General features: G+C 32.7%; 2 protein-coding genes across 3 annotated transcripts; one reads left to right on the top strand and one right to left on the bottom strand.

Annotated features, from left to right (window-relative positions):
- Positions 1 to 32,003: 32,003 nt before the first annotated feature.
- LOC139524486 (uncharacterized) lies at positions 32,004 to 76,319 on the top strand. Of its 2 annotated transcripts, none has more exons than XM_071319278.1 (8): positions 32,004 to 32,107; positions 33,883 to 33,943; positions 53,126 to 53,434; positions 59,932 to 60,080; positions 64,452 to 64,671; positions 72,094 to 72,123; positions 73,469 to 73,529; positions 74,644 to 76,319. In XM_071319278.1, the coding sequence occupies exons 1-7, from the start codon at positions 32,045 to 32,047 to the stop codon at positions 73,519 to 73,521; spliced, it is 885 nt and encodes a 294-aa protein (XP_071175379.1). In that variant the 5' UTR covers positions 32,004 to 32,044; the 3' UTR covers positions 73,522 to 73,529; positions 74,644 to 76,319. The 2 variants fall into 2 exon arrangements, with proteins under 2 accessions (XP_071175379.1, XP_071175380.1); XM_071319279.1 differs by having other exon boundaries at positions 73,469 to 73,544; positions 74,644 to 74,869.
- Positions 76,320 to 88,562: 12,243 nt separating this feature from the next.
- Positions 88,563 to 108,493, bottom strand: LOC139524475 (uncharacterized). The gene is made up of 5 exons (XM_071319262.1): positions 108,203 to 108,493; positions 97,578 to 97,709; positions 96,479 to 96,518; positions 94,521 to 94,576; positions 88,563 to 91,916 (listed from the first exon to the last, which is right to left on the bottom strand). Exons 1-5 carry the CDS (start codon positions 108,447 to 108,449, stop codon positions 91,864 to 91,866), a joined length of 528 nt encoding a protein of 175 aa, XP_071175363.1. The 5' UTR covers positions 108,450 to 108,493; the 3' UTR covers positions 88,563 to 91,863.
- Between the last annotated feature and the right edge of the window lie 32,895 nt (positions 108,494 to 141,388).

The raw sequence follows: 141,388 nt of genomic DNA, 5'->3' as shown, positions 1-141,388 counted from the left end.
AGAGACGTCGATGGAAGAAGACTAGAAGGTAGGACCGTTAATATTTAAAGACGAGTAGCAGGATTTGTCAAACAAAGTGGAGTGTTTGAAACCTGTTGAGAAAATATAAATAGTTTCGGTTCCGTAGAAGTTGTATAAACAGGGTTAGTGCTAAGGTTTTGCGTTCCACATCTCTCACTATTGCAGTGAGTGTTTGCTGTTAAACCATACCTTAGTGCTACCCTGTTCCAACAGTTTTATAATCATATTTTAATAAAGTTTCATACGTCGAAAGTTTACAACAGTTTGAATAGTTTCCATACATTTGTTTTATATATTCAGGTTTCAGCCCGTTTGATACATTTCGGTTCAGCCGCATTTTTATACATTTAGATTTCAGCCGGTTTGATACATTAAGATTTAGTCCCGTTTTAAACATTTAGGTTTCAAACTAGTTCCAGACATTTCGGTTTCAAACTAGTTCCAAACATTTTGGTTTCAGACCAGTTCCAAACATTTAGGTCTCAGACTAGTTCCAAACATTTAGGTTTCAGACTAGTTCCAAACATTTAGGTTTCAGACCAGTTCCAAACATTTAGGTTTCAGACCAGTTCCAAACATTTAGGTTTCACACAATAGTTCCTAACCGTCAGACCAGTTTCATACATTTAGGTTTCAGACCCGTTCCATACATTTATGTTTCAGACCAGTTTCATACATTTATGTTTCAAACAGGTTCCATACATTTAGGTTTCAGACTATTATAGTTTCAAACAGTTGGTTTTAAACAGTATTGGACTGAAAGGGTTTTAAACAGTTTTAATTCAACAAGTTCGGGTTAGGTTGATAGGTGTTGAAATTCGTTTTATGTAGTATAGTATTTGTTTCATATTTAATAGTGATAGTGTAAACTTTTTTTTTATTGACTTTAGAACTTTTGAGTTGTTTTTTTAAATCCCAGGAAACTGGTACGAACCCGAGGATAAAAATATCTAAACGTCCCCGCCCGGTTACACGTTACACTTTTATACATTTTGACTTGGATTGAGAGTTGTCTCATTGGTACTCATACAACATCTTCTTATTTATAAGGTGTATAAAATTGAGAATGGAAATAGAGAATGTGACAAAGAGACAACAACCCGACCACAGAGCATGTATAAAATTGAGAAAGTAAATGTGGAATGTGTCAAAGCGACAACAACCCGACCATAGAGCATACAACAGCCGAAGGCCACCAATGGGTCTTCAATGTAGCGAGAAACTCCCACACCCGTAGGCGTCCTTCAGCTGGCCCCTTACAAATATGTATACTAGTACAGTGATAATGGACGTCATACTAAACTCCGAATTATACACAAGAAACTAAAATTAAAAATCATACATGACTCAAGACTACCAAAGGCCAGAGGCTCCTGACTTGGGACAGGCGCAAAATTGCGGCGGGGTTAAACATGTTTATGAGATCTCAACCCTCCCCCTATACCTCTAGCCAATGTAGAAAAGAAAACGCATAACAATACGCACATTAAAATTCAGTTCAAGAGAAGTTTGAGTCCGATGTTAGAAGATGTAATGAAAGAAAATAAATAAAAGGACATTAATACATAAATAACAACAGACTACTAGCAGTTAACTGACATGCCAGCTCCAGACCTCTGAGTCAATTAAACTGATTGAAAGATTATGTCTCTGTTAGGGGTTTAGTATCATACTATCATAAAATATATGAGAAGAACATAACCCGTGTCATGCATGCCAACAACTGTTTTTTAAAAATAAATGTGTTTAGTTCCGATGCAAAGACCCTATAAGTGAATCAATATTAAAGCCAAAATATGCAATCTTTAATGACCTGACAACAGTATCGTAACTATATCGCTTCTTAATAAGTCTGTTAAAAGGTTTTGTAAGCTTTTGAGGTAAATACTGACATTTTTGTGCTTTGATTATTTTCAAAGGGTATTTGACACTGCAGGATTCATTATCAAATATTTTTTTTATAAATTGGTGTTTGTACATAATTTTACAATATTATAAGGCAACATTTTCATTAATGGCATTCCAGCCTATCTAAAAAAATGTCTATACAATATAATAGTAATTACAATGAGGTTGAATTCCTGTCATTTATGCAATATCCACGCAGAAACGTGCGTAAAAATATTTCAATGCACCGCAACCTATACTTATCAGTCAGATAGCTGTGATTTTAATTCTGAGACAAGTGCTTGTGACCATCCAGCAAAACTGGTGGTCGTCCGATGTACAATACTTCAGTACTTTGATTGTATTTTATTGTGTACATTTTTGCAGTTTTATGTTAAGTTCCGTAAATATATAAATAATTAATCAACATTTTTTTTTCTGCAATGTAAGGGACGACATCAAAAGTTCAATGAAGGATAAACAACTTAATTCATATAATATGATGTCGTCCCTGATTTCGAAGTAATGGATTACTTCTACAGACAACTTAAAAAAAAAAAAAAATCATCATTAAGTTTTTCAACATGGGTATTCATGATATTTGCATCTTGCAAAGCCGGAAAATTAATTGCTGAGAAAATAATTCATTTCTTTAGAAAGATCCATTTAAAAGTCTATCCTTTGGGCAGAGTTTGATTTCATCAATTTTCTCTAGATCATGTTTCAAAACACACATATTTTGTATGGACCCCTATCGACATTAGGAGTTCTGGAATGAAACAGTTACGATATAACCGACTTGAACATGTTACAAAATGTGGTTCTTCCTTCTTGATCCGCTTTTGTCAGTTTGAACCACTTGCCATGACATACCTGGTAAGTTCATTCTCAACGGGTACAAATGTCTAAACAGACCTTATTTTTTTTTATCATTGATTGCGTTTGGCTTTTAACTAGCTTTCAGTAGCTGCGAGTACTGTCAAATCGTACTTTCGTTTTAATTTGACCTGTTGATACAATTTGTAATGATTTTTGTTTTTAAATGTTTTCTCAATTAGGGTTATATCTCGTCTCTCTAATTTTATTATATACCAGCTTTGATAAGTGTTTGGTGTGACTATAATGTCCATGTGTTCACCTCTGTTCTATGTACTATGAACAACAAAATCATTTAGTTTGTAAGCAATATTTCTGTTTCCCATTTATACTTTTAACCTTACAAAAAAAGAAAAGCAATACATGAACCTAAGACTGCACACTGCCGGTTCACCAAAAGATTGTTGCTGAAATTGTGTTTGCTTTTCAATTGAAATAATTGACTGTGAATGGAAGAAGCTAGTTGAAAGTATATATTTACAGCTTTTATTTGAATAGTTATTTGAAAGCTCGACTATCATATTTATTACTTGGTAATGTACATATTTTTTCCGATTATAACCCTTTGGCAAATCCCAATTTCTACTAACCGGATGACTTATGCAAATTGCACAAACCTATCGCAATATAAATTTTGTGCACTCAGTTTGCTTTATAATCTGGAATTCTGGATGCATTTATCTTTTCTATCACATCTTTATATTTTGTTTCAAACATGAATGCCTTTATATTCTTAACTCTTATTTGAAGCTGTCTTTACTCATGATACATGTTGTTTGTGGTGAAACCTGTGGGATGCAATTGATTGGGACCTCTTATGAAGAGACTTGTTTTGGTCTCATAAAACATCTCAAATTTTAAGGATTTCCTGATTTTACTTAAATCAATTTAAACATTCTACAGGGAAACTTAGTTTTGCCGAAGAATTTCTTAATTCAGAAGTTTTTGAATACCTATATACACTTTTAAAATAACCAATTTATATTAAAAGGTATGTAGATATAAAGATACCAGAATTAAAATGATGCACGCCAGACACGAGTTAAGTCTACAAAAAAAAAGCATCAGTAACGCTCCAATGAAAAAAAGTTAAAAGGCTAAAAAAATTACAAAGTTTCGGAACCTATTCCTTGGGTAGACAATCCTTAGCTTTTCGAAAAGGTCAAAGTCTATAATAGGACAGTGACTCAAAAAAGAAACAAAAGAAAACAACTCGAGGTCAGAATACCGTTAGTAATGATGAAAGTCACATGTAAAGCTCTTTCTGCCGTGTCCTGAATTTAGATAACAAAAACGAAAATAAGCGTTCACGAGTGAATTTAATTGTATTGCATGCAAGTAGTATTTTAGCGCACGAAATAGTAAATAGAAAGCATCTCACTGATACTCAGGAAAATAATACGCATTTGCGTTAGCACATATCTTAATCTAATAGTTGAATTCGAATGTCAAACGGCCTTCATTAAATGTTTTGCATCCGGATTCATTGAAATTTTAGCCGGATTTTTTTTTCAATTTTTTTTTAATATATATAATATCAATAAACACGAACGTCAAGTATTTACGGATGTAAATTTTATTTATCGAAGGAATCTATTTTTAAATTCTAACATTCCATTCTATGTGAATATATTTCTATACAAAATATAAGCAAAGACTTCTAAATCCATACTAAAACAGTATAAAATAAGCAACATTATGGTTGTAATTAAATTTTGTTGTGATTATTGTAAATTATTTTTACAGTTGTTGTGAGTTTAAAATCATGCTTTATGAATTGAAAACACTCAAGTATTTTTATTCACAACCGTTTAAAATTTAAATATTAATTTTAATAAATTTATCTTACTTTCCGTTTGATGGATATATTACAATACAAAAAAATAAATAATAATTACTCATAAAACCTAAATACTAAAATGGTATGAAATAATTAATGTAGAAATATAATGATTATTGTTTATAAACATTTTTTTTTGTATGATGCAAGAATTTATTTAGATTTAATTTTTATGTTTCCTTTACAAATGAATATTTAAAAATACCAAAGCAGAGTATCTTGCCCTATAAAATACTTATTTCTTAATTGCAACTCTGAAAATATTCTGATTTCAATCATTGTTAGTTTCTTCAGAAACATAAATACAGTATATATTTTGTATATATTTCTTTGATTCCTCTTGAATTAAATACTTTTGATAAGACTATTATCTTTCTGTTTTCCGATCTAATATTGATATTTTAACCAGAGTCTATGATGAAATACACAGTATCCCGTGGTTAAATCTTCAAACATAATTAGTTTACATGTTATCGAGACAACAGACAAGACCACGTTATAATTGACCCAGATACACACAGTGTACAGTGGTCGTTTTAAAACAAATATAATTGCGTCGTCAAGGACCATCAAGGGACCATATCAAAGACGTAGATAACAACCTGTTAAGAACTGTATAAATGACAGAAAACTTTCGAGACGTTCCGAGAATTTTATTCTGACTTCCGGCCGAGAGATATCGAGTGGCCCATAGACACATCCAAAACTCGCCAATATATAAGCATGAACCCCTCAGGGGGTTCATGCAAAAATCTATATATACATTTGCACCATCTCGTCAATTTAGCCAGACTTATCCATAACGATTATAAATGATATCTGATGTCTGCAACTCAGAAAAATATACTGGATCTGAACATGAATGAAACATTTGCCCCTGGACATTCGGCTACAAACAAAATCATGCATTTTTCTTTGCCTTCTTCAAATTATATTAACAGTATACTATTCCAAGAAGAGAACTTCCCCTACATGTACTTTTTATTTTATTTTTAAAATAAAGTATATGAAATAGTCATGTGAGTGTTGGATGATGCCATTAAATAGTTTTGTTTAAAAAAAACCATCACAAACTACTGACGTAAAATGTTAAACATGTTAAAAAGTCATTTTAGCATGTTTAATGACGGTTCATTATTATGGATACAGAGAGGTAATAACGGCACGCTAAATTCTTAGATATGGTATAAATACACCTTGTCGCTATTTGTCTGCCATTACTGGATATCACACAGGTTCCCGTAAAATTTTGACGTCATAAAACAAAATATCTAACGCCACAATGGAAAAGTCATTGTTGTATGCTTCAAAAGTTCAAGAGGCCGGGTCAGCCAGGATTAGCGATAAGGTGTATTGTGTTTCAAAGTTGGTGTCATTTTTATCATACGATCCGTCCTCACATAAAAATAATATTGGTTTATCATGTTTACAATGAGGCCATATACATGTATATTTACATGATAAAGTGTAAATAAGTTCAGTTTTGGTTGATGCGGTCAAATAATTTTGTTAAAACAACTCTCACTCAGTCTGATATATCGATACCACTGAAATTTGTTTACAATATTTTGAATAAAAAGAACTTGAATGACTTGCTGATATTCTAAATTGATGTGGAAATTTTTTTGTAGCCAATGTGTTCCAATATTCATTGATATTGCTGTCATTTTAATTATACAATCCATCGTAATATGTATTACTATAAGTGATTTAGTATGCGGCTATATATATATTAAGATTTACATAACAAAGTGTAATTATGGTCAGTTTTGGTTGATGCTGTCACATATGGTCAGTTTTGGTTGATGCTGTCAAATATGGTCAGTTTTGGTTGATGCGGACAAATAATTTTGTTATATTCATGAGTCAGTCTGAGATATCAAAACTACTGAAATTAGTTTACGATTCAAAATTTTGATGGCACTCTCAATTGATGCCAGAAAAAAAATTGTGGTCATTGATTTCCAATATTGTAGTTATTTATATACTACAGTCCCTCTTGACCTAAAATTATAACTGAATTACTGTGCAGCTATTTAGATTTACAAAAAAAAAAGCAAATATGGTAAGTTTTGGTTGATGCGGTCAAAAGATTTTATTATACGACTCAGTCTGAAGTATGAAAACTACTGATATTTGTTTATGATTAAATATTTTGAATAAAAAGATGACATGCTTATTGGCAGATCAAAAGGGGGGGTTCAGGAGTTGGAACCCCCTTTTTTGACGATCAATGCATTTGAATGGGAACATATAGTTGGACCCCCCCTTTTTTAAATGGCTGGATCTGCCCCTGCATGCTGGCACTATAAATTGATGCGAACAAAATGGTTTTCCAATATTGCTGTAACTTGTATAGTACAGTCCCTCTTGACCTAAAATTAAAACTGAAGTACCGTGTGCGGCTATATATGATTTGCAGAAAGAAAGAACAAATAATGTCATTTTAGATTGATGTGGTCAAAGGATTTTTGTTAAACAGGTCCGTCCGAAGTATGAAAACTACTCGTAAACAGATATTACATTTGGTTAATGAGGTCAGATAAGTTTGTTATGTGATAACGAGCCATCCTGACTCCCAGAATAACAAATGTAAAACAATTCAAATAATAACGACCCCCCCCCCATAATACTAATTAACGGCCTAATTTAGGTACAAAAAATGAAGGAAAAACAAATATTTTATGTTTCACATCAACAAAAGAAAATCACTGAATTACGGGCTCCTGACTTGGAACAGGCACATACATGAAGAATATGGCGGGGTTAAACATGTTCTCTTGCCGATTATAAATCTGAAATAAAACCGGCAAAATAGCAAAACTCTATATAATATTAATCGCTATTTTGCCGAAGCCTTTATATTAAGACAAATATTTCTTAAAACTTATAAATCAATTCTAGCCGTAGAATTTAAAATTAACTTTAGGCCGTAGAATTTATAAATTAATTCTGGCCGTAGAATTTATAAATCAATTCTAGCCGTAGAATTTGAAATCAATTCTAACCGTAGAACTGTTCTAGAAGTCAGTTCTAGCTAGAACTGTCTAAAACTGTTCTAGGATAGAACTGTCAGGATCAGTTCTAGCTAGAACTGTCCAAATCAGTTCTAGGTAGAACTGACCAAATCAGTTCTAGCTAGTACAGTTCTAACCTAGAACTGACTAAAATGTGTCAGACTGACAGTTCTACATACTGTTATAGAACAGTTCTCATGACAGATTCTGACAGAATTTATGAGAGGTTAGAACTGATCTCCACTGTAACTGTTTTTATCAGAAATATTATAATTTTGTCGAGTTTTCATTATGTTTGTTTTGTCTATGTATTTGCCATAACCAAAATTGGTTTTTGTTTGTTTTGCAAATAAAGATATGATAAAAGTTAATACCACTACGTAACGGTTTCACAGCATTTTTGAAGACACTCTTTCACAGTAACAGTATACTATTCCAAGAAGAGAACTTCCCATACATGTACTTTTTATTTTATTTTTAAAATAAAGTATATGAAATAGTCATGTGAGTGTTGGATGATGCCATTAAATAGTTTTGTTTAAAAAAAACCATCACAAACTACTGACGTAAAATGTTAAACACGTTAAAAAGTCATTTTAGCATGTTTAATGACGGTTCATTATTATGGATACAGAGAGGTAATAACGGCACGCTAAATTCTTAGATATGGTATAAATACACCTTGTCGCTATTTGTCTGCCATTACTGGATATCACACAGGTTCCCGTAAAATTTTGACGTCATAAAACAAAATATCTAACGCCACAATGGAAAAGTCATTGTTGTATGCTTCAAAAGTTCAATTATTAAGACAAATATTTCTTAAAACTTATAAATCAATTCTAGCCGTAGAATTTAAAATTAACTTTAGGCCGTAGAATTTATAAATTAATTCTGGCCGTAGAATTTATAAATCAATTCTAGCCGTAGAATTTGAAATCAATTCTAACCGTAGAACTGTTCTAGAAGTCAGTTCTAGCTAGAACTGTCTAAAACTGTTCTAGGATAGAACTGTCAGGATCAGTTCTAGCTAGAACTGTCCAAATCAGTTCTAGGTAGAACTGACCAAATCAGTTCTAGCTAGAACAGTTCTAACCTAGAACTGACTAAAATGTGTCAGACTGACAGTTCTACATTGTTTGTTTTGCAAATAAAGATATGATAAAAGTTAATACCACTACGTAACGGTTTCACAGCATTTTTGAAGACACTCTTTCACTGCGGACACAGTTTTTTGTCAATCTAATAGACAATTCTTTACTCGAGCATCATATGAGTCAGCAATGTACCGTCGTTTGTACGAAATTTTGTGAGGCTTAGGTATCAAAGACAAACAAGGTGACTCCTACATTTGTTGGTGAATGTAATATTCATTGAAGCCATGAAGACCTTACGATTCGCCAAAATCTCATCCCTGCCAAATGATATGTGGGATTACCCGAGTACTCATTTATTCCTAATTATTTTACAAGACACTCGTAGTAGTACGATTTACAAACAAAAACAATATTATTTGAAACTTTGTCAACAGGAACAACAATATACTTATCGTGAAGAGATGATAGACATTTCACAGCCTCTTTGTATATGAAAACGGACTTTGGTCGATCAATCAATTTTCAAATTATGAATGCGACGTTCTATCATAGACCTGATTGTTTTTGACCCATTCTGACAAAGTGTCCAGTTCAACTTCTTTTTATATCATTTGCTTTTTCATGACTAATTAGCGTCCGTCGTCCGTCAATTTATACAAAAATCCGCTTCTTAAACTGCTTGGCCAAAAAAAACAAACTTGGCCTAAATCATCGTTTATTTAGGGTATTAATTTTAAAAATTTATCCGATGGCCCTGCTCATCATAGAATATGGGGGTAAAATCTCCGAAACTAAAGCATTTAGAGCAAATCTGAGAAGGAGTAAAAATGTTCAATATGTGAAGATCCATCTGCTTTGAAATTTATTAATTTTTGAACTGGTTTCAATGAAAAAAATGAAAGGAGCAAAAAAATGTAAAGAGCTCTAACAATTGTACGGACCTTGTACGTACACGTCAAAACTGTTAGACAAAGTTCTTTAGAAGTTATTGCCCATTAATGACAAATTTTATGATATTATTTTCATTTTTTGCCTATAATTATGAAAATCATGATATTTAAAGATAAACAGTTTTATCCTGTTATACCTTACATGATAGAATAAAAGTTATGATAGATAAATAAACACTTTAAACCACAAAAATTATCAGCAAGGCAAGATCTAGTCAATTTTTTCCGGTGTAGTTCGTAGACTGTCACTCTTCATAGGGGTGATTGCCCTATGCCTTCAGTGAGGACTTTTTTTAACCCTCTTTTGTGTTTTGAGCAAAAACTTAAGAAGAAAGAGTGAAACCAACCAGACTTAAAGATCAGTAATACAATAGGAACAAAATACAAAATTAAATTTAAATATTTGTCATGAAGTCTTTTCTCATCTACAGTGTTCGAGAGTGTCTTTTGTCTGATATGCACATATGCCCAGATGAGCAACAGAGGCTCTTTATGGCCTCTAGAGCTTAGCCCCAGTTTGTTCTAAATCAAGGTTCTGCAAATGCTTGTTTACAGTTAAAAGCTTTGGGTTTTGATGTAAAGTGTAGGAAACAATAGGGACAGACTGATTTTGAAATAAAAAAAGTTGTCGTAAGGTAGTATTAAATAATCCCATTACATTAACATCACAGCAGGCTGGACTTATTATCATTGCAACCATGAGGCATTGCAGAACCTAGTTCCCTTATTCAGAAAATTTCTCTATCTTTTTCGGAAAGTACTTAGTATAGGCCTATATTTATTGATGTCGTGATAAATTTTCTCGATGATGCGTACTTTCATATAGAAAGAAGAATATGGTCTGGTTGATTAAAATGGTTATGTTCCGGACCATATACGTATTCGGACCATACGGGTATGGTCATGACCATATGGGTATATACTCATATGGTCCAACCATACGCGTATGGTCCGACCGTACGCGTATGGTCGGGGTAATTAACACTCTGTTACAGTTTACTTTTAATATGGTATGACCGTTCAATAAAAAGACGCTATCATATAGGTAATTTTGTTATTATATTATAATAAAAAGATTAGCTAAATAAAAATTAGAAGTTTCATATAGTTAATTTTACTTATTTGTCAAAACTATAATAAAAACATTTTATACCGATGGTCATTACCGATTTGACATTACGAGTGAATGGCAATATGTCGACTTAAAAAATAAATTTAAAAAATTTCTAAATGAACTGTTACACAAAAAGTCACTAGAAAGTAACATAGTTTATTAAAGTTGTCTTGTGAATATTTTGTATTGCAATCATGTTACGATATTTGAGATCTAGAGCTTCGTAAAAACACCGAATATGTTATCACTGTACGCAGCTACAAAAAGGTTAGCTTTTCACTCGCAAAAATAAAGTGTAAATGAAAAAGATCCGGCACAACCAAGACCTGCAAATGCAAAAATCTATTATACCATATGGAAGTAGATGTCCCCCCAAGTCTACATGCAAGAATGTAATTAGCCTTGAAAACTATCTATGACATCAGTATTTAATTTTTACGTAGTATTTGAGTTATCAAAATAATACATTGTTATGTAAACATCATTGTTTTCTTAGATAAAGTTTTTGTATTATTGAAACTTTTATAACAAAAAAATATACCTATATGGTACAAATACTCATATGGTCCGGCCCGTTTATAACCAAACGAGTATTATACTCATTTGGTCCGACCATACGCGTACGGTCGGACCATACGCGTATGGTCGGACCATATGAGTATACGCATATGGTCATTGTAGTATATTAAGTATTCAATTTGTCTTATATTCGATATTGATACGTTCTGAATAGTGCTGTGGCTGTTCTGCACGATTTGTGACTGTATGAAAGTACCCGTTGGGTACCAGATATTATGATTGTAAACAATGCTGAATTAACATGTCTTCTCAAATGTATTTCGTTAAATCGGCCCGATACCAGACTTGGGGTCAATTACATTGAAATGTAATTAATTAAATTACACATTACATAGCAAAAATGGTCAATTACATTAATTACACATTACACAGTTTTTGAAATGTAATTAATTAAATTACAATTACTTTACTAAAGTAATTAATTAAATTACACATTACTTTTCATTATAATATTTGTTAACCAATATTATACATGTATGTATAATATGTATGTGTAAAATATTCATGTAAACATAGTTTAAGCGTTGCATTTGATAATCATGAGTAATTTTAATGTTTTGTCATTTAGTCTGCATCTCTCTGGTCTGTACACTTTGACAGCCATTCTCAAAAGTATTTCTATAGGAGCTTATGTGGCATATATCGCTTGATTAGAACATGGAGGTATTATACTTCCATAATCAGTAGATGTGTTGATAGAAGAGGAAATTAGTTCCTATTAACTTGCCAATACATTAAGGGGTATTTTGACATCTCAGAAATGAAGTTATTTAAGTAAAACAAAGCATGAATAAAGAAATTATAAATAAATTAAAAAAAAAATCACTTTATAATTATTAAAAGGTATGCTTGTCACAACATTGAAAATATTTTTTAGTACAAACAATAATGCATATAATGTCTATATCTTAGCAATATTTTGCTAATTAGATAAAATACATGTAATAGTGCCATTGCCCCCGGGCATTTTAATCTGATTAATTGCTGTTTGTTTTTACAGCTGTTAATTTTTATCTCTATAATCCTTTTGTGTATACTAATTTGACAAATTGATTGTGTGCAGTAAATTCAAATTCTAAATGAACTCATAAAGATTTTTCACACATTTTTTTGTTTTTGTTTAACATGGTGATTTATTACTTTTCAATCTATTTAGTTACAGATCTATTCAGAAAAAAAATTCTGTTGGTCAAATAGTAACATAAAAACTTTAGAATAAATTACAGAAAGTATGTGATATCAATATTTGAAAAATAAATATACTTTTACAATTTATATTATTAAACATAAATCCTTATCATTAACACCATAAAAGTACATGTAATTGAAATGTAATTCAAAAGTAATTGAGCTTTACATGCTTTTTTCATTGTAATTAATTAAATTACCATTACAAGTAATTAAAAAAGTGCTCAATTACACATTACATTCAATTACATGGAAAATTGTAATGCATTACACTTAATTACCATTACATTTTTATCCCTGCCCGATACATTCAAAACATGAGCAATCAAAACTACAATTGGCGACGAGGATAAAGAAGAAACATTGAACTTTAATGTGGTAAGCTGATTTTTGTAAAATGGCAGCTAAAATCGATTTAAATCCAGTTGGAGATTTTGATGTCAGTGGAGATAGACTCGGACAATCATGGACTCGGTGGCTGAGAGATTTTGAACTTTATGCAACAGGAAAAGGTGTAGACGACAAGAATTAAACAAAAGATAGAATTATTATTACACTGTGCAGGACTCGATGTACAAGATATATACTTCACATTAACGGAGGAAGATGGTGACGACGATTTTGATAAAACGATCAAAACATTGAAGAATTATTTTGATGCCAAGGTAAATTTTATAGTAGAACGTTATAATTTAAGAAGTATCAAACAAAATGAAACAGAAACAATGCATCAATACATCACAAGATTGAAACAACAAGTAGTATTGTGTGATCATGCAGACCCCGACGCGTAAGGGACCAGGTCATAGAAAAATGTCGTTCTAATAAATTACGTACTTCTTCTTTATTCTTTTCTCCACTATCTGGAGTACCACTACTTTTGTAGTGTAGCACGGATAAGCAACTGATTGATACTATAAGCAACTGTGTGCATGTGCAGGAATATTTTACAGTGAATATGATCGGTGCACACACCAGTATTATTTCGCCTAAAATTAATTGTTCAAGATACTGGTGTAAAGGATATAAACACAGCCTGGCGTACCCACCACCAATTTACAACGCAACGGCAGTTGGTCTTATCCAAAATGAGCTAAGGCTGCGATCCCAGCTGGATGCTCAATTACAACATAAAACTTGAGTGTTATTAAAATAACTTAATGTCAAATCACTTTTGTACACGTGCTGAAAACTGTTCCATTACCATACAGTACAGCCTGTGACATTCTCTAAATTATGTCCACCCTCTTGCATGGTCAACATCCAATGGTGGACATTTATTGGGGTATTCAATCTTGAGATGTTGGCCATTTATTTGGGTCATAAAACATAGGTTGATGTTTTAGCTAATAATGTTACCTGTTGTAATCAATCAAGGTTGAAGTTTTTAACTTGTATGTTTCTTTAAAATTTACCTGTACAGGTGAACTTAGATTTCTTTCAAAATTGACATTTCACCTTTTTTGAAAATGTAGAATAAGACATTGTTTTAGTCTTTGTTAATTAATGTTATTTTTGATTTTTCTGTCTTTTGAATTAATTCAAATTTATTTTTTATTTTTTTATTTGTTTTTATTCATTTTTGTATGATTTTGTTTCTTATTCTTTTTTAAATGTCTTCTTAGTAAGAATCTTGAGAAGCAAAAAGACAAAAATGTCAAAGATAAAGTGATTGACTAGCATTTGAAAGACAACAGACTTTTAAGTATATTTTTTTTAAAAGTAAAAAAAAAAATAATATACATGGTGTTCATTGTATTTAATTGTTTATTTGCATTATTTAATAAATTATAATTTTAATAATAACTAACAATCAACATGATCAAGCAAATGAAATTTTTAAAGAAACCATGAAGGAAGTAATTTTTAGCAAGCCTGTTTCTTAACAAAATAAAATGATCAGACAATATCAATCCTCTTATAATAAATTTTTATAACATGTATTATTATTCAGGAAAACTACAAATATCATTATACAGTTATAATAGGGAAAAACTATTTTTGTCTCTCTTTTTTTTTAAATCTGAAATCAGGGTTTAACATATGTCATGGTGTGTTATTTGGCTTAAATTTGTATTAGTGTTATTTTGGATAAAAAATATGTTTTATTTTAAGAAAGAAAATTTTATGTTTGTATTTAGTAAAATTTTAATTAATGTGTTTAATTGATTTTACCTATTCTGTGACATTAATACTCGAAATGTCACAGTTTGCTCAAAGCACTTTATTTTGAAATATTAATTGTAATTAACACATGTCACTTTGAAAGTTTAGATTTTTATCAAAACATTACAGGATTAGGCTTTGTCAATTTAAGTATATTTTTGCTAATGAGAGTATTATTAACGTGTCGAGACATATTTATTAATTTTAGATTTTGGTATAAATATCGTTGTGAAATTTTGGAAAGGCAGTCAGTGTTTTGGAGGCGTAACCTCACACTACTCATGTCATTATACTGGACCTATAAGACTGTCTACCAGTCTACCAGCTGACTGTGTAGTGTGAGACAAAATTTATCTCTGACTCATAATTTAACTTTGGAAATACTTTTGAGAATCTTTTTATTTTAAGACTTTACATTTTGATTTGGAGATTAAGTTCTTTTTATTATTTAGTAATTTTGGCATTTAGTTTATATTTTACATTTTAAGGAGAATTAGTTTTGCTTTGGATTTGATATTTAGATTTGATACTTTATACTTTAATTAGACTATTATAATTATTTAAAATTGTGTACTAATTGATTTGTTATCATCATTCGTCTAAATTGTTATAGTAATTAAATTATGAAAACCTTCCTTGCGTTTTAGCTATGCCTATCAGAACATTAAGTCTAGCGATAGACTGACCCCCTGTCCCTTGGTTCCAACAGATACGAGTTAGCTCTCCCTTATCTAACAGTGCTCTGGAGTGGACCTTGGTGACACATAATTAAACAAAAAAACTGTCTTGCTTTGCCTTTTTCATGTTTTCGAAACAAATGTGAACTTATTAGATATGACATCTTCAGTTTGGCTAATATCTGTTAGTTAAAAGTCAAAATTTGACAAAATACACTTATATAGATGATTACACTTTTATGGTCTATTAATTAAATCATTTTTTTCTGTGTACATTTATATTGTTGGAAGTGCTGGACTGGTATGATACATATTCTTGGTATACATTTGCAAATATTTCCCAGGCCTTTTAGACAAAGTTAACAATTTCAGGGACTTGAATGAATTAAGACTTTAAAACCCTTGATGAAAAATCAATTTAAAGAAAAATATAAGAACATTTTTGAAAATAGATTTAAAAATAAAAACTTTGGTAAAAACTGCAACTTAAATTGATTAAAAAGGTATAATGTCAAAACAAATAGTTATTTATTCAACTAGTTATATTATTCATTTTATTTTTGAATTTTCTTGTCATGATCACAGTAATTAAATTTCACAAACACATACATGTATATTTTACCTGAGACACATGAACTGTAAGTTATATAATTTTAACACTTCAATGCAGTCAAGATTTCCCTTTATACTTGACTGGTTTTTGATTAATACCTTGTGTATTAATTAAGCGACAGGGAGTATAATGATGGACATATAGGGACACCATGATGGACATAATTTTTATGGCCACATGAATAAGATAATGTCACAGGTAGTACTGTACTATATACATTTGTACTCCATTTAAGGCACACATGTTATTATTTCAATTATACACTAATCAATGTATATTACTTTAAAAGTTCATGCACTGTGGCATATACTAAAATCTAAAATCACTTCATGTACCACCAAATTATCAATGTTACTGTGACAGTTTGTAACTCAGCATATAACTCAATTCTATTGTTCATTCTAAATTAAACCTATATGCACATCTTCATTGGTACTTCGTTTAAGTCTCATTACACTGCACCAGTAGCCTTATGTCTCCTACTTCACTAAAAAAAAAACAAGTTACGTTAGGGAGAAAATCAGTAGCTTACACCATAGTTACTTTATCACTTATTTGGGACATATATTTTATTCTCTGAGTATAATTTCCTGATACCTTAATAGAAAAATAATTTCCCTTAACTTTATAGAACAACTTAGCCATTTATATCATCCCTTAAGTTTCCTTACAAACTGAAATATAAGTATTGCAAAAAATATTAGAGCACAAGGCTTATACTTAACATTAAATTGACATATTAAACATTAAACTTTTGATTAATAGTAACTTAATAAATTGCTTTATTTTATTTTAAACTATTAAAAGATTTTAAATGACATTGCCATCCTAGCTGCCAACTATGTCCAGTATAGAACATCTTTTATGGTGTAGGGCATATACCATTCCTCTTGTTATTGCCTCAATTTTCTCCATAAATAAGAAAGTCTGTATTAATATTGGAACTTGTGGACTAGACACATCCAAAATCACTCTCAATAGCATTGAATTGTTTGAGAAGACTAGATTTCCTATTTCATGATTAAAGTCATAAAGCAGAGTTCTGGAATAAATTGATTCCTCACAATATCTGTACTGGCACATTGTAGCAAGAAATGTTCAGTATCTTCGATCTCATCCATACACAACGGACATATCGCACTTACTTCATACTTGTTAAATCTACTACGATTTGATTGCAGTGTATACACTACTGTAAGTAATCTAGCTTTTACATTAGCTTTCATAATAGAAATAGAGTCAAGTCCTGTGTTGGCTCAAACGTTATGAACAGTTCTACAATTCATTGACATGGGATGCAAAAAGCGAAGAGTAGACTTTCCTTCTGCCATATTCGTTATCTTCTGTCTCCAGAATGTTTCTATTCTCTTTTTCACATAGTTTTCCCAACTTTCACTATTTGGAATCGAATTTAAGATGTCAAAAATAGATTCAAATTCATATAATGATAGTATATCGTTCATATATATAAACCAGCTATTAGAGGTGTTATCATTCATCAGAAGTTGTCTAATACAGATCTCCTTCTCTTTATCGTTGTTTCGCACAATGTTGCCAAAGTTTACAAAAATTTGTCTATGTAAAAACGCTTCTATTGGCATCTGGCCAGACAGAATATATATTGCTGCATCAGAGGTTCGTTCTGGCAAGTTTTGCAGAATTTTAAGTTGTGATTTGTGAAAAAAAGTTCAATTCATCCAATTCCTTTCTGCTAAGTATTACACAGTCTAGTCCAAATATTAATCGTGGGCGAACATATATATTCCATAATTTGATGACTATTTTTGGGTTGACTCCATTATATCCGTGCATACCTGCACCCATTAGCGAATAGCAGGTTCGTCTAGCTAATTTAATTCTTTCTGATACCAAACATTTTTCTACTGAATTTCGGTTAATTCCAACATGAGTATATGAAACAACATGTCTATAGGTTTTTCGTGTAAATAAAATTCATCCACACATTTTTCATTTCTTCTACTATTGAAAGTCATAATTTTACTTTTAGCTTCACTAATAAAATATCTATCTTTATTTGCAAAAGTTTCTTGTAAATTTAACATTGTCTGTAACGAAATAGCATCTTCCGCTAATAATACAATATCATCTGCACATGCTGGTGAGGCAATATGTATCGTTCCAATACGGAAGCCCAAATGCTTGTTTTGATACCAATCTAATAATGGATTAATATAAAGTTTATACAGAGTAGGAGACAAAATACAAACTTGTCTAACTCCCTGTTGCTCATCAAAAGCACTTGAGAAATGTCCATCCCACTTAACATTTGATCTCATTTGCTGATATCATTTATATACTACAAACCAATCCTCATCCTTAACTCCAGACTGAAAAAGTTTTCACATTAAAGAATCATGCCACACAACATCAAATGCTTTAGAGGCATCAATAAAGGCTACAAATACTTTCTTTTTACGATCCTTTGCGTCAGCTAGCGCCTCAATAAGTAATAAAGCTGCATTTGTTGGAGATACCCGTTTAGTAAAACCACGTTGCAATTTATTTTGAAGTCTATCTAAATCTGGTGAAATTTTAGACAAATGTATAGTCTCAAAAACTTTTCCCATTATACTTCATACTGTAATTCGCCTATACGAATTTGGATCCTGCAAGGGTTTACCATAACTCTTGTGTATTGGTGTAATAATTCCAGACTGAAAAATTTCAGGTACATCTCTTTCTTGTAAAACACGATCAAAAAGAGCTTTTAATATTATAGGTACTATTTGTCCACCACATTTCAAATGTTCACTCATTAGATTTAACTCGTCAGTTGACTTTCCATTTTTCATTTTGCTTATAGCTGCTGTAACTTCATCTTAAGTTGCATATTGCATTCCCTTATTCCCTGAATTTTGTAGTGTCAAATTATTTTGTATATTACGCTTCACAATTTGATGCTGATGATCACAAAATGATGAACTTGTAGATAAAGTACTTAATTTTTCGAAATACGAGGCCCAGCCATCCCTTATTTCTTCTGAGGACTCAATATTTATGCCATCAATAACTAATTTAGTCAGTTTCTTAACTTGTCCAGTTCTTTGTATATTAATGAGTTTATAAAAGAGCTTCTGATTTGAAGTATATGAGTCCATTATTTCATAATACAGTTTATATCTATTATAATTATTGGCATCCAGCTGCCTCTGAGCTTGTCGGAGTTTCTGTTTAACCAATTTACAGTTCACCCATAGAATGTTAGTATCACATTTATTTCCCCCATCTTGTTTGAAAATATTATATGCTTGTGTACTGTCATGACAAAGACTTCTCAAATTCATAGGCCACGGCTTTAATTTTCGAACCCTACGTTTTTTAACCTCCTCTGATGCTTCCTCTGCACTTGTTTTAAAAATATCAGCCACATTTTGAAGTTGTTCATCTAAAGTTCCAGATGCAATATCTAAGGAATTAAATTTTTCATCCAGTAACCTTTAGTACTTCAACGTATCACATTTCTCCCAGTTAATTCTATTCATCGTAGCAGTATTGACTACATCAGTTTCTTCCGAAGCATGTAAATAACATATAAAATTGGCAGTCACTGGCACATGAGATGACAAATTTAACGGCGACATACGATATATATCTGTCTTAATAAAAAAGTTACTATCATTAAAAGCTAAAATATAGTCTATTTGTGACGAAGCTTTGTCATTATGGTGAAAAAAAGTATGACTAGAAGGATAATTCCTTGGTACACATAAATTTATTTCCTATATTGTTGTTAAAAACACTTTGTCTCTTGTAGTTTTCTGTGTACGAATCAATGAGGCATTTAAGTCACCTAGCACTATTATGGTGTGGTCTGCAAATTTAAATAGTTAATTCACTTATCTCATCAAAACATTGCTCATATTTTCGGTCATATTCCTTACTACCAGTACAGGGCATATATACGGCCACAATACAAATTGGTATCGGCTTAGTGTCTAAAGTTATAACACAAATACGTTCATTATCATCATTATGAATTTTCACAAATTGGTCTAAGTGTGCTCTCCATAAAATACCACAACCACCCCATCCCCGCATGCGCTGTCTATTACTACATTGTAATAGGATCATATTCGTCAGTACATTTTTTAGTAGTACAAAAATCGCGTTCAGCAGCAAAAGTTTCTAATTTTGATTTTTCGAAAGACCATAACCAATGTTCCTGTATAGCTAGAATATCTACATTCCCGAGTAGCTCTGATAGGTATACGGCATTTGTTGTGAAGTTCTCAACATTGAAGGATGAAATAACGGTTGCCTTACCATTGATGTTGGTATTTGCTGTCTCACATAGTGATTGGCCGATATGTTCAGATTGTGACTGTGAGGATAGACTGGTAACCTTGCATATACTTGACTCGGTAATGTTTGTTGCATTGGCCATTGAGGTTGAAGACTGTTTACAACATGCTGTTGTTGTTTTTTGGGTTTTCTCCTGTACCTTGGAGGCCTTTTTTTCTTCACAGTTTTTTTCTAAAAAAGATGTATCTGATTTTGCAGTAGTGTCCTGCTCAGAAATGTTACATAATGTATTTATCAAGTTGGTATCTACTGAGACCCCACTAGTGACTGGATTTTGTGAAACAGTGTCCTGAGTACTAGAACAACACTCTGTCGCCTGTACGTTATATACTGGGGTATCGGACCCTTCTTGAGACAATTGATAATTAGAGCCATAATTGTTATTATTTATAACTATACTTTTATCACTATTTAGAAATTGTCCTACTTTGTTTTCTAACAGATTAAACCTATAGAGTTATTGTTAGTGTTAATTTGAGAATTACAATCACTGATAACATCCTGCACACTTTTAGCACGTTCACTTAATATAAGATACTGTTCTAATTCTTCAATTTTCTTTTCCAAAGTAATTATATATATACGATTGTGCTGCAGCTAATTTCTTACTAGTATCATTTAATGTTCGTTCTTTTACTTTGAGAGCTGATTCTTTATTAGCTAGTTCACGCTCTTTAACTTTTAATTGATTTTCCTTATCAGGTAAATTGTCCAAAATTTTGGTATCACTAAAGCAAATGTCAGTATTAATAGCTACATCTATACATTGTCTATTAATATTTATACGTCGTGGTAAGTTTCCAATGGACTTTGGAGTACTCACACTTTTACTCCTACTATTCTTTTTACCCCCACGCTCCCTTGCATTTACAACTTTCACTATGAACGGACAACTAATGTCATCAGTGCTATTAACGGACGGATTACACTCCTGAATTTCAGATCTATCAATATTGTCTATAGTTAATAAATCCCTACAGCTTGTACAAGTGTAATAATTATTTCCAGATTCAAGGCCCTTTCTATCTGAGAGTGATATGTTTTCACAAGCATAATGAGACCAGGCATTGCACCTATCACACAATACTGCGTTATCTGCACAATGTTTATCGCAAACCAGACAAATTTCAGTTTCATTTATTCTTAAGTTCATATCTATAGACCGCCCACTTCCTGGAAGACTAATTGTGTCACAACTAATATTTGATCAGTGTTACTCACAATGTTAGAAGAGTCAGTTACACTTTTTAAATCTTGTGCAATTTTGTCAGTTTCTAAAAGTTCACAAATGTTGTCTCTCATTATCTTATTCATATTACTAAAATCCCCAATCTTGTCAAGCTCACTAATAATAAAATGCAAGTGCTCGGAATAAAAAGTTTGTAAATGTCCACTATTCACATTAACAACTGAAGTCGTCAAATATAGATTTATCCTATATAATTTAATACCACCCTTGAATGCCACCAGAGATTCCTCTGCCCTTGTAATACCATCTTTTGATAACCTGTTTTCAAATTCGAATTTAACGTCTTGAAATGGCACTGAATTATAAAGTGTTTGAGTTACTGCTCTAAATGCCTCAAATGCTGCGGTTGAAAAAGTCAACACAAGGTTTCCGTTTTTCAGGTCTACCTGAAGATGTTCACGGTCCGTAGCTTCTAGCTTTCTAGCGTGTCTTGTACGTGTTGAACGGATCATCGTGACGGATGGCAAGTCAAAAAGTTAAAATATCTTATAGAAAATATATAGACTAGTGCCGGTAGTACGTGGGCTTTAATACAAGTTATTTATTATAAAATTTAGTTTCGTCACCCAGACTACAGTTCCATTAATTGCAGTAAAAATGAATAAAATGGATAAAACAGCGTTTAACTAGACTTTATCTCACACTGGCGTCAACGTGATGATCGTAATTGCAATTAAGATCATCCCAATATGGCAAACACAAATATAGGGATATTTTAGAAGGCTGATTTCTCCCCTTTAACAGCTTATTTTCAGATTTGTTTTCTATCAAGGAAAATCTTAATAAGCATTGCCATTGAATGTGTTTTTCATAAATTATAGAAAAACAACCCGAAGAACGAAAATCGAGATTAAAAAAATCACGATTATGATCGTAACTTCGTCTATAGATGATCGTAACTTTGACTTGTTTTTATAAAAAGATGATCGTAACTCAAAATTTATGAACGTTTTGTTTTCACTAAATGAACACCCTATTTAATTAGCAGTCACGAAAAAAAAATATATCATGATTTTAAAATTAAACAAAGAATAAATGAAAACCGCTATTATAAAAAGAAATGACATAAAGAGATTAGCAGACTTATATGCAATATTATTTTCTTATGAGTAATTTAGTTATAACATTCAAAATGAATTTACGTTGATATGAAGTTGATATCAATATCCTTTTCATGATACAGTTTAAGAATACAGGCCAAAACTTTCACTTAACAAAGTAAAGGAAGGCATGAAGTTACATTATTTTGATGACTTTTTATCGGTTTTAAATTGTTGCCTGGTCTTATTTTTTCTTAATCAAACTATGACTATTAAATATTGGTAGACTACAGAGCCGGACTTAGAGGGAGGGTCAAGGTGCTCGCATCACCATTTTTGTGGGGGGAAATTTGGTTGATTGTATAGGGAATCAATGCAGCATGACTGTAGCGGACCTACTCTTAGGCAGCCAGTCCCCCATCCCTTTATGGAAATCTTTGGATACGCCACTGGACTACTGTTACCTATATTTACCATGGGTTGGCTATTTATATAAAGAAGGAAAAGTTGAAATAGATGGTATACACGTTCATATTAGATTTTTCAAGCTACAAATCCTTACATTTCTACGGTATATGACATATATTATTGAAGTTGGTCGAAGAAGTTGTTTTAAGCCAAACATATCAATAAGGTATCTACCATTTGATTTTTATAAGGGGTGATGAAATTTAGCCGAAAAGGCAGGACAGGAGATTGGAGTAAAAAAAAAGGCCGGATGAACATCTTGGCCAAACAAAAAGGCAGGATGACAATTTACGTTAAAAAAAAATCAGGATGAAAAAAAGCAGGACCAAATAGAGTAAAAATAAAAACGCAGGATAGAGATTTCAACATAAAAAATGCAAGACAAAATAATTCATCCTAGCCTCTCCCCCAAATCAAAATCAAATAGTAGCTCCCTTTATTGACGGTTTCATTGGTTTTTTTTTCATTCAACAGATATGATTGAACTTCTAAATGCTTTTTTTTCAACCTCTCCTTTAAAAATCGCAAATCTGTTAATAAAAGAACCTATAAAGTCTGAATTCCCCCCAAAATACCAGATCCTCGAAAGGTGCTATTGTCCCTATAAAGTGTAGGGGGGGGGGGGGGGGGGGGGGGGGAGGGATGAAAAAAAATCTCCTTTTTTAACAAACTGATCATTAATATGAACTGTCCAATATCTTATTTATTTAAAACATATGAAATCAATATAAAGTTGTTAACCCCCCAATGCATTTTAATATTGAACTAGATAAAAAATAAATACGAAATCTCGAGAAGTCATAACCATTTGTGCACTTACCAATAGGACGTTACCCTCCCCTCAGTGATCGTTCCTCATTATTATCACAATATCAGCGGATAACGTACATTTTCTCGCATACTAGACAGCTTTATTTGTCCTTATTTATCAGAAAATGCTTCGTTGGAACAGACAGTAACGATCATCTTAAGTAGAAGTTACGATAATCGTTGATAAAACTAAACAAGAGTTACGATCATCATCGTGATTGTTTTGTATCTCGATTTTCATTCTTCTTGTTGCTTTTCCATCCGGTCCGAAACAATATTTCAATGGCAATGCTTATAAAGATGTTTCTTGACATGATACAAATCTGAAAAAAGAGCTGTTAAAGTGGAGAAATCAGCCTTATAAAATTTCCCTATATTTGTGTCCGCCATATGAATGTAAAGGATAAAATAAAATAACGAAATGGGTAATATTAAAACCTAAAAATATGGACAAAACGGAAGTGTTAATGGTGCAGTGCATATATACATAAAGTTCTACCATTTGCTGTCAGGAAAGCTATCAGGGTCTGGCTCACAAGTAATATTTATAGTGTCTTGGATGATAAAATCAACATGGCCGACCACTGACCAGAACGAGACGGAATGATGTCTAAGAGTTTTTTGCAAAAACTTCGCTTAGTGGTGGGTTAAAAATATACAAATCTTGTTAATTAAAGGATAAAACACCATTTAGACACAAAAATAAGTGTTATTTTGTGTTACAGCGCGACAATATCATGGAAATCTTCAACAAAATCGGAGCTTCAAAATTTTCCGCCTTCCATTCCTGCACATTATATACTCGACTTCTTGAAAAGGGACCCGGTTTGACTTTAGATGATGTAATAACAATTGCAAGAACTTTAGAAATGGCTGAAAAGCATTCTCGAGAAATGGAGGGTTCAACTGGTTATGGCAACAACCCATCAAGTAGTCACGGAAGTGTCAATAGAGTCAATCAAAGAAAACCAACACAATATGAACAGAACAAAACGAAAACAAAATCAGGATTAAAATGTTATCGGTGTGGGAGAGAAGGACACTTCGGTAAAGATCCATCTTGCCCATCAACAGGTAAGACATGCAATACATGTGGGGAAAGTGGTCATTTTGGAACCGTGTGTAAAACGAAACAAGGAGGGCAACAAAATCAAAAAAGATATGGTATTAGTAAATATGGTCATAAAAGTGCAAAAGGTGTTGTCAACTTTATGGAATCAGATGATGATGAATATGCATTTATTGTGAAAAACCAAAGTAATAAAAATGATGTATTTGTTGTGGAAAATCAAAGTGATAAAAATTAGTGTTGTCAAATTGTACACTTTTCACTAACCGGTTACTCGGATAATCGTTCGATCGATTAACCGGTAAACCGATAGTTTGATGTTTGAAGGCCTTATTATAGTACCCTACACATAGATCTAAGAAGATGTGGTATAAGCGTCACTGTGACATCCTTCCACCCAAGTCATAAATTTACGTTTTTTATAATACGATAAATTAAAGTTTGTCCTTTTGAATTATAGGGCATGTACATAGATCTAAGAAGATGTGGTATAAGTGTCAATGTGACATCCTTCCATCCAAGTCATGAAATTACGTTTTTATAATACGATAGATTAAAGTTCGTCCTTTGGCAATATAAGGCTTGTCTGTGATGATTCCTGGCGAAGATGGACTTTTAATAATCAAATACACCGTATCAACCCTGGCGTGTGTACCATTTTCAGATTGAATATAAAAACTTCTTGATCTAGTAGAATTGAATATGTCCTAAACCGATTATTCTTTCTTTTCTCTTGTTGTCTCCGAAAATAATGTGGAGTGTTTCAATTTGAAATGATTAGGCATGTTACTTGTATTATCAATATACATTGATTCCATTCACATCGGTTTGTATTTCACAATTTTTGAGTTAGCATTACGTTTAAAGTATGACAAAGCTTTGCACGACGGAGGTTGCACATTCAGATTCGCAATATTAGATCAAAAATGAAAAAAGTAAATCGTAAAATTCATTCAATCGTATTACTGATTTTAAGTTACTGTTTACAAAACGTGTATACTAATAATGTTTCCATAAGATCTTGTCCCGAGCTAAGAGACAAAGTGTAATTAATTTATGTTTGTCGGATTAACAATAGCATTCAATATACCGGCAATTGATCTGTCAAATCAATTACCGCGACGATTTAAATAAATCATCACTATCTAATGAGTTCATTAAAATTTATATCAAATCTATTTAATTTGAAGAAAAAAAATCCGGTTAACCGGTAAGCGATTTTGGTATTCGGTATTCGGTCGTTCACACGGTTAACCGATTAACCGTTGACAACACTAATAAAAATGATAAAATTGAAATTAATGCTGGTGGCATAAATATAAAATGTGTAATTGATAGCGGTGCATCAGTAAATATAATTTCAAGTGCATTGTGGGAAAAATTGAAAATTCAGAAAATTGTGTGTAAATCTGAAAAATCAGAAAAGAAATTATACGCTTATGGTAGTGAAACACCACTAGAGGTGTTAGGAAAATTCACATGTGAAATAAATGTCAAAGGTCAATCTGAAAGTGTTGAAGGTGCATTTTATGTTGTAAAAGGAAAAAAGTGTATCTTTGCTAGGTAAAGCAACAGCTATACAATTAGGTGTTTTGAACTTAGGAATATATTCAATAAATGAAGATATTAAAAGGAAAATATAGTGATTGCTTTAAAGGAGTAGGCAAATTGGAAAATTTTAAATAAAAGTTACACATAAATTCAATAGTTGAGCCAGTTGCGCAAAGAATTATAGGATACCGTTCACATTAAGGGAAAAAGTGGATAAAAAACTTGATGAATTAGAATCACAAGACATCATTGAAAGAGTAAATGACCAGACACCGTGGGTCAGTCCAATTATTGTAGTTCCTAAACCTAATGGCGACATAAGGTTATGTGTTGACATGAGGGCAGAAAACAAGGCGATAGTACGCGAATGGCACCCAATACCAACTGTGGACGAAATATTGTACAAAATGAATGGCGGAGAATGGTTTAGTAAAATGGATTTGAGATATGGATTTCATCAATTGGAGCTTGAAGAATGTTCGCGTGAGATAACGACTTTTGTCACACACAGGGGACTTTACCGTTATAAACGTTTAATGTTCTGGATAAATGCCGCACCTGAGAAATACCAACAAGTTATATCTCAAGTATTTCATGATATTGAAGGTGTCCAGAACATATCAGATGGCATTGTTGTATTTGGTCGCACAAAAGAAGAACATGACGAAAGACTTAACCTAGTTTTAGACAGAATCCGTCAGAAAAAGTTAACTCTAAATGGTGACAAATGTGAATTCACTATGGACAAAATAACATTTATGGGTCATATCTTATCAAGAAATGGAATAGGACCGACACAAGAAAGAGTAAAGGATATGCTAAACGCAACAGAGCCGACAAATGGTTCGGAAGTTAAGAGCTTTTTAGGTTTAGTTAACTATAGTGCAAGGTACATACATAATCTTGCAACCATATCCGAACCACTTCGAAAATTGACAAAGAAGAATGAGTCCTTCCGATGGGGCAAAGAGCAACCAGAAAGTTTTGAAAAACTAAAATAGTCACTCAGTGAAGGAGAAACTCTAGGATATTATAGACTAGATGCAGATAAAACTTAACTTATTACAGACGCAAGCAATGTGGGACTTGGTGCTGTGTTAGTGCAAGAAAATAAAGGAATGTCTCGAGTTATAAGTTATGCTAGTAGGGCGCTGTCGGAAACAGAATACTCAGCAACAGAAAAAAAGGATTAGCCGTGGTTTGGGCTTTTGAAAAGTTTCACTTGTATTTATACGGAATAGATTTTGAAATTATTACAGACCACAAAGCGTTAGAAAGTTTATATAACATAAAGTGTTTGATAACTACTCAAAATGCAAGAATCCAACGATGGCATGGAAGCTGAAACTTATATCGTATAATTATCAAATAAAATATTTACCCGGAAAACAAAATATTGCAGATGCACTGTCACGACTGGTGGCAATTAACAAAACTGAACTCAAAGAAAGAAATGTCGCTGAAGAATTTGTAAGATTTTGCGCACAGGAAGGGACACCTAAAGCGTTAACAACACAAGAGATTGAAAAGGAAGCAAAAGTGGACACATAATTATCAGAAGTTAGAAATTGTCTTCAACAAGCTAAATGGAACCAGTCTGTTATGAGTGCTTATTACCCTGTAAAGAACGAACTGAGTGTAATAGGATATTTAGTAATGCGTGGAAGAAGAATTATAATCCCAAAAACACTACAAGCTAAATGCTTGCAATTAGCTCATAAAGGACACTTAGGAATTATAGGAACTAAGCAGATGCTAAGAAGTAAGGTCTGGTGGCCGAACATGGATAAAGATGTAGAGAAATATGTTAAATCATGTCATGGCTGTCAGATAACATCTCAATTTTCACATCCAGAACCGCTCGAACCGAAAAAGTTGCCTACAGGACCGTGGCAATACTTGGCTATTGATTTGCTAGGGCCACTACCATCTGGACATTTTTTGTTTGTTGTAATAGATTATTACAGTCGCTATTATGAGATTGACATTACAAAAGACACTTCAAGCGAGAAAATGATTCGCTTGAAAACATGTGTTTGCGTCATGGTTTACCACTATCTATCCGTTCTGACAATGGACCGCAATTTACGTCAAAACTATTTAAGCAATACTTGGAGGATATTGATGGGAAACATGATAGAAACACACCATTATACCCAGCCGCGAACGGTGAAGTGGAACGTCAGAATAGATCTTTAATGAAACGGATAGGGATCGCACAGGCAGATGCAAAGGACTGGAAACAAGAACTTAGAAAGTATATAATGGCGTACAGGACAAAACCGCATAGTGTGACTGGAGTTTCACCGTCGGAACTCTTATTCAAACGTAAGATAAGGACAAAGTTGCCCGAAATATATTGCGAAGAAGATGTCACAACACTTGACGAAGAAGTGAAAGACATGTACGCGAAACACAAGAACAAGATGTACATTGACGTGAAAAGAAACGCGCATGAAAGTGACTTGAAAACTGGAGACAATGTTTTAGTTAAACACCAATATATGAACAAAATGACAACTCCATTTATTTCAACACCTTACAAACTTGTTGAGAAAATTGGTAATCAATGTGTTGTACAATCACCCGAAGGTGTACAATACCGTCGAAACGCGACATGTAAAGAAATACAATGATCGAACTGTTTCAAGTGAATAGGACAATGACTGTGTTATGTTAGATAATCCGATCGAAACACCCAAACCGATTTCAGATATAGCTGGTGATGTAACAAGACGTCCAGTGAGAGAGAGAAAAATGCCATCAAAATTTAATGACTATATGTTTCATAATTTAGTAGCACGTAGGATAGTAGGATTTGATATAGACAGTTAAAGTTTTATGTTAGTAGGATTTAATATAGACAGAAAAAGTTTTTGATTAGTTTTGAAAAGATAATAATTCTAATAAGAATTTTCATTTTTGATTTTTGATATTTTAGAAAGTAGTTATTCTTGTCAAAGATAAAGAATATTCAGTCAGTTTTATTTTCTAGTCAGTTAATAGTTATTTTCATTCTAAAGAAAGAAAAGAGTGTAGTATATTAAGTATTGTCTTATATTCGATATTAATACGTTCTGAATAGTGCTGTGGCTGTTCTGTACGATCTGTGACTGTATGAAAGTACCCGTTGGGTACCAGATATTATGATTGTAAACAATGCTGAATAAACATGTCTTCTCAAATGTATTTCGTTAAATTGGCCTGATGCATATAAAACATGAGCCATCAATACTACAGTCATGACCATACGCGTATGGTCCAAATACTCATATGGTCCGGAACAGTTATAAAGAACCCTGAATTGCGGATCTTTATTACCAGACCGGTGTCGATTCATCCTTTTACGCAAAGTTTGTCGAATTTTCACCAACTTAAAGTATTCCACACAAAGTACATTCGATTCCGTACACGACATTGTCCATGGAACAGTCCAGAGGCTCGAAAGATTCAGTATGATATGTTAAATGCAGTGTTTTGTACTTTCTAAATTTGTCTTTGCAACGATCCTTTTTCCACAGAAACAGCAATTTCTTTCAGAAAATATAAAAATTCGGAGACCGTTATGGACCCGTGTCCTACACGCACTCGCACATGCTCATTTGACGTACTGCCCGCGAAATCCAAGTGAGAGTAAGACGGATAGATAAAAGGATAGTTAGGCCCATAAGAATCCTGTATTTGATTGTGTTGTCAGTGCATCTGTTTGCTAAATGAAAGGACATCCACCCTTTTTACAGATCTGTTTATAAATGAAATGAGCGTCGAACGTGTCGGAGTGAACCATTTCTCTTTTTTATGTGTTAACACAGGCATCGACGTCCAGACACTCCCCCTTTGTATGTGAAAACGCATGCACCCGACGTCTTTGTTTCAACACTTGCCGAATAGTACCGCGATTCCGCAGTCATAAAAGTTTTTAAAAAAGTCAAATTTTCAGTACACCTATGTTAAATTTTTAAATTTTTAAATGAAAGTTTTTTTTATAACTTTTTTAAGTTTAAACAGCAATATTTAACTTAAAATAGTTCTGTTTGTAAAATTAAAAAACAAAAATATATGTATATAATAATCTTAATAAGATTTTTTACGTTTTTTATTTGAGTACATTCGCAGGGTAAGTGATTTCCCTAATGCCTTGGAAGCTGCAAAATGAACAATTTTAGTCCTTCCGTCCGTCCCTTAGTTCCTCTGTCTGCCGGTCCCTCTAACCTCAGGTTAAAGTTTTTGGTTAATAAATTTGGTTTAAGGTATATTTTGATGAGTTCAATCAACTTGAAGCGAAGTACTGTAACATTTAATGCCATATTAGAGTTACTTCAGCTTCACTTTCCAGATAAGAGTGTTTTTCCATAAGTTTTGTTTTGTTTTTATTTTATTATTCGAAGACTAGAAGACACCGCGAAATCGCGGGCATTCAAAGCGTGGTTGTATGTATGTTAAGTATTGAAAGATGAGTTTTTGTAAAAAAAAATGAAAGGTATCAAAAGTCATAGGTACTGGGGACAGGACAATTGTTCTTCTACACTCCTCCGTTATTTTCCAAAATTCCCATATTTTTGTTTTCTATTCAGGAAAACTATAAAAAGTCATAGGTACTTGGGGACAGGACAATTCCTCTTTTTTTCTTCAAATTTTCCCATTTTTGTTTGTTTTCTATTAATTTCAATATGAACATTTTTACTATCAATTTTCAGTTTAATAATCAATCCACGGTGGTCATTGATATATTATATAGACCCTCTGTATTTAATATACTTTGTGACCCGATCAATGTGTGTAAAAGATTTTATGACTGGAGATTTCAGAAAAGGTATCAAAAGTCTTATTGGCTTTGGGACAGGACAAATGTTTTTCTAGCCCGGTCTTCCTTTTTTCCCCCAAAATTCCCATTTTTTTCTATTAATTTCAATAATGTCTGACTCATTGATATATTACATAGACCCTCTCTATGTAATAAACTCTGTGACCGTCGTTGATAGTAAACCTGAAAATGATAGCAAATAGCAATTTGCCAAATACACTTTATTCATGTATCAAAGTATACAGAAAAACGTAAACCAGAAGTATATTCTGACTTAAAATTACGTCCAATGACGGAACAATATCCGGACGTTTTTTTTTCTCTCGTTTTTCTCCCAAAATAACCCAAACTGAATAATCATAGGGAATGGATGACAAAAGCGACTATGCATGGTACCTATAGGACACAAATGCATGATGCATAATTTATTGTGGAAAGAAGAAAAGCGACACACAAAATGAGGTCTTCTCGTTTAATAGTATAGATAATTGAGTTTGTAAATGACCCTTATATGAATATACGAGGTGTGGTTAAACATTATGTATATTGTTAACATTTCAGTTTTAATTTTACAAAAACATTTGATAAGCATAAAGGCTTTAAAAGTACACATATCTTAATTGCATTCCCAAATAAAATTCACCAAGGAACGATAACTGTTTGCGTCTTGCTCGTAATCAAAGAACGATAATACCAATACAACATATGTATGCAAACGTATCATATTCAACAGGAACAAAATATTTAAAACTGAAAATGGACAGAACGGTAAGAATACACATTATATGCTTGTTTTTATGAAAGGCGTTTAAGTATATTTATATATTTTTATTTTGGGGAAAGTTATTTTAAATGTTTTAAAATTATATGATCATATTGTGGCCGAACTGGATTTCCAATCCTTCATTGTGTACTTTCTGTTAATTCAATTCCGTTATTTCCTCTTTGTGTGGTATGTCAAAATGTTTCGACTATATTAATAACATTAATAAAAGAGAGAACAAGAAGTCGTTTACTTTTAAATTACCAAAATGTGCCTATAGAGTACGTTATAATTTGTTACCCAATAATAAAGTCAAGGAAGAAGAAACAGAAATTTCAAAGAAAATAAATCATGTAAATAACAACATCAACTCACCAAAAACAAATTATTTCGAAAAAAATGTTATTAACAATTTTTTGACAACTATTATAAAAAGAACGACATGAACATTAAAAGAGTGACATGTATGACCAATTTGTCGTATATAATGTTGAGCCGCACAGAGTTTTGAGTCTAACACAGTGTTAACTTCTGCTGGAAATTTTATATTTAACAAAAATGATACATGTATTCTAGCCTGGCAAGAACTTAAAATGATAACACAAGATTGATATGAATATTCTGCAACATTTAATGCACTTTATGCGGGAAATAATAGTGTATTTAATAGATAGTAAATTTTTCCTTGCCTATTGTGCAGAAAAAAACCACCCACGAAAAAAGCGAACATCTCAAAGGTAAAACAGATGACTTTCATAAAAATAAACCGGCCTTTGGCCCTCAGAACATCTAACGATAATTCTCTAATATGCCAAAAATGACTCGTGCATGTTTGTGTTATCTTGAAGATTAATTTTTGTTACTTGACGTGTCATATATACGAATACATGATTGTGTAAACTAAAACAACAGTTTGCCATATTCCTCAACAATGAGTATACATGTAGCTGAATAACGTTTTGGGTTTATGGGTTTATCTGTCAAAGTGTTAAAAAATTAAAGTACGTTATTTGGACTCTTTTATACGAAAAAAACCTAGTAAGTTGCAGCAGCTTTTCGAATTTCTTCCTTCAAGCGAAACAATCAAATTATATATATAATTATATACCTCAATGTGTCATTATGGTGCTGCCTTGTGGACTACACTGATCATATCGTACGATTGCCTCCGTAGGTTTGATTTTTTTATGTGTTTTAAAATGTTTGAAGATTTGTTCCGCTCGTTTGTACTGCCATTTTGACGCAAACATAATTATAATGTTACTTTAAAAATATGATGTTCAAGTAGATGTGCTTTGCAGAGAAGATAGTGGAGATATTCTTTCATACACATAGCATACCAATTGTTAATTGAGCAATGAACATCTGTAAAATTCCGTGAAATGTTTGTTGTTATCATTTTGACAAAAGACAAATCAGCAGGCATATTTGTAATAAAAGAAAGTCTCTTTTATTTATTTTCATCTTCTACACCTTCCACTTCGTTTGTAATATAGTATTTGTATTGTTTGTCTCTTTTAACACTGTAAACTGTCAGGAGTGTTTATATGTTTAAAGCAAGTAAGGGCATGTGTCAGAACCTAATTTCTGTCGAATGTGGTACATACAATGTACATGTAGTGATTGTGTCGACAACAGCGGCAAGTTGTTTATTTGTTAATTCCAATGTAAGATTATTTGACGTATACGATTGTAATTTTATTAACATATAAATGCATTCATCTTTCATTTAGTTCATATTCGTTTGTTTTTATCATTGTTTTATCTTTTTCTTTTACAGATGATCAGCTGGTTTAAGTTTGTCATTTTCTATCTACTAGGCTTAAGATGTCTTTGCAGAGGTAAATATTTTTGGTCAACATTTCTTTTGATTTTTATGTTATTTTATGAAACTATGTCTGCTTGATACTGACCAATGGCATTATCGTCTGTTATTCGTTTACATTCAGAATAATTTTATCCTCTGAAACTATACTGGGCTAATTTAATCAAATTTTGTCACTCTTATTCTTAAGGTGTGTAGTTTAAACAGTTATGTTCTGGCTGAATGTAAGAAAACATTGTTTATCTTGTTGATCAATCAAAGTATAACTAGATACGAATTGTCCATAGTAAGACAGATAAGGCGATTTGGTATGATATCTAATGAAGAAAGTACACACCAGTTCAAATGATGTACATTTAAGCAACTATTGGTTACCACAAGACCTTCAACACTGAAAAAATCCATGCTGTATAGCCAGCTATACATTTATTTTTTGCATTGTTTAAGTCATGTCTTTTTTGTTCATGACGTTAACATACTAAATCCCTGGGAAGTGTTTTATTTGATTTCAGTCTCTGATGCATCTGATTTTTAATTATTAATTGTTTTGGCTTTTAACTAGCTGTCAGTAACTGTGAGTACTCTCAAATCGTACTTTCTTGTTAATTTGGCCTGTTGATACTATTTGTAATGTTTTTTTCTTATTTAATGATAAACTGTATCTGGTCTATATACCAGCTTTGATTATTTGCAATGGCTACAGATTGTCACTTCTTCGTACTATGAACATAAAAATTATTTCCTTTCTCCTTAAATATTGTTCCGACACCTGTACATGAAGAACACGACGTTTTATCGAGCGCCAATTTTATAGTTTTATTGCTGATATTCACCCCTAAAAGTCATGTACCAATTTTGAGATAGGTGTTATTGACATACAAAAACAAATCTTGCTCTTCCTAAACGGATAATTATATAGACAGAAAAAGTATACGTAAGAACAAAATCATTTTCATTTACCTGTGTAAAATATGACGTACTTTTTTCAAAGTTGATGCTTTTCTATAATTGTTTAACATTTCACAGCAGTTTTATACTTTTACTTTAATTATTCATCCCTTATTTTTATACACTATGTATTTACATTGTACCACAGATTAAATTTTTTCGTTCATTGTGTTAATTTGTGTTACTACGTTTTTTGATTTATTTAAGCTATTTGATATTTTATAGTGTGTCTTTCTATGTAGCGATGCTATACTATTGTTTCAGAAAAGGGAGAATGTACCAAAAAAAAATAATGATAATTCGAACGCGTCCATGACATAACTACGGTAGGCAGAGCTCCTCGAAAAAAATCAGATTTTTGTCGAGCCTGCAACTTTTGCTGCAGACAGCTCGACATAGGGATAGTGATCCGGCGGCGGCGGTGTTAGCTCACTTCTTAAAAGCTTTATATTTTAGAAGGTGGAAGACCTGGATGCTTCATACTTTGTATATAGATGCTTCATGTTACGCAGTTTCCGTCAGTCACATGTCCAATGTCCTTGACCTCATTTTCATGGTTCAGTGACCACTTGAAAAAAAAAGTTCAATTTTTTTTTAATGTTGAATTCTCTCTTATTATAAGTAATAGGATAACTATATTTGATATGTGTGTACCTTGCAAGGTCCTCATGTCTTTCAGACAGTTTTCACTTGACCTCGACCTCATTTCATGGATCAGTGAACAAGGTTAAGTTTTGGTGGTCAAGTCCATATCTCAGATACTATAAGCAATAGGGCTAGCATATTCGGTGTATGGAAGGACTGTAAGGTGTACATGTCCAACTGGCAGGTGTCATCTGACCTTGACCTCATTTTCATGGTTCAGTGGTTATAGTAAAATTTTTGTGTTTTGGTCTGTTTTTCTCATACTATATGTAATAGGTCTACTATATTTGTTGTATGGAATGAATGTAAGGTGTATATGTTTAGCGGGCAGATGTCATGTGACCTTGACCTCATTTGCATGGTTCAGTAGTCAAAGTTGAGTTTTTAAGTTTTGGTCTTTTTATCTAATACTATATGCCATAGGTCAACTATATTTGGTGTATGGAAATATTTTATGATCTTTTTGTCAGTAGCGCAGGTTTTATTTGACCGTGACCTCATTTTCACGGTTCATTGCAGAGTGTTAAGTTTTTGTGTTTTGGTCTATTTTTCTTAAACTATAAGTAATGGGTCAACTATATATGTTGTATAGAAGTATTGTTGGCTGTACATGTCTGCCTGGCATGGTTCATCTGACCTTGACCTCATTTTCAAGGTTCATTGGTCTTTGTTTAGTTATCTTGCCTAATGTTAAGATTATGTGACAGTTGTAATAAAGCTTAGCTTTATACTTAGGACTATCAACATAATATCAATGATTAGTATAGATGGCGAGACATATCAGCGTTTGCACTATTGTAATATTTAATGAAGTGATTCTTAAAAGTTTTTGAGCGTATCTTGCATAGAATATACAATATTCCTTTCGTAGCTAAGTTTTAGGTGCGATTTAATGTACATTGATGTTAATAATTGAGAGATTCAAAGTCTAGAAGTCGTCTCAATTTTCAAAATGGCGGATGCAAATGTAGATCCAAAAGGTTCGTCCAAGTCTGATGCTGAAGCAGTTTCTCCTAGGGACCAATCGTCAAATGACCAGTCAGTAAGTGAAGTTAAACCAATCTTCATCTTGGAACAAGACTTATTTGGTTCTAGTAAGCCCACACAAGATCAGTACCTGACTCATATCGAGCTATACAGAGCTGTTGAACATCTTGTAGACCCCAGTCATTTGAAAGCTTTACAAAGGGTTAGGGGATTATGGAGATTATATTTTGACAATCATGAAGACCGGGATAAAACATTTAAAAATGGTATTGTTATTCGTAAAAAGCTAATACAAACATATACTAGAAATCCCAAAACTGCTGAAAATGAAAATCCTAACAATATTCGTAAGAAAAAAATATATACCTTGCTCAGCAGAAGACGGTCAAATTCAAAGAGCCCTTGAAGTTAGTCACTGTGTAGTACATACATTATGTCGTGAAATGCTACGAGTTGATGGACGTGTAACAAATTGTCAGACTGGCGATCGCATTTCGATATGTGACCCAATACCAAATCCTTTGCCAAAAACATTATTTATAGGTAAATACAAAGCAGTAGTACTCCATCGAGGTCAAGTTGACACCCGTACAAACATTACATGCAATAAATGTCTACAAGAGGGACATAAATTTTATGAATGCCCAAACGATTGGGTGTGTCGAACATGTGGTGGCAGCGGTCATAAAGCAAGCTATTGCTCTACTTGCCCAGATGATTGGGTATGTCAGACATGTGGGAAATCTGGTCAAACAGCCAAATACTGCAATGCAGACTCTGATTCTTCTAGTGAAGATAGCCAATCTGAATCAGAATCAGATTCAGACATTCCCACACATCCAGAAATCTGTCAACAGGATGTGTCACAAACAACCCAAGCAGCTGATGCAGAACATAAAACGCCTAGCTTCACTTTCAACAAACAGGCAAGCAACAATCTTGATGATCATTCAAACCTAAGTGAAAAAAAGGCAAAACGACATGTCAAAAAAGCTAAACGAGCAAAAAATAAAACAGACAAACAAAATACAAATAAAGATCAGCCGAGCATGGAACGTTTCCTAGCAGAAGCCTTTAGAACTCCATCAAATAAAACCAACGAAGAGAAAAAAAAAACACGTACTAAACAAACAGCAAGTACTCCTACTGATGAGCTTCACTGGAGAGAAGAACCTGTGAAAAAAACTAAATCCTAAGCTCATCTTAATTACAACTATCAGTTACAAATCTTCATGTTTTTTATATTGTATATATTGTATATATATCTTTGTTTACTTTGTATCATAAACATAAACTGTGTTTATCAAGTCAACAAAATTGTAATTTGTGAATGTGATGTCTATATTGTAGATAGCATACATTCAAAAGAGAAATATCAGAATAGTTGTTTATTTAAAAATGTAGTAAATACAGCATATATGAAATTATTTGTAAATGAAAAATGTATAGACTATGAATTTAAAGTTGGTAAATCTGCTTGGATAAAAAAATTCGTTCCACGCACATCTAAAAAGAATGAAAATTGCTTCATTGGTTGGAGCACTAAATTAATGAAATGCAGGATCACCATGGGAAAAATCAAATTTACTTCACATAGCCATCTAGAATTTGTTTATAGGCACACATTAATCCTTTGTCAAAAGATATTCTTGAAATCAAGTAAAAAAACAGCCAGTCTTCTTTAATTATAAGAGTACAGTTTCGGTAAATGACAATCTTCAGATGTTCTTTTCTTCAGGATATGAACATATTTCTACACAGCTATTTTTGCTAAACATCAGAGAAACAGTCAAAAATATCCACCTGTTCTTGAACTTAAATATCACACACTTTTTCGTTGTGCACACATTTTAAGAATTTAGCACTTCAAGTAAAGTCATTTGGCCAACAACATTCCGTGGTACGATTAATTCTATATCTTTAAAAGAAAATAAAAGTTGTAAATACACAAGAACCACTCACGCTATCAAAATTACAGTATGTGACAATGTTAATGTTTACAAAATACAAGACGTTTTCGGAAAGTCAGTAATGAAACTAAAAATAGAAATTAACTTTACCTGTGCTATTTATAGGTCTAAAAATAACTTCGTGTTTATCTGGGTCACGATACATAGAACAGGTTTATACATTTTGATATATTTAAATAAATCGTATAAGGCCGTGTTCACATTGACCTAAACTCGGTGTTGTGTAAGTGTAACTCACACGTAAAATAAACAAAATTACGTTCCCATTGATAAAACTCAATGTTTACATGTAGTGTAAATCATGTTTTGTCTACATGCAGTCGATACTCGATGTAGGCCTTGTGTAGATTAAGTGTACACAAAACTAGGCATTTAAAACATTAGTTTCACCGTGCATATTTAAGGAAGAAACGATGTTTTAATAAAATTGATATTTATAGCAATTATTTATGAAGTTCTTTACAGAAGTTTGTCTCAACTTGATGTATTTATTTGTTTTGTTTAGAAATAAAACTTAACGTAGCTTTATTAAGCCCTTATCAAAGCAGCATCATTGCCGAACACATAATTCATTTGAAAATTAAGGTCTTTCCGAATCGACTTGACTTACACAGAAATATTTGCCACTGGTCTTTACTCAAACAACGATTCACTCATAAATGCATTACTTAAAAAGTGTGAGGCAAATGTTTTTTTTGTCTAGTATCTCGGATCCGTGAAATTACACTTAAAAAGTAAAAAAAAACATTACCCCCTCCCTTTGCCAAATACTTCTTGGAGAGGAAATACCATTTGAACAAACAGAAAAGATAGAAATATAGTGGTTCCTAGTATATCAATCCTTCTTCTTCGTCTGTAAGCATGTGTTGCAGCCTACGTTTTGTAATGCTTAATCGAGACATATTTATTATCTTTAAACTACTGCAAATCATCAAAATTGCTTTCACAAAGAAGCAACCACTTAATTTCAAAAAGGGGGGTGGGGGGTATTTTGTTTATTTATCTGAGTCAGAATTTGGCCGCGCAAACGTTTTATTCCGGGTTTTTTTTCGATGCTGGTAATCAAATTTTTTTTCTTCAACATTTAACACTATAATGTATGGGGAAACTCTTGATTCAGATTATTTTTTATCAACTGTAGAACCAGAACTGTTTTCTTTATCCAATTGGGATTCGGAATATTTCCATCCCACCTATTTAGAGTCAAATGGTCGTTCCCTTACTGCTAGAAAAGTTGTCAGAAAACGTTTCATTCAATTCTACGTTATGAAAATTTAAATGACATAGAGTTTACAAAATGTGAACAAATCTTATGTACAGGTAATTAAACAAGGTGTATAGATGTGAACAAATTTAATGTGAAACCAATGTCCAGTTCATTAAACTAATTGTAAACAAGTTTACTGTACATGGAATTTGGTGTGATCACGGCCTAAGAGATTACACTGTGTCTAAACCACACCGGCAAAATTTGCTCGGACTCGATGGTATCTAACATCCGGCACAATGACGGAACACCAATAGACAAAAGAAAGGTAGGTTTCTCCTTATTTTTTTATTTTTTTTTATGATATCGAAGAATATATATACATATACAACTATTTTCTATTGTGAGATGCAATATTTTCTACAACCGTTCTATATTAACGGAGAAATAAGTCAAAATGCATGTCAAAATGACGAATTGAGTGAACCTTGCCTTGAAATTGTTTAATTTCTCGTTAAATTGTTCACATTGTACGGAAGGAAAGGTACGGGAAGATAGATATTGACACGGAGATTGCAAATTTAGTTATTATGAGCATCTCCATAATTGTATTTCTGTGTATGGAACGAAAGAAAAGGGTCATGTCAAATTATAGTGTGTGATAACATTGTGTGAGGGAATTCGACGTTTGATGTACCACTGTTCACTCCAGTGCAATTTATGACAATACCACTGCATCAATCAGAATTATTTTTTTTGCAGTGTTTTAAGAAATGATTTTGCTTTGTTGTCGCGTATTATTTGTGAAACATTCAATGTTTTAAAAAGGCGAATTTTCTTTATAACGTCAATGATTATGTTGACTTTTGAAGGCCAAACTTTCTACAGCCTTAAATACGCTAATGAAAGATCCAAAAACTATACCAATACATAACGACATGTTTATGAAATTATAACAAATCTATTGGTTAACAAATTTTTACTCGTTATTGCAAAATAATGAACTTAATATATCTGACATTTTCTCCCTACCCAGTTTACCCCTATACATTTTTATGATGTGGACTGGTCATTGTTATTGAATCGTAGGCAATTTGATTGGATTAAGTTGTTATTTGTTTACCTTCAAACTTGTTTATGCTTTTCATACATGACAATTGATTAATTAGAACGTGCATGAATGTGTACGGTAACTAAAATGACCTTCAAACTGGACACTGGACGAGTCAATATTATGTTTTATCAATGAAAGTTGAGGTATGAAAGGTAAGAATTGCCAATTATTCGATTTTCACAAAAATTTTGTAATATACAGTTGAAAGGTTATTTTTTAAAAGCCTATTGTGAAGAGTAAAGAGAAAGTTTACAAATAATACGTTTTGTTCCATTAAACAAGTCATTTTCGTAAGAGAAATACCGAAATATATTTTACGCACGACTACGGCAGGTAAAATTATTATTTATCATAATAAAAAAAAGCATTTTTCAGTCTCATTGGAATATGTTGATTACAATTAATCCCAAACTTAAGAAGTAAGTAACTAAAGTCAAAATATGTCCGATCTAACTATTTCTGCACATCAAAAGTCAATACGATCGTTTTAAAGTCAATTTCGTCTACCTCACAAAATCTTGTTAGGCACTATTTTATAAAATAAACCGGTTTCGTCAATGTTGTTACTACACGATCACCCGGTTTCGTCTATATATATCACCCGGTTTTTTTGGTTTTTTTTTTAACAAACAATTTATGAAAAGAAACTTTGGCACGGATCTGAACATTGTCTTTCGAGAATTTAAATATATATTTATTGTAAAGTAAACTTGGCGTGTTAAAATCTATTTTAAACGGGCACTTTTGGACATAGTTAATTATGATAATACACATTTTCCTAATGAAAGGCGTATCCCTTATTTCACTTAACTTCAAACTAATTTTAAATGGAATATAAATACTGAATAGCAAACACTGGTATCTAATTATTTTGTAACATTATTATATTTTCTTTGTTTATAATAGTAGTATGTAAAGATAAAAAATAAAAGGATGTGTTTTGATTGTGCCATAATTTTAATTTACTATATTATATACACTTACTTTACAATATTTACTATCAATTGTTAATACATTTATGCATTCAATCATTGACGAACAGTCCCAAACCGACTATAGTCTATACTGTTCTGCACAAATTAATCATGCATGCAGTCCTGCCAGATTTTCTGGTACTATATATACTATGTTACTTGCGCACTAAAGCGAGTTTTCACACTTAAGCATCCATAACATAGCAGTGAGATTTGTAACTTTCTCCCCGTTTCTGGTAGGCACATTTATTTTCATAGGCATGTTTTTCACATTATTTTTACAGTTCAAATTCATTTTTTGTACAGTTCAAATTCAATTGAAACTTCAAGATAACTTTCGAACACAATATCTGACAGTTTTGTATTTTCAATGTGAATAAAAGTTGGTTTGCAAAACATGACCGTCATTTATATCTAGGTTTTATAAAGAAGAAGTGACGGTAACCACTTATCCCATAAACATTGACAATGAGACAACTTTCTTTTAGACACAAAAATTATGTTGAATTAATTAAGTTTAGGTCAGCGTATGCCTTAAACAATGAGAAAAACACACAAACTGCATGAAAGCAAGCTATAACAACCATGGAATTACAAGCGTGTGATTCGGGAATGGACTGAGTCAAAGTGTTGTCAAAGACTCAAACAGTACAACAAAAGTACAAATAATAAAAAATGATGAAAAAACCTTAACTCGTCCGATGACAGAGCCTGTATAGTAAATGCGCGCGATGTGTGCCAAAACTTGTATCATAGTTAAAATTATCCCTTAAATATAATAAATATACATGTATTCGCAGTTTACTATGAAGTCCACTATCACTGAACTTGTATAAATATTTATTAAGGGGCCAGGTAAAGGACGCAACCGGATGCGGGAGTTGCTCGCTTCATTGAAGACCCATTGTGGCCATCGGCTGTTTTCTGCTCTATGGTCGGGTTGTTGTCGCTTGGAATTTGTATGAACTTTTCATGTTGATAGACATACGCTCGGCGGTATGTAAAAGTTGTTCGAATTACGTCCAATTTGAAATAAACTGAATCCGTCTGTCCGTATATATTGTCAAAATATATTGACCAACGTTAGTGTACGATCATCATAACACAACGGCGACAGTACAGACTCGTTTTTTTTTTAGTAATGTTAACAAAATAATTATTATTGAATTTTGTCGATGACCTGAGACTATTATACTAATTTGTACATAGCAGTATAGTTACAATAAGGGATAAAAAAAACTATTTTAATGCATGGTAGTTGTAATCCTACATTCATGTTCTATGTCGATTATGCATGCATATACAGTTGTCTTATTATCAACGTTTATCCTTAAGAAGATTTATTTTAACGATTGTGGAAAAAATTACATACATAGAATGATTAGATTACTTATAAAGGTGCATGTCCATCCTTTTGTGCGAGAAAATCACATACCAATTGTGTGTTTCGATTTTTAAGACCGTTAACTTTAATTTCAAGTATAAACATGTTCAACATATTTTCCCATAACTCATATAGAAAACGCATATTTAGAGAGCTTTAATCTCAATATGCTGTTAAAAAATTTCGGAATGCAAAGTAAATTAAAATATTTGTGTTCTATAAGAGTAGGAATTCAAGTTTTTGCTTGTCATTTATTTGAATCCGAGACTCATATAAATAATAAGCCGTTGTCCGGTGAACGAACTTGTTTTCCAACGACCCACAAAACTCCTTTTGAACGCTGAAGTTAAATAATCAATTATAATGTAATGCAATTATGATTTTTTTTTATTTGACCAAACCGGGTTATGCATTTTGAAATCTATGACGAAACCGGGTTGTATACATTGACGAAACCGGCCAGTTCCATTTTGACATGACCTATTTCGATATCATAAAAAAAATAAAAAAATAAGGAGAAACCTACCTTTCTTTTGTCTATTGGTGTTCCGTCATTGTGCCAGATGTTAGATACCATCGAGTCCGAGCAAATTTTGCCGGTGTGGTTTAGACACAGTGGATTAACAATTGAACTTCTTTAATACTATAATGTAGCATATTAATCTATTGTACTAAAAATTCATAATATCTAATACAATTTGTAGATTTAGCTAACAAGGTCCTTATATTTGTATAAAATAACATTTGTTTATAGTGGAAAGTTATTTTAACGTTAAATAAGCTACAATTAAAAATTGCTTGCAAGTCCCTCTCTGTAACTTTGGTTGATTTCCCAATCAATCTATCATGAAGGGAAGATAATTAATACGGATTTCAATCATTACATAAAGTCTTTTTCAAATTTATGAAATTATATTCGTACATCAATGTTTTTGATACACCAATAACAAAAACTGAAATATATTGAATCGATACATTTTGTAACTATTCAAATTAATATCAGAAACCTAAACTTAATTATAAAATAATGAACCTGTTAAAGGGAGATAATACTCGCATAACTTTTTCGAATTGGCACATAATACAACGAAATGTCACTCTTGCATACAAATGGCACATCAATATATTAATTAACTGTGCAATCACGCTCCACCTTCAATGATAATTCTAAATTATAAATATAACCAAAAGTTGTTAATCTATAGATAGTAAAGACTAATGAAATCTAACCCACTGTTAAAGTATTTCTTTGCATTTTTTAAAAACTTCCTCAGTAAAATGACAACCACTTGACTTTCATAGCTCATAATTTACGTTTTTACACAATATTTAAATAAAGTAGCTAAAGATTATTCGCTTCTCAAAGTGTAAGACGCAATAAAAATCGTATGCTTGCACCATCTTACCCCAAAACAGATTTAATTAAGTTCTAAACATTTCGACATTTCTTCGTTAAAACCGGTTTTAAACAAATCACAAGTACGTGTTAAGATCCGACTAAATACCCATATCCCGATATCGTCAGGTTAATTTGCTCAGAGGCGGATTTAGGGGGGGGGGGGGGCCCGGCCCCCCCTTTTTGGGAAAAAATTTGTTTGCTTATATAGGGAATCACTGAAGCGTGACTGGAGCGGGCCCCCTCTTAGGTCAGTCAGTGGGCCCCCACTTATGAAAATTTCTGGATCCGCCACTGAATTTGCTATATAATGAAAACAAAAATCTTTCACATTTGTTCACTTAATTGTCAAGGTTAAGCGAGAAAGGAAAAACGCTTTAGATTATTTTCTTGGTTTCAACAACAGAAATGCGACATTTTAAAGGCACAAGAAACTCACTTGTCAAAAGATATGATAAAGCAAATTAACAATGAATTCCATGGCAAGCATCTTCATTGCCTATGATCTGTCCTTACAATACAGTCTTCCTCTGAAATTTTACAAAATATCTCATATTGTCGAGAAAGTTCTTTTCTTGGGTTAGAAATGTCCTTCGGTTCACTTTTCTGTAAAGCGGTATGCATACTGTTGTCTACACGCTTCCATGAATCTTCGAGAGAAATGATGTACTTATCTCGTGTTGTTTCGTAAATTTCTGCTCCCTGCTCTGTATGAGTCCGCAGACGTTTTTCTGAATCAGCCATGTCGATTTATTTTATCGTCATACTTTTTTACTGTTCTGTCCGATCCCGGAGGTGACAGTTAGTTTAACCGGTTGAATCCAACATGCATTGAAAAAAGCACAAAGTTCTCCAACCACATCTTTATTGGATGTCAAAGGTAAAAACTACAAAAGATAAAATAAAAACAACCTTAAGTAATTTAACAAACACATAGTACGTAGATAAAAATACGATTTTCAATACAATGTCAAAAAAATGTTTACAAATATTTATGACACAAATGGTGTTCCATACAAAAATTTAATCGAAAAAGGGGACACTTTACAAAGCAAAAAATACAAATTTTAGAGGGCGATCCAGGCCAAATACTTACACAAAAAGGGGATTGGACTACTATAAAATGTATTTAACTTGCTTAAATGCCCAAAAATGATAATCAAAATCTGATGTTTGCAAAGGCTTTACCGTGAAATTACTTCAAATCGTCATAGAAATCATTATGGAACTAGCGGTACATATAGAAATATACATAATAATACAAAAATAGCATAACTTACAGTGTGGTGGACAAAAATACGCCAAAAATTTATCCAAAGTTCTGAAACGAGCATACACGAGTTGTGTTGTTTAAGGGAGATAATCACATAAAAAGTATCTATGGAAAGCATTTAAAAATGTTACAGAACACTCCTCACCTGATATTAATATATAATATCACTATATTAAACATATACAAATCAATAAGTTATGAACTATGAATGAACAAAAAGAAATCTTATCCCTAGCATATCTTGCAAATGGACAACGGAATAATGTTTGATAAAGTCATTGTTCAAAGTCTACACTCTAAGCAACAGCACCATTTCGGAAATAGGTCTGGTGTAAGTTGAACCATTTCTTGTGACTCGGACCTCTGCCTAAATTTCTAACTCGTCCATCATGACCTGGTAGAAGATTAACGATAATGCATGTTGGCCACTCATTTCTCGAAACGTTTTTGTCCTTAATTAATACTATATCTCCTTGCTTCACATTCGGAGAAGAATCTGTCCATTTACGACGTGTTTGTAGAGTTTGAAGATACTCTTTGTTACATCTTTGCCAGAAAATATCTGTTTCCACTGTGCTTTATACAGATCCTTTGTATCAACTGTTCCTATAGGTGCAGGGTAACAGCCGGGTTTCTGAGTGAGTAACATCGCCGGACTAAGTATTAAAGGCGATTCCGGGTCAGACGATACCGGAACGATCGGTCTACCATTTACGATGGCGCACACCTATGCCAAAAAGGTAATTAACACTTAATGTGTTAGATTTTTCGATTGTACTTCCAAAATCATAGAATCCAGAATTTTTCGGGTTATGCCAATCATGCGTTCCCACACTCCTCCCATATGTGAGGAATGTGGGGGGTTGAAAATCCACACTGTCTGTTTATCTTCAAGAAATTTATGAACTGACCCTTCTTCTACATTAATCGAAGCAATGTTCACTTGTTTACTGAACGCTCAAAATTGGTTCCTCGGTCTGAGCGAATTTCCTTAATACTTCCTCGTAAGGCAATGAATCTTCGTAGAGCGTTAATGAATGATGACGAACTCAGTTCTTCGACAACCTCGATGTTTATAGACATTGTTGACAAACACGGGAATAATAAAGCCCAACGTTAACTGTTGGCTTGATCACCTCTTGTTTTTCTTTTCACTATCGACCACGGTCCGAATGTATCTATCCCCACTGATGAGAACAGTGGACTCGGAGATAACCGATCTGCAGGTAAATCAGACATAAGATGTTGTTCCTGTTTGCCAGTCCGGCCGATCGGTGAAAAAATTGCTCAAATAATGAGGAAAGCACCAATTTTTGCATGATGGGACATTTTTGTGTACAAAGCAATATTAGCTATGGACCCACCCTCAAAATTCAATATGGCGGCTTATTTCAAGATGGCTGCCGTCCGTTCTAAAATATTTTTCAGTATTGCACAAACCACAGTGGAAGCACAAAAATCAACATATTTGAATGACTTGATGTTCTTAGCAATATTTTGTTGTGATCTATATTTGAAATACAAAATGGCGGCTATTTTCAAAATGGCCGACTTGAAAAATAAGCAAATATTCATTATTGAGAATTGACCTGAATATAAGCATTTTATTGATGTATAGTGTCATTTAGTATCTGTCCAAGTTCTGTCCCTTTTGATTTTGCCTTGCTTGTCATTTCATACACAAACTAGTAGCTTTCATAAAAAACAGCAGTAGTAGCTTTCATTAAAAGCTGCACTATTTGTTGTCTTGGGTCACACATAAAAGCTGTGATTTTGGATTGATCTGCATTAAGATATTATTCAGTGCCTCTGTTATTTCTTTGGCCGCAATAATTTGCAATTTGAGATATTATAATGTGAATTGAGAATCATTTAAACACATACTAGTATCAGTGAAATGGCAGGAATTGAGGACAAGGACAAGAACATTGAAATGGCAGAAACTGAATCACATGGGGACATGGAGAAACCCACAGCTGAAGACGCTTTAACAGAGGACAGCTCAGAAATAACTATTAAACAATTGTACCAAGAATTTTAGCATATAGAAAATCTAATGCGCAAAGAACAGCTGAGATTTACCGCAATATAAAACAGAGCGAATCGCTAATTGATAAAATATGTCATTACGGTTCAAGCTGAACAGAAAGAGGCAATGAATATTAACAACGAACAGATGGGAACAATATATCAGCAACTTCAGCAGTCTGAAGACAGGATAGACCACAAGGCTAGTGGTAATTGCTTGGTGGAATTGATGGTCAGACCAATAAGATATTCAATGTTGTGGTGAGACGGATGGACAGACTGACAACAACTGAGGTAGGAGACACAGTTTAATTCAAAATTGCATTTGAACAGCAGGGTACCTTCCAACACTTGGCATCTGTTGTAAATGAATTAGTGGACAATCAAAATAAAGAAGTTAAAATTCCTGCAATGGACACATCATCTTAGCCAAAATTTGACCTTAGCCAGTACAACACAAGTTTATCAAAAGTACACAACAAAATCCATGCCTAGGGTCTTCCCCCATTTGTAGTTCGCATGAACTATCAACCGCGCCAACTCTGTTGAAGGTGTCTTCACCTTAAGTCAAAAGTCCTATGTCAGGTCCCTTTGCCCTGCATAAGACAGTTCAAATTGTTCAACAACAATCTTCATTTAAGAAAATTCTATAAACTTCTAGTACTATTCAGGATACCAGCAAAAGGCTGATGTGTCTTCTTACGCACACTTACCATCTACTTTGAGTCAATAATATTTGGTTCAGAGCAGCATACCATTACAGAAACAGTTGACTGCAAGTGAATTCTATCAAGTTTTTCCAATGCTGAATGCAGTGCCTACTTACGGTATCATCCCCGTCGAGTCAATGGCAAACCCCACATTTATCACTCCAATTATGACAACCTCGTCAGCTACTGGAGCTCTAACAGGCTTCCCATAACAGCAAGCTGACTTCACGGACCGATCTAGGAAAGGGCAGAGGAAACCAATAGAGTGTAGCAACAGCTCTTCTTCAGACTCCTCATTGGAGAGAGAATATACCCGATGGCAAGAAAATATTGGTGCAAGGAACTGGAGCCGAAGTCTCACAGCTCCAAAAAATGCAAAAACTAAATTGAAGAGGATCCTTGAATTGGAAGGCGTGCATTTACCAATTTGAACGAACTGCCGGTAGATTACAATGGGAAAGCAGGAAAAATGTGTCGGCCCCAGATTGCCAGGCCGATGTTGGCTTTGAGTACGTTCGCAAGGTAAACACAGATGAGGATTCCAAGGCCTTAAAACAAGCATTCATTTAGAGCAGCGCTTCAGCAAGAAAGACGATCAAACCAGATTGGAACCGAAGCATTCCTCCAAAGATGTAAATACAAAGATTCTTCAAGGCATGTAATAGAGAGGAACCCAGAAACATTCAACAAGGCTTTAAAACAATTGAAAACCTGTGCCAATTATGACCATCGACAAGTCTACTTTGCTGAAGGCGCAGTATAACCGACCGATAAAGGAAATATGAGCAGTTCTTTGGATAATGAGGTGCGTAACCTCACACAAATTGTCACAAAACTAGCTGATGTTATGCTTTCAATTAATCAGCATAACCGTGGATTGGCCGATCAATATAACCTCGGACTCTGATCAAATAATCATGGAAGATCACCAGTTCAATGGAAGATCACCTGATCAATATACACGTGGAAGATCTCCTGAGCAATACAATCGCGGTAGATCGTCAATTAGAAATACACCCAAGCTTTAAAAATGTATGCTTATCGATCAGCAACACCCCCACTGAGCTAGAGATCATATAGTCCCTAAAGAAAACGGTTAGCACCTCCACGGACAAACACCAGAAATCCCGGTCATTTCTGACAACGGTCACCTTCACCAGGATACAGAGCAAATCAAAGTGTAACCCCAACAAAGGAGTTTTTAAACAGCAAATGGTCGGGCCAGTATGCCAACGCACGATTTCAAAGTCTTTTGGCCATAAAACATCACCTCATCACAAAATCGAACAGAGGCCCACGGCCTCGTCCGATATTGTCAGCAGACGAACCATTTGAAAGAGCTTAGCAGTACGAGGTACTATACATGACCAGAATGTGAGCATGATTGTGGACACAGTTGCAATGATTACATTATTAAATGAGAAATTAATTCCGGCAGAAAATGGAGATTTTGAGAACGTAACGCTATTGGGAAGATTATAAAGAACGACTCTTGACATTGATAGATTAGACCGTTGGTTTTCCAGTTTGAATGGTTTTACACTAGTAATTTTGGGGCCCTTTATAGCTTATTGTTCGGTGTGAGCCAAGGCTCCGTATTGAAGGCCGTACATTCACATATAATGGTTTACTTTTATAAACGGTTATTTGGATGGAGAGTTGTCTCATTGGCACTCACACCACATCTTCCGATATCTATAAACATACAATGGGATGTGTGCAAAGAGCCATTAACAGACGATGTTATACTTAGGCTAGATATTTCGGGCACACTGGGCGTAATGATAAACCTGAGTACTCCCACAATTACCATCAACAATAAGGTGATAAATGCGGCATTTGTTATCAGCGGAAACGAGATTTCAACTCAGCAAGTTTGCATAAAACGAACCATCACGTTCCGCCCAACTAAAAAATGACTGTTACCATTAAAACTAATAAAAGTGCGGACCATGCTCGCTGAATAGTTGCGAATTGGTTTCGCACATAGTTGGAAAAGGAAATAGTTACCCCTAAACCATTTTAAATTATGGCAATCGTCTAATCCGCCTGAAGAAAGGTACACCTATTGATTACATAGAATAATTTGACGATGTAGTGGGTACCGCAGCTGAAAACGCGATAAGTGACGTATGACGTGACATTGAAGAGACACGAGACAAGGTGCCCTCGGCACTGCCTCAAATTTGGGATGAGTCACCTACTATTCCACCACATTTAACCGACCTATATAAATGTTCAATCGACTCGTTTCAACCTATTTCATTCCAACCATTAAAACTGAAAGCGTTTAAAGAACAATTACAATGACATGTAACATATTGATTAACATTTGAATTTCACTATTTGTTTTTGTATATGCAGCCATATTTGCAAATGTATGTGTTATTGAAATAACCTTTTTTTTTAATTTTTAAATTAATTGATAACAAATTCAAGAACATGAAGTCCATTTTTAAAGAATCATTACTTTAATTTCCAAAATTATATAGAATATCTTTAGGACAATCTTAATATTTATACCGTTTTTCCGCCATCTTGAAAATGGCAGCCATATTGGATTTTACAGAGTGGGTCCATAGCTGAAATTAAAGAGTATATAACCAAGAACTACTATGCAACGTTTCATGCTTTCCTCATCAAGTGAGCAATTCGGCTCTATATCTGCACCAATCGGCCGAACTAACGTAACTTACGGCAAATAACGCACTTGTGTAGCAACGACGAGATTAATCTTTTCTCACAAACTATCCAGAAACCAGCATCTCTGAGTGCTCCTGCCGTAAAGGGACGGCCTTGATGCTTAACCTCACTGTGATAATGACGGATCAATAGAATAGCGATATGGTTATTTCCTGGAATAATAAGAGAATGTTTTAGTTTGTAATCAATGTCTGCTCTACTAATTCGACCACCTTAACCCAACATTCCAATATCATCTATGAACGGATTCAAGTTTCGAATTCGGCTAGTCTTCGGTAAGGGTAATTTGTTCCTAAGGCAATTAATTTCTATCGAAAACACTTCGCTCTGGATATTGCTTATAATAAAGTTTTCGGTAGCGTTGTATGATGTTGATAAATCATCGGTTTTGTCTTTCTGAAATGTCTTAGCAAAGATTTTCAAACGTCTGAACGTATTAACTAGAATTTTCCAAACAGAGAACCTCTCAATACGATGAGTAAGTGCAAGCGTATGACGTACTCTCCTGTAGACCTGTTTTCATAACTTGTACGTTTGGTGGAATTTCTTTGTCCTTCATGTGTTCAATAACGGAAAGTCGGTATCAACTAAATCCTTTGATGATTCATTTAGCGTTGGTGGACCATTTAACCACATACTGTCTTGTAGTTTATCTGACGGAACGGATCTGGTAGCTGCATCTGCTGGATTTAATTCAGTAGGTAAGTATGACCACTGGTTGGGTTTTGGCAACTTCCTTATTCTTGACACACGGTTCGTACCATACATATATAACCTCCTTGTAGTATTGTGAATGTAACCAAGCACCACTTTGCTATCAATGAAGAAACGAAACAAATTTATATCAATATCGAGCTCAGTAGACACGGTTTCAGATATCTGAACTGCCAACACGGCGGCACAAAGTTCCAATCTGGGAATACTATGTCCGTGCAATGGTGCAACCTTAGCCTTGCCCATGATATATCCAACGTGAACCTCACCTTCTGAGTCTGTAGCTTTAAGAAAGGCAACAGCAGCGATTGCTTTCTCTGATGCATCACAATAAACGTATACTTCTCTTTGACTCATGTCTCCCCATGAGAAAGTTGCATAAGAGCGTGGAATTGACAACTGATGTAGTCCTTGTAAAGAATCTTTCCAGTGTTCCCATTTATCACGCATAAGTTCCGGAAGAGGCTCGTCCCAACTCTTTGTACTTGTCATTAATTCACGAAGGAGTAACTTTCCCTAAAACTTTTCCAACTGGAGCAAAATGCTATAGATATCAAAACACCACACTGTAAATTTGGAACCTTTCAAATTAGTTTTAAGTTTGGTACCGTGTATTTGAATTTCACTTTTCATATACTGTATATGGTAAATGAAAAGATAGTGTATACATTTTACAGATTTCTTATGGGGCCGAATTTTGCTTTACAGATAAACGAAGAAACTGTATAATTTTAGAAAAACAAATGAATGGCTAATATTGTCTTTACCTTTAAATGAAAAGTTGGCATCATTAGTTGGAACTTCTGATTTTAGATTTGTCGTTTTTTGTTATTTTTGTCCAAAAAAGTAATTTCGCCCAATCCGACGTCATGGAAGTAAAACATTATTTTTTGTAAACGGATTTATTGTTCCGTGGTCATTCGGTATTACCATTTGTAATATTGGTCGTATATAATGAAAACTTTATCTTGAATTCCAAAAAAGGTCGTGTATCGTTTCTTTTGTTGACTAGTATATAATACACACTTTTAATTGCTTTATCTATATTTGAAACAATCTATGTTGATGCTGTTTTATTTACCTGAAGTGTGATTAGCGTGAAGTTATGCAATTTGCACATTTTATTATATTATTTCTGATTTTAGGTTTACTAACTCTAGGTCCCAGAAATGTTCCCTGGGAGAATGAACAGTGGACTCTAGAATGTTCTCTCGATTCTATAGTACATACGGTATCAATTACCAATCCTGCACGTGCAACTGTTGGATCTTGCTATCCCCCCGAACCCGGTTCTGCAGCGACCTGCGATTCGGCTACTGGTTACACATTAGCTGTAAACGAGACTTCAAAAATTGTCTCTATGAATCTGACAATAGAAAATTCTAAAAATGGAACGTGGACTTGTTTGCATTCATCAGAATCCGCAACATATAATCTACAGTCTCCGCTTCCAAGTATGTATATAAATTTTAAGCAAATTAATTACTGATGAAAAAGTTGAAAATAGTACCAGTTTATTTATTCGTATTCGACTTAAATGAAACGTATTATAGGTAGTTAAGATACACCCAATTCAACAAATGGAACAACTGTTTATCTTCCACTATATTTGTTAAAGATGGATGGATGGATGGTTGTTTAACGTCCAGTGGCAAGTCAGATGCATATTCAGGACGAGAACATGATAATGATAAATGAATATTAACCCCGCTTTGTACTAGACCGACACGCTAAGCCGGATTTTTAACGTGCTAGCTCACAAGGTAACAGTTCGCAGGAAGACATGTCACCTTACCCGGACACATTATTCTGACTCCGGGCCGACCAGTCTTTGCTCTAACTCCTTAATGCCGCGTGCTTGGTGGAGAAGCAGCAAATACCAATTTTCAAGTCTTTGGTGTGACCCGGCCGAGGGTCGAACCCACGACCTACCGCACTCGAGGCGAGCACGCTAACCATTACACCACCGAGGCGGTTATTTGTTAAAGTGTCAGTTAGTTACGTTAATGACTCATCTTATTGATTTTGTGAGAAGTTGTGCATTCAATTAGAACATGCAAATAAAATTGATTTTTTCCATTTACAAGCAAATTAAATGCCCTGCAAATAGAGTAAGAACATGTGAAGTATGCATGTGAAAATTTTCAAAATATCTTCTTTTTTAATTGCCTTTGCTCCACATTCTCATATGTTTTTGATCATAATAGTCTATGATTGTTTATACACTTTATATACGCTATATTTCAGAAAGTATAACAGTTACATCTATTATGTCTATGATATCCATAAGCGGTTCTACGTAAATGTCAAATTTCATTATATCGCTAATTAATGTACCTGTTATATTAATAACTACAAACATAATACAGCCATTTCAATTGAAGGAAATGTGGATCAGAAATATATCCATGTTATCATTATTCATAAATTGACTCATTGTTAAAGGGGCACTAGCTGGCATCCTTATGTTTACCGATAAGTCATATTCTCATATTTGATTTATAACCATGTAAAACATTTATCCAAACTATTAAAAGTCTAAATAAACAACTAACGGGACATATGCCTGATAAAATGTAGCTTCGTTTCTCGTGGTTTTTTTTTTAGTAATTAACCATCGATTTGACCCCCAAAGTCATTTGATAACCATATTAGCGATGTGCACCTACATATAGATATAAATAGATTAAGCGAACTCGTGCTATTGAATTTTTCTAGATCTGATAAGTTTCATATTGAAGATTAAAATTCATGGTTATCATCGTTTTTACCTGTTTAAGAATTATGTTCTTGTGGATTGAATCAGTCAGTTAAATAATTTTCCTTTGTTTTACTTTCAATGTTGACAGTCTTTTCATTTAAATAACACATACAATCAATGTGTTACCCATCTCTAGCTAAGGGGTAAAATTGAAGTTCACATGTATCTGGATTCAAATGGGTCAAATGATTCACTTGCGAGTGAATAATTCGTCATCGATGTTTCTTATCTTATTTTGACAAAATTGAACCATACTGGCTGCTGAAAGCGAATAGTTATTTCACTATTTAGCTTTCATAAATGATTTAAAAAAAACAATAATATTTATATATATAGTGATACACATGGAAAAAAGTATTGCAACACCAAATTGAAATTGAAATTAAAAAAAACACTCTTTATTTTTTTGTGATATAATTTGTTAAAATAGAACTAGTTAAACATTATTTAAATATCACATGAGTTTAATTAATAAATGTCGACTCGATAAGTTCTTATTTGCACATACAGCTACTGTACCCGTAAACGGCAAAACAGATGTTTTTATCCTCATTGTTTTCAACACTTTAAATAACCAAGTTTTTAAAGTTATGTGATTGACACCTTGTAATGGGTCCTCGACAACTCTTAACTGCAACAAGATGGCAGATTTTCAGCATGAGAGCAACAGGAATGTCGCTGTAACAACCGCACGTATTGTTGGTCATCACTATTCCACTATAAGTCGTTTTGAGAATAACAAACAGGCAATAAACGATGTCAAAGACCTTCCGAGATCAAGAAGACCCCCTATACCATTTGCTAGGGAAAATCAAGCATAATGAAGGTTGGTCAGAAGGAAACCCATTGCATACAATACAATCCTAAACAGAGAGTTGTGGGCATACAGGAGCCTTTTAGCAAGAATTGTTCGAGATCGACTCATCGCTACTGGTTATCGTGCGATAAGACCATTTCGGAGACCTTTGCTTACGAACAGACACACAGTTTTCCGTATCCAATGTAGTGCAGAGCTCGCCAAAGTTGGAAATTAGCATCTTTGAGGAAGATCCATTGTTCCAATGGAATTCGGTTCATCTTCCTTGGCCCGATCGTAGCCCGGATTTGAACCATATCGCGCATATATGTGACACTATTGGGTGTAAAGTGCAAAAAGGAAACCCCAGTTCATACACATCATGAAATTAAGAATGTTCTTATTCAGAAATGGTTGTTGCTACCTTAGCAACAAATTGATCGATTTATGGCAGGAATCAGCAGACGCTAAGATGCGATTATCCGTTTGAATGGAGGCTGCGCACAAAGTACTAATTCTTTGGCGTATAACGATCAACCATGATGTGAACAGTCATCTGAAGATTAATTTTGAAATGTCTGACATTGTAAAATTCGACTACAGTAAAAATTGTAAAATGCATTTTTTGTACAAAAAAGACACTTCATTTTGTTATTAAAATTGTGGTTATATAAATCATTTTTTTCAAACATTTTTTGTTCGTTGAAGTGCCAATGTTATCATAAACTATGTTTCAATAAATATTATACAAATATTTTATTATAATCATCCAAAAAAAGAGACTGATTTTTCAAGTTTTAAAAAATCAAGGTGTTGCAATACTTTTTTCCATGTGTACATATAAAACAAATTTCGTTGTAGATATATAAACCGGAGGGAAAATATGATACAAGCCCAAACGAAAAAATATAAACGAGTCTAAATTGAAAACTACGTTCAAACCTATGATTGCGTTGGATAAAAACCGCAATTTTTATACTTGTGCATGTAAAACAAATTTCGTTGTAGAAGGGTCTAAATACAGCAGGGTTAAAGAACACTAGTTGTTCGACCTGTTAGTCAAATGCGTGTTGTTTAAATATACTTCTTCACTTTTTTAATCTTTGGAAAATGTTGTTTGTGTTGTATTTAGACCCTTCTACAACAAAATTTGTTTTACATGCACATGTATAAAAATTGCGGTTTTTATCCAACGCAAGCATAGGTTTGAACGCAGTTTTCAATTTAGACTCATTTATATATATATATTTCTTGTAGCTAGTTCCCCTTTAAAGAAAAGAAAAAAGTACAGATTCCAATTAATGTGATGGCAACTAATTAAACTTAAAAAAAAACATCTATGGGTCTTTAAATTGTCTTCAAAATTGTGATAAATTTTGTCTCACAATTCTCAAGTTTGAAAATGCCTCTAGTTTAGAGAAGTACAGATGGAACTATCTCATTCACCAGCATCATTTTTATGCCCCACCTACGATAGTAGAGGGGCATTATGTTTTCTGGTCTGTGGCTCCGTTCGTTCGTTCGTCCGTCCGTCTGTGCGTGCGTGCGTCCGTCCGTTCAGGTTAAAGTTTTTGGTCAAGGTAGTTTTTGATGAAGCTGAAGTCCAATCAACTTAAAACTTAATACACTTGTTGCTTATGATATGATCTTTCTAATTTTAAAGCCAAATTAGACTTTTGACCCCAATTTCACGGTCCACTGAACATAGAAAATGAAAGTTGGAGTTTCAGGTTAAAGTTTTTGGTCAAGGTAGTTTTTGATGAAGCTGAAGACCAATCAACTTGAAACTTAGTACACTTGTTGCTGATGATATGATCTTTCTAATTTTAAAGCCAAATTAGACTTTTGACCCCAATTTCACGGTCAACTGAACATAGAAAATGAAAGTGGGAATTTCAGGTTAAAGTTTTTGGTCAAGGTAGTTTTTGATAAAAGTGAAGTCCAATCAACTTGAAACTTAGTACATATGTTCCCTATAGTATAATCTTTCTTATTTTAATGCCAAATTAGATTATTACCCAATTTCACGGTCCATGGAACATGGAAAAGGATAGTGCGAGTGGGGCATCCGTGTACTTTGGACACATTCTTGTTTATTAATTTTATCAGATTTGTCTTAGATTAATATAAGACACTTACTTGGGATATGCATACATGTAAATACACCCAAAGCACTATCAGCTAAAGTAAATATCATTTTGTAAGTTTTTGGTACCGTAATGCCCGCGTCACACTGTCCCGATTTTTACGCTGATGGCAACACGATTATGGAAATTTTCAAAATCGGGACTGATCGTATCCAGATCAGGCTATTCGTAGTGCCATTTTTACAAATGTAACCATCGTAGAACCATCGGCCACTTTTTCTAGCCTTCGGGGACAACTTCGGGAAGGGTTCTAAATTTTTTAACATGTTAAAAAATCCCCGAAGGTGCGTCCGATGTTTAGGGTTCGTATTGAGTTCGTATCACCATCCTCACCATCGTAATGTCACCGGGAATGCATCTTTGAACATTGTATTGCATTCGTGTTTCCATCGTTTCCATCGGGCAGTTTTGACATTACGATGTCTACACGAATGAATCACGAATATAACCGAAGGTCTTACGATGGCAACACGACTTCGTGAAGACCTCGCAATCCCGTCGTGATGCCATCGAATAAAAGTACGAAGGTGACAAGATGGAACTACGACGGCAATAAATCCAGCTAAATGTAAGTGTATTTTCGCGCTTAAATACATTTAAAGTGCCATGCGCGATGTGCACTGGTCAGTCTAATACGACAGTTAAGAAAGATGTTCACAAAACATGGACATTGATTCTATGAGAACAAGAAAGGCGACAGTTTCTATTAATTCAAATGGAACAAGAAGAGCAGGTATTACAGACTCATTATTTACTTTTACAAATAATTTTTTTTTTTGTCAATTTTTCATATCAAATAACATTATAAAAATCATAAACGCGCCTCGTATACCAACACTGCAGGTACACGTATATAGGGAAACCAACTTTTTCTTCATTTTTCTGATTTTTTATGTATCGTCTGAGTTGTTGTCACACGAATGTTTACTCCATAAACATTTTGTTTTCTACATGTATATGTCATATTTTGCCGCATTTGTTGCTTTCCCAACATCCTTCATTTCCTTTTGAATAAAAGGGATCAACGAACCCATTACCTTACCTTTAAGATATATCAGTAAACATGGGCATAAGTATGGGTGATTATTTAGACTAGTGCACACATTTTACAGTTCAAACAAGGCAATGCCGAGCGTGGCATCCCCTCGTATGTAACATATTGGGGACAAATATGGACACTATATTTGTATATGACACATGCAGAAAATGGTAAATTGAATACGCATATTTGATACATAAACTATTTTTTTAGAAATCAACCAAATTATTAAGTAACTGGAAATACCCACGGTCTTCCGTCTTATGATTAAACCAAAAATTAAATGTACAATATAATGTATATTCAATATTGATTCAACAATTTAAAACGCGTGATGCCTTCGGCATATAATTTAAATGCATCGTAAGCTGTACACGATGTCTTTTAGACATCGTATGACCATCGCGCCATCATCGTAATCCATCGTGTAGCCTTCGTGATCCATATTGTAGGCTTCGGCTGAGATATGAAGCTTAAATACCGTCTTCGGTTAACCTTCATTTGTCCATCTTTTGCTATCGTATATACTTTCGGCACCCTCGTATAGACTTTATTCATCGTATTTGCTTCGGTCACTTTTGGGTATTTTAACGAGATCGGGACCAACTTCGTACGAACTTACAATTTTCGCATTCGGGTGTCCATCGTATATAAAAATCGGGACAGTGTGACGCGGGCATAACGAATTTACATAGTTTGGTCAAAAATGTTGGAAAACACTCCAGACTTTATATTATTTAAACGGTAAATATGTGGTGTACAATATACTTATAATTTAATTTTGGATGTAACACGTCTTCTCATTGGCTGACGTTGTGTTGTTTATCAGCTTATAAACAAATTTTGTCATGTGACCGTGACGTTATCAACGTTTTTCCAGGGTTTAAAATGGAATTTAGAATTATTCAAAATAACATAAAAAATGTGGTGCACACTTTAAAATAACCCGCTTCGCGCGTTACTGTGTGCACCACATTTTTGATGTTATTTCGTCATAGACAGCAAATAATATTACAGTCATTCCTTGAATACAGTAAAACAATTGATAAATATATCTTGAGAAAAAAGTGTTTACTTAAAATAAATAAATGTTCATTCTTAGATGTCAATTTATTTTTACTTTTTACGGTTCACGGTATGTTTGCTGAGCAATTTCAGTTTGGAACCTGTAATCAGGCTACTTGACTGAACATTTGTTCTTTTTGTAGGCAGACATCTTGCAGATTCGTTGTCAAGTTATGAAAAACATTTCATGAGTTGGATTCCTGGTTCGGAATTAACCCGTGACAAAGTATATAATTTTTCTGCTCACTGTGGCTGTATGTCAGCTACGCTCAAATTTGTTTGGACGACCGTGGTATGTTGTTTTGCCTTTTTTTTACACACTGATATATTTTAAGGTTGGATTTTGTAAATACGGTTGTTTCACAACCCACACTTCTTTTGGGAAGAAAACTAACGGTTCTGAAATTCATATCACCTAAACAAAACTATACCTGGGATATATATGTATTTAAAAGAGGGACGAAAGATACCAGCGAGGGACAGTCAAACTCATAAATCGAAAATAAACTGACAACGCCATGGCTAAAATTGAAAAAGACAAACAGAAAAACGATAGTACACATAACACAACATAGAAATTTAAAGAATAAGTAAGAAAGAATAATCATTTTCATGGTTCAGTGACCACTTGAAAAAAAAGTTAAGATTTTTTGTAATGTTGAATTTCCTCTTATTATAAGTAATAGGATAAGAGTAAGCAGATCCGGCTCCACATGTCTAGTTGGGTAACGGGTAGATTGAATTCTTAGAAAGTAGCAAAGTAAAATAAGGAAGGGGTAGTACGTCATTTTAGTTAAAAACCGTTTCTGACATATGCATATTCTTTCTTATGTTGTACTGTTATACCACTGTCCCAGGTAAGGGGAGGGTTGGGATCCCGCTACCATGTTTAACCCCGCCAAATTATTTGAGTATGTGCCTGTCTCAAGTCAGGAGCCTGTAATTCAGTGGTTGTCGTTTGTTTATGTGTTACATATTTGTTTCTCGTTCATTTTTTTTTATATAAATAAGGCCGTTAGTTTTCTCGTTTGAAATGTTTTACATTGTCTTATCGTGGCCTTTTATAACTGACTATGCGGTATGGGCTTTGCTCATTGTTGAAGGCCGTACGGTGACCTATAGTTGTTAATGTCTGTGTCATTTTGGTCTCTTATCAACAGTTGTCTCATTGGCAATCATACCACATCTCTTTTTTGTCGAGCCTGCAACTTTTGTTGCAGAAAGCTCGACATAGGGATAGTGATCCGGCGGCGGCGGAGGCGGCGGTGTTTGCTTACTTCTTAAAAGCTTTATATTTCAGAAGGTGAAAGACCTGGATGCTTCATACTTTGTATATAGATGCCTCATTTTACGAAGTTTCCGTCAGTCACATGTCCAATGTCCTTGACCTCATTTTCATGGTTCAGTGACCACTTGAAAAAAAAGTTAAGATTTTTGTAATGTTGAATTCTCTCTTATTATAAGTAATAGGATAACTATATTTGATATGTGCGTACCTTGAAAGGTCCTCATGTCTGTCAGACAGTTTTCACTTGACCTCGACCTCATTTCATGGATCAGTGAACAAGGTAAAGTATTGGTGGTCAAGTCCTTATCTCAGATACTACAAGCAATAGGGCTAGTTTATTCAGTGCATGGAAGGACTGTAAGGTGTACATGTCCAACTGGCAGGTGTCATCTGACCTTGACCTCATTTTCATGGTTCAGTGGTTATAGGTAAATTTTTGTGTTTTGGTCTGTTTTTCTAATACTATATGCAATAGGTCTACTATATTTGTTGTATGGAATGGTTGTAAGGTGTACCTATCTAGCGGGCAGATGTCATGTGACCTTGACCTCATTTTTATGGTTCAGTGGTCAAAGTTAAGTTTTTGAGTTTTGGTCTTTTTATCTAATACTATATGCCTTAGGTCATCTATATTTGGTGTATGGAAATATTTTATGATCTTTATGTCAGTCGCGCAGGTTTTATTTGACCCTGAGCTCATTTTCACGGTTCATTGCACAGTGTTAAGTTTTTGTGTTTTGGTCTATTTTTCTTAAACTATAAGTAATAGGTCAACTATATGTGTTGTATAGAAACATTGTTAGCTGTACATGTCTGCCTGGCATGGTTCATTTGACCTTGACCTCATTTTCAAGGTTCATTGGTCTTTGTTTAGTTATCTTGGTTAATGTTAAGTTTATGTGACAGTTGTATTAAAGCTTAGCTTTATACTTAGGACTATCAACATAATATCAATGATTAGTATAGAAGGCGAGACATTTCAGCGTGTGCACTCTTGTTTATATTAAATATTTAAACATCCAAGTTTAAACTCTTTTTTGAAAATATAAACCAACTTAATACATTGTCTGTCTATTTCTTGTCATAGTACTCAGTGTTTTATTTTATTTCTTCTTATCTCTTTTACGATTTCCCCCATACCTGGTATATTATTAGGTTAGGAATTATCTTAACCAACGATTACTGTTTCGAACAGTTATTTCCTAGGTTGTCTCATACACACTTATCCCAAACATGTTAAACCAAACCAGATTCTTTTTGAGCCTATAAAAAAATCTTAAATTTGGGAGAGGGCATTGTTTACCCCTTCCTGTACGTCCGTGCGTCTGTCATGCCTTTCGCCAATCACATTAGGGACATATAGTTATTCCAGATCCTCCTTAGGTTTGAATGCTAGAAAGAGTTCATTTTGCTGGCTGTTCGTACATATATAAAAGGTGTGCATGTCATCAGGGTTCTGATTTGTATTAATTTTTGCTCTTTGTTAGATAGTGGAACTTTTTATTTTTCGGAGTTTTTACTTGCATTTGAGGTGCATATCGCATCCGGATAACTCCTTCTACTGTTTGAATGCTAGGAAGTTTTCACCTTGCTGGAAGTTTGTTCATATTAGGAAGATTTGCAGGTCGTCTTTTGATATTTGCTCTTTTTGGAGATCGTTGGAGATTTCATTTTTAGAGTATCTACTTGTATTAGACGCGTTTCCAAATAACACTTCTTACAGTGACATATGTGCCCAACTTTGGGTATTTTGAAATATCACTTTTGCATCTGCAGCATTATTTGTATTCAGGACATAAATTCATTCTACAGGACACAATTATGTTTCTAAGAAAATCAGACCTCTAGTTTTTCTGTTAAATGTTTTCCCCATTTTTTGTTGTTTTTTCGCTGACTTTAAGGATGATGTTTTCAATGTAGAAGTTGGGCGGACAGTGGCATATATTTGAAAGCTATGAAGCGTTTTTGGATATGTTACACATTTCGTGTATCTTATGTAATTCGTATCTGAGAAATTAGCAATTAAAAACTCATATAAAGTCAACATTTTGGAATTGTTTCACCACGAGTTATCTTGTGCCGATTATTATATTGCTGCTTCCAGTTTAAAATCACGAACTAAAATAATAGGCATCCAATACATTTCACAATTTTGATTGTTTTATTATTGAATTATTTGTTTGAAAAATTAAATTTAGTTTATTTTTGTTTTGAGGAGTATGTTATGTGTTAGATTTTTAACTTTAAATATTTAAAATGTTTCAATTATTCTTTTTGTGATAACTGTACGTGAACGTTAAATATATATCTCAAAGAAGAATACAAATCTTTGGATGATACACATGATTTTGCATTTTATGAAAATGTAATAAATTTCTGGTATCAGTCTAAAATTCCTTAAATATTTTCCGCTTTCGTAATATAATATTGAACATCAAAACTATATTATAATAACTATTATAATTTCTACCAGCACCAACATTATAACAAGAGCCGAATGATTTTATTTTTCATGTTAAAGATTCCCCGTATAAAATGTACCTATAATCATGATAATGGTACAATGTACACTGTAAAACACGAAATTAAGAAAATTGTGACCACGAAAACTTACGTTTATAATCATGATCAATATGAAATATAATAGATTTTCCTATTATTTGCAAATTAATTAACCCGTGTTTTACTCTGTTATCTCCAAACTCGTAAACAAGTGGCCTTTTTTTAACACTGGTCAACCTACCAATAATATTTGAAATAAAACGATACACATTTAAACCACACCCTTCTGAAAACAATCATACGCTATTTATGTTTGTAATATCATAAACTATAAAAATATTCAGTTGAACGTTTTTTAATCAGTAAACAAAATTAAAACAAGTTGCATAAATCAGGTCTAAAACTTCAATCCTGGTATCTATGATGAGTTTATTAACAACCACTGGGTCGATGCCACTGCTGGTGCAGATTTATTTCCCCGAGGGTTTCACCAGCCCAGTAGTCAGCACTTCTGTGTTGACTTGAGTTATCAATATATGTACATAATTATAGATTAACTGTTAACTTTAAATTTTTGAAATACTCAGACTTTTCTACCTTAGGAACAGATTACCTTAGCTGTATTTAGCAAAACTTTTTGGAATACTCGGTCTTCAATGTTTATTTGGCATTTAATTTTTTTTTATTCGAGCGTTACTTGGTAAGTCTTTTGTAGACGAACCGGCGTCTGGTGTTAATATAAAATTTCAATCCTGGTATCTATGATGAGTTTATTTATATCTTGCTAAAATATCTCATTTTATCCCAACTGATGTTATATTAAACCTTTATACTCTTCATAATTTAATAAAAGTGTTTTTTTTTTTATTGTAGCCTGGTTCATCATTGGAAGATATATCAAATACTAATTCTGACAGTTTTACATGCAAAAACAAATCGTCTTACATGAGCACAATAAATACAACATTCCCTATTCTAAAAGCTCTCAATTCAATAGAAACTAAATTGATAGTTTCTGTTTATGTTGAAGGATATTATGACCTCCCATCAGGAGCAGAATATACATATGACTTTACATTTGCGCTTAGTAAGAGTAAGTAGAATGATTTTATTATCAATCAAAGAAGAGCTTGTATTGACATTATTTAGAGTTAATTTCCTGCCTACAATTATTTATTATCAAAGTCAAAAGAATAAAAGCCATTTCAAAAACTACCCGCTCTATATTGGAAATTAATTTTCGAATTGTATAAAGCATAGAGCTTGCCCTTAAACAAATATGTATACTAGTTTAGTCATAATGGACGTCATACTTAACTCAGAAATCTACATAAGAAACTAAAATTAAAAATCATACAAGACTAATAAAGGCCAGAGGCCCCTGACTTGGGACAGGCGCAAAATTGTGGCGGGGTTAAACATTTTTTTTTTAGATATCAACCCTCCCCCTATACCTCTAGCCAATGTAGAAAAAACAAACGCACTAATACGCACAGTAAAATTCAGTTCAAGAGAAGTCCGAGTCTGATGTCAGAATATGAAACAAAAGAAAATAAACATAATGACAATAATATATAAAAACAACAGACTACTAGCAGTTAACTGACTTGCCAGCTCTAGACCTCAATTAAAATGATTGAAAGATTATGTCTGTCTCATATGAATATCAGGCACAGTCCTTCCTGTTAGAGGTTTAGTATTATATCATCATGAAATATACGAGAAGAACATAACCCGTTTCATGCCTACAACTGGTTTTATAATAAATGTGTTTAATGCCGATGCAAAGACCCTATAAGTGAATCAATTTAAAGCCAACATATGCAATCTTTAATGACCTGACAACAGTATCGTAACTATATCCCTTCTTAATAAGTCTGTTTAAAGTTTTTGTTAGCTTTTGAGGTGAGTACTGACATTTTTGTGCTTTGTAAAGAATACTACCATAGAAGATTGGATGTGAAATACCTGATCGTATAAGATGTTTGCATGTTGAGTTATATCTACGAATTATTTCCTTATACCAATGATACAATTTAGTAAATGTTTTGACTAGATATCGAAAACCCTGGTGTAATCATATTTCAGTAATACATAAATTTCTTACATAAACATTTAATACGTTGTTTTATAAACGAGCGAATCGTACAAGTTGGGATATATAAACACCATAAGATGATGACAAGGGAACGTCACCATATAAAAAAGGATAATTAACGATAGGAAATGAAAAATGATCTCTTTTATCATAATTTTTTTGTATTAAGCTTCTCGTTAATGATATAGATATCAAGATTGTTGACATATTCTCTAAACTGCCCGCGATTTCGCGGTTGTGTTCTAGTATATTTAAAATGCAAAGATTATTATATTAAAATTATCAAGTTGTAGGTCATCACCTTAGCAAACAAGCTTTTCAAGACGTTACGTTACGCTTGCTGAATTATTTTTTGTTCAAAAGATTCATATTGGACAGTTCTCATTAAAATCATACGCAATTTGTTTGCTACTATGACCGTTATAGGCAACCTATTAATAGTAAATAGTAATTATTGAAAGGGGTCTCCAAATCATCATGCCTTTAGACATAAGTTTTCTTGCATTTGGTTTTGCAGTTTTAGTAAAGAGGATTTTGTTAAATTGATCGTTTGAATATGAAGATTGACTCTGTTGTAATATTATTTAAACAAACGAAACTATATGAGGGTCTTTTGTAAAAAAAATAATCACCTTATTTTTATTACAAATAAGGATTCAAATTGACTTTGTTGAAGTACGTTCATTATTTAATTTTCGGTTATCGAAATGCATTAATGAATAATGAAATATTTCGTTTTCAATATTCAATGTTTAGTTTTAATTTATAAACTAATTTGTATTTTAGTATTCAAGCTGAGACTTGAAAATTGAAAATGATGATTAATTATTTGGTTGATACTATCCTGTCTTAATTCATTTTCTATGTCAAATTATATGTTAAAAAGAAAAACCCAAACATATACATAAACAAACTTTGCATTGTATCTTTTTTCCAATATTTGAGATATCAATTTGCATCAAATTGCTATATTCTTTGAATATCTTATTAAGACAAGGCATTGAATAAAAATGAGGGAATAAATATAACGCTAAAGCTCTCTCTTGTACAAAGAGTTATACAAAACACAGAATACCTCTTGTATATTAAATATTTGTACTCAAGATGTTCAGTGCACAGTCGCTTTGAATACGTTTGACATTATATAATAAAGTAAACCAAACCGCATCATAACAATTATAGTGTTAAAGCACATACCATAATGACACAGCCACATCTTTGCACATTATATAAGTATCTTTGTATATTATATACGTATATTTGGACTGCATATAAATATATTTGAACGTATATGTGCACATCATATAAGGATAAATGAACATAACGTAAGAATATACAATGTCAACTTGACAAAATATAAACTTGTTTGCATATAAAAACAACTGCGCATCATATAATGAAAATAAACATTATAAGACAATTTCGGCCTTCCATTTTTTGGTCGTTTATTTTCCATTCATTGATAGTGATTCTAGAATTTGTATATATTGTATATACCTCTACATGTGTCGCAGAATCCATTTAAAGTTAGAAGTGCTAAGGAGATGGGATTCATCTGGGCATATACAAATCGCTTTAGCATTTGACAAAGCTTAACCGAATGAAACTTTCAGTTTGAACAAACAGGGTTTCGTTAAAATACTTTAAAATTCATAATTAAATTGATTAGTTATTACGTGTGCATTTTCATTTTAAATTTGAAAACTGTGCCTGTGAAACGAAGTTAAAATTATAGCTCGATTGTAACAGCCAAAAAAAAAGCAGGATAAACCACTCAAAAAAAGCTCAACTTCAGAGGGGACTTTTAATTAAAGTTCGCAAGTTGTCAGTTTCCCTAAAACTAAGTAAAAATATTTTGTGAAGAGTCATAAAGCAGGATAAAGCGTAACAAAAATCTTACTTTACCGGCACACCTAATTTAACTCTAGTTTATAACTGTATTCAATATATTTCAGGCGCTTATTTATTGAAATGTAACAAAACTCTAACAAGTGGTGGATTCTTCAAAGGTACACTACATCGTGACAGGATAATTGCCCGAAAAAAATATAATTTTCTGCATAAAATGGGTCCAAACATTTTCCGCTCGGCGGCCTGCCTCCACTTACAGGGCAGGCAATTTACGGCCATGCCGCATCATTTGTGCAATCATTTGTATCATTGTTAGGAATGTAACTTATTCACTATTTTAAAACCCGACGTGTTCAAATAAGTTTTGTGTGACGCCAAACTATGTACAGACGTGTAATTCATTTAAGCATACAGAATAAACTACAATAAATCTTATCTATTTTAACCGAACATCAAATGTGTTGGAAATGAGATTCAATCTCCCAAGAATCGAATATAGTGTCACCATAAAGTATGTAAAACATTGTCAATGAATATAATCAAACACATTTATCTGCCGAATAAATTCATCGATATTTTTTACCCGGAACTATCTATTTGGTGGTTTAGTAGGCAATGACCTGTCAAATTAGTCTTTTAAGGGAGTTTGCTACTCAATTTCAAAATAACAAGCTTTTCATAACAATAGTTTATATTGATAGGAGATTAATAAACAAAAAGAGCGAAACAAAAATGTAGGTCCGTGTGCTTGTTTTCTAGATATAAGCCATAGAAGTTTTGGCGGGAACATGTACCATCTTGATTTTTCATAACTTTATCATTTATAAATTCAATTCTCAAAATCTTTAAAAAAAACCCAACAATTTATAAGACTATTACAGATGGCTAATAATTATAAATGAAAAAGATTTATAAAAAGAAAGATGGGGGTTAGTGGGCAAATTTTTAAAACACATTCAAATTGTTTAAACCAGAGGAATCCGAAAATCTTTCAAAAATTCCAAAACATGACAAGCGAATATCCTTAAATAAAATGAATCAGTTTTTTTATTTTTAAAAATTATAATTAAAAGTACAAATAATTTAGTAGTTTTGGAAACGTAAGATGACCAGTATATACTCTGAGTGAATGGACGAAGTAACCCCAAATTAGATATGTTATTAAAATTCATTGATCATGTATCAATAAGAAAACTGCCCAGGACATATAAATGCATTCAGGACTCTTTATAGTTATCATATATTCACACAGGAAGAATGTATACTTTCGTTGCACGCTGTTTGTTTTAAAATTGAGAATGGAAATGGGGAATGTTTCAAAGAGCAGTGAATTGTGGTAGATTTTGAAAACGAACTTCAATAGATTTATTTTTATTAAAAAACTACTTAGCATTTTATCTTTCATGATACCTAATGCTGCTGTGCTGTGTATTTCGTTAAGTGGTGTAAATGTATCATAAATTATACAGTTTACCCATAACAGTATGGGTTTTACTTTTCTGTGAAATAGGGATCTTTGCTAAGAAAAAATGCTATACTTTTTTTTTAAACATAAGCTTTTTATAAAAATACTCGTTGTAGCATAATACATGTAATTAGTTTCAACGGTGTAAATTCTATCATAAATTAAAATGTTGACCTATTAGGGTAGGTTTAATTTTCCATAATATGGAGAGGAATAGGGGTCAACATACAATGACGGAGAAAAAGTACAACAAAAAACTTTCTAGAAATATGTTTTGCATTCAATATACGCAACGTAGCAGTTGTACTAATAACAGTGATGGAAATGTTATTATAAACTGATATGTTTTACCTAAGAGGATAAAATAATCTATCAACTAAATATTCGATATGGTATTACTATTATAAGTTATACAGTTTTTAAATATTAGGGTATGGGATCCAATTTTCAATGGTAACTAGAAGCTCCAAGGAGCCTTTGTCGCTCACCTGATATTCTAATTTACAATTGATGCATAAATTAATGCAACCGTTATACTTTTGCTTTAGTTTCAGATTAATAAGCTAAAAACTGCATTTTATCCCTTTTTTTCTATTTTTAGCAATGTCTGCAATATTGGTTGGCTTGCAGGCAGGGTCATCGAACATTTCTTTAAAACTAGATTACCTAAATAAAATGATTGTGGATTTGGTTTGGTTACATTTGTCTTAGTTGTTTTAGAGGATTTAACTGTTGTAAAAGATTACACAAATGTTTTAAAACTAGATACCCTAATGATGATTGTGACCAAGTTTGGTTAAATTTGTTTGAGTAGTTTCAGAGGAGAAGATTTTTGTAATATTAAGAAAATAAGAAAAATTATTAAAAGTTTACTATAATGAAAAATAATTCCTCAAGGGGTCAATTGACTATTTTGGTCATTGGACTTATTTTTAGATCTTACTTTGCTGAACATTATTGCTGTTTACAGTCTATCGGTATCTATAATATATTAATCAAGATATCAACCAAACATTGCAAAATTTCCTTAAAATAGACAATCCAGGGGTAGCAACCCAACAACAGGTTGTCCGATTTGTCTGAAAATTTCAGGGCAGATAGATCTTGACAGATAGATACTGAAAAATAAAAAAAAGAGTTATTGGTGAATTTACAATCTCAATCATTAAAACATTGTACCAAAATTAAAACCTTTGATTTTTCAACTCTTTATACCACTATTCCACATACTAAACTTAAAGCCCGACTAAAAGAACTCGTCAGCTTATGTTTCTTTAACAAAAAGGGCACTAGATATCTGAAATTCAGCTAACTTTGTGAAAAATCATACAGAGTCAAAGAAAGAATACACCGAAGAGGATATCACTGCCATGCTGGACTCTTTAATTGACATATCTGATATTCTTCCTAAGTCATAATAACCATCCATCATTATCGAACTGAACAAAGAAATAACACGACGGGTGCCGTATACGGTGCAGGAAACACCTGATTTTACTCCCGTTTTTTGGTGGAGTTCGTGTTGTTTCTTATTTATTTTTTATAACTGTTGATGTAAATGTCCTTTGGTTTTATAAGTCTTTGTTTACTCCTTGGTTTTGATTGTTATTGTCTTGATCTGATTAACAATTTGATCAGTGTCAGATTTGCTCGCAATGCTCTGCTTTGAGAGATATAAGCCAAAATTTACATTTTACCCCTGTGTTCTATTTTTAGCCATGACGGTCATTTTGGTTAGTATGCCGGGTCATCGGACACATTTTTTCAAAATAGATACATTGTACCCTAGTTTTGATTGTGGCCAAATTTGGTTATATTTGGCCCAGTAGTTTCAGAGAAGAAGTTTTTAGTAAAAGTTAACTGACGACGGCGACGACGACAACGGACCATTGCTAAGATGATCTGAAAGCATGTCTGTTTAAATATATTGTTCATTCAAGATAAATAGATCATAGAGTTAAAGGTTACCCTTTTAGGTAAGGGGGTTCAATTTTGCAGTTTTAAAGTGGTTTAACTGTTATAATTTATTAACAATATACCTACATGAAAATGATATACAAATAATGCAATGTAAATATATTTTCATTCAACTCCTTTGAAGTAGTTCTTTGTAACTTTTCGTAATTTCGTTCATCGACTTCATGAACGTAACATAAAAAAGAGAGATAAAAAGTAAAATCACATAAATACTGAACTCAGAAGAAAATCAAAATTGGAAAGTCCCTAATCACATGGCAAAGTCAAATGACAAAACAAATCAAAAACGGATGGACAACAACTGTCATGTTCCTGACTTGGTACAGGCATTTTCAAATGTAGAAAATGGTGGATTAAACCTGGTTTTATAACGCTAAACCTCTCACTTTGTACGACAGCCTCATCAAATCTCACTTATATGACAGTCGTAAAGTTTTAGTTTAACCGACCCTTACTGTTAATTTCTAGATATGAGTCTTAATCAAATGGCAAAATCAAAAGCTCAAACACATCATACGAATGGAGAACAACTGTCATACTCCTAACTTGAAACAGGCATTTTCTTATGTAGAAAATGGTGAATTGAACCTGGTTTGATACCGCTAAACCTCTCACTTTGTACGACAGTCTCATTAAATCTCACTTGTATGACAGTCGCATCAAATTCTTTTATATTTACCACGATGTTTGAATAAAACAGTCATAATAGGTAAAATAGTCACAATATGGGTACATCAGTCATCATAGTGTCACAATCTCAAAACAAAATATTTCCCTAAAAAGCTAAAAAAAACATGTATCAAATTTAAAAGCCACATGCATTGCTTCGCGTGTATGACGTCAGAAAATATAAACGTCTCATATCGCTGTTTAAATAACAGATGTGACTATTTTGGATCATGATGCAATAAATACGAATTAGCAATGTAGTGGTAACAACGTGTACATATGATGTGGTAAAGAGACGCATAATGCAACTATAGGTAAACGTGCGGCCTTCAACAATCAAAGTCAGTTTCTTTGAGGGGTGGCACTTACCGGCTTCCAAACATAGAAACAAATCTTTGTCAAGTAAAAAATTATTGGAGAGTTGTTTTTATGTACTTGTTCCTGGTCTTTTATAGGTCCTGGAAATGATGTTGGATTAAGAAATAGTGAGTACCATTTCCAATATCATTAAGGTTTGTGTTTCTGGTAAATGTTTGAAATAGCTTGCACTTTATATGACATAATATTTGTATTGTGAGTCACTTATTAATGGTTGTATCATTGTTGTTGACTTTTCCATTAATACGAAAAAAACGTGATTGATAAACTCAAACCACATTTTACCTGTAAATTTGCGCAACGGTGGTAAATGTTAATGAAATTTAATCCATTGAGGCAAATGGAATACTAAATGTACTTCATTTTGAAAACAAATGATATAATTGCAATGTCTCAGATTCATGTTGCTATACCACAATTACAGTGTCATAGTCGAAGGGACGTTTATAAGAAAAAATACACAATAGAAAGTTCGTTGCTCCTGGAAAAACATAGTGTATATGACATGTCGATACTAGTTCAGATTGTTCTACTCTCTAACAACAATGCATATATTCCGAGCGAATTTGAAACAGTAACATCACACACAGTAGTAACTGACACTGCCTTCAATCGCATTTGAAAATTAAGGAACACCCCATGTCATTTAGTATTCACTTACCTAGTTGTTGTTATACAATCCTGATATGCCTGATGTGTTTTGATGAGTTTAATGAATTATTATCATTTTGAATTCCATAGAATTGAAGATATAGCAACAAGAGGATGATTCAAAATAAAACACTTTCAAAAACACTTTCAAAAAAATTTCAAAATGGAGACCTTGTACATACTATTTATATTTAATGTTGAGTAATTGACAAACATGGTAACATTGGTTGCACGTAACTATCATTGAACTCCAAATGAATATAATACGACGCACTTGTCTTGATTGACCTTCATCCGAAACGCACAAAGAATCATCCAAAATTTAGCTTAATTCATATATTGTCATCATCGACAAAAGGAGTAAGAACATAAGTTTCTATGTGGATCTAAATTTATCAAATGAGGCAATGTTTTTCAATCAAATTGAAAATATGACCACTAGAGCAAAGAGTTTTACTATTTTTTTTTATTAAAAAATCCCTTCTGTTCTACCACCAATATACTAAACATTTGAAAACTGGGTGAAAGGAATAACAAAATTTACCTATGTTGACGATTGTCAACTATACATTATGTATTATATATTTTGTTTTACGTTTTGCGATTATAGTTAGATGGACAAGGTGATAAAATATAATAATTTACTATAACTTCAGTAGGAAAACAGTCAAGTGGCGTTGGTGCAGTCGCTCGATTAAGCAACATTTCAATTAGATCCATTTATATGTAGGCTTCATTGAAAATGTAAAATATCACAATCCATTAGTATATTACTATGTGCAGAATTATTTGATTTTGCAGAAAATCTTTGGAATTGTTTCTACCTGGTATTCATTCTAGGAATATTGTTTTAGTTTAAATGGTAAGACAGGAAAACGTTAGTATTATTAGAACATACAATATAAATTGCCTATTTAAAAAAAAACTGGTTTAGAAAGCGCTAACATTTTATTTAACATATTAGTTCAAGTTTTGAAAATGACTCTTTTAAAACGGCTGGTTAGATAATTTAAAAAAAAAAGAATTATAATCAGTTAGTTGTTTTGTTTGTTTTACATTTATGTTATCAATGTTGTATAAAAAATTAGCTAATGTCCCCAGCTTGTGAATGATGGATTTTCTGGACATAGAAACATTAAACTATATACATTAACTTTTGAGACATGTGAGAAGTAGCTTATCAAATTGAAACGCATACTTAGTATTGTAAATACCATAGTAATTTCTTTTACATACTAACGAACCAAAACTTAGAATAATGTTTACCGTGTTTCGTGTATGCTATCTAATTCAAAGATAGATATATTACTTCCGTTCCGCTCCCGTGATTTTGTTCTTTTTTTATGATATATTTTCATGTGTAAAAGAAATGGATACAGGGAAATTGCGTTCTGGCTCCTAAGCTACAAATTAACACATTATGGTTACATTCTCTCTTGCAGTCAATATATTCTTAGCCACTTAAGCATAAAGTATATAAATATTTTTTTTAACACTTTTAATAATTACAAATTCTATTTTTAAAGGCAAAAAATTGTTCGTGAACTACCCCTTAATGTACTGGTTTATCGTAGCTCTGTTGAGGTACATTTCCTTGCAACAAATATGGTTGAATGTGTCTTTCTGTAGATTTAAACACACATGACGCCTTCTCCGCCCCGCTATGACCCGCAATTGGCTACAAAAGAATTTAAAGTGTATTTCGGTTTGTTATCGCAAAACAATTGTTACTAGTATTGTGCTTTTAATAAGATAGGTAATTTATTGTTTGCTTTCATGCAGACAATAATTAGTAAATGTACACGTTTTGCAAGTTTGTTATAACATTGTATGGTATATCTTTTCATTTGATTGTCAAACACATATTTTACAATTCAATTAAACAGGAACTTGAAAAATTTCTCAGGTTAGAAATATTAAAACAATAATTGTATTTTGAGAAAGCAATTTTGCATGAATATGCTTTAACTTTATAGGTAAACTGATGGGATTTAGTACTTAAACTTCTTTTGGTGACAACTCGGACCAGTCTAGTGAAGGCAATACAAAAAAGTCTGAAAGACTGCTTAGACCACGTATTAAAATTGCATTGCAATGTTGTAGTGACAATGTACAGATACGTGTTGTTTTATTTCTTTCATGAGTGTGGTTTTTTACGTGACTGTGTTTTTTTTTAAATTATTATTAAAAAGTTAAGAAACTGAAGGTGGATTCTTTAAAGTCATCATCGTAAACATTCTAAAACAAAATTTAAACTTTACATTAATATTTCAATCACATGATATTATCAGTTAATTTAATAATCTGTGAGCAAAAACAACTAAAGTAATTTGGTAGTTTCTATGTTACGATGAGATGATGGTATTCATTTATCTAGTAAGGTATTAAAAGTCGTTAGTCCTCAGGGCTCAAAAGTTTTTGAAAAACCGGAATATTTTTTAATGACCCTCTCTACTTTTTTAACATAACTGATCCCCTTCTTGATGATGTTGACTCCTTCCAAAACATTTTCATCACTGTGCCTTCACTTATTATTTAATGACAATCCCTATTCTGCGAATGAAACACGAATACAATCAAAACATAGAATTTTAATCAAAATTTCAATCTGAATCAGATTTATCAATCACAACTTCGATATAGAAATACTATTTAGTTATATTTTTTATTCAACAGGAATATTAACCCTTTGAAATGTACATATGCAAAATCAGGTATATTATAGGTAAAAAAAACACACTAATTCGGGCCCAGTAAAAAAGAAGATACAAACAATTTTTATGTATGTTTTAAACAAAAGAGTTCATACTCATAACTGTAAATTTGTTAATAAGTAACTTTGGTATCAAATAAAACATTTAGTGTTTAGTAGTACTGAATGCAACCTATAAAGTAAGGGACTATGCATTAGGTTTGTATTCCATACTTTTATATACATTATAAAGTAACATGTAAATAGATCATATCATCAGTAATATGACCTTTTTACTTCATTCTAATTACATTGTACTGTTAGAACGTAAATAAATATACTTCCACAGAACGATCATTATAATGTATAGTAATTTGTGACATAGACATTAAGTTTTGCAGTTATCACATATAGTATATTGCTAACAACAAATTAGAGTTTGTGTTTATAACTAGAACTACCGAATATTTGTGAAAAATACTGTTGGTATCAACTTCATTTTATTTTAATTGTATATTGTTTAAAATTGCCAATCAATACAATAAAAGATAAATATACTACAGCTATCCCTGCTATTAACAGCTAATCACGATTATAGTATTTAACAGTAGAAGATGTAATTCATGACACATATCAAACAAAACAGATTTTATAAATGCGTGTTGAAAAAAAATACTATAAAGATTACACATACTTGTCTGAAGATTCAAATCTCAAAATTGGTATGATACTGAGAGGTTGCAAATATTAATCAGAAGATTCCTTCAAGCAGAATTATGAAAACATAGTGGTAAACATAAAGGTGAATGTACATGAGAAACTAAAAAAGCCAGGATTGGTATTCTTGATGGTCAAAAAGAAAGATTAGCGACTAATGTTTATCATGTATTATATTTTTTAAATTTATTTAATAGTATTTTTTGCATATTATTAAGTTTGTTTTCATTTTTGATATGTGTTAACGATTTGTTTTATGTTTATGTTTTTCATTTTGTTATAATGTTATTTTATTCATACTTTTCAAATCAAATAAATTATGTTAACAAGTTTGGATTTTTTGCAATGCCAGTTTACTAGCTGTGGAGCAGTATTATTTGCGGACCATAGAGCTACGGATTTTTCCTATTTCAAAACGTTCGGAATTGCAACCAAGGTTCAGGTCGCACTTATTTCCCAAGATAATATTGTTTATAATCCATGCATATTGAATCTCTTCGTGACGTCACGAAAATCAGGAAAAGATAACTCAAATATCCTCGATTTAAATAGCTTGAAAGAATTATTATTTCTGTTAGTATTTAACTTTAATTAAACGTACATTCATTTCATATTTGAGTTATCTTTTCTTGATTTTCATCTTGTTTCGATGGGTGTTTGCTGATTTTAGTTATAAATTGTAACTGATTATATACAGAAACAGGTCCGCCTAAAAAGGGTGCACACTTAGTCCCAATTGAAATTACGATAACTTGACGATACAGTAAACGAAAAAAATGTTCACGAACGTTTAATTTTCGCGCAAAGAAAAAAGAAACGCCGATTTAAATCGTCGCGAACATTTAACATCTGGGTCTTTGTAAAATTTGAACATCGCACAATTGATTTGCCGAGAGTTATGCTTGTTGATTTGGTTCATAGTGTACAGAATCTCCATAGAGAACAAACATATCTAGCAAAATTTCAACGGCAGTTATAGTATCTTACCAGGTCCAATTGACATAGTTCTTTTGTATGTTTTTACTGATGAACAATAATAAAAAAGAGTTTAAACACATTCTGACTTTTCAAACGCCCATTTAATCAGCTAACCAACAGAAGCATGCAATTTACCAAGACCTTCCAACGACTTTCCAAAAGTAATAAATTCCGCTATTTTCATTTACCAAGTGTACTAATAAGTGGAATAGACAGTTTATTGGTGCAAAACTGTATCAGGACTTTATCATTTTGTTAGTTCTAGTGAAAAGCCTGCGTTACATGAAAACTCCATTGGTTTTAGAAAATAAAACATCAAGCCGTTCATATACGTAACAGCTACATAATTAATTTACAATAGGGTGAATACTCCAAAACGACATATACGTGGATGTACTGTATTTTAATTTAAAATAACAACAATGATCATATATAACGTTGGTATGTATTTGGAGATTATATTTGGGTTATATTTGGGTATGCATTGCAGATTTTCCCTTTATGTGTAACTGATAGTGGGTCGTATGTGCCTACAAGTAATTAAGATTATAGATAACAACATTTGATATGAGTTGTATTATGCTGTTAATATATTTTTGGTGTTAAGTGATATGCAGCAATTATTTTCCACCCGAAATGTCACACAGTGAATACGTAATCGACCACTTAATTTGATTTTCACAAATTTATAGAACATCAAAGTATATTTATAAATTAGAAGTATACATGTACAATATATCAATAGCAGTGTTTGTTCTCAATTAGTTATGAAATATCTTGACATTTTATTTAAGTGAACACTATTTGTACTTCCCCAATTTTACCATATAAATTCCATTATATCATATATATTTTGCATCGTCATCGTTCGAGTATCCTTTGTCAATTGATGCAAACGATAACAAAACATATTACCACATTTTTGCTGTTAAATTACATAACATTATAACTATAAAGCTATTTAAGCTTTAGAAATAGTGTATAGGAGGTATAATCTAAAGTTGACATTAAAACAAATAAAAGGTTGGCTAATGTACGTGGTTTATGCATTTAATCAACATTTCAATAACTAATCTATTCTCAAATTTATATCTATATCAAATGTTTTGTAAAGAATTATCAAAGGTAAAGGTTGTTCGTGGTTTTTTGTTGACTATTTTGTTGAATATCATGAATATGCTTTAATTAAATCAAAACAAGATATAATGAGACATATTTAATAATGATAAATAAAAGATATGAAGCTTTATTTACTTGTTTTAAAATAATTAATTAACATATTTCGTGATATGTTTAAAATGTTCATCAGGTCAAGATATATCTGCTTTGATATTTTCAGACGCAGTAGACAATCCGTTGTTATGCTGCTGCCACAGAATTGGTAATGTTAAGGAAATTTGGCAGTTTTTTTTACTTTCTTGAATATAATAATAGATACAGATAAACTGTAAACAGCATAACTGTTCATCACAGTAACAACCACAAATAAGTCAACATGACAAAATTGTCCATTATCACAAAAACCGTATTTTTTTTGCTATCGTAACAAATATCTTCTCATCTGCAACTACTGAATATAATTATACCAAACTTGGTCTAAATTATCAATACATGTTGGGTATCTGTTTACTCAAACGTATCTGATGACCCTGCCCATTAACCAAGATTGCCACCATTGCCACCATTGCTAAAATTATACTTTATGTTATGGGTTTACTATTGATGTCTTTGGAAAATTGTCAATTAAATGGTCACAAATTAAAAACTAATTCAAATAATGATAAGGGGTCTTCAGTAACTATTGTAAATCTTCAAAGGGAAGACCTGCTTTACATTAAACTACGATGATTACTCGTTCAAATTAAAACAAACTTGGTCTCAAATAAAACATCATTGGGGTATTTTATACTATTTATTGTGATTTTAATTTTACATGATTTCAAAACCATTCATAGCATATACAGGTGAGCGATACTGGCTCCGAAGAGTCTCTATTTTACGAGTTTTTTTAAATTGTTTGAAGTGATCAGTTTTTATATCTACTTTAATAAATCCAGTAAAGGAAGGTTATAGTTTAAATTGAAAACTAATATACGGATGCACATCATTATTATTTTTACCGACCTAGTTGGGTTTTTCCTTTGGTTTTGTTTATTTGTTATGAGTAATTGATCGAAATAGATTTCCAGGTACTACTATTGTTTGTAGATTGACATATAAGTATGGGGAATATATGTTTAATACAAAAGTTAATCTTTTCCTTAACTTTTTCAAATCTAGTAAATTGTGTTCACGAAATATCGTTTCACATGCTTGTATCAGTTTCGACAGTAATGAACTTATAAATGGTCACATTTTCCTAGCAGCTACTTTTTGAGAGTTTCATCTGTTTTAACAGTACCCAAAGTAATGGTCTGGACGATACAATATATATCAGGAAAAAATTGATAGCGAATAATATTTTTAGGATAATGTTAAGGAATGATATACCAAAATGATTTTCAAGTTATTAGCTAATAGTGTATCTTCATGCTTGTAGTCCTTTTTTCTTTATATCAAAAGGTCATACAAGTCACCCTAAATTCCATGCATTCCAATCTTTTTTGTTTTAAATAAGACTTAAGAGTTACTGCTTAAATACCTACTCAAGAGGCGTATTGATTCAATTCAGATATGGATGCTAAAACGTTCCAAAGATCTGCTTAAGAACAAACAATCGAAGCTCTCTTTCAACTTCCAATAGTATAAAACATTTGATTTTCCTCCCTTTATTCAAGTGAAAAAATTGTGAATGGATATGGAGAATGTGTCAAAGAGACAACATCCCCACCATAGAGCATACAAGAACCGAAGGCAACCAAAGGGTCTTAAATGCAGCGAGAAACTACCGTACCCGGAGGCGTCCTTCAGCTGGCCCCTCAACAATATTTATACTAGTTCAGTGATAATGTACGCCATACTAAACGCCGAATTATGCACAAAAAAACTAAAATTAAAAATCATACAAGACTAACAAAGGTCATACATAAAATAAACAGTCAAATTGAAAACAATAGTATCTGAAACTGGGAGAACATCATTTAGATATTAGATGTAACTGGTTTTGAACTAGACTTTAATAACTGTCGATGATCTTACTGCGGTGCTTTGTGTCTATTGTTTTCATTTTAGCATGTAACTAGGACTGTACATAAAGCCGACATTGTACGGCATGGGATTGTGTCATCGTCGAAGGCCGTACAGTTGTTTATAACTGCTTCCATTCACTCCATTTTAATTTTGTTTGAGAAGTTTAGCAATCTCATCACATCTACTTATTTTTATCATATCAATTATCTAGTTATCTTCATTGACATCGTATTTGGTTCGTTTGGATGACAAGCAACAAACAATTACGTTGCTTCTATCAAAAAAATAGTGTAAGGGGGACACTTTTGAACGTATCTTTTCCATCTAAATAAACTCATCATAGATACCAGGACTACATTTTGTATATACGCCAGACGCGCGTTTCGTCTACAAAATACTCATCAGTGACACTCGAATCCCAAAAAGTTAAAAAGGCCAAATAAAGTACGAAGTTGAAGAGCATTGAGGACCAAATTTCCTAGACGTTTTGCCAAATACTAACTTGAAGTAAAGCTTAAGGATAAAACAGATAAAGCTGAGTATGCATTATATCATAACTCATATCTAAAACCTGTATTAAACAATATCAAATTATTTCCGTATAACTCTTATCATTTCTGCAAACCTATTTGATATCATTTTTATGAATATTGACAACATCGATGAACATGCCATTTCAAACCTCGGACATGATGCATATTGGAATTCGGTTATTACATTCAACATAATAACGACAAACTTCAAGGGACAATTACTAAAAAAATGGTAAAAAAAACATGTTATTATTTTTATAGCATGACCTGATTTTATTCCGAAATCGGTTTTGTAAATATTTTGATGCAACAAACCAGACATTTCTCGTGACGGTTTGATTACGCGTAAACTAATTTACATGCCGCACATTTTCGTCCTAGTTTACAGCTCTTCGAAAATTAGGACTTTGTCGTAAAAGAATACCCGTTTTGTTAAATGGAAAGATTTTTCATGTGGCCGAAACACACGAATGCGATACTATTGACTTGATTTACACTAGTACTGATTATTTACTTATCTTGGATACCTCAGTGTTGCATGAGATATGATTAATTTTGATATAGCTTTCAGGTACTTCCGACTTCTCCGAAATCGGAACTATGAGAGTTAAGCGATGTTGTGCCTTACTTGTAAGACAAGAAAAACACAAAACAGTAATAAATACAATACGAAAGGTGAATATAACAAGGAGGAATACTTAGCATAATCACAAAACGCAATTACCAAAAGAAGAAAAAAAGAAGAACGGAAAAACTAAAATAAACAATAAATTTCACAGAAAAATACAAATTCAGAAAAAAAAGCAAACCCAATCAACAACATCTTGTGAACCAGTTCTGGTTGAGATAAAACCAGACAAAAATCCTACAAATGTATAAACGATAATAAGCAAAGATTGCATTTTAACAACTACACTTTTAATCCACCAATAAAACTGTCTAAGGAATCAATCAATACATAATATTAATAAAAAGAACATTCGGCATGATTGCCAATTAGATAAATCTCTACTAGAGACCACACAAAGTAGTAGTTGACTCAGGTGGACCACTATACAGCCTTCAACTAAGCATATATACCATAAGGAATAGTAAGATAAAAAAGGAAACGAAATGACAAAAGTTAAATAAATCTAACGAGAAAACGTACGGCTTTATTTATCTACAACACAATAAGTGAAAAACAATCAAGAGCCTGATATTCAGTTGTTGTCGTTTTTTTATGTGTTACATATTTGTTTTTCGTACATTTTTGGTACATAAATAAGGCCATTTCTTTTGTCTTCTTTGAATTGTTTTACATTGTCATTTCGGGACCATTTACAGCTGACTATGCGGTATAGGCTTTGATCATTGTTAAAGGCCGTACGGTAACCTTTGATTGTTAATTTCTGTGTCATTTTGGTCTCTTGTCGTGAGTTGTCTCATTGGCAATCATACCACATCTTCTTTTTTTTATATGATATACAGAAGCAGACGACAAAGCATGAACAACAGGCAAATGAACCACATTTAGAATTGGACGGGGTTTAACATGGCTCTTTGTTTAAGGCCATACTTTGACGTATACTTGTTAATTATTTATTTATTAAAACTTGGATGGAAGTTGTCTCATTAGCATTCTCAACACATCTTTTTTTTATTCATTTTGATTGAACAAAATCTAGGGCAGTTGTGTAACATTACATCCTAAATACAAGCTATACATATCAGTTGATGGAGGCTAAACTCATTTAACCGATGCACACGGAAACACAAATAACAAAAAAATACAGAACGGACGTAATAATGTTTGTAAACATGTCCGTAACTTGACTTCCATGAGGGAAATACCCACGCAGCTTTCCGTAGAAAATTAATATTAAATATTCAAATGAATCTTAAAATAGTATTAAGCTAATAATTTGTATAGACAGTATTACCTATAGCGATTGAAGGATGTTTGCATTCTGACCTGTGTTGATTTGTTCAAGAGTGTTAATTACACGCATAACACTAAATCAAGTTGGTTTTCAATGTATGCTTACCGATCAAGTCGATTTCTCCACGTTCAAAGTGCCCTTAGAAGGTGTATAACGAAACTGGCTACCTACACATAACTGGAATAGATACCTGATTGACTGATAGACGAATATCTAGTAGAGGGTTTGCATTGTAATATCGATTTTTTGTATAAAAGTCGATTTGAAACAGCAACATATTCTTAGTACTTATTACATAATGTATTCTAAACCACTTTTTTATTAATTTTATTTTCGTACGTTTTCATTCATGTAAAGTACATTTTCAATGAAAACCTTTTTTTTTAATTCCTCAGACCTTAGATATATTATACTCTACATCAAACATCCATTTGATGTTTAAAAAATCTAATAAGTCATACATACATACAAATTTACAAACCTTATTCAACTATGAAATAGATAATTCATAGTCGCAAACAATGTTTGTTAATTTGACAACAATCTACTTCATATTCGAGAACATATTTGTTAATTTGACAACAATCTTTAGATAAGAAGCTATCATTGATTATGTGGTTATTTAAATAATTTAGTGTGTATTGCAGTGTTTGTTTTGGTATGTGACTTATAATCTCGATTGCCGACTCGTAATAAAGATTCTAGAGTTGAACTTTTGTTTGTGTTGCAATATACTGTTAATAGATTTTTGCGTTTAAGTTATACTTAATGAAGTGATTATTTTTAGCACAAAACATTGTATGACAAAAACTTCATTGACTATGCAGCTAAATTGACTGATGTATTGCATAAATGTCAATGGAAACGCTAAAATCCATTGTATATCTTCGTGTGAAGATTGACCTGTTTTAGATTAAGATTTCAATCTTTTGAATTTCTTATATTCTCAAATTTATAAAATAGTATTTGTACATACAACACTCGGGAAAAAAAGAGATTCGAATAATATTATACATGTCCTTGGCATGTCAGAGACAGAGACCAGATTATTATAGGTTTGATATTTTCAGCTTTAAATACTTTTTTTCTAACGTGTTAAGTGTATCGAAAGTAATGTTTTTTCTCGTTTAGTTTTTCTCTGTATTATAGGGTTAAGTTAACACAAATGTAATTTTTATATAACAACTGTTTTCTTGGCTAAAAGTTTGCGTCAAATCACAGTTGACAGACGTAACTCGCGAAGGAGGGACCCGCCTTTTTGAATTGATTGGATCAAACAATGTTCGATTACTACAATATTTATCGAAAATAATACAACACCTACATCGAATTCGCCGTTTGTGATTTTATCCGAAATTTGAATCGTAGAGGTAACGTAATAACCTCCAGTTTGTAAGTTATCATTTGTATGACGTCACGTTTAGCCATGAAGCCTTCGCGCCAAAATCACTACTAGAGTTTCGGGGAATTATTTTGTTTGTCAAATTTATACATTTTTTCAAGCCCTTACATTTTATTTCTTGTTGTAATGCATTATGATAGGACGGTGGCAACTCTTCAACTACTGTACTGTTACTCCCTAATTATACTACGCTATTCGAGTACACTAGTATAGTTCATAAACACGATATCTATATTTTTTTCGAAATTGATAAACAAATATGATGTTCAAAAAGATAAACCTTATTTCAGCCCCAGTTTTATTTGGGATCCAGTCTTCAGTGTTTTGTTCATAGTCTTCAGTTGTTGAAAACCCGAAAACATGCTATCTGGTCTTTTTCCGTAAAATACTAAAAATCGCAAGACATGTTTACAAATAAAGGTTTTTAGGTTTTTACATAAAATAATGAAAAAAAGTAATTCTCCCGAGATCACAACTTATACATTAAACTTAAGAAATCAGCTCTCCGTCTCATCTTGTTTTCAGTTATTGTCAAATTACAAACATTACAGGCTCACATAGTATTAACCATGCGACAACTCGAACGTATTAATACTAAAACAGGGAAGAGCTTCATTTATGAATTGATTTTGAACAACTGACCGAAATAAAACAATGTTTAATTGACTTAATTGTTTTATTTACAGTCAAAAGAAAATCATGAAAACTTGTTCAAGGTTATGTAACTAATTATAGACAGCTTATTGCATAACAACATATTTATTGATTTAATCACACAATGCATTGGTAAAATGATTCAATTGATGTTTTTTTTTATGTATAGCTAATGTGTTTCCTGTTAAATAACACTGCATACATGTTTGAACCTATCAAATTGGCTCTACCTTTTTATGTTATATGTTTACTTTGTTTTAATTATAAACTACCGAACTTCCGATGATGTTCAGAAAAATTGTCACATGCCGAACGAGTGTCAGATTTCCCGCCAGAATCAAACTGTTCAATATTTAACTGCATTTCGATGTTTTGAGGGTAAATGAGATACTACAATTTGGTTTCTGGATGTAAATGTAAATTCTAATCTTTCCGACGTATATGTAAGGTTGGATGTAACAGATAAAGAAAATGTGATTGCGGAAGTTGATTATGAATTTCTATGCCGAACTCTTATTTTGTTTTCTTCAGTGTTGATCGTGTAAATTAAATAGTTAACCGAATTACATTTCTACGAATTGCTATTTATAAGATCGGAAGCCTTAGAAGAGTAGTATCTATTTCAATTTCAGGTGAAATAATCACTGTAAAATATTGACTACATTTGTACTTTAAATTTTCCTTGTGCTTTAGACAAAATTAAATATTCTAGGAAAAAAAGAAGATCAATACTGTAAAAATAGTTTTGAAAGTATGAAACGCCTAGGGGATCATCACATTCAATAAAATAATTTGAAATGATTTTGTTTAAATAATTTATTCTTCTTGATGTAAGTTGATATATGATAGATATTAATTTTAAAATTTTTGTTCTATAATTAAAAAGGTTAGCTATTAGTTAGGCCTTTATGCTCATTGTTTTTAGGTAATAGATACTTGATTGGAGTAATTATTCCAAGATTTTAGATATGATTTGTTGCCTAAAGTGAAGGTTTAAAAATATCATTTGACTTCATTTAAAACCTATAACAATAACTTCTGGTACGTTGTTGAGGAAAGCAGCACGCAGAATTTGCCCTTGAACAAAATCGCTACAAAATTGACTATAATCAGCCGAACAACTAAAATATACGATTTTAAACGGTAAAAAGATTTCGTTTCTGATCTTAATGTGATTCATTTGGCCATGTTCTCTGAAAACCGTTTTCGATCCTGGTACCTTTGATAACTATTTCGACAAAAAAACTTAGGCTAAACAAGAAGGAATTTGTATATATAGTCATAACGTCACTATACGTCGGAACACGTTGCTTACCAAGTATTTGGTCAATTTAAGCTTTCATTTATACGACCATGTACGACCATTGTGCTATATTGTTCTGATAAACCAATCACACCATATTCTGGTATAAATTGATAAACAATATACAATACTTATTTAATACTCTACCTGTATTTTTCATAGTTAAACAATTAGGCGTGTCAAACCCAGTTGTGAGCCCAACGAGGAAAAAGTGTAGTTAATTTACAAAATATTTGCACATTCCAAAGCGTATTTTCCACACGTTAAGTATAAAAAAAATCCAAACTGAAAGGAAATTCAAACGGAAGTTCGTTATCAAACGGCAAAAACAAAAGCTCAAACACATCAAACGAATTGAAAACAACTGTCATATTCCTAACTTGGTACAGGCGTTTAATTATATAAAAAAATATGTTTTCACACTGGTTTTATGACTTGCTAAACTAGATGCTCTAAAGAGCCTGTGTCGCTCACCTTGGTCTATGTGCATTATAAACAAAGGGCACATGAGTTAAATGTATGATCAAATTGTGTTTTGGTGATGGTGATGTGTTTGATGATCTTACTTAACTGCACTGCACATTCTTGCTGCTTACAATTATCTGTACCTATAATGAACTTGGCCCAATAGTTTCAGAGGAGACAATTTTTGTAAAATATTACAAAAATTTACGAAAAATTGTTAAAAAAGGGCAATAACTCCTTAAGGGGTCAACAGATCATTTTGGTCTTGTTGATTTATTTGTAGATCTTACTTTGCTGAACATAAGTGCTGTTTACAGTTTATCTCTATCTATAATACTATTCAAGTTTATAACCAAAAACGGTAAAATTTCCTTAAAATTACCAATAAAGGGGTACATGTAGCAACCCAACAACGGGTTGTCGGATTCATCTGAAAATTTCAGGGCAGATAGATCTTGACTCGATAAACAATTTTAACCAATGTCAGATTTGCTCTAAATACTTTGGTTTCAGAGTTATCAGCCAAACTCTATATTCTAACCCTATGTTTTATTTTTAGCCTTGTCAGCCATCTTGGTTGGCTGGCCGGGTCAACGGACACATTTTTAAAACTACATACCCTAATGATGATTGTGGAAAAGTTTGGTTAAATTTGACTTAGTAGTTTCAGAGGAGAAGATTTTTGTAAAAGATTACAAACATTTACGAAAAATTGTTGAAAATTGGAAATAAAGGGCAATAACTCCTTTAGGGGTCAATTGACAATTTGATGATGCTGCCTTTTTTGTAGAAATTTCTTTACGGAACATAATTGCTGTTCATAGTTTACCTCTATCTATAATAATATTCAAGATAATAACCAAAAATGGCAAATTTTCCTTAAAATTACCCATTAAGGGGCAGCAACCCAACAACGGGTTCTCCAATTCATCTGAAAATTTCAACCTGATACACAATGTTATCCCTGTAAGATTTGCTCTAAATGCATGGTTTCAGAGATATAAGCCAAAATCTACATTTTACACCCATGTTCTGTTTTTAGCCATGGCGGCCATCTTTATTGGTTGGTTGGGTCACCGAACACAGTTTCAAAATAGATACCTCAATGATGATTGCGGACAAGTTTGGTTTAATTTGGCCCAGTAGTTTCAGAGAAGAAGATTTTTGTAAAAATTAACGACGACGGCGACGACGAGATACGACGCCGGACGCCGGACGCAAAGTGATGGGAAAAAGAGGCTAAAGATACAAGATGGACATTGATAAATTGTAGAATAAAACATTACTTCGATATGTCTAAAAAAAAACAACCAAAAAGACAACAATACTACTCAAAACACAACATAGAAAAACAAAACCAAAGCGACAAAAACACCATCCAAAATTCAGGGTAATCTCAGGTACTCCGGCAGGGTAAGACGATCCTTCTCAACATGAGGTACAAGTCGTGTTGCTTATAACCTGGTATTAAGTCTTACTCGGTAGGTCACATTCGGGAAAAGGAGACGAGATTTTAGCAAAGACACTAGAAAGAGGGGCGAATGATATCAGTGAGACAGTCAAACTCCTAAATCGAAAAAAAACTGACAACGCCATGGCTTAAAAAATAAAAGACAAACAGACAAATAATAATACAAAAGACACAACACAGAAAACTACGAACTATGCAACCCGAACCCCTAAAAAAACTGGGGGTGATATCAGGTGCTCCGGAAAAGTATTCACATGTGGCACCCGTCGTGCTGCTATTTTTTTTACAAACCATCATCTGTGAAACGGTTGATCAATAACAGTCAACCAACTCGTGTTGGCGTCCGTAAAGTTAACAAAGGGATGGTTTCAACTCACCATAGCTCTTGGTGTAAAAGCTTTCTTGTGAGTAGCAACACTATTTCGAGGAAATCATGATAGGAAATTCAAGCCCTGGAACATCGTATCAATTGGGAGGTATATACTCCGTATGCAGGAATGTTTCTACATAGACATGTAAAGTTCAAAATTGGCAAGCTAAAATAATCTTTTTTTTTCGTGAAGTTTGTTATCAATTGACCAGCATTGTGCTTTTTAATTGTAAGTCAAGATATGAGACAAACTTAACTGTATCTGTTGAATCCTTTATCACAAAATCAATTGGATATATGTGTACATGTTAAATATAGTCACATTTTTGTTTAATTGTTCAGTGAGAGAACATCATCTTCATTGCAGACAAATAAGTTAAAGGATACCAGAAGATCCTGTATGAAGTCAGCATCATAAAAATAAAGAAACAAGGGAATGGCGATTGTTTGAAGAAACTTTACCCTCTTACTTGTATTACAGTCGAATACACTTCTGTTATATTTACTGTCACTATGTGAAAAACACAAACATACATAATAAGTAAACATGTTAACAATAGAGTTACAGCAGTCAATAATGTGTTATAATACAAATCGATCGCTATGAAAGAAAACAAAAATGTCAGTAAGAAAAACAAAATGGCTTACACACTAATCACATCAAGCAAAAATGGAATACAAAAATACAAAAAATGGCCATAGCATAATAACACAATTGCGGGATGTACAAGTACCGAGCCACTACGAATGTGTCCCAAGTACACAAATGCTTCATCCGCACTATCATTTTCTATGTTCAGAGGACCGTGAAAATGTGGGAAAATCTTTAATTCGGCATTAAAATCATATAGATCATATCATAGGGAACATGTATATTAAGTTTTAAGTTGATTGGACTTCAACTACATAAAAAACTGCCTCGACCAAAAACTTTAACCACAACTTTTACCTGAAGCGGAACGAACGGACGGACGGACGCACAGACCAGAAAATATAATGCCCATAAATAGGGCATAAAAATTGACTAAATAGTTCAGGTTAATTTTGCATTACCTTGATTTTTCTTGTTTTTCATTTGTTAAATTGGTTACGTGTTGTTCAATTAACATTTTATATGTTTTGTTACTATTTTGACAAATTGATTGGACGTTAGTATTTTTTTTAAATAATATTGACACCATGTTAACATCGCATTAATAACATTTTAAAACTTGCTCTATAAACACGAAAATTGTGTATATCAAATAAGGACTTTCACTCAGTCGATACGTTACATACGGAACAGTTATGTCATATAGTGCTCCGTACTTTCTTCTCGGTCAACATAATCTGAGCGATTCTATATGTTACGTCTGATCTCGTCAAAAGTTCATGATTAATCATTACTTGTAAAGACAAATAAAAGTAAGCGTTGTTACAATGATGAACAACATCAGTACCTAGACTCATTACTTCACATATAATTTGCATAGTTGCTATTAGAGATTTACGGAAAGTCTCGGTTCCGACTGTTGACTCCGACTCTGACAGGAAAAAATACAGGGGTTGTCTCAAAAATTAATTAAGAGATTCATTAGATTCATAAGTTGTCCATAAGCGAAGTATACTATTGCTTAACCCAAAATAAGAATCAAAATTTGAATCAAGAGTTTCGTACGCAGCACATTTCAATCGGATATGTTTGCTATCTCATACACATTCAGCCTGGCATGTTATTTTGATTGAGTTTTTTCCTTCATCTATGCCATAGGTATATACAAATGTATTCAAACTTATCTTTGATATACAAAAAAAATCTTTCATATCTCAATCTTTGCATCAAAAAGATTTATACAATTAGAATATCATTTTCTTTTTAATGCTGAGATAAAATAATTGTGACATTTTAAAATGATTGCTTTGTTTAATTTACAAAAAAAAACAAACTTTTTATCAGTTTTCCATGTTGACAATTTGTATGCCGATAACGTGTGGAATTTAAGTAAATTTCAATTTAACGGAAAAGGGTGCGCTCGATTGTCGTCCCAAAATCAGCTCGCATATTCAATATTTTAAAGGTTAGGAACTTAGACATTTTTTGTAAATCACCAAAAGTTCAAAGCAAAAAGCCAACTTTATATTTTAAGAAAGTCAATTTGATTTACAAATACAAATTTACGCAAAAAAGTGGCAGAAGCAGACTCCACATGTGGAGCAGAATCTACTTACCCTTCCGGAGCACCTGAGATCACCCCTAGTTTTTGGTGGGTTTCGTGTTGCTTATTCTTTAGTTTTCTATGTTGTGTCATGTGTACTATTGTTTGTCTGTTTGTCTTTTTCATTTTTAGCCATGGATTTGTCAGTGTGACGGTCCCTTTGGTATCTTTCGTCCCTCTTTTTTAAGTAGTAGATCAGTGTTTCCGGGCCCCGTTAACGGTTACGGAAATCTAAAAAAAAATATGGTCCGGTCCCTTTTACAAGAAAGAAATGTAGCCGGCACTCTTTTTCGAATATATGGATCCGCATCGGGGGGAGGGGGTCAGAATTTTGCTTCAAACAATATGTACATAAACATGCTCACTTAGCTATTTGAAAATTAATTTCTTAATTTAAGTTGAAGATAACAAATAATCCATCATTCTTTAATGGATAAAATTCATCCAAATCGGCATCCATTCTCAATTTTATCCTGTTATTATGCCATTTACGCGATAGCAAAACGTGATCACCAGAAATGCAAGGGTCAAAATTAAATAGAATCATTGACGAATATAGAATTCTTATCGAATATTCCGTAACTCTTTGTGAAGGGCATTCAAGAGAAAAAAGAAAAGAAACAAAATTTTACATTGAAATGCTAATCAATTAGTGCCTTTTATTATTTTGAGACGATCCCCTTCATTTTACCTGACAGAGTCGGTGTCAACAGTCGGTACCAAGACTTTCCGTAAATGGCTAATGATCGAGACGTTCTTTGACATAACCCTGGTTTGTCACATTTATGGTCAGTGACTGGTTTCGATTATTTAAGTCTCATTATCAGCTGCAAGCTCATGGATACCGACTAAGTTGCAAAATGCATATCTCTTTTGCAAGTGAAGTTGGTATAGTGGGTGGAAATTGATAATTTTAAAAATTAAAATATTTTCGTTTACAAAGATTACAGTTATCACCGTATATCCAATTCGATGTATAAGTCTAGCAATGAGACGGATAAAGCTTTCTCTATATTTTTTTTAATGCTAGTACTTGAGGATATTTTAATGGAATCCAATAAGAAAAATGAAGATTGTATATGAAAAGAACATCATCCAATAGGGTGATTTGATTAACAAGGGTTAAGTTCGTTGTGTAAAAAACCTAAGTAATGCTATTTCTTTTCTTAAAACGTTCCATGATAAGGGAAGAAAATACATAATTTTATATTATATATACAATTGTTATATTGGTGTTGTTAGAAAACGAATATAAATGATAGCCACAAAAAAGCGATTGATGGTAAGTAACATAAATTAGACGTAAAATATTGTAATATCAATTAGATAATTGTATGTGATGGTTTTTTTCTAGCGGATTTAATTTCAAAAACTCTGATTGGCATACGTTGCTTGGTCTATATGTTGTTTGTTGTTATCTGAAACAAAATTAGAATAATAAAGAATGAAATCTAAAACTAGCACTGTGATGAAACTCATAAACAGGATATCCATACAGACGAAAGAACGAACGAATTGGATGATTTCTATAAACTCACATTGTTTTGTAGGAATAAGTCTTTCATTTTTGCTAATGTACTTTGTCTATATTTATTTTTATGTTTCTTTGATACAAAAATGATGCCTCTTTGTACATCCAGTCATTATGCTATTATATATATATAGTGATTAATATTATAACAGGTTTAGCTAGCTTAAAGTCCTTGGATGCTGTAAACTTAGTTTTATAGTTTTAAATGTCGTACACCATTCATTCACACCATTCCCGATCGCACGTTACACCATTACACCATTCCCCTTACACCATACACCATAGCACCATACACCTTCTACCATCGCACCATATGCCATACAGCAATACACCATACACGTTTTTTTCGGAAGTTTACACCATCCAAGGGCTGTATAACCAGGTTTAATCCACCAATTGCTACATAAGAAAATGCCTGTACCAAGTCAGGACTATGTCAGTTGTAATTTATTCGTTTAGTGTGTTTGAACCATTTGATAAGGGATTTTTCCTTTTTAAATGTTCCTCAAAATTCAGTATTTTTGTGATTTTACTTTTTAAAATGATAATTTATAAATAGTGAAGTTAGGCGTAAAAAAGATGCATAATATCTTCACCTCTGCCGTGTATTTGTTTTGCCTGCTACATTTTTAACATTAAATAACTGAAAACCTTTTATTAAAATCAACATAGTTATTGTCACTGATGGTGGACGTTTTGTCCTTCACTGTCTCACGTATCCAGTGTCGGGCACTCCTGCCTGCGGAGAAATAAAGTAGCAACCTCATCTGTCGTAATGTTTTTAATTATAACATTATTATCATAAAAATCATTCAAAAACTATGAATATTTCAGGCGTACGTAGGTTTGAAATTGACCAACACTTGTTGTGATTTGATTTCCATAGTGTCAAAACCGCTATTAATCGTATATAATTAGCTTCCTATATTTGTTTTTATCCAAGATTTGTCTTATCTTTACAAAACCGGCTAGCACATTACTTCTTAATATGACTGGTATATTTAAAATGTTATGACTACCGTATGTTCAGAATCTTCATTATATGAAGTGATCACAGAATTATATGCATTCATGACAGCAATATATGTAGTGGTTACAACACCATATGAAGTGGTCAAAATATTATATGCAATCGTTGAAGCTTTATATACAGTTGTCGGAACACTACATGCAGTGGTTATAACATGATATGCGATCGTGACAACATTATATTTAGCTTTCGGAAAATTATATGCTGTTGTTACAACATGATGTGCTGTTGTGACAATATTTAGTGCAGTTGTCGGAACATTATATTCAGTGGTCACAACATTATACGTGTGTTATTGATTAAAGTAACGATCATGGATGATGATGATGAATCATAATACGTGGTGGTGTTGGTTCAAATTTTGTAAACTTATTGGAGTGTTGAATGTTCTTATCAAGAATACTCGTGACTGGCATTTGCTTCTAGAGAGTTATACAATTTAACAGAGCGTTATGGAAGATTTCGGCTGCAGCCCGTCATTCATACCTTTCATTATATTACAAGATGAGGTAAAAGAATATTAAAAGGAAAATTAAAATCATTAGTCAAACATTTTGATAATTAGTGTATAAAAATCATAGAAGATCTTTATGTTTTGTTCTGTTTAAGAAAACCAGGAGCGTGAAGGAATAAAATGCTAGACCTCTAAATCAAAAATGCAGGTACGGTTCACCTTACTAAAAGTGAATCAAGTTATCAGCCGCATATTTATCGAGTGATCTAATTTCATTCTAAAATTTTCTCAATCGACCAAACCACAAAATTTAAGGCGGACCGAATGTCAGATAAACGTACAATGGTTAATCATAATGTCTTATCACTTTGTGTGGTTGTGCACACAAATCCTTCAAGTCCATATTATGTAAATATTGACTTCACATGTTGGAAACACATCAACAAACTTGAAAACGTTTACTTTCCATGAGCAACACGGTGTGTGCTTACCGTTGCATTCCAAATGTGATCGACTTATCATTAGTGGTCCATCTTAAACGTTCCTTAATGTAAACTATGAAAAATATTTGTAGACTATGACTGAGTGGCCGGGTCAAAGAATATCAATGGAAAAAAGATATACCCTTATATATACAACTGCATACCAATTCATCCTCTGGTGGTTTCTCATAAACCGACCTTATTACAACAAAACATTGTTTACATCGCCAAAGCCGAGGCCCAAAATACCACGTCTAAGTGTTGCTTTTTATATTACGTCATAACGAGACCAACACAAATGTAAGTATTTGAGGACTCATGCATTGGATTTTTCGTTCAATGGCTAATTACTAGACTGAACACTTATATATATCTTTTATAAACACTCTTGCTAAGAGATACTTGCATGAAAATACATCGGCCTTTGCATTTTTTTGTTAGGTTTTTAAAAACAACGCAGTTAATGGAGCCCAGACTGCAGCAAGTCATAAAATTGAAAGAAAGTTTTCTGTGTTTAGAGCTTACCCCCTTGGAATTGTTGAAGGTCGTTATATAGATGATCCTCATTTGCTGGTAGTTCTCTACAAAATAATAATATGACATAGTTTGAAGGGTGAAAATAAGTACTCCGATTCTACACTAGTGGACAGTTTTATGTTTTGTTAATAGGAGCTTCCGTTAGCCAAATGTCTCATTCATCGCATCAAGCAAACAATTGTAAACTAGATGTGTCAATGCAACACGAATGGCCCCGTCTCAAAAAGTTGAAAAATGTGCAATTTCAATAACACATGTGAACACAAACATGATGGTAGTCTAACACATAAAAAATCAGCTCAAAATCTGGAGGCGTACAGAAAAAAGTTTGGATAACTGTGATTGTAAACAATTTTCAAAGTTGTAAACCCTTAATTTTGGCAAAAATTAGCAGTACAGAACAAAAGCTAAACTTGATCAAGTCCAAATGCCTGAAAGCCGAGCGGAACGAAACTTAAACTTGATCTGTAACTCATCATGAATAACTCACATACCAAAAATCAGCCCATTATCTAAAAGCGTTTAGAAAAAAAGTCCGTATAACTGTGATTTTCAACAATTTATCAAAGTCTATAGCCCTTAAATTGTTCAAAACTTAGCAGAGCAGAACAAAACTTAAACTTTATCTGTAACTCATCTTGGTAAACTCACATGCCAAAAATCATCCCAATATGTGAAAGTGTTTAGAACAAAAATATGTATGACTCTGATTTTCAACAATTTGTCAAAGTCAAAAGCCCGTAATTGCGGCAAAAATTAGCAGAGCAGAACGAAACTTCAACTTGATCTGTAACTCATCATAGTGAACTCACATAACAAATATTAGCCCAATATCTGAAAGCGTTTAGAAAAAACTCCGTATAATGATTTGTTTCGGAATGACGTAATGACGGAATTTCGGACAAGGGTAAAACTATATGGCACCGACAAAATCGTTGCGGGGCCATAAAAATGCAGAGGATACGTTGAAAAGCGCACTTCTGTATATGAGTACAAAAATGTAAACGAGTGATGGTCAAAGAACGGTAAAAGGGTTTTGTCAAATGTGTTAATATAATTTTGAATACAATCTTGGCTTGTTGAACTATAACTGGTAAACGTCAATAAATGTATTTATCTGTTGATGTCTAAAATATTGCTGATTAAAAGAGGGACGAAAGATACCAGAGGGACAGTCAACCTGATAAATCGAAAATAACCTGATAACGCCTGGCTAAAAATTAAAAAGACAAACAGACAAACAATAGAACACATGACACAACTTCGAAAACTAAAGAATAAGCAATTCGAACCCCACCAAAAACTAAGGGTGATCTCATATGCTCCGGAATGGTAAGCAGATCCTGCTCCACATGTGTCACCCGCCGTGTTGCTTATGTTATAACAAATCCGGTAAATAATCTAATTCGGTAAGTCACATTACATTATCTTTTAAAGGTTAACTTATGTAAAGAAAGCACATGCAATAAGTAAAACATGTTCATAATTTTGCCTCATAAGGTACATGCATTTCTGTTGTAATGATTTAAAATAAGCATGGCTCACGGACTTCGTTTTCGCTTTTTTTTTAAACGAAATTGTTATCTAATTGGTAGTGAAAATGTCAAAAATTCACAATTAATAATGATAGTTTAGTTTAAACATATTTTGTTTGCTGAATTAAAGCAAAATGAATTAGACACAAGTAAATCATACTTATGTAGTCTTCTCCATATAATAATGATAATTTGATATGTGTTTTTCTCATCAAACATAAACAAATATGACCGTTTTCAGAAACTTTTTAACGGTTCCTGTATGTTTTAGTATTATCTAAAAAACTTTTCTGAAGTTGTTGCTAGCATTCCTAGCATTCCTGATTCCATACACCGGTATTTGGTTTGATACATGTGACTACAAAATATGGGTTCAACGATAATATCGGATGAGAAATAATATATACTTGCCTTGAACCCGACTGTGTTGATTCATAAATAGCATTACCTTCTGAAATAAAAACAATAATAGCATTACTACAATTACCATAACAAATATTACTGTTATTTATAAATATGAACGAAAGCCTGTACGATTTTCTCCTCATTGTTTGCCCATATGTAAAACAAACATGTTTGTATAGTTTTTATTCTGAAGTCGGATTTGAGTTATAATATTTTATATCAAAACATATATTGCCCTTAATGAAAATGAGTTTAACAAAACATCTGTAATAAAAGTGACCAAAGATGTCCCAATTGCGTGGATTGTGCTAATGATATACCATGCTAGAATGTAAATTCGAATGTTATTTTCTTTAAAAAGTGTAACAAAATACGGTTAAATTATTTGATTTTCAATTTTAACTGATAGAAAATGTTACAAGTTGTGTTTGAAATATTCACAAATGTCCGTTCACTGCGTAGCGATAAAAATCCGCTATGAAAGGGTACATGTCCACCTCGCAACAGAATGTTGAAAAGTGAAATGTTGCACAATCGACGTATTTACATGTTTGCAACCGATGTTGTTAAGCGCGGGTTATGAGAATAATGTGTTAATGTCAATGTCTCCGATACTACCTTTTGTTTCATTAACATCACGTTGTTTCATGATTTGAGGTCAATATTTCTTTTAACAAAAAGGCGTTGTTAAGTGGCCAAGTAAAAAGTACGCTTTTTTCAGAGTGTGTATATCAGAAACCAGACAAAAACTGTTTTTTCAATTCATTTTTTGGAAAATATAATACACCGAACCAAACAAATGTCAGAATGCAACGTATGTACTCAAATGTTATGAGTAAAACGTTTACAGGTTACAAATCGTATTTGGACCTCTTTAGTGCACCATTGGCGCGAATTTATCATAATTCCTTTTTTCAATATTACATGTTGAATATGATACTCATTCTATTAAATATGAAATAAAATCCTATAGAAAAAGAAGAGCATCGATAAATAAGCTGACATCAATATTCTTTTTCTGTTTTAAATTCAACAATTTATTGACAAAGTGCGTGTCCGCATGCAGCATAAGAACATGTCTATTTAAAAACTATTCATCTTATACCTGTTTCATCACGGCGACGAAGTCGTTTGAAAATAAAAACAACAATTGCTGCTAATATCAGTATCATCAAAGATGTTCCTATTCCAGCTCCAACACCGACGGCAATAAAATTTCCAGATTGAAAAAACTCCGCTTCAAAGAAAGGTATATATTAGATTTATGTGTTGTGCCGTTTAATGTTTTAGCGTACATTTAGCAGAAATAATTCAGTGAACACACACACACACAACACTTAAAGGGGTATACGCTGTCAAATTAATGTCCACCGATTTGACTCAAGGTCTCACATTTTTATTTATAACTTACTTACATGTTTCTCAAAAGTATAATGCATTGGCTTAATCATATGTTTCAGCATTACATGTGGATTTTAGTCTAGAGGTCATTTAATTAAATATTGAGGTGATTTCCAAAGACTGTTAAGAGTTATATAACCCGATATAAGCTTAAATATAGATATAAAGGGATAGCAAAAAGTAAAATCACAAAAATACTGAACTCTGAAGAAAATTCAAAACAGAAAGTCCCTTATCAAATGGCAAAATCAAAAGCTCAAACACATTAAACGAATGAATAACTGTCATATTCCTAGCTCAGTACAGACATTTTCTTATTTAAAAAAGGGTGGATTGAACCTATTTTTATAGCTAGTTAATCCTCCTACTTGTATGATAGTTGCATGGTATTCCATTATATTAACAACGATGCGTGAACAAAACAAACAGACATACTGAATTTTAATGTGCGTATTGTTATGAGTTTACTTTTCTACATTGATTAGAGGTATAGGGGGAGGGTTGAGATCTCACAAACATGTTTAACCCCGCCGCATTTTTGCTCCTGTCCCAAGTCAGGAGCCTCTGGCCTTTGCTAGTCTTGTATTATTTTTATTTTAGTTTCTTGTGTACAATTTGGAAATTAGTATGGCGTTCATTATCACTGGACTAGTATATATTTGTTTGGGGACCAGCTGAAGGACGCCTCCGGGTGCGGGAATTTCTCGCTACATTGAAGACCTGTTGGTGACCTTCTGCTGTTGTTTTTTATTTGGTCGGGTTGTTGTCTCTTTGACATATTCCCAATTTCCATTCTCAATTTTATTTTTTACAGAGTTTGTCTTTAGTGCCGTGTGGAGGCAGTAGAGTGCCTCCCCGTGCTTCAGGTTTATGCTCTTATAATATACTAGATTATGGAGTGTGTGTCCGAGCGAGAACTGCTCTAGTTCATTACTTTATGAATATTTATCAAAAAGCAGTATTTCAATATTCAGCCCCATTCTATTTTTTAGTCAGCCATCAGTCCTACCCTGATATACCCTATCTTTTTCGGGTAATTAATACTGATAGCGTTTGACATTTTTAGCCGAACAAATTTATCCATTTTATATAACTTGAATTATTGTATGCTGATTCATATTCTGGACGCCAATCTTTGCTCCTTTATTATATAATTCACTAACAAAACAATTATGAAGCTTAGAAATGGAAAATTACTAAATACTAAACTTGTTCAAAGGGTATCTACACGTCTCAATCTTCAAAATCGGTTATCTAAAAATACTACCATCGCTAACATTTTTAACAATAAAAATCGTGGTTACCCTTCTATCGATAAGTGTCATGCCAAAAAATGACTTACATGTCCCCGTCTTTCCACCAACAATACGGTAAGGTCCACGTTTAATGGTCGCACATTTTCTTTAAATTTTGAAACTGATATAACTTGAAAAACATACAGTATTATTTATTTACTCACATGAAACAAACCGGGGTGTGGTATTCAGTACGTAGGAGAAACTGGACGATATTTATCTAAACGCACTCAAGAACATCTGTATCGTTTTAAAAGACCCAATAATAGAGATTATTAAAATTTTATATTTTCAATAATCTGGTTTAATTCAATCGAATATTTGTGTGGATGCGTGGGTGTTGCAGTCTGTAGCTCATTGCCATATTCGGCATGGCCATAGATGGCGCTCGCAGCTTGAATCAGATTTCGTATCAGCTTGAATTAGAATTTTGGAATTCCCGTATCGGGCACTTGTTAATTTGCTGTCGACTTGAAAGCAGGTGTTTCACAAATAAGTTAAACTATTTAAAAGAAAAAGAAAAGATGCCAAACAAGAGAAATGCCATAGGATCGCCATCCAGGGCCATGGGAAAGAAGAGAAGAACGGCTAACAGGACAGGCGGACAGAGAATGCAGTACGAGGAAATCCCACAAAAGAAGGACGGAGCTGGACGGAGAAGAACTGCCAAGAAAACACAAGGGGTCGGACATGTGGTGGCAGAAGGACCGGTGGAAACTACTGATTTCTCATCAGGTAATGAGTCGGAGGAGGATGCACGAGCGTTCCCCTCTTTAAGGCACGACCCGTTACACCAAAACTTTGAAATTGCAAATAATTCCATTGATTTCACTCCGTCTCAAGAATCTAGCATTCATGACACAGTGGGGGAACACGTGTCTTTTAAAATTAAGAAAAAAATTTGGGAGGGAAGGTTTATTGAGCTTCATTCTCTTTTGAGAACGCGAAAAGCAATGGAAGAGGTGGACGATGGCGATTTGAAATTAAAAAGGGGAAAAATTTGCATTGAAAAAAGATCGTCGAGTGTTTATTTGTCCATAAATGAATGGACTTCAGCATTCATGGTTTTTATGAGTGTCTACATTGAGAAATACAGCACACGGGCACAGGAATTGTTAAAATATATGCGCGATATAAGACTAGCGGCAACGAGGTCAGAAAACTGGGCCACCTATGACGAGCAATTTAGGCTAAAAATAGAAAAGAATCCAAATTTATCTTGGGGAATATACACGGTGAATATTGGCTATTACACATCACATCTCCCATAGTACAAAACTGTGTGTCAGTGCAATCATAGGGTGATAGAACAAATACACAACATCCGCTAATCTGATGATTATAAATTCCTAACTGTCAGTATTAATTATAAGTCAAGTCAACTATAAAAGTGATAACGTATAATGTTAACATAATTTAACAATCCTCCCTCTTTTAATTTAGAAGATCAAGATAAACAAGATTAATCTCTAGTGAATGAAAGTAATAAATTTAATTTGCACTCAATTGAACTAAATAGCTACAAGTTTTACTGTCTATATTTTTAATGTTCAATTATGAAATCCTAAACCTACAGTGATATCACTACACTAACTTAACCACAAATATTTACAGTCATATGTTTCTAATAAGTCTCTCTGGTGCCTTTCTTACTATTTCTGTGCGGTGCATAACGATATAGTATCATTAGCATTTTCAACTGTTTTATTTTTGGTTATTTTAGTTTGTTCGGATTCATTGTTATTTTCAGATTTTTCGGTATCGCAATTGAATTACATGCTGGTATTGTTATGAATTCAGTGTCAATATCAGATATGGTAATTTTAAATATGTTTGGTATGTTTTTATTTTCCTGCGGTACGAATTCACGAATCTGATCAATATGTCTCTTCCATACTAAATCTCCAAATTGGACTTGATAAGTTACTGTTCCGAGTTTATGAACGATAGTTCCTTGTTTCCACTTGTTATTGTCTCTATAGTCTCTTTAAGATTTGGACTCCCTAATGGATGCAAAAAGAATATTTGTTTTTTACCATCTCCTCATTTTATTATTATTCTCTGTGGAGCTAATGATTTGACAGATTTAGAATTGACAGGGAATGGTTTAATTGAAAATGTAAAAATGGTCTACCCTACGTTACCAGGCTTTATTTAAAAAGGTTATTATAATATGGTCTTCAATGCTACAGTGCGATACTGGCATGTTGCACCCTTGGATGCGGGTGCAATAATAGAACAGAACAGAAAAAGAAAAATTTAGTGGCCAAAAACTTTGTTACAGAAAATGGGGGTAAAGCTATATTACATGAGAACATTAAGGCGTGAAGTGTCTTTATACAGAACAAATGGAACTAATTTGTCACAAACTGGAAATCAGGTTAATTTTCTTGAATAATATACAAGGGTGTGGGGGTTGAGTCTTTCCTACGCACACCATAATCAACTTTTCCTAAGATTCAATAATGAAAATTTGGTGGAGGTGAGAACCCATGTCAGATTTGGTAGCTGACTTGGGCTCTCATGTGGCGGTCCAGGAAGACTGGTAGTGATTGGGGGATTATTTCACTCGGCCCTTGCTCTGGGCCTGACAAGTTCTAAAACTTGCAGGTTTGGAAAATGTGGTTAGTGGTAACGGTGGGGTCTACAGATGGGTGACTCTGGGACCTCCTCCACCTCATCTTATAGAGGGGAGGCCTACACCTGCCAACAGGTGGGGCACTAATAACTGGAGCATTGGTAATACGAGTGTTTTCCCCGGTCACTCCCCATGGTAGGTGGTGGTGTAACCGTGTTTAACTACCAGGGGTTTTATGACACTATGTCAACATAGGTCAGCTGATAGCCATTGTGTATAGGTAATCGGTAGTCACCCTGGCGCCTCAACAAAATATTATAGAATACTCTGTAGCCAAAGTAATGCCACAAAGTAAAAATGTATATTCTAGTCATGAAAATGTAAATACAAGTTGGTGTAATAAAATGTATTTTTAATTCAAAGGATTGTTTTTGTATAAGTTGTAAATGAAATACAGAGGATGGAACCTCTACACAAATGAGTAAAATATACAGAAAGTCTGTACAGTATTTGAATTTTGGTATTTGTGAATTACAATTTACAACACACAAAGAGAGACAACTCTAGTTTAATTTTTAACATATTTTAGAAAATACGTCAACAACTCTTGATCGTTGTTCTTCGTCTCATTGTTATTCGTTCAGTATTGATATAGGGTCTTCTTATATGAGTATTGCAATTAAATTCAAAAGTATCATTTACCAACACCTTAAGAAGCACAACCATCCTTTTAAATATTTAGCAGTTCAACCTTTAGAAGTAGTAAATAAGCAGCCTGGTGAATCGCATTCAAAGTTTGTACGATCACGGAAAATAATTGAATTAAATTGGATTAAAAAATTACAGAAGTTTACCCTCTCGGTCTAAATGATAATATCATGGGAATTGGTAATATATCTAGGACCAATTCCGTTAACATTTTGGATATAGTTTCTAAAACTGTTCGTAAAAAACGTTCTCACGGTCGTAGAACAAATCGCAATCAAAGAAAGTTTCGGGCCAATCATACCAATATTTCGGACCTAATTTCTATTTCAAAAAACAACGGCAGACATTATCTGTTAAAAAAACTCTGTTCGTTACCGGTTAATAAGTTAAATAAAATTTTGGAGGATTGCAACACAATTTCATATAGCAGTCCTAAGTATGAAATTGTTCAAATTATTATGGCATATTGTTATTCTAAATTATTTCCCAAAATTGATCGCCCTGAAGATCATAAAAAACATTTTATTAAAATTAAGTATGTCAATAAAGGCTTTGATTTTGTAAATATTGCCGGTATATTTAACGACCATTCTGTTAAGAACAAATTCCTGGATATTTTGACAATACTGAGCTACCTCTTATTTGTTATATTTACAAGAAATCTACCCGGAAATTTGTGTTTAATTATAGTCAATTGTGTAAAGATGTTAATATCAGTGAAAATACACCTACTTCATGTAATTGCAGTAATTCCGAATATATTTATGGACCCATTTCCCATGTTATAACAGGAGATCTTAACATCGTTCAAGACCGAGAGTTAAACTCATTCGTCAGTAAAGGACCTAAATATCGTCCCCCGTCAATTATTAATTGGAATGAGTGTCGTAATATCATCCACGACTCACTCCATACTTACTGTATGAAATGGATAAAACGGGAAAAAGCTGACAAAAAATCTTTGGACTCTTTTTTTAATTCAGTAATGAAGATAGTTGATATACGTATTCAACATTTTAAAGAACATTTTACTATAAACAATAACCACAATAAACCTATTTCTCGTATGAAACATAAACTAATAGAACTAGCCAAGGAATTTGTTTTTGTCCCGGCCTATAAAGCTGCTAATAATATTATTATTGTTTGACGTAAATTTTACATTGAGGTTCTGAAAAAGGAATCACCAATTCACCAACATTCCAACTGACTCCATTTTCAGAAAACGAAATCTGTAACAAACATAAACTTTTAGCCACCGCTTTACAAGCGGTGGCTAAAAGTTTACAGAGCCAAATACAATGAAAGTCCCAACTATGTATTGGCTTCCGAAGCTACACAAAACCCCTTACAAATATAGATTTATTTCGTCTTCAAGCCATTGATCAACTACTAAATTGTCTATTCTTCTTACCAGCATACTTGGTACAATTAAAAACCTGATAATAAATTGTTCAAATAAGGCCTTCGAAAATAGTGGAATAAATTACTTTTAGAGTGTCAAGAACTCGTTGGAAGTACTTGATAAATTGCATGCTTATATTGGTGATTTTGAATCTGTTCAAAGTTTTGATTTTTCTACCCTGTATACCACATTGCCTCATATTCTCATTAAGAAAAAGTTCACACACCTAATTAAATGGGCATTCAAAAAATCAGAATGTGAATATATATGTTCAAACTCTTTTAGGTCATTTTTTAGTAGCAATAAACAAAAAAACTATGTTAATTGGACATGCTTTGATACTATATATGCCCTTGAATTTTTACTAGATAACATTTTTGTTCGCTTTGGGGATTCCGTATATCGTCAGATTATCGGAATTCCAATGGGGACTAACTGTGCACCACTTATTGCGGACCTGTTTTTGTATTGTTATGAGTTACAATTTATGACAAAAATAAGCAAAGACCCATCGAAACAACATCTGATAAACAAATTTAATAATACTTTTAGATATTTGGATGATATTTTGGCTCTCAATAATGACGACTTCAGTATGTATATTAATGAAATTTATCCTGTTGAACTTACTTTAAATAAAGCTAATACTAACAATGACCACTGCCCTTTTCTGGATCTCGATATCTATATCACTAATGGAAAGCTGACTACTAAAATTTATGATAAAAGGGATGATTTTTCATTTCCTATCGTTAATTATCAGTTTTTTATATGGTGACTTGTAGGATTCGCTCGTGTATGTAACAATGTTTTCGATTTTAACGAGAGAAATTTATGTATTACTGAAAAATTATTACATCAGGGTTTTCGATATCACAAACTAGTCAAAACATTTACTAAATTTTATCATCGGTATAAAGACATCATTCGTAAATATAGCTCAACATGCAGACTTCTAATACGTTCAGGTATTTCACATCCAATTTTTTATGGAAATATTCTTTATAAAGCACAAAGGTGTCAGTATTCACCTCAGAAACTTACAAAACCTTTGAATAGACTTATTAAGAAGGGATATAATTACAATACTGTTGTCAAGTCATTAAAGAGTGCATATTTTGGCGTTAATATTGAATCTTTGCATCGGAACTAAACACATTTATTCTAAAAACAGTTGTTGGCATGACACGGGTTATGTTCTTCTCATATATGTTATGATGGTATGATACTAAACCCCTAACGGGAAGGATTGTGCCTGATGTTCATATGATGAAATCATAATCTTTCAGTCAGTTTAATTGAAGTCTGGAGCTGGCATGTCAGTTAACTGCTAGTAGTCTGTTGTTATTTTTGTATTATTGTCATTTTGTTTATTTTCTTTGGTTACATCTTCTGACATCAGACTCGGACTTCTCTTGAACTGAATTTTGATGTGCGTATTGTTATGCGTTTACTTTTCTACATTGGTTAGAGGTATAGGGGGAGGGTTGAGATCTCACAAACATGTTTAACCCCGCCGCATTTCTGCTCCTGTCCCAAGTCAGGAGCCTCTGGCCTTTGCTAGTCTTGTATTATTTTTATTTTAGTTTCTTGTGTAAAATTTGGAAATTAGTATGGCGTTCATTATCACTGGACTAGTATATATTTGTTGGGGGCCAGCTGAAGGACGCCTCCGGGTGCGGGAATTTCTCGCTACATTGAAGACCTGTTGGTGACCTTCTGCTGTTGTTTTTTATTTGGTCGGGTTGTTGTCTCTTTGACATATTCCCCATTTCCATTCTCAATTTTATAATAGGTAAAAATGTCAAAAAATAAGGGGACAGCTGTCAACATTGTGTTATAATCTTAATCACTATAAAAACAAACAAGTATAAAACAAAGAAGCACAAAAAAACATGTTTAACCCGTCACATTCTATATGTATGTGCCTATCCACAGTCAGGAGCATGTAATTTAGTAATTGTTGTTTGTTGACGTTTTGAATATCTGTTTTTTGTTGTTTTTGTGTTCATAAATAAGGCCGTACGTTTTGTTATTTCGGGGCCTTTTGTAGCTGACTATGCGGTATGGGCTTTGCTCATTGTTAAAGGCCGTACGGTGACCTATAGTTTTTAAGTTCTGTGACATTTTGTCTCTGGTGGAGAGTTGTCTCATTGGCAATCATACCACATCTTCTTTTTTACATATATCAAATTTAACAACCTCATTCATTGCTTTTTTTTACGATTCTATTAGGCTATTTTAAATCCAGCAATAAAGGAAATAAAGGATTGAAAGAATTTAAGTACTGGGACCGAATCCTCACCCTGACAGGCCCATGGTAAGGTGAACAGTAACTCTGGCGTAGAATCACGCGCTTGACGTACATTAGTTGATAAGCATGTAAACGTCAAACAGGTAGATATAAAATAATTTTGTCGATTAAAGTATGAACAAAAGATAGTCTATAGTTCTGATAGTCATATCCTCTGCATGAGCTGAATAAGACGTTTTCATTGTCCTGTCCTTCTTGTCGCTTGTATATATGAAAACTCGTGCAATTGAATGTTTTATGTCTGTTTAATTTCATATTATAGGTTAAGAATGATATGTTAACCATCGTTTTTGAGAATGATTTTTGTGGATTGAATCAGTCAGTCAAATGATTTACCCTTTTTTACTTTCAATGCTGACATGTGTTTTCCTTGTAATAACTGTACACATCTATTTTGTGCGTAATCTATCTGTAGCTAAGGGGTTACATTGAAGGTCCCACTAATACTGATTGAATGAGATCGAATTTTTCCTTGCGAGTGAATATTCATCATCGATGTTGCTGACAAAATGTAGCTTATTTCACAAAATTGAACCAACCTGGATGTTAAAAGGGAATTCTTGGTTTAACTTTCATGAATTATTTAACAAAATTAATGACTTTTTATATATTTTTATATATTGTAACTTATGCCCTAAAACCAACTACGCTGTACTTATAATGCACAATTGGTCTTAACATTCATAACAGTCTGCATGCACCTATGGGCCAATAAAAGCTATTTATATAAATATGCGTACAGATAAGGAAACAGTTAACAGGTGATATATTCTATTGGTATAAGTATCGCATTCAACCTGGACTTGGTAAATTATTTGTTATAATAATTATGTTGAAATCGAAAGGGTCTGAAATAGTGCAACTTTCATTAAACATCATTGACTTATATTAATTATATATAGAGTTAAATTATGTATACATAAAAAGAGATAATTTATGATCCCAATTGTTCAAGAGGTACTAAAACACACATAACAATTGAATCGTTATCTAAATATCGAAATAATTGAATAACATTGCAAAACAATAATGCAATTTGGTCTACTAATAACAGATAATTGAGCAACTTTGTTTACCTAAGAAAATTCCAATCGACGCTACTTTTGGAAACAGCACTCGAAATAGATCTACTGGAAGTGACGCGAAGGGGTAACTTTTTATGCTTTACTAAATGTTGATGAATATGATCTTTCTTCTGATCGTTAATCAAAATAAACTGCCACTGAATTTTGTTGTCCTGACAAAACTCATTATTTATCAAAAGGAAAAAAATGTTTCAGAAGGCATGTTGTAATATTAAATGTGTTTCAAATTGAAAAGTCTTCTAAAGAGAGAGCTATACATACAACAGTTAATTGAACATGGTACAATTAACAAAGCAAATCAACAAGTTACGTCCTCCATCGTCTTTTGGTAGCAAGTTTTCTGAGTGTCCAAATTTAAAAATCAGTTTCTTCGTCGGGAAACTACATGTACATAAACAGTTTCAATAATTTATTAATAATAAACATTTAATAAGAATAAAATGCAGATATCTAGCCGCGATAAAAGGATGTACATTTGTGTATCTCAATGTAGTTTCAATTGATACTCACGTTGATCTATCAAAACTGTTAATATACTTCCAAGCTAGTGGCGTGTTTTACCAAATCCTTCAGGTGTGCAGATGATGAACAGACAATATTTTGGATATATCGCAATAATTGCAAGAATAAATTGTATCCATTTTTTTGCGTTTTTCGACAATCATTTTGAATTTTAAAATTATTCTTATATATTTATTTGCATTTTAGTACCTCTTAACCGTTACATTCTGTTAAGCAAGATTTCACCAGCGCCTGATTATCGAATTAATAATCCACATTTCAACAATTCAACAATTCACGAACAATGTAAAAAACATATATTATACAGGTATAAAAAAACTAAAATGTTCAAGCTCATATATATATCAGCGAAAACCCGTCCTTAGAATTGATAGTATTATGAAATGATTAAACATTAAAGAATACTTTTGTAATGAATAAACCTGATTTTGTAGTGCAGTTGTCATACATTGTTGCTCTTACTCTCCCATACTTGTTACTTGCTTCTACGTATATTAAATAAGTTGTTCCATCAATAAGAGAAGACGTTGTAACTTTGACATATTGACCGTTATCAGAATCAGGTATTGAAGACTTGACTATCGACGTGTTTGTTTTCATATCTTTCCATATCACTGTGAACCATTGGGGTGTCCCACCATTAAATCCTGGTTTCCAGAGAACTACCATTGGACTAGTTTCACATATTACCAGTAGATCAGTTGGTGGGGCTGGCAAACCTAAACAATAAATATCAGAGATTTCGAGACCGGCTATTCATCCTATTAAGATGATTATATTATAACACAGTCCAAGAAGAACTTACATAATCAACTGAAGATAAAACAAATGTTTTAGAATTTAGTCGTGTTTATTAATCACGAGACTTTGGACCAATGTTTATATTTCAGATTTCGTTGCTTAGCCTTGCATGTACGAACATATATATTTCAGCTAAGTATAAGAGCCTTGTTCTAACGTTCCAACAAAAAAAAATGATTTGAGTTCTGAATTACTTATTTTAGTAACGTTTGTTAGTTTGTCTAACGCTGTGAATTTCTATATGCTGATTTAGGTTATTTATTTACCTGTTTTTATTTTGTAGTTATTCACCGGTTTTATCATTTATATCAATTATATAGTCATTTTATAAAAATTTACTGTTTGCAAAAGTATGAATTATTCTAAATAATAAGGATGTTCTTATCCCAGGCAAGAAACCATAGCCGTATTGGGCAGAATTTTTTGGAACTTTTGGTCCGCAATGCTCTTCAACTTTGTACTTGTTTTGGCTTTCAAACTTTTTTATCAGAGCGTCACTGGTTAGTCTTGTGTGGACGTAACGCGCGTCTGGCGTATTAAATTTTAAACCTAGCACCTTTTGTTAGCTATTATTCGTGTGTTTCTCTGTCCTATATGTTCTCCAATTATTTGTGTTTTGTCCTATCATGTAATGTTGTTATTTTAATGTTGTATTTAATATTGCCATAAAAAGCCGGAGGTTTGGCATGCCACAAAACCAATTTTGAACTTGCAATATCTATGTTGCAACATTCCAGCAGCGTCTGCATACGTAGAATATATCTTCCGATTGATACGATATTCCCGGGCTTGCATTTCCTATCACGATGCCCATGCTAGAGAATTGATGCTCCTAAGGAAGCTATTAGACCAAGAGTCCCAAATGGTGAATTTGAAAACGGTAAGTGACCTTTGATCACGATTTCTGAACAAAAAAATGTACAATTATTCGTTTGACGACGAGATAAATTTTGAAGTACATCTATTTTCGAATCAAATGGTCGTATGTATTATTTCTGACAATAAGAATTTGAAAAATTGAAACTTTGGTCACCCGACTATAGAGCCGATAACTGTAAGGGACTAACATAGATAAAAGAAAATGAGCCCTAACAAATACCAGTGTAAATCCATTCAAACGGGAAAGCAACGGTCTAATCTATATAAAAAACGAGAAACACTTATGACCCACATCAACAAACGACAACTACTGAACATGTGTCTAACATGTTACAACATGCCCCCCCCCCTGAATTGATTATTAATACATCAATATTAAAATTTGATTTAAGAGTCAAGAACAGACGGTAAATCATTTAATAAATCATATGCAGATACAATGTACATCTTTAAGACTGCATTTAACGGGTGCGTATTGTTATGTTTTTGTTTTTGTTTATTCTACATAGGCCAGTTGAATAGGGGAGGGGGTTGAAATATAAAAAAAAAACATGTTTAACCGCGACGCACTTTCTGTCCCAAGTCAGGAACCTCTGGCCTTTGCAAGTCTTTTTTGTGTTCATTAATTTAGTTTTGAAGTCTAGTGTGACATACATCTGCTCTATACTAGTACACATGTTTAGGGCCAGCTAAAGCCCGGCTCCGTGTGAAGGTTTTTTCGTGCTATTTTGAAGACCCATTGGTAGCCTCAAACTGTTTTACTTTTTACTCGTCGAGCTGTTGTCTCTATGACACATAACCCGTTTACATTCAAAATCTAGTCTGTAAAAAAAATTCATTTGTTCGCAAAAAAGTCATCTTTTTTTTAAGTCACCTGTTCCAATTTGACGAATGGATTTTAAAAGACTTCTTTTAAAATTTATACAAATATAAATATACATACCTGCCCGATCAACATAAAAATGTACAACTATTCCTCCAATGGCATTCTGTATTGCTAATGTATAATTTCCAAAATCATCATTTTTGAGATGATACTTGTAGAAGTATGCAACATGTGTAAACAAATCAGATGTTAGACTGGTTGTATAATTATTACTTCTCTCATCATCTAATGTAGAAGACGACTGAAAAGTCCAGTTTACTTTCAATAGCTTTGGATAAGCTATTATATGAACAGTAAGATTAAGAGTTTCTCCAATTAAAAGCCCTGTTATTTTCGGAGGCTGTTGTTTAAATACATTGAGTTTTGGAAAACCTACAAGAAGGGAATGTAGTGTTTAAAAGTCGCTTCTGCAAAGCTTTATTCATATTGCCCTTCACAAATTTCAAAATAAATGAAATGGTTAAATTATATTCTTGAATTGTACAGATATTTTCGTTTTTGAACAAAACGTTTATTTCATAAAAATATTCAGAAAAGTACTGCCGTGGAAATAATGTCTTCTCATACTCTTATTCGTCAACTGACTGCATTTTTGTACGAGTAATTTTAACCATGATAATTTGCGGTGGAAATAAGGCAGTCATACTGAAATATGCTTTAACCCGAAATAATTTGACAATAGATAAGGGCAACAGTAGTATACCACTGTTTTAAATTTATAAATCGATTGAGAAACACTAAAATGCAACAACAAAGAAACGAAATATATAACAAAGACCATTTCATGACTTGGAACATTTTTAGAACAAATGGTGGGTTGAACCTGGTTTTGTGGTTAGCCAAACCTCCCATTTTATGGCAATGTTAAATATAACATTAAAATGTCAACATTACATGACAGGACTACAATACAAATAAATGGAAGGACATACAGGACAGAGAAATACACAAATAAGACAATAACAATCAAATCCAAGGAGTAAACAAAGACTCACAAAACCAAAGGACAATTACATCAACAGTTATAAATAATAATTAAGAAACAACACGAACTCCACTCAAAACTGGGAGTGAAATCAGGTGCTCCGGAAGGGTAAGCATTTCCTGCACCGTATACGGCACCCATCGTATTATTACTTTGTTTAGTTCGGTAATGATGGAAGGTTATTATGACAGATATGATTTCTGCCACACTTTTGTCATAATGGCCAATCAGCTCATGATGGCGACCGTAAAATTGCTTGGTTGATGACCTTAATTTGATTGATTCATAGCCCTGTCTTCGCAACTTTAGAGAAAACCGTATTCCTCGTTCAACAAAATCAACGTACTCTGCGCTCTAGAGTAACGTATCAATTGAGACATATACTCCATATGCTGGTGCCGCTGAGATGTTGCTACACAGAAATGGACAGTTTACAATACAATAGAACATAACGACAAGCTTATAGTTATTAAATATACCAGGCTTATAATTTAATACAGCAGACGCGCGCCTCGACAAAACAAGAACCAACCGCGACACCCATATACATATTCATTTATTCTTACCGTTGGTGTTGTCAGTTAAAAGGAGACCCCCGATTTGAATTAAATGTAACCTTGTAGTTTTTTTTTGGTTAATTCATTTTTTGTTTATCAACTGATGAATAAAAGTGCGATTACAAATGGAAACACATAATATATAGCATAAATATGTTTTTATCAGGTTATTATCAAAATATTCGACAAAACCTCAAATCTTAAATAGCCGTTTTTAATCAGATATCACCAAAGAAATGTTGTGTGTCGATTACACGTTAAAGATTTGTAGTACTAATACATTGCCTCATAAATTACCTGAAAATTATAATTAAAAGAAACTCGTTTGGTATGACTTTAAAGTTATAACCGCGCATGATCTTGTTGTTTTTTGTTTGTTCACAAACACACTTAATTGTGTATCACAATGTCTTTAATATATTGGTGGCTGTATATTAAATCAAGAAAAGTGCGTCGGACGTAAAGAAAGAGTTCATCCTAGTTTTGTGCTAATAAAGTCTAAAGACGAGAAATAAGATTTTTCCAAGGCCCAAATTAAGTTCATTCAAGCTAGATTGAAGGTATGTCATTGCCGGTTCTTGACAAACAATAATATTATGTAGTTGGAAACCAGATACAGAGTAAATCTGAGAGCCTTTAATCGTTTACTTCCCAAATTAATCATTAATATTGTGCTTTCACATGGGTTGGAACACTGCCAAAAAGTATAAGGAAGCAATATTAGAGATACCGAAGACGACAATAAGACGATTTAGCATCCTGTCTTGATCACGCTATGGAAACAAGTGCTATTAAGACTGTCCTTCAAGTCTTTAGTGTCTTTTCATTCTAAATGTTTGGAATTTATTTTTGAATAAGTATTACTTACAAGTGACAAACAGTGATTGCTGTGCTGATGACATTCCAAGTGAATTATTTGCTACACACGAATAATTTCCAGTATCTTTGCATCGTACTGTGTTAATTGTATAAAAAGACCGTCCGCTGTTTTCATCATCTTCACCTAAGATTATGTCTTTTTTTGTCCATGTGATTGTTGGTACAGGATTCCCTTCGAAATTGCAAAATAATATAACTCTCGTGTTTTCACTTACAGTAAAGATCGTACCATTTATCGTCACTTTGTTTACAATGGGCTCATCTGAAATTAGTAATGGATAATTGTGTAATTGTTCAAATTTTATATTTGTTTATGTTATATGTAACACATAGTGAAAAGTAAAATGCTGTGTGATTGCAATGCTTCTCGAATGTGCTAGACCGTTAAAGAGCCATACAAAGAAAGTTATTCATATTAAGGACCCACCCACAACGTCTAGCAAATGTAAAAATTATTTCACGACGATTCCGTACAAACATAAACAGAATATATCCGTCTTAAGGAAAAGATACTGAAAAGAAAACTGTACAAACAAGAGATGGAATGAAATCGTTTTTACAAATATTTCGGCATAAAAAGACCCTTCATCAGTGCCAGTCCCTTTGTGCATTCGTTTGATGTATTTCAGTTTTTTATTTCGCCATTTGATTAGAGACTTCTCGTCTTTAATTTTCATCGGAGTTCAGAATCTTTGATTTTACTTTTTGCAAACTGTTGTAAAGCAGTAAGTTCTTTGCATTTTGTTACATGTGTCAGACACTGTTATAAACTAAGTACATATCAATCGTCGTTGAGTGCACACACATAACGGTGCTGCCATAAAAACGGTTAAAAATGTTCCCGTTCCATATTAGTAATTGGATATGATACAAAGACACACAGAGATCAAACGTAAAAATAGTTTGTCAAGATAGCTGAATATTTCAAACCTAAAAAAAATGTTTCTTCAACAAAAAAAGTATTCCGAAACATCCGATCAATATAAGGGACACAATAGTGTAGCAATGAACTGCATTAGGAAATACAATTAATTTTACCGGTACACAACTTTGTTATAGACGATATATGTGTTATATGTTATTTCATTTGATTGAGAACATATCAAGCAGAACTATAAATGTATTTAGAAAAATATATATCACCCAAAGACTGACGACGTATTTTCATATTAACACATTTATCAATTAAATTTTTAAAAGCAAGCATTATATAGTTACAAATTATTCCAACGTATCTATTAACTTGAAAAAAATAAAAGGGGCAGAAAAGATGAAAAGACAACTCATCCGATTTGTATAGCTTATTGTATGGAAACGGGACGAGGGTTCCTTAGGTACAACATGGATCAGTAAGCTCGTATTACTTACATTGAACGTTCACATTGATTGCAGCTGACTGCATACTGCCAACTTCATTAATTGCTTTACAGTTATAGTCCCCTCTTTGATTTTTCTGTATATTTTCAAAACTTAGAAGGTTTTTGGTACCAGAGAGAACATGAGGACCAAACCATGTGTATATACATTCAGGTCTATAATTTGTTGTACAGTTGATAGGAGGAATGTTTTGTCCATACCTTACAGTATACTGTTTTGTTTGTGGTGAAAGTATTACTGCCGAAGGACCATCTGAAAAAAAAATGGCAAGTTAAAATGCAATTTATAACAGTGTTCAGATAATATAATTGATATTATTTATGCTTTAAAGTAGTATGGGTGTCTTTAACTAATTTTGATTTTTAAAATAGCAATACACAATAGGTATATAGTTTCAATGATGTCACACAATACGATTTCCTTGAAAGAATTTTCATATAAATTTTAGATTTTTTTTTTATCTTGTGTTGAGGTACAAATAGTAAGGAAACAAGTAGAATATGAAACCGTGACAAAATCAAGTAAAAGTTAGTCGCGACCTGTTTATTTAAGTAGTACGTTTATAACACTATGCGACTGTCATACTAGGAAGAGATTTAATAGCCATAAAACCATATTTAATCCACTCTTTTCTACATAAGACAATGCATGTACCGAGTACAAACATGACTCGCAACTGGTTTCCTTCGTTTTATGATATTGTTTTTGCCATTTGATAAGGGATTATCGTTTGAATTTTCCTTGTAGTTATTTTTTTCCCCTTCTTCTACCTAACCAACTGGTTATTCAGACGGACAAAACAGTATTTGAATCCCTCATACAATTGAACTTTTAAAAGCTTTCCAGTTAAATGTACATTATGCTGATATTTTTAAACAAATATCTATGTTCAAGGTCCACTTTTTCTTATGATGTTCCGTTGTAACAAAAAAAATAAATAATCGACAGTTATAGGAACATGGGGAAACTTAAGTGTTTGGATGAACAGATTGACTTATGACTTGTCCGATAAAAAAATTAAACAAAAAATGCAGAGTTCGACGTCGTGATAGTAAACCAAATAGTGAATACTGGAGTTGAACCGGTCATCCCATGTATCTGCAGTTTATAATAAAAAGTAAAATCACAATAATACTGAAAACCGAGGCAAATGCAAAACGGAAAGTCCGTAATCAATTGGCAAAATTAAATGATAAAACACATCAAACGAATGGACAACAACTGTCATATAGACGGATTTATTCAATTATCGCCCTTTGATAAAATAACTGCCACTTGCGCGTCACGATAGCAGTCCGACATTGCATTAGTGAAAGAAATTGTAAACAAAGCGAATCAGTGCGAAAAAACTGTTGGATTATTACCTGTATTATGACTACTCAGGTGAAAGGATCAATGTCCTCAGAATTAAATAACGTAACGGAGTGGATTGACGACATGAGAAAGTAGCCAACCATCACGTAGGGGGACATTTTTAATTATTTGATATCGTCAAAAGCCGTGGATGGTGCAGAAATGAAAAACTTCAAAAGTCTCCAAAGCTACAACTATTTTCACAGTGGCAATGTTGACAAAGTTTTGCATAACATTCTCTCGGATGCCAGGATGTATTTGAAAGCAGACGTTCGTGCTTCCCAGACAGTAAGTAGGGTGAACGAAGCCTATGTAATTTGCTCTATGGACTGAACTGTTGAACACGGATGGAATACTTGTATTGCAGGAAAAGGGCTATCCTGTAGTCATATAGGTGCAGTGCTTTGGAAGGTTGAACATGCAATCAGGAATAACATGACTGGTGCTAGCTGTACAGATGACTATGCCACGTGGAACAGAGGTACCAAGAAAAACATTGATCAAAGGACTTTGTCAAACATAGTGTTCAAAAAACCAAAACAGGGTGAAAATTTACTAGAAGATTTAAATGTAAATGCTCCAGGTGTTCATGACACACCCATGTATTGTTCTTCCCAAGAACTAAGAACAGCTGTAGAACAGTCTCCCCTTCTCCCCATGTTCAAACTAAAAGGAACAACAATTAATAAAAGTTTCGTCAGCAAACCAGCCGCTAAGGAGAACATTCCTAAAGATCATGGTGAACATCCTTTTATTCTAAATATCTTGCTGTCGACTTGACCCATACTATAAAATTACAAACTGACACTATTAACCACAGCAAGAGTGTTCTGTGGAAAGACGCAAGAAAATTAGAATCACTGCAAGCAGCGCAAGCAAAGTTCCGATTAAGGAAACTACAGACAGTACTAACTTTATTCGTGAACACCTTCATCCAAAGTTTGTAGGTAATAAATTTACAAAGCACGGACAAGAAGGTGAAACTGCAGCTGAGGAGTATTTATTGACAAATGGATATCGTACGCGTGTCGTTCAAAAGGGAACGTACGTATCATCAGAAGAGAACTGGCTATCTGCAAGTCCGGATGGCTTTTTTAAAGGCGACACATTGCTGGAAATTAAAAGTCCTTCTGCCAGGTGGACAACATTGAATGAACTATCAAAGTGAGGGGGTTAGCGCTATAAAACCAGGTTTAATTCACCATTTTATACATTTGAAAATGCCTGTACCAAGTCAGGAATATGACAGTTCTTGTCCATTCGTTTTTGATGCTTTTTGTTATTTGATTTTGCCATGTGATTATGGACTTTCCGAATTGATTTTTCTCTAAGTTCAGTATTTTTGTGATTGTACTTTTCACAGGTCAAAAATATGATGTTCATATGAATAAAAATGGTATTTTAGTTTTAAAAGTGAAAGGGAATCGAGGATTTTTTATGCAAATTCAGTTAACTATGTTTTGTACTGGACTAAGAAAAGGTAAACTTTTAATTTGGCTAAATCCTGATGAATTTCAGTTCATTGAAGTACCATATGATGAACAATATGTATGTGAGCATGTTGCTAGACTGCGCACATTTTATTTCAAGAAAATGATGAATAACTCATCATAGATACCAGGACTAAATTTTGTATATACGCCAGACGCGCGTTTCGTCTACAAAAGACTCATCAGTGACGCTCGCGATCGAATTCAAAAAAGTTAAAAAGGCCAAATAAAGTACAAAGTTGAAGAGCATTGACGACAAAAATTCCTAAAAGTTTTGCCAAATACATCTAAGGTAATCTATGCCTAAGGTAGAAAAGGCTTAGTATTTCAAAAATTCAAAGTTTTGTGAACAGTAAATTTATAAATATAACCATATCAATGATAATTCATTTCAGCACAAAAGTGCTGACTACTGGGCTGGTGATTCCCTCGGGGAAATAAATCTCCACCAGCAGTGGCATCGACCCAGTGGTAGTAAATAAACTCATCATAGATACCAGGACTAATTTTGTATATACGCCAGACGCGCGTTTCGTCTACAAAAGACTCATCATTGACGCTCGAATTCAAAAAAGTTAAAAAGGCCAAATAAAGTACGAAGTTGAAGAGCATTGAGGACCAAAATTCCTAAAAGTTTTGCCAAATACATCTAAGGTAATCTACGCCTAAGGTAGAAAAGCCTTAGTATTTCAAAAATTCGACCCAGTGGTAGTAAATAAACTCATCATAGATACCAGGACTAAATTTTGTATATACGCCTACTATTGTTGATGAAATTCAAGATGATAGATTAGATTTTAGCAAAGCTTTTATACAATTCATGCGATTGTAATATCATACACATTTCATTAGGATTTTAATATTTAATTTAAAAGTCATGTAGTATTTTCATTATGTTTACTAATCAAGTAGAACATTAATACCAAGTTCTTTTCTTTATTTTGCTTGAATTATATATACATGTAAATGTATAATGTAGATACAACATTCATATTTATTTACATGTATGATTGTTAATTATTTCAATGAAAAAATCCTCAGAATTAAAAAAACTATACAAACCCCCTCAAAGTGTTCTTGTTGCTAGTATAATCAGGAAAATCATTTAATACTGTAAATTCAGAAATTAGTTAGTGCATTCATTCTTGTCATGTCAAATTTCAACATTAAATATACATGTATATGTATCTTAAAATAGCATCACTTAATTAATAATATTTTTGAAATAAATAAAAACATTAATTAATATCTGATTTCACAGTAGTCAAGTTTCTAATGTGAACTGCCCCCAGTCAACACAACTAAAGATACCAATCAAGCTACATGTATCATCCTGAATATGAACGAAGTATTTGCCACTGGACGTTAAGCAACCAACAATCAATTAATCAACTAAACACTAGTCAATTCATTGTATTTTAAATTCTTGATCGATGCAAAATGTGTATCTTCTAAGTGAATAGATGCCTATTCTTCCATTTGTCTTCATAAAAGTTGCTATTTTGAAATCATGGCATTTTGTTTATCACTTGATCATTTTGATAATTGAGTATGTAAGAATATACATGTAGATCAATAATGTTTATCTTGGAGATCAAATGATGCACAATGTTTACACAGTGTTGATATTTAAAATGGGTTGATGAAGTATTACTTTTACAAGTAACATTTTATTATGTCATGTTATGTCATAAATATCTTAGGTGTCTTGTGGTGAGAATATTGTAGTTGAAATTTTATCTTTTGGTAATTGGCTCATTATTATTATCCACACAGTGGTTGTTTTATTTGGTACATATTACACACATGTATGCGTCTTTTTAAAAATGTTTGGTACACTAGTCATTTGGTAGTACATGTTACGTTGTATATGATGTGCAAGTACCGAAAAGTTGTAAAACAAAATACAAAGACAAAAATATCTACAAATGTATACACAAAAAACAAAACAATACAATTAATGAAACGAATTCATATTTACTACAAAATTATATACAGTACAACATTGGTTTTGATATAATTCATTCAGTGTCTTCCTCTGTTCATGTATCGCGCATGAGATCATATTTTAAATTCACAAGTGATCACAAGTGCAGAACAAACAATAAGAATGTCGTCAAAAAGTTTTATTGAAGACACAGGTACTGTACCACTCAAGATTTTAAACACTTTCAGTCGTCTGATTGCTCTTTCTACGTGGATTCTCACACGAGTAATCCTTCGTGTTGAAGTGACGACCTCAGCACTCAATTGTGGCTTAAAGGACGGAATATTAAGTTTAACCCTTCCGGGGAAAAGTAAATCCTCTATTGTAAAGCCTCTATCGGCCATTATTTCATCACCAGGTAACGGATAATTAAGGAAACCACTTTTTCAACAATTAATTTGTCACTTGCACGTCCGAACGCTTTTGATATGAACATGTCTGTCCATGAGAAGATATCCCTACCATGTTCTTAGCCGTATTGTGATATTTATAGTTGCTATATGTCTCGCCCCGCCTTTAAAATTAGTAGGTCTTTGGATAAATGTCTTAGCACAATCTATTATGCACGTTGTTCGAGGGTAGTTTTCTCTGAAAGATTCTGGGCAGCAGTCTCTTAATGTTTCTCTTGGAAGCCAAATTATAAGAGCTTTCAACTTATCAGCCATTATTATGGAATCCAAGAGTTGAACATTTTCTTCATTTTCTTCATTGTGTGTTGACGCACATATAGTCGGGTTGACGACGTAAAAACTACAGACGGCTTCGGGCAAAGATTGGTCAGCTTCTTCAAGACTTAAATCAAGTTCTTCAAAATCTGAATTGTCATCATCACAGTCAATCAATTTACGTTTTTTAACATCTGATTCATGTTTATGATTTTTGCGCCGGCCAGTTGTAACTTTCCTTTCATAACCCATTTTCAGTTTTTGAAATGGATTTCTGTCCTTCGGCATTCCATCCAGAAAATGTTCCGAGTAAACGAAAACTGTTTTCGGCAAAGTTTTTCTATTAATGGCCTTCGTCCCTTCTGCTCTAATTAGACCATCCGACGGCATTAGATGCAATTTATATGGAATTAAACATGCACAGTCTTCGTGAAATTGTCCGTGTATTTCACACATTGATTCTTTCCATAAATTTAATTTTCGACGGTTATTACACAGCAACCATTGACTGCACAAGAACTTCCACCACCTTTTTTATATTTTTTCCCACTATCCATTAATTAGTTATAGAAAAAACGGATAAAATAAAAATGTAAACAAAAGATCGATAATGTTGTAATTGATGTACACGTCACAACGTGCGTTATTTCACTACTGTTATGGCTGACGTACCACGTGACGTAGTAATGGCAGCGCACATGTTTTCACGTCAGATCCTGATAACTGTGTCTATACCTGACATGGTACATGCATTTTCAAATGTAGAAAATGGTGAATTGAAACTGGTTTTATAGCGCTTAACCTTTCACTTGTAGGACAGTCGCATCAAATTCCGCTATATTTACAACGATGCGTCAACAAAACAGACATAATATCTACAATTGTTAAAATAGGGGTGCAGCAGACATATAGGTGTAACAATCTCAATTAAAACAACAACAAAAAACGGAAAAGCATAAAAGCAATAATCAAATTTTACAACCACATTCATTGCTTACTTATATATGTTTATTTAAGCAACCCATAAAGGATTGAAATATTTTAAGTCCTGTGACTGCATTCAAATTAACTCTTGTCTAGAGTCACGTGTTTGACGTCAGAATGTAAACGTCTCTCAGAAAGAAATATAATATAATTTTGTTGTTCAAAGTATTTTCAAAATTATAATTTCACATGGGGAACGGTTTACAGGGTTGAAAAATCAAAAGTTTTGTAAGAACTAATTTCAGAAATAAAACGAGGTTTAAAATTATCGAGAAGTTCTTTAGAATTTTTAAGAATCCACATCTGGTTAATACAACTACGCGAGTAGAAGAATATGATAATGGCATTATAATATAACAGTAACACAATGAGAGGATTTTTAAAAGTACAGAGCCACATTATATGTACCAAAGAAACACAAAAAGTCACACGTACAAAACACACCAGCAAAAATTATAGATAATACAAATGACACATTGACGGTATGTATAAGTTCCGAGCCACGTCGAATGAATATCACAGAAAATAGATCAAACAGTAAAAGTTATATTAATAATAGAACAAAAACAAATAAAAGAATAATATAACACGTTATTAAGATGATAAACAACGTCAATTTAAGCAATCTATAAATCAAGACCATTATGTATTATTTATGAAGTTGATAAGGAATATTTATCAAAAAGGTCTTGGTACTTTCCGATGAACTGTTTTAGAAAAGGACGAGACGTTCTTTGACATTCCCTTGGTTCATCACTTTCTGCTCAGACACTGGTGACATGTTAAAAAGTCTGAGTAGGAGTTGCTAGCTCTTGAATATCGAATAAGTTGGGAAATGTATATTCCATATGCAGGTGAAGTTGGTATGTTGCTACTAAGGTCGTCGAAATGGATAATTTCAAAATTAAAATCGTCTTGTTTGTCATAATTGCTGGTTCTGAAATGGCTGGGTATAAGTCTAAAATTGAGGCAGAGGGAGCCGTGTCTGTTCTTTCTTTAATTTTTTTAAAATTTTAATGGAACCAAATCAGAAAAGTTCGGATTGTTAATGAAAAGACAACCATCAATATATCTGAAAGTGAAATCAATAATGTAAGTGAAAACTGTCTGTTTTTTTTTGAATATACCAATGCTTTGCTTACGCCAGATACAATAATCATTAAAGATGTGGTATTTTTTAAACTTAATTCAGATTTTTAAATGGACACAACTGTGACATTTTATTTAAACGGTCAAATAAATTACAAACATGGACCAAATGATGGAGAAGTAAACGACTTAAGGGCAACGAACGGCATTCATTATATATCAAAACTAACGGCCTGATTTAGTCCCCCAAAAATAAACGAAAACAAATATGATATATAGCAACAAAGACAACCACTGAATAACAGGTTCCAGACTTGAGACATATAAAATACAGAATGTCGCGAGGTACAGACTGCAGAAGAACGTTTGACACGTTTGGAATGCATATTTATGGTAACGAAATTTCAAAATAGTGTCCTTTTCTGATAGTATTATTAATCTACACTTTTACTGCACTAAGGGTTGACATGGGTAGATATTAAGCCTCGGATAAGAGTAAGATTGAAGTTATTTTCAAAACTAGTGCAGACCAAACAAAGCACAAATTAATCATCAGTTCCTTAATAATTCTATAGCTAGTGTGTGTACATTTTTAGATTTCTTCTTGTTTAATTAAGGTTTCATGAAGCAATTACATTATCAAACATGCAATTTTTCCCCATTGTAATTGTATTTGCGAGTGTTTTTAGTAAAACATTGGATTTGTATATATGAGATGACATACATTTCCCTTAGATTTGTGGATTAAGAAAGAAAAGAAAGTTTGAAAACATTTGTTTTTGTTTAAATTGAATATCGATGCTTTATTTATACATGCATGATACCAAGGCGAAATTGTTCACAGGTCGGCATGTAGCCTCATTGAACTAAATTTTACTTACAATTTACGGTCACATCAAGCTTTTTATTTACATCACCAAGTCTATTTGATGCTGTGCATATAAACGGTCCATGATCATCAATAGATAATGATTCTATCATCAGTTCTCTGTCGTTAATAATTGTTTTATCTGGTTTGGTCCATTTGTACTGACAAGTTGGATTGCATGTTGCTCTACACTCAATAGTCCCAAGTTTATCGCCTTTCCTCTTCGTTACTGAAATGTTACCAGGGTAAAATTGAAGGCTTGATCCAGGACCGACTGTAATAAACATGTTACAAATTTAAAACAGCAACAAAATTTGTGCCTGTATGACGCTAACTCCCGCTCGTACTACTATATGCATGTGTTCATTTTTCTGGAAAGCGTATAATCGTAGATAAACAATAAATTTAAACAATGCTCGTCATAATGAACATGCTAATGACCTACGGAAACCGCTATATTATAAACAAACAGTGTAGCTTAACAAATATGCACGTGACTGAATAACCGCATACCAATCATCAATTCAACAGTTGTCTAAAAAATATTAATTGGTTTTCAGCATTTTGGACAATGTATTAAAAGAGGTATTGCCCGACTAGTAAGTTTATATAAACAAAGGCATCAGTAGTATACCAGTGTTCGAAAGTCATAAATCGATTAAGAGAAAACAAATCTGGGTTACAAACTAAAGCTGAGGGAAACACCAGAAATAATAAAGGGCAACAAAAAACCAACGACAATGCAACGCACACAGAAACGAACTATAAGATAAAATTTGCAATTCCTGATTTGGTACAGGACAGTTTAAGAAAAAAATGGTGGGTTCAACCTGGTTTTGTAGCTATCAAAACCTCCCGCTTTCATGGCAATGTTGAATATAGCACTAAAATGACAACATCACATGACCGGAATGAACACATAAATGAAGAAAAAAAAGAGTTTCATATAGATAAGTATTATTTTCTTATATTTCATATTAGAATAGTATAACTATATACAATGTTAAATATTAATATAATACACTGATCTGAAATTAATTATATACTTTTTTTACAATTAAATACAATGTTCAATAATAATAAAATACACTTATCCGAAATCGATTAACTAGTGTCGGTTTATCTCGATTATCAATTACATTAATTAAGTGTGTGGAATGTCGATTTTCTTTATCGGATGGTTTACCTTGTTTAAAGGTAAGAACATGCTTTTTAATGGATATGTTTTGTTGAATTTGGCGATTATATATCTTATTAGGTCTTTCCACTTTTCTGTGGAAAGACCTATTGGTTTTCTTCTGATTACTATCATTAGGTCTTCCCACTTTTCTGTGGAAAGACCTATTGGTTTTCTTTTGATTACTATTATTTTTTTCTTCTTCCGCCACTTTTTTCTGACGGTGCTTTTTTGTTTCGCAAGATGTCGCTTAGATTTTGTGCATATGATATCGAACAGTTATTAAGATTTTAAAACTAATCCTGTTGAACACTTTTTATTGTAAGAGTTATCTCCCCAAACACTGTTTTTCTTGTGTACATATCTCCTTCGCATCCGTTAAAGATAACGACAAAATCACCAATTTGTTCGTTATATCCTAAGGATCATAAAAATTATTTTAAGCGAAGCGGTCAGGACACTCCATATGAGAGTTATTTCCCCTTCTGTGTTTAAAATGAGTAAAATGTAAATGTAATATGTTAACCATAATTGATAGAGATCTATGGTCTTTTGATTTAAGGTCCTTGGTCCAAACAAAAGAAAATGGTGTCAAGGTCAAAGATCAAGGTCGTTTCTTAATTTTGATTTTGGCTTATTTTCACATCTTTTCAAACAACATATAATATATCGACAACATATGTTTACTTAATTGTTAGTTGCGACATGTCGTAACACATAGATATTGGTTTAAAGGGTACGCTAACATTTAATTAGAGTTTCCTCCCCTCTTTTATTTAAAAATATGCGTATGATGATATAACTCATCAACCAAATATCATTAAGACTTAGGGTCTTTTGATTTGAGGTCCTTGGTTTATGACCTTGAAATTGAGCACAAGGTCATATGTTTAGTTGACGTTCTAGATTTTGACCATTGCTTTTATCATATATGTATGCATAATAAAGCCATGGATTTTTTTGCATTAAGTTGCAAGCAATATGACCTTGATAAGAAAACCGGAAGTGACCTTGCGTAAACCGGAAGTAGCTATTTTTTGTACTCTTTGTATGTAAAAGTATATAGAACAATATCTTTTCGGAAACAGTGTCAATTAAACAGTTAAATGATACCGGAAGTATCATTTTGCAAACTGGAAATATTTAATTAACTACCTTATTTGAAAAATATTGCATTGAAACCATATATTTTTGGAATCAGCGTACAATAAGCTATCATTTGAAGCTGTTAATGACGTTTAACACCTGATTTTACAATTTTCATATCTAATTACTTGTTTGTTATTTTGAAAGACCTTCAATTCTTCTCCGAACAATTGCTTTTAAATAATTTTTCTTTTATTCTTCTTCCGCCGCTTTTTTCTTACGGTGCTTTTTTGTTTTGTAAGATATCGCTTAGATTTTTTGCGTATGATATCGAACAATTATTACGATTTAAAAAATGACCGTGTTAAGCCGAACTCTTTTTATTGTTAGAGTTATCTCCCCAAGCACTGTTTTTTCTTGTGTACAAATCTCTTGTACTTGACTGTTATAAAAGTATATAGAACCAGATATTTTTGGTATCAGTGTCAAGTAAAAATCTTAATTATTATGATATTACCTGGAGTAACATTTTTAAAACCGGAAGTTACAAATTATCTCCCTTATTTAAAAAATATTGTATAGAAACCATATATTTTGGGAATCAGCGCGAAATTAGCTATCTTTTGACGCTGAAAGTTTTAAACCAAATTTTACTAGATTCCTATTCAAATAAATATTGTTTTTTATGTGGAAAGACTTTCAATTGTTCTCTGAATAATTGGTTTTTAATTCTACTTGGATTTCAAACTACTTAGGTGCGTAATTAATTATTGATATTAGTTAAAGTGTCTTAAAAGTATTACAAAGGTGTTTTGTTTCTTTGAGAAAAACAAATTTCTGTTAAATTAAAGTTTGAAACACTTGGAATGTAGTATGTTCTTTGTGTAGATTGTATGACCTTACGTATTTGTCAAATTCAGATTTAAAGAGAATGAATACATTAGTAAATTTGTTTCTTTGATTGGAAAAAAAGTACGACGTGTAGATAGCAAATCTTATAATTGTCAGAATTATATTGAATCCGATATACTAATATCTGTTATTTTGTAGCCTATTACGATATCTTTTAAGTTTTTTTTTTTTTTTATTTAAATTCATTTGAGATAATATTTTATTTATAATCTCCCAAAATTCTTTTAAAAAATATAAATTCGATGAAAAAGTGTTGATACGTGTCTTTGAGGTGACAAAGTTGCCAATACGGACTTTCGATTTGTAGAGATTTTCTCTATTTGGTAGAAATGCAACTATTGTATGAACTTAAACATATTTGGTAAAATTATGATTTATTTTCTAGTTCTTTTTTCCATTTATTTATGCCAATGTTTGGAGAAATTTTTATTGAACGAGCAATAGTTTTATTGATATACTTTTTTGTTACTAAAATTTTCAATTTCAATGTTTACTCTGTTTATATATTGATACATAATCTGTAAAAATTTATTACATTTGATTTGATGGATTCTTTCGTAACTAAAGCTTTTAGACATGAGGTTGGTACTGAATTATAATCCTGGTACCTTTGATAACTATTATTGACTTTTAAAATTTCTGCGATCCAATTTTTAGTGTTTCTCAGTTTATTAAATACTTTATTGTGGGCAACTTTTCCATTGTCGTCAATATTATCATTAACATAAATGAAATCACTGTGTTTCCAATTATGCATAATAAGCGGCTTATTTTGAAATTTTATAAATTTATTAACCCAGATAACTTGCTTTCTTATCTCGACAAAGTTTTTCAACTCTGTGTTGTTCGTTTCGTGAATTAAAATCCAACTTTTTATTATTTGTAAGTTAAATTATGGAATATTCTTAGTTATGTGATGTTGTTTTGTTAAAGTTTGGTTGTTTAAATTCATTCTAAAAAGGAGGAAATTTTCCCCTAATTTATTTTAAAAATAGCATTGGTATCAATGTCAAATTTTCTTGTTTTGACTGTAGCAATCTAGAGACCCATCTTATCTTAAGAGAGGAGAAGTAGCTTTTTATGTCGTTCATATTAAGCCCTCCCTGGTAGTAATCTGCTACCAAAGTATGTTTTTTTAATTTTGTCTTTCTTACCATTCCGTATAAAACTAAAGATTTCTCTTTCTAGATCAAGTATATTTGAGTTACTTAAAACTGTAACGTTTGCTAAAAAAATTGTGGTATAATGAGGGTTTTAACTATTATAATTTTACCTAATGTTGTTGAGTTTCTTTTTTTCTACGATGCAGATTTCGACTCTTTTTAAATCTAGTATCCCAATTCAATTTTTCACAATCTTTTTTTTATTAATGCCGAAATATATACCTAGCACTTTTACGGGATTGTCTGTGAAATTAATTTCATCTTCTTTATCTCTACTATGTTTGTGTTTACCAATCCAAAGTCCTTCCGTTTTACTTTTATTTAGGTGTAATCCGAAAAAAAGTTCCAAAAATTTCGATTTGTATTTAATGCTGTTCGGATTTCTTCTTTTGATTTTAGAAGAAGAGCTGTATCACCAGCAACTTCCGTGATTTTCAAGCTATGTGTTTTACTATCAATTTTTAATTTTATGCCTCTTATGTTTTTGTTTTGCCTTAGTTGGTAAGCCATTATTTCTACTGACATTACGAAAAGTAAATAAGATCACGGATATCCCTGCCGAATACCTCTTAGGGGTCTAAAAGGGGCAGATATCCACCCTTTATTGAATATAGAACTATTTACATTTGTATAAAAGGTTTTTATCCAATTAATGACGGGTTTATTAAAACCAAAATATTTTTAAGTTTGATACATAAAATTTCATTCTAATGTGTCGAAATCTTTCGAAAATTCTATGAATAAAATTGCTCCTTCTATATTAAACTTATCTGCGTATTCTATTACATCTAGCATTTTGCGTGAATTAAAACCTATAAATCTGTTCTTTATGCATCCTGTTTGATCAGCACTACTGATTAAATTTAAGGGTTTTTTTTATTCTTAAAGCTAAAGTGTATGAGAGTATTTTGTAATCACTATTTAATAATGATATTGGTCTTAAATTTGCAAGTTACAAAGGATCATTTTTCTTTTAAATTAGTTCCAGTAAATTTCGTCTTTGCGTAAATGGCAAATGTTTATTTTCAAAGCTAAAAGGAGTAGGTCCGGTAAGGGCCGATTTTGGCCTCAAATTTCAGGTTCATCTGACAAAAGATTTTGAAATCTTTTTAAACACTTAAGTGTCTACTTCAATTGATTCAATTATTTTATGTGAAAGATTTAAACTGATTTTGTCATTAAAAGGCTCCGATTCTAGCTTAAATTTGAAAAATCTATCAAATATGCCAAAAATGTCAATTTTCAGATCGTTTTTGTCAAAAATGAAAGTGGCCGTATCGGACTTCATCCTCAACCTTTATATATGTTATGTATAAGCATCAAATACAACTTACATTTCAAAATTATGATAGAACACAAATGCGGCGACTTTAATTTAAGACGAAAACCGTCAAACATTTAACTAAAATGCTAAAATTGTGAAGATTTCAGTAATTTAGCATGACTTTATGATGCTATTACCCGATATATGTGCATTGTATTGTCAAAAACAGCACACCTTTATGTAGCAGAACCATTCTTCTTTCCAATAGATAACTAGAAGTTTACGTTTTAACAATTTATTAAAACTGCTATATTTTGGGGCCAAGAAAGGATCTTACTGAACCTACTCCTTTAAAATTTTTACAAATAGCGGTTCAAGAAGTTACCAACATTTTTTATAAAGTTTATACTTTGTTTATTTTTCGATTATTGACTGCAATAATTAATTCTTCTAGCGCTACGTTTCCGTCACAAGACTTACTTTGTTCTTCTGACAATTTATAATTAACTTTTGTTTCAGTAATGTATTTTCGAACATCTATATGCAGTTTTTGTTTAGTGTCGTATAGATTTGCATAAAAATCGCTGTTAAGCTTTAATATTTCATCTTGAACTGCTACTAATACCCCATTGTTGTTTCTCAGTTTAAGTATGGTCTTTTTCGTTTGTTTAGATTTTTCAAGACCTAGGAAATACGCGTTATTTTTTTTCCTTTATCTACCCACTCTTGTTTTGATCTTATTTGAGCTCCTTTAGCTTTGTATTCATATTGGTGTTCTTGCTCTTTCTCTAAAGTTGATATTTTTTCTTTTACAAAATCATTTTCTTCATTGTTAGATTTTTCATATAATATTTTCAGTTGTTTCTAGATTACGTGTTACATTTTTCCTATTGTATGCTTTACTTTTACTATACGTAATACTATATTCCTTCATATCCAATTTGAATGCGTCCCACAGAAGTCTAGGATCTATTTCATTTTTTTCTATCTCATTATTATCATGATTATGTTTTTGTATAATTTTATCTACATTGCCTTCATATTCTTGCTCGTCGCGAATATATAGATAGTTTAACTGATATTTGATATGGTACATACTTTTTCTTTATATCTGAGTCCAATACCCCGGGCCTCTTGTTTCAGTTGATACAGATTTTAATTGTATAGATACCCCTTGGTTGTAAATACATGTACTTTAAAAAGAATAGGCCTACTATCACATGACTTTACGTTTAACACGAAATATTTTTTAACTAGGAACGTGTCAATTCGACTAGACTGGACTGGATTTTTACATTTCCGTGTATATTAGATCTTTTGGGTGTTTACGTGTCTCCACATATCTATTAGGTCATTTGATTTTATTATTTTTTTAGGCAATTGACTGGTTTACTTACTTTTTTACGAATATTTGATTTTTTTCTATCTACATTTTTTAAGGGCGTCGTTCATATATCCTCCTAAAATTATTGTACCTATTGCGTTTATGTTTATAAAGTCATTTAATTTTTTGTAGAATCTATTTTGTTCAGATTCTATATTTTGGGCATATATGTTTATAAGAGAATAAATTATATTTTCAATTCAATATTTACCATGATAATTCGACCCTCTAAGTCTTTATGCTAATCTATTAATTTAGAGTCTAGTTTGTTATTAATTAATATTGCTACTCCTCTGCTGGAGGTCGTTCCGTGGCTATAGTAACAAGAATGATCTGATTTTATAGTTAGAACATTTTTTAGGGATGCATTGAAGTGAGTTTCTTGAATAAAAGATATTGTACATTTCTGATTTTTTTATCCATTGATGAAATCTCAATCCCTTTTGTTTATCTCGAAGTCCTTTAACATTTGCTGTACAAATGTGCAGATTATTTAGCATGTTTTAATTAGAAGTGGTTAGATTTTTATATTATTTTTAACTAGTGAGCGTACCTTTATTTTTAGGCTGTTGATACCCTCGTGGACTTGAAAATTTTCAGCCTTATCTACTATCTACATTAAAATCAAGCGAATGTGATTATTTTTATGACGCAATTGAACATATCTAAATCTAACTGAATTGGAACAGTAACAAAACAATGTATCATAAGTTTCACCGCAAACGTACCAATTGTAATAAACTACGTAACATAACTTATGAGTTATATATTTGAAAATTCCTTCTATATATTTAGAAACCAAATATTCAGCAAATTCAAATGCAGGCTGGATAAAAGCCTAATATTTGGAGTGTATTTGATACAATGTTGTATAAAGTACGTTTTATAAGTGGCAGGGTACAGTTACAGTTTTGGCACCATAAACTATTCCTTTTCATTATCGTTATAAAGACAGATTTGGTATACATTTTCTCATATCAAAAGGACCAAAAAGAACTTGTGTACACAATATCAAAGTTAATGTATCGTCTAGTCATTATAGACGTAGTCCAGCTGCTAAGTCCAATACATTGGCAAAATTGATCACTTTATGGTAGAACATGAAATGTTGCAGTGTAAATTAACATGTTAATAACAGTACATGAAAATAAAACTACAAATACTTAAAACCAAATCATGCATGTGCACATAATTAAAAATAGCCGTAATGCTGTCTACTGTTTTACATATAATCCAATTGACTCATAACAATTGGTCATTATATGTTCAAAGCATGAAACCTAGCATAGGGAAAGAACGAGAGATAAAGATAACATGAGTATACGGACACAAAATCCAGTAAGGTAGCCAAATAAACGATGGCCGAAAATTTTTATACTAAACACTAACTTGATGAAGTCTACCAATATTCAAGACTTCAGTACTGTAGATACATGTAGCACCGTAAAGTTATGCCAAATAAAAAAAAAAAAACACCAACCACACTTTATCAATAAATAAAAAAAGTCAATATTGTGCTCATATTCAAATTCATACTTTAATCGCATTGTTCATGTTGTTATACATAAACTATCAATGTGATATAGAAAGATAACAAATTCGCGTACAATTTCATTTGACTCAGACACAGTACCACATAGTAATGATCTGTATTGCTTCTACCAGGGAGCACATATTACAATGTATGTCTTCAAAAATTACGCAATCAAATATTTGACTATTTAGCATATACATTATGCATGTTGGATATAATGATTAAAAAAAAACAATAAGAAAACATTTATTCAGATATAATCAGAAACCATAATATTTTTGGTAAGAGGAGACAAAATAAAAACATGAAATATGAATGGCAATTCAATTCAAACTAGCGTCTCTGTTACAACATTTTAATTGTGATATCTACAATGAATTTATTGTTAAATTTAAATGCGGGTCGAGTGGTTTAAACATTTCATCTACTGTATCACTAGCCATCAATGGTGCTGTAAACTCGAACCCCGCAGGTAGAATGTACATTTTTATTTAATACTGATTGACTATGATGACAAGTTTTTCTGCAGTGAGTCAGTGGTTGCATCAATATATATCACAGCTTTGGCGTTAAAGACAATAATCAAGCAATCAATCAATTTACTTGCAATGCGATAGAGATATGTTAATTCATATACAAGACAAGTCTTTATAAAGGTTAATAATTACTTTTGCGGTATGTTAAAAAAAATAAACTATATTAAGCACGATAATATGTATAAAGTGTAGGACTACTTCATAAGCAACTTAGATTTATAAATGCAAGTATCATACATTTTTGTACTTACATTGCACATTAACATTTATAATTGAAGACTGCATACTGCCAACTGCGTTGGAGGCCCGACAGTAATAGTTGCCACCTTGATTTTTCTGTATGGTAGGTAGACTGAGGAGGTTTAACACAAACGAAGCATCATTAGGTCCTGACCACATATATTTACAATCCGGCCTACAACTAGCTGAACAAGTGATAGCGGGTATGGTCTCTCCATATTCTACAGTATATTGCTGTGTAGCTGGTAAGAGTTTAACTGCTATATGGCCATCTGTAAACGAATTTAGAAACAGTCTTATTTCACGGTATGCACAAAATGTGTAGTGAAAATGGACCCGTCGAGAAATTTAACTCAGTCAATAGATAAATACATCTGATAAGATAGAATAAAAATAAGTTAGTTCAGAGGACCACGAGCGTGATTAACAGTCTAGGCCTAAACAAATTTGTTAAAGGTAAGGCAGTTTTTAATTGATTGCTGACATTTTTACAAAATTAATGGAATAAAGGTATATATATGTTTCAGCGAAGAAGAAACTTCTATAAACATTTATAATTATCTACATGTAAGTAGATTAAAGTTAGCAAAGGTATTATAAGATATTCCGTTAGTTGATTGTTACGTAAGTTTATAAGATGAGTCATTGGTAAGCAAGTTTGGTCGTCTTTATGAAAAGCTAGATTATAGATGTAGCTTTTCGGAGTAGCTGTAGACAAAGTTGGCTTGTTATTACTAGTAACGTATACAGAAAATCGTTCGTATTTTGTTCATTCGGCTTTACAAACCATATTGCGTAGGCATTGTTTGATATTTTTAGTAAAATATGATTTCTAAGATAGATGTCGACTCCTACTATGGGTGCACAGTTTACTAGCAATTAAATGTCTAATTGAGTAGAAGAGGTCGATGATATTGGTTACATAAGGAATATGACATGTACAGTTAATATGATTTATATCAACATGTTGAACGTACCAACAAATCTATAAATGAGGTAAGCAGGGCATTCTATAATTCAGACTGTACCAACAGCATGACCTGAAGTATTGTTCCAACAGATTCCGTTATATATACTAGTATTGAAAATGAATACTAGGTATATATCATTAGTTATATGGTGTGTTAGTGACCTACTACGATATATATGGGGTGAGAGTAAAGCTCTAAGCCTAATATTGAATTTACTGACCCCATATATATCGTATGAGTTCACTAGCACACCATGTCACGAATTTAAAAACCTACTGCAATTTGTCTAAACAAAAAATAAATGGCAAATATAACAACGTGTTAGCTTAAAATTTGTTATGAATGTATTTCAGTCGTTCATTTTCAGTTTCGTCGTCTGTTTCAACCTTTTAGATTTTGTTTTGAAAGGGAAGTAACTCCTTAGTAACCCCATATGCTTGCTAACCCTATATGGTAACTAATTATGTATTTTTTAGGGCACCCTATACCAAATATTTATAGTCGCCACGTGTAGTGCTTAAACCAATCATATTCCTATAAATCTATAGGAGGTAAGATAAATATATAACAATATTTAAATATATATTAAACAACTATTCAACATACAAATATTTGCAGTATTTCTTGTGGACTAGAATAATCTGATCGAAGTGAAGTGTGGAGCCTCATAGCGTACATGATGTACTGAATGTCCATACGTGGCATTTCAATAAAAACTTTGATATTCCTTTTAGTATTAGAGAAATGTTTGCAAAAGAAATGTACTTTTGACAATTGATCCAATAAAAGAGTTTATGAGGGGTAGAATTTGGGTTCGGGAGACTCCTCTTAAAAAGTACTGGAAGTCATTTGTGTATTTAAATATAGTTGTTATAGAAACAGCGATTGATGCTAAATGGGCGTTCAAACTCACAAGTAAAAAAAAAATTTAGAACGCCATGGCTAAAAAAGAAAAAAAAGACAAACATAAAAATAGTAGTACACTTAACTCTAAGGTTACCCCAAAACATGTAGGAACATTACATGCCACAGGAAATTTCGAATAGATTTGTCAGATTTACATTGACCTATACCCTTTCAATGGTTACAATATCAGAAAAATTCAATGACAGGAAGGAATTTGTGGGTTTTCAACGCCTAAACCCTAAATAAACACACATTTCTTTTGTAATAGTATATCATGGTGACAACACGTCAACATAATCAATGGAGTCGTCATGCATTGACGCTGTACAGTTTTGTATGTCGTTCGACACTCCATACATATATATGATATATTTTATCAATACAACTCAAAAACACGTTTCTTAAAGAAAGTTTTAAACTGTGACGAACGATAATAGAATGATTCGACGGTCCATGGACACATTCCAAAATAGGTCAAATTTGCGAAAAAGAAATATTTATTAATGTGTTTTTACAGAACTATTACCTTCTTAGGGACCGGTCAATATTTATTGGGGGGGGGGGCGGTGCATTTCATATTTCTCCCTTTAAAAAAACTATGTCCTACCCTCTGAATATACCAAAAAAAGTGTCTGTCCTATATGAAATATTTACTAAATAAGTATATGTCCTATCTGATAAACGAATAAATCAAACAGACTTTAATTTCATTTTTATCAAATTATCATAGATCACATATAGTAGTCTTTGAATTTGTCTGCAATTTGAACTGATCTCCTCTTTGAAGAAGTCAAATTATATTATTTAAATCCTATTTATTCCTTATAAAAATATGGCAAAACAGTAGAACTGAAATTTAATGGAAGATTCTTACGCGAAGATTAATACTCTACAATAATTTATGAACAATTAGTATTATATTTTTTTTTATATATATTTTTTTTCTGTCTTTTGACTTTGTTTTTGTTTTCTTAATTTTCTAGTCAGAATGTTTTATTGTTAAATAGTTTTCCCTATTTTTAAAGATTCCAGTAAGATGGGCCATGTCACAAGCACTTCCAGTTGAAGGTTTCATATGGCTTAACGATTCTGAAATTAAGAACCTAAACATAAGTGACGTTGAAGATGACAGTAGAAATGGTTTTATATTAGAAGTTGACTTAGAATATCCTAGGGAACTACACGACGACCACAACGAATATCCACTCGCTCCAGAAAAATTAAAGGTTAAAAATGATACCGTCCTATGCAGAAAAGGTATTGGACGATTTAAACTTAAACGGAACATCGACAGAAAAAATAATACCAAATTTACATCCAAAGGAAAAATACGTGGTAGATTACAGAAATTTAAAACTCTACTTGTCACTTGGAATGAGACTATCAAAGATCCATAGAGTCATGACATTTGAACAACGACCCTGGTTAAAGACATATATTGATTTCAATACAGAGAAGAGAAAGCTTGCACATAATGAGTTCGAGAAGCATTTTTTTAAACTCATGAATAATGCAGTCTTTGGAAGGACGATGGAAAATTTAAGGAAGAGAACAGATATAAAAGTTTTGAATGACCAATCAAATGCCAGAAAATTAATCAGCAAACCAACATTCCATGCCTTCAAAATATTCAACGACAATTTGGTGGCTGTTCACATGTTGAAACAACGATTATACGTAAACAGACCCATCTACGTGGGATTCACTATACTCGATTTGTCAAAGACACTTATGTACGATTTCCAAATATTGATCTAGAGCAACACTCTTGTTTACGGACACCGACTCGCTATGCTATAACATCAACACTGATGATATATATCAAGATATGATGAAGAGCAAACACTTGTTTGATACTGATACGTCAGAGTACAACCCTGAACATCGGCTTTATAGCACTTTAAATAAAAAGGTGTTAGGAAAGATGAAGGACGAAACACATGGTATTCCCATACAAGAATTTGTTGGTCTTACGTCAAAAATGTACTCATTGATATATGAGGAGAATGAAACACTCTGCGAAAAGAAGACAGCAAAGGGTATAAAGAAGAGTGTGATCAAACATGACACACGACACGAACATTATAAACAATGTTTATTCAATAAAGAGATCCACATGTTTACCATGACACAAATCCGTTCATATGACCACAAGTTATATAATATATCTATCACCAAACTTGGCTTATCACCTTATGATGACAAAAGATACTTACTAGATGATGGGATATAAAGTTAAGCTTATGGACATTGGAGAATATAATTATGATATATGTCAATATTTCAATCACTTTACGTCTGTCATTCGAAGGAAGTGGACGTGTTTTAAGAACTCTCAAAGATGTCGAATACTTGTCCAGATTGTTGTTCAGAATTTTCGAGAAAAGACGTCTTGTTGCGACACCAAAGAATTCGAAACAAACACAGAATCAGTCAACCATATCCGCAGACAAATGATGCATATCCGCCGATAACCTAGTTTAATCATCCTAGACGATTGAATGAGAGACGTCACCAATAGTAAGGATGTTTGTGAACTCTTTGTGGAGGGTAGCCATCACAGGCACCTACGTGTGGCTTGTATACTGCAAAATGCGTTCTCCAAAGGAAAGGAGAGTAGAACCATGAGCATCAATAGCAAGTATATAGTCCTATTCAAAAACCCACGTGATCAAGTTGGGCTAGCCATATTTGCTGGACAAATGTATCCTAATAATCCGAAGAAATTCATGAATAAGTACAAAGAGGGGACACAACAACCATATGGGAGTCTATTCATTGATCTGAAACAAAATACACCGGAAGACGACAGACTAAAACTTAAGGTATTTGAAAACAAGAACATGGTTGGTGGAGGTGTTTCTAAAGAGTATATAAGCAGAAAAGAACTAGAACCACCTCAGTTTGAAGAATCATTTCAAAGTCAACAGACGTATTAACCAGACGAGAAAGAAATCATTCCTTCATGTGATGATTGCGGTGTAGTCTTTGAAAGCGTTCCTGATTTAGCTAGACATATGAATAAGTGGTGCCCGGAAAATAATGATTTAAAAAGAAAAAGGGAAATTGAGGATGAAGACATACCCTCAAAGAAGCCTCGTGTAAACGAAATTGATATAGAAGGTGGAGAAGATATGGCTTTTATAAAATTAGCTGAACCTGCTAGAGAGGCAAATGCAGATATATGGGAAGAAAAAGTTGATAAATACATCGATGGTGACATGAAAGAAGACCACGCCAGGAGTAAGGCTAATTGCAAACTAAAAGACGAGGATATGGATCAGTTGATGTCCATTTATAGTAGTTTAATTGAGTATTTACTACAGTTAAAAAATGGTAAACTGCATGGCAAAGTCATGATAAAGATCACAGAGTTAGTTAACGATGACATGGATTACGAGAAAGCCATCAAAGTAGCAATCAGGAAATATAAACCTCAGTTGGAAATTTATCTAGATGAAGTTATTGACAACGAGACTAACAATAGTTATGAAAGTGAAGATAATAACGATGATGATGATGACGGGGAAGAGGAAGGAGAGGAGGATGAAGATGAGGAGGATGTTGATGATGAAAGCTAAATTGTACTTGTCACATATTGAATCAAGCAATACCATGTGAAATGGTTACATTGGTCAAACAAATTCAACTCTTGGATTCAAGAGCTTAAGCTCGCGATGTTTGAGAGAGTTAACTATCCCGGAAAGACTAACTTCAAGTCTCGACAGTTTACACCCCTGCACGAAAGATAGCATACTGTTGGCCCTTTCGTGAGGTTAGAGATACTGTTGAGTGATAGACGACTCTCTATTTCGTTTATGTATAAATTGGTTAAAATGATTGTGTTATATTGTAATGACACCATGAGGATGGCTCTCCGACCCATGTCTGTCTAATTGACGGGGATATTAAATATTGTACATACTATTGTTGTTATTCAACTATGTGCCAACTGAACAATAACTACACCTTATATGCAACAGTTAATAGTACACTTGCATAACGTCACTGAAAATCGTGTACCTACACATTAAATCGATACAAATAAAACATTAAAGACATCTGTACATTATCCAATAAAAACAAAACGTAATTAGTACCTTATCTTCCAAAGTAATTAATTTTATTAATTAGTGTCGTAATACCTAAAACATGACGTCATAGAAATTCATTAATGAGTGTCATAATCTAAATGATGACGTCAGAAGGTATCCTCACTGCGTATCCTCATGGGTATCCTCTCCCATAGGTTTAACATTAGCAAAAGGTCGCCAGAACCCCCACTTCCCCTACTACTACCTAAATATACTCTAAAAAATATTTTTTGTAAAGATATACTAGGATTGAAATATTGTACGCCAGACGCAAGTTCTGTCTACAAGAGTTGAAGTTGAAAGGTAGGAGGACCCAAAATTTTGAACCAGAGGTATTGCTGAATACATCTAAAGAAATCCATGCCTGGGATGGATAGAAAATCCCTAGCATTTAAAAAATTTCAAAGTTTATAATCGGACTGCCACCCAAAATAGAAAGAAAACAGAAACAGCTCAAGGTAAGAAAATCTTAAATAATGATGAAATACTTAAAAGTCATTATGTCAAGCTCTTACTGCCGTGTCTTGAATTTAGACGAGAATGCGAAAAAATACGTTCGCGACTGAATTTAATATTAATGCATGCACATATTTTTTTTATTTTTCCTTCTTTTTTTTGCGCAAAAAAAGTAAATAGAAAGTAAAACACTGAAATCACGGATGAGAATACGCATTTTAATGCAAAATGTTAAATTTAGATGTTTAACTAAGCAAACTCACGTGTTTTCATCTCCCCGAATGCTGTTTTTGTTTGTTATACAATGACTTTTTCGTACCTAATACTTAAAAAAACGTAAGATGATATCTGCAAATTGTATTTCCAAATTAGTTACCACACTCAGACTCTCTCTCAGGATGTTGCTATCAATTTTGACCGAAGCGATTCGGAGATGACACATAACAAGTTTTCCAAAATATATGCAAGACATATGCAATATACGTAGTTGATTCTGGTCATTGTCAATACTATATAGGAACAAAAGAAAAATAATGTATTGAGAAATATTCAGTGCACTCAGTATTCAATATTTACACAAGAATCTATAGAAAACCATAGAAACAGCAAAATAATTTAGGCACATGAATCAGATCACTAACAATTGATCAAGCAGGAACAAAATTAAAGAAACAGATTTATCCAACGATCCTGATCTGCACATATATAACTTCCTATTTTAATGTCTTACAACTAAATACAAGTTTACAGAGAAATGACATTGTTGTTTTGCATCAGGAGGACTCAAAATCTTTTTTTTAATTAAAACTTTGAAATAATAAAAATAGTCATGAGCATACCTTTGAAATATACACAAACTAAGACTTGTCCGACCATATTCGTGTTCTTCATAATTGAGGATGTAAAAAGTATAATTTTAGTTATTTCTTACATTTTGAGACATACATGTACTTCTTATTGTAATGGTCCATGATAATGTTTCCGCATTCCAATAAATATGCAATTTGTCCTTTGTTTCTATTTTTATTTGACTAATCACCACATTTAGTTAAACATGTCAGTGTGGATTAGATATTAAAATGTCGAATCAGAGAATGTATTGACTAATGTGAATAACTGTATATATGTTTGTTACATTCTGTGTTTATGTTCTTCATGTGTGTATATAAACTGTTTGTGTGATCAACGAAATTTGACGTTCACAAAGAAAAAAGGCGGGAAAGAGAAACAAAGCAATTACTGACTTAAGTATAAGCAACCAACTTGCACCAGCACTACTTTCTCCTTTCCCTACCACACCATTCCTATTATCCATATATGTTTAAAATTTTGTACATTATAACAATATAAAACATATAAATAAATATGAATGATATACTCGAGAGCCGCCTCAGATGGCGAAGTAGGGATAAAAATAGGGAAAATGATCCCAAAGCCCTGTACCCTGATAATACAATCTGATTATGAAACACCAAAAATCACATCGGCAGAAATGCTACACTACATTCATAGCGAGATAAATCTAGATATATAGGCCCTCATAGGCTATTTCCAATCCACAGGTATAAACAAGTTAGATAAAGGATATTAAGTGAATTAGCGCCTTGTCCGAACCTATCCTTACCATCAAAATTTCAAGATATTTTTGTTTACCAAAAAAATGAATATTTTCCCCACTTTGATTGAATGCGGTCAAGTGAGGAGACCACACTTTTGACATCTGATTGGACCCGTGTGTGAAGGAAATCCCTAACCTGTGTATGCAACTACTTTCTTGTGTAGTACACTATCCTAGAATTTACATTCATTTTATTTTTTTAGTCCACATGATGCAATTATATACCTCAATGCTTAACTATAACAAAATTTCTGCGTGGGACACATGTTCTGGTACACCAAAACTGGTACCTGCCACCTTTAACCACTCATTGAAAACAATTTATTTACATTTTTTAGTCTGATTGAGTTCTATAGTCATCTACCATTAAAATACATGCATTTCATATGGTTACAGCACAAAAAAGACCAAATTTATTAAAGCAATATTTGTGTCTTTTGCCGTCATACTGCTTTGAATGCAAAAAAAAAAAAATAGAAAAAAATGATTGTGTTCATATTTAATAACTTTTATTGTGTGAGTTTTCTGGTACAGTGTATGAATTATCCAACAGTGTTTGAAACTACTTTAGTTTATTGTTTCATGCATGATATAAACCACTTACAACTGATCTCAAGAAGTATTTTCCCATTGTTTGAGGTATTAAATAGTCTCAATTCTTGTCACTCTCATTGTTCTATTGACTGCAGTGCTGAAAAAGGCTTAGTTATGAATAAACTAATATTTTTGGTACATATATTTCACTTTGTAGATCCATGATGCACTAAACTAAGTGTACATTTATTCGCAACCAGTCTCATATCTCTTCTCCACATGAGCTAGCTGTGTAGGCCGCATGTTGAAATTTTAGAATTGCCACCCTATTGCTGATGAGAGAGGCCAGTTTTCTTATTTCTGTAGCCTGTCCTACTGTATCAACTATGTAGTAGAGCTATAAAAAGAAGAACTCATATATTCATTGTTAAAAAGTAAATAAATAAGAAAATGTCCATATCATATGAAATAAATCATTATAACAGGCAATATACAGTATAATCAGCTTTTTCTAGCACTATGCTGATGCTTGTTTTACTTGTTTCTCTCTTTGTAATTGCTATTTCTATATAATTTATGATATAAAATGATTTTTTGGTGAACATAATCATTTCAAAACTAATCAATTGAATATCCTTGTTTGTGTCGGGATACAGAGTTATCTGTCTTGATATTTGGTAATGCTTAAAATCCATGTAAAAATATTTGCTTGCAAACAGACCTATACATTGACTGTGAATAAAACAAATATAATACCACACATCCGTAGAACTCTTAAAAAGGGACATTTTTTGATATTTTAGAATCATGTTAAGGCTTAAGGTGGCAGAAACCGGTAATTTTACAATAAATCTTTAGAATTTCATGGATTTATGATTTCATTTTCTTGGAAATTCATTCAAGTTCATATACAAATTAAATGTATGGTTTCAA

This window comes from Mytilus edulis, chromosome 5 (genome assembly GCF_963676685.1).
Source record: "Mytilus edulis chromosome 5, xbMytEdul2.2, whole genome shotgun sequence".
In the NCBI taxonomy this organism is placed as follows: Eukaryota; Metazoa; Mollusca; class Bivalvia; order Mytilida; family Mytilidae; genus Mytilus; species Mytilus edulis.
The sequence above is the reverse complement of the archived record's forward strand: the minus strand, read 5'-3'. Positions and strand labels throughout refer to the sequence as shown.

Coding starts and splice junctions, on each gene's coding strand:
- LOC139524486 (XM_071319278.1), top strand. CDS start 32,045: ATGTATGCAAACGTATCATATTCAACAGGAACAAAATATTTAAAACTG. Junction 32,108..33,882: donor AACTGAAAATGGACAGAACG/GTAAGAATACAC, acceptor TTTCTTTTACAG/ATGATCAGCTGGTTTAAGTT. Junction 72,124..73,468: donor TGATGTTGGATTAAGAAATA/GTGAGTACCATT, acceptor TTGATTTTGCAG/AAAATCTTTGGAATTGTTTC.
- LOC139524475 (XM_071319262.1), bottom strand. CDS start 108,449: ATGGTAGTTCTCTGGAAACCAGGATTTAATGGTGGGACACCCCAATGG. Junction 96,519..97,577: donor TCGTCGCCGTGATGAAACAG/GTATAAGATGAA, acceptor TTTTTATTTCAG/AAGGTAATGCTATTTATGAA. Junction 91,917..94,520: donor CCTTCAACAATTCCAAGGGG/GTAAGCTCTAAA, acceptor ATTTTGTTTCAG/ATAACAACAAACAACATATA.